Source organism: Camelus dromedarius, chromosome 2, assembly GCF_036321535.1.
Source record: "Camelus dromedarius isolate mCamDro1 chromosome 2, mCamDro1.pat, whole genome shotgun sequence".
Taxonomy (NCBI): domain Eukaryota; kingdom Metazoa; phylum Chordata; class Mammalia; order Artiodactyla; family Camelidae; genus Camelus; species Camelus dromedarius.
This window is the reverse complement of record NC_087437.1, coordinates 56,874,227-57,018,405: the sequence shown is the minus strand read 5'-3', so window position 1 is coordinate 57,018,405 and position 144,179 is coordinate 56,874,227. Positions and strand designations below refer to the sequence as shown.

Here is a 144,179-nt window from a genome sequence, read left to right as displayed (position 1 = left end):
TGATTGCTCTGCTACTTTCAACAATGCCCTGGTACTTTATTTTTACTCTACCTACTAATCCATTCAAATTGTAGATCCTTTAAAGGAATAGTTTCTGAGGTCAGTGCTTGGTATTTGTTCTGATCCCAAAAGGACTCCTCTCAGCTGCCTCATTCATGGTTCTCTTCTGCAAACCAGTCAATCTACTAGTCAATAGATTGTATCTTCATTAAATCCACATATCTCCCCCCAGGAGCTGTAGGCAGGCACAATGGCAAGCTTCTCTTTGAGTGAAAACCCCACAATAGGAGCTGAGCCCCTGGTAGGGGAGTGAGGGTTCAGCCAGTAGTCTGAAATCATCTCTTCTTGTGACTCCTCTGGCATCTAACCTCTGCCTCACAAGCCAGGGCAAGGACAGTTATGGCCCCCATATTCTCAGCAAATCGCATCCAAGGCAGAGTCCCCTTTTCACAAGTAGGGACTGAATAGGAAATTAAAACCCTCACCTCTCAGCCAGACGTGCCCAGGACTTAGCTTCAGCAGTATCAAGGCAGAAGTCCTGAAGTCCTTCTCCTTCTAGTAAGAAAGGTCTCTTATTGGGAGCTGAGGGGAGAGAGAGTCCTGTGTTCTTGGCTATAGCATTCTGAAGTGAATTCTCCACCTCACTGAGCTGGGAGGATTTAGAGAGGGAGTTCAAACACTACAGATTCTGGCCTTTCCCAATTCTTAAAGATTTTCTTGAATCGATATTTTTTTCATTGGCTTCTTGCTCTTGGGATCATTTACAGAAGCTATAAATGGTTGCTTTTTATAATTTTCACTGTTTCTCTGGGAAGCAGGTCAAAAGAGTTCCTCACACTGACATGCCAGGAGTCAGTGGGCTAAACATTTATTCGTAATAAGAAAATTATGGAAAACTGTGCCAAGATAGTATTATTAATCAAGCAGATTAGCAAAATGTAAGTGTGTCTCAACACACTCTGTTGGTGACACTGTGAAGAAACAGGCCCTCCTATACCATTCAGGTTGGGTATAAATTTGTATGCTCCCTAGAGAGGGTAGTCCTGAAAAACAAGTTACAAAAGCACTTACCCTTTGACCTGGCAGTTCTACTTTTGGTCTTTATTCTACAGGTATATCTGCATGCATAGCATTACTGCTAAGAACAAAATATTGGAAATAATTGAATATGAGGGGGCTAAATAAAGAATGAATATGTGATTTATGTCATATGAAAAGAGCTCCATGATATATTCAATGGGGAACAAAGGTGTATATTAACCTCTATGTGAGAAATTGATGGGAAAGACAAATATATATTTATTTGAATTTTTATAAAGAACTTCTGGAAAAGGGTATGAGATTAAGAGATAAAAACTACTATGTATAAAATAAAAAAAGCAACAAAGATATATTGTACAGCACAAGGAAATATAGCCATTATTTTCTAATAATATATGAAGTATATATAATCAGTCAAAATATTGAATCACTATGTTGTACACCTGAAACTAATATAATATTGTAAATCCACTGTAATTCAATTAAAAATTTTTAAAAAGAAACTCAGAAGATATCAAAGAAATCAATAAAACTGGAGATTAGTACAAAACATGGTAGATATGGCAGGCGTGGGAATGAGGTTTCCACAGTGTTCTTTCGATATTGTTTTGCACTTTGAACCATGCAAATGTATTGCCTGTATATAAAAAAAATTAAATTTACAAAAGAATGAAAACAGAATTTCTAGTAGGATAAAGTTACTAGGCAGGAAGTGGCCTTTGTTATCATCATATTCAAGTCCTAGAATTTACAGATAAAGAAATAAAGGTTAAGATAGGAAAAGGGACTGCACCAGGATCCATGCCAAGTTATTGGTAGAATTGGGACTTAAATGTTCCAATTCTAAATCAGGCCTCTGCCCACGTCTGCATATTTGCTTTTGATATTAGAGAATCGTGTGTTTAACTTCTACTGTGTATAATGGAAAGGAAGTATCATACTGAAAAATAATATACTCTGAGCCCTTTCTGCCCTGCAGTGCCCTGTGTCCATCTGGAGTGTGGGGCCTGCTTCATAGCAGCTTCCACATCACCCCTAATGAAGGCATGACAGCTCTATATGCCGGGAGCCCTTTATTAAAAATTCACAAAAGCAGGCTCCACATTCTGCAGCATTTTCTTCTTGCAAACCACTTTATTGTTTTTCTCTTTTTGACCATCTTAGGAATACTCTTTAGGCATCTTTCCACCTTGATGATAGCATGAGCACCCTAACATCACTCATATCCTCGGTAATGCTGCTAAACCACCTGTTCTGGAGATGGCAGAGAGAGTGTCTAAGTTACTGGTTACTAAATCAGAGATGAAAGCTGTAGAGAACAAGGCTTCACTGAGGTAAATTTAAGCACTTTCTACAGATTTTTTTTAATACATTGGCCCTGGCTGCTTCTCAAACTGTACAAAGTGGGCATAATTTTTCTCTGTATAGTCTCTCCTTATTAATCTTCTCCCCCACCCATTCTCAGTCCCTGAGGTTCCAAGACTGTCGACTGCACCAGCTTCAGGATTAGGCATGTGGTCCAAAAGTAGCCAGAGCACCCCATCCTCCTGACCAGGGTGATTAAATCAGGGCAGGCACATAACTCAGCCTGAGCCAGTGAGAACACAAGGAATTTTGTTGGCTATATCCAAAAAGACCTCACCTTTCTCTTGAGGTTGCTAAACTGGAATAACTTAAGTCTGTAGATTCCAGTAGTCAACTTTACTCTCACACCAAAAAGTCCAAGTGCAAACCAACACAGAGAAATCAGAATCTGAAAGACTCTGGATGGCAGTGTTTAACCCTGAACCCATTTGTGTCCGAAAATGTGTCCCTTGAATTTCCCAGTTCTATGAAAAGGGAAAAATAAAATTCCTTTTTTTTGGTGGTTATTTAGGCTAGATTTAAAAAAAAAAATTTTTTTATCGACTTATAGTTGATTTACAATGTTATGTTAGTTTCTGGTGTACAGCAAAGTGATTCAGTTATATATATTTATATATGTGTCTGTGTGTATATATATATTCTTTTTCATATTCTGTTCCATTATGGTTCATTACAGGATATTGAATATAGTTCTCTATGTTTTACAGTAGGACTTTGTTATTTATTTTATATATAGTAATTTGTATCTGCTAGCCCTAAACTCCTAATTTGTCCCTTCCCCACTCCTCTTTCCCCTTTGGTAACCATGTTTGTTTTTAGACTAGATCTGAGTATCTATCTCATGCAGATCCAAAATCCAAACAGAAAATTTTTCTTATTTAATTATAAGATATAGATACATTTTAGAAGTTTTAATGTTCTCCAAAGTGTAAGTGTATTATTTATTCTTTCCAATAAAACCTCGATTGAAATGGAAAGATTATAATTAAGGAAGCAGATATTCAACATATGTTCCTTACTTTAATCTCAAATTCTCTGGAGCACTTAGAAATTTTTCAGTAGAAGAACAATATCCTGGAGAAAAAAAAACATAAACACTAGGAATAATAATTTTTATAATCCCTATTACAAGTTATAAAGCATCATCATATGCTAACAATTTCATTCCCCTACCCCTGTAACAAGGCTTTTAGGTGCACAGCGTGTTAAAAATCTCATTTTGAAAGTGAGCAAAGCCGAATTTCAAAAACCATAACTTATCCAAAATCACACAGCTAAGGAAGGGAGCAGGAGTTGAACACAAGTATACCAATTTATTCTTCATGTGTCCATTACTCCACACTGACTCACATAAGGATAAACAAAATCTGACTGGTCAGTTGAAGGATTTAATCTCAATTGCAACTGTTCCTTTTCACTTGGGTTCTAGAAATCATATGGATATCCTCTTTTGCATTTGCAAATCAGTAAATCTTCTGGTCTGTTTTTCCTATACCAGCGCTGCTCAAAAAAATCCGTGTTCACATTATACAGAGGTATTGATTTTGCTCACCCAAGAAATATTTTTAAAGTGTTATTTATGAAGAATATAGGGGAAAACTTCTTTTGTTCGTAAGAGGAAAGTAAACAATTCTTACAGAGCTGCCTGGCGCTGCTTTAAGATAATTTAATTTGACTCAAAAACCATTTACAGAGTTGATGCATTTGTAAACCCTGTGAAATGGTGTTATTTTTTACGACAGATAAAGATGAGGAAAATGATCAAGAGAAATAAGACACAGTCCCTGTGCTAGGGAGACGGTAGGTGGGGAGGAGGATACGGTGTGTTTTTTGGGGTTTGGAATTGCAAACCACAAAATTCCTTCCATTTTACGTAAAAAAAGAATCTGCTTTGCACGTTAGGTGACTCAAAATACATCCAAGGTAGAGACAGAGTCAGAATTGGATGTGTGCAACCAGGAGCAAAGTCCAGGGACTGCTTCTGCAGGCGACTCTGTTACCACTGATGAGGGTGTGTACTGCAGCTCTCCTGGACGCTGGATGCCAGAGCCTCGAACACTGCTGTCCTCAAAGGCCAGACAACTTGGCCACCGGGCTTGCCTGAAAATGGCTCCCATGGGGCAAATGCTTCCTTAGGTTGCTCTTTTGTGAGAATGTTTCTGCTTGGGAGGGTCTCGGTCACATGCTCTGCTGCTGGGAAGACCAGAAGGACAAATTTCTGGATTCTAAATTGAGAATAGGGACACCCATTTAATTGAGGAAAATTCCTCAAACATAGAAAGGATATATAAAGGCTCCTGACATTTTCTAAGCATATGTATGTCTACAAGATGGATTAGAGGAAACACAAAGGTCAGTTTTTAGCAGGAAATCTTACATCCTGTGATGGAAGATGTGGCAGAGAGACTTGGAGGTTTTGCTGAGAAAGATTGTTCTTGAAACACGTTAGGCAGCGAAGGTGTACTCTGAGCGCCCTAATTATTCTAGTCCCTTTCCAAAAGGCTTCCACATCCCTTTGCTTTCTACTCCTTGTATACCTCAGATAAAGTAACTGTGCACTAAAGATGATTTGAGAAGCTTTCAAGGTGTTTTTATAGAGATAATAATACTAAAATGTAAATTGTCCCCCTCATGGTCTCAAACATCAAAGTCATAGATGTCAAACTCTAAACTGAATCCAACTATACTGAAATAGTTTGGCAAATGGATAAAACAAAACTCCAAAATGTTAAGGTTAACATCTAAAAATCTAATGATGAGTCAAGCAAAGCGGTTCACATCACCTTTTAGAAGTGATCCCCAAAGTGCTGAATTATGATAGCCCTGAGCTAGTAAAGCTGTTCTAAAGAAATCTTTCATCCCTGCTTTAAACGGATGACAAGCAGAGCATTAGAGGAAGAGGCCAGACTCTGCTAAAGGAGAGGCAGGTTTCATGATTATAACATCCTCCAGGGCATTGTGTACGACACCGGGTCACAGGACCCCATCCCCACGCAGGCCTCGCTCACACTCCAGCCTGTGCCTTCCCAACGAAATGAGTGACTTCCAGGTGGACTGTTCACCCAGCCGGACACTAGTGCATTTAAACTTTTTATTTGGGGTTTAAAAGAGCAGTAGGAAAATGGACCATACTCTCGCTTTCTCAATGTCAAGCATACATCATTTACATGGTAATTTTATTATTTCTGGAATTCATTCAGTTAAAAAGAACATCTGTTATTTAAAATGGAATACCATGCAATGATTATAGTTATGTCTGGGGAGAAATGTAGAATGCTAAATATCTTTGATATATTTTTGAATGCACAGAAAAAAATCTGCAAGGATATATACTAAGTTTGGATTTTGTGGGGTGTTTTTTACTTGGCTTTTACTCCTTCTTTATACCTTCCTGGATGTTCCAAATCATCTATAAAACATATATATTACATTAATAATTAGAAAAGTAATAGTGAAGGTTTCATTTAGGATGTCAAAGTCATGATTACTTGAGTGCAATATGAAATATATGATAATTTATTGGTGTTTTGAATATACGTTATCCCCAGAAAATTATTTTCTAAATAACAAATTTTAATAAACTCTTAGGGAAGTTGAGCTTTCTAAACTGGCCTGCTTCCTTACTGAGACGGAAATAGCAAGCTTAAGGAGCACTAGGTAACATTTTCTCGAGCATCCTGGACACTCACAAGTACTAAGAAGGGGCTGACATTTTTTTACTGCAACACTTAGTGTCTCCAGACGCCTCCATTTCTGAGCGCTTTCATTGACATACTGTCCTCTGGTCTGCACTTCTGTGAGGCTGGGTAGCTATGACCATCGCCCCCCTGAAGCCAGCACCACTTTCTCCTGCCCTCACTCTCTCCTCACTTCTCCTCATAGAAGAGCGAGTGGAAAGAGCATGCATTTTGGTACCACACAACTTGCATTTGAATTCAAATTCTAGCATTTACTCATGCTCATGATCTGACCATTTAATCATCTGTAAAGTGGACATGCGGATGAATAATAGTAACACAGCCACCCAAATAGTATCCAGTAGTAACCAACAGTAGTAATACCCAGCAAACACTTTAACTTGTTGGAAAATTGAATTGGTCGTGACACATGAAAGCAGCTTTCAAATTATAAAGCAATGTGCAAAAGATTTTATTCTTTTCAATTCTAAATTTGTTCCTTTTAATAATAAGCCATGGCTTGAAAAATCAGATAAATGTATTAAATATAATTAAGAGAAAACTAAAATCTAGCAGATAAGTTTTAAGTGTTCCCAGGGGTCTGAATGGAACTAAAGATACCAAGTTTCTTCCAGTCTAAAACATACATATTGACACACAGTTTCAATATTTCTAAAATTGGGGGTGGGCCTTAAACTGATAGTGTCTTATAATTGGCGTTTGGGACGTGGTCATCACCTGCCTAGGGGCAGGCATCAAAAGCACTACCCTCAACCCTTGCAAAATGGGTGTCTGCAGCCTGGAAGAAAGTCCCAAAGTGAAAAAAAAAAAAAAAAGAAACATAAATACAAAATGGAAACAGACTCATAGACATAGAATACAAACTTGTGGTTGCCATGGGGAAGGGGAGTGGGAAGGGACAGACTGGGATTTCAAAATGTAGAATAGATAAGCAAGATTATATTGTATAGCACAGGGAAATATATACAAGATCTTGTGGTAGCTCACAGAGAAAAAAATGTGACAATGAACATATATATGTTCATGTATAACTAAAAAATTATGCTCTACACTGGAATTTGACACAACATTGTAAAATGAATATAAATCAATAAAAAATGTTAAAAAAAAAAAAAAGACATGAACTTGTTTACAAAACAGACACAGATACACAGACATAGAAAACAAACTTGTGGTTACCAGGATGTGAAGTGGTTGGGAAGGGATAAATTGGGAGTTCAAGATTTGCAGATACTAACTACTATATATGAAATAGATAAACAGCAAGTCTATACTATATAGCACAGGGAACTATATTCAGTATCTTGTAGTGACCTGTAATGAAAAAGAATATGAAAACAAATATATGTATGAATATGTGACTGAACTATTATGCTGTACACCAGAAATTGACACAACGTTGCAAACTGACTATACTTCAATAAAGAAAAAAAAGAATGAAGAAAAAAAGAAAGTCCCAAAGTGAAAGGTGAAGCACTCTTTGAAGAAATGTTGCAACATCAACTTTCCTAGTGGCACAGGGGATGATATTGGAAGAAATGACATGGATGTGGCAGTGAGTCCAAACACATCCAAAAGAGTCAGACTCTGTATGTGGAGAAGCTTCAGGAAAATTTAACCCATTTTTTTATGTTTTCAATTTTTAGGTATGTATGAAGACAGATATAATTTCATAAACTGTCACAGATGACTTAAAAAGCTCTCTCAAAAAAATAAGTGCAAAGTGGCATAAAAACATGTAGTATTATTTTTATTGACAACGTTTTCTCTGTTACTAAACAATAATGGTGCATCTTACAATCAGTGGTGTCTTGGATACAGTGAAATAGGGTAAATGTCCAGTTGTTCTTTTTTTTTTTTTTTTTAATCCCGTTACCCCAAATACTTCATTCCGCAGGCTCTCTTAGGAATAAGAACATTGTCTTATAAAATTGTGGTACTGTTATTACATCACAGAAAATGGACAATACTTCCATAATGTCATCTAATATCCAACCTATATTCAACCTCCTGCAAATTGTCCAAAAATGTCTTTTATGGTTTTTCTTAAACCAGCAGCCAGTCAAGTTTCATGCATTACATTTGACTAAAATTTTTATTATTGTTAGCCCTGTGTACCAACTACTCAGTAGAGACAAATTTACTTTGTTTTAAACCTGCCCCCCTTTATCTTTTAGGGCATAAGTGTTCATTTTGTTTCATCCTGCTTTTATCTTATGGAGCTTTTTTAAGGTAGGAAGTATTTAGCAACCTTACCAAGAGATTTGCCCACTGGAATCCATATTAATTGTTTTACTGAGTTTCTTAATCTTTCAGAGGTAGGAATAAATAGAAGGTTATTTCTGAACTTCACTGTTGCATTGCAGCAGGACTAAGTTGCTGTAATGAATTTATCAAATTGCTCTCTGGGGCAATACATATGTACACCAGAAATTCCAAATATCTGGAGAAGCATTGCCTTTTGAAAGTTCAATGTCATGTTCCCTGAGTGTTTTGGGTTTAGCTGAATATGAATAACTTCCTTATTTTGACAAAATATTCCAATCTTCTGGTTGCCAAATTAAAAATAGTTCCTTTCATATTTCCTTTAGAAGGGAGTTAGTGCTTTGAATATGATGTTCACATCTTGGAAAGAATAGCATTTCTTGATGAATGAAAATATGTCTTTTCAACAAAGGACTTGCTGTTCCATTCTTTTATAAAATGGTTTAGTGCTGGTGTGGAAAAAAATGTACAGACTTGAAGAAAGTGTATGGACTAAAGAACAAAACAAATTGGATGTTCAAGATAGCAGGATGGGAACACTGCATATTTCTTATTATGCTTTTCATTTATGTTGAAGCAAAAAAAAGGGATTTGGGGGAAAAACTGGTTACTAAAAGTCACATAATACCCAATATAGTGTACAATGGAGGTTATCAAAGTTACCAAGTTATTTCTTTTTGATTAAAGAGTTTTCTATCAAGTATGCCAGAATATTTAATTGAAACTGGCAACCCTACTGCTGAAAGTGTGTTGTATAGTCCTGTTTTAAGTTGTTCAGAATGGATATTTTGTCCACTTCTAGCTCTTAGTAGGGTTTTCCATAAGTAAAACATCTAGACAGTGGAATTCTGTACAGGTAGAGTTTTTCTGCTTATAAAAATTTCTTATTTGTTATTCAGTTGTTAGTAAATAATAAGCTAACCGAGAAGTGTGCAATGTCTAATGTGTGTCTAGTCACTGGTTTAGCATAATGCCTCTATTCAGTTATTATATAGATTTACTATGTTAACCAGTTTCACAATGGATTAGTCTTAATTTCCAGTCAACTGATAACGTTAGTGAATAAGTGGACAGACTCTATCAACAAACATTCCCTCTTCTTCTGTTTCTACTATACTCCCAAAGTAATCATTTTTAAAAATGAAGCTATATAATATTGGAATGGAAGTTTCCTTGATTATACTTCTATGCGCCATCATTACTGCCTCGGCACTAGGGCCTCAGTGGGCAAGTAAAGTCCCAAGGCCATTTCTAGTTTTTGAGGTTCCCAGTTGCAGAATAAAGAAATGCCAAAATATGGCTACAAAACTGATGTATGTTAAAAGTTCACATTTAACATTTTCATTATGTTTATGCTCTAGAGAATTCAGTCACTGTGTCTGACATTGTAGAGGTAATCTCAAAATTGTATTTTTGAGGCTCAACATTATGAGAGACCCTGGACTCTCCAGTCACTCTGCAACTTATGGTCTCATGTTAAGTCCCGCTGATCACGCATTCACTTTGTTAATTACATAGAGTTTTGATTCTCCTATCATCCCCAACTCCTATAAACTATTTTCAACTGGTTACTGTAGCTTTTTTTGTCATATTTGTATGTAAACATGTGTCATAGTACAGTACCAAATATTGATACCCACAGCAATAAAAAAAGATTGAAAAAAATTGATCAATATCTTGTTCCACATAACTTTCGTGAGGACAAATCCTTTTATATTTTTAGTATACCATTTCAGTTTCATGGAGGCTGTCCAAATTCACAGGAAAATATGTTTGCAAATCCCCAGAAATATTGTCATTTCTTTTTTTTTAATTACAGAGGCAATTTCTCTTACTTCCCAAGGTATAGGTCATCATTCAATTTCCTCCTTTCACCCCGTCGCTGTTCATCAATAAATAACTGTATCTCCACTCGCTCTTATCATTTCTCTCCAGCCTCACAAGAAAGTTGATCTTATATATCCAGTCTAAACATAATCCTTCAAACTGTGCCCTAAATCGTATTTTTCTTCCTTAAAAATCTCACAATATCTTCTTTCTTTTCTGTTTCCTCAACAGCTGTCTCCACTGCTTCCCTTCTCTTCACACACACATACATATACATCTCTCTCCCATTATTAAAATTTAAATGTTTGGTTTAATTTCCACGGTCTTCTAGGCATCCTCTCATCTTCCTGATTGCCTCTGTAACCAGCTTCTTTAAAAGTAGTCTACATTTCCTCCTTTCCATTCTGCCCCCCCCCCCCTGCTATGTTATTTCTGTCCCTATCTCTCCAGGAAAATTCTTCTCACAAGAGTGATCAGTTACTCCTTTTTTCCTAATACAATGAACACATTTCAGCCCTGATCTTACTGTATTTCTCTGAAATATGTGGAAGACTGAACCAAACTTTTCTTGAAATTGTCTCCCGGAAGACTTCCATGACACAATTCACTCCTATTTTTCCATCTACATCTGCAGCCACCTCTTAACCTCCTGCACAAATTCATTTTCTTTCAGCTACCCTTTAAAAGAGGCACCTAAAGAGACGTGACAATTAAATGTAATGCGGGACCCCTGGATGAGATCTCGGGACAGAAATAGGACATTAGGTAAATACTAAAGAAGCATGAATATGTTACACATGTATCATTTGATCTCTACAGTCATGTAAGTATTTTTATTTTTTTACTTTACAGAGTTGTAGTAGGCTAAGAGATACTATATTAATTTGGAAGATCATATACATACTAACTAGTAGATCCTAAAATTGATCCCACATCTTTAGATACAGAGTCCAGTATTCTTTCCGATACTTAATTCTACAGTGTGTTCTTAAAGACATAATGTTAAAAAGAGTGTAATACACTTTTTCTTCAACAAAGTTATTCAGAGTAAGTATATCAGGTTATAAATATGTAGGGTTTCAGTTGTATTTGCTTTGTTGAGATATGCTTTCATTTTAAGAAAAAAAGTACCCAAAGTTTTGATTCTCTAAGAAGTAGAAACCACTATTAAAAGATAACTATCATGAAAAGAAAGAGAGAGAGAGAGAGAGAGAGAGAAAGAAGAGAGAGAGGGAGGAAAAGGAAAGGGAAGGAAAAGAAACATCAGATATTTCATTTTCAAGAAAAAAAATGGTGCATTAGATGTGTAAAACCATCCATCTTTTAAATCTCCAACTCTTATTAGCAAACCCTTTATAAAATTTTGTTCATATAAATATGTGTGATTTTCTGGAGAAAAGCGTGTAAGGTTTTCATCATAAGTGTTGTAGTATCATCAGGGAAGTCTGTCTCCTAAAATAAGAAACTGTAAGAGACAGAAAATAATGAAGCAAAATGTTCTAAGAGTAAAGAAGAAGCAACTGAATAAAGCAGAGGGAATCTTGGAGGGGCTTAAGAAACTCAAGGAATTTGTGACGGGTTGACTTTCAACAGGAAAGGAAAAAGAGGAGAGGCTTTGTACACTAAGAGAAAAGTAGGAGCAACAACACGGAAGGAAAATGTACATTTGAGAAAACGCGGAAGTTGCAACGTAACTAGAACTTAGACTGGGTTTCGGGGTTCAGGTGGGTTGGAGCGCTTCATGAAGGGAAGTAAGTTTATTTTCTTGTTTTGAAAGCAGTTTATGTTAGCTTTGGTGAGAATAGTAACACCAGAGTCTCTGACCTACAAAAGATTGTGTGTTTTCCCTTCTTTCTTTCACAGAGGAGAAACGTGAGCCCTAAACCTAGCCTCCAGCCCTGCTCTTTCTCCCTAGATCTTATATATAAAGGACAGGTCTACGTTGGATTCCGTTACGGAAAGCCTCTGTAACTGCTTGTTACGTTGACTGTGCGTGCTTCCTGCCTCACGCTCATGAACGATGTGGTAATTTCTCCCACCAAAGAAATCAAATATTTTCCCCTAAGTATATAGACAGAGAAGACCTCAGAGCATATTTGCCTTTTGGATAGTGTGGATTCTATTATAACTCTTTGAAACAAGCTGAGTTAACATCCCAACCTAGTCCATGCTTATTTCTTTTTGAGTGCTTTTTTCTCATTCATCCACCTAAAACATTTCCAAGTCATACAATTAAAGAAAACTGGGTTACTTGAAGTCACGTGTGTCGAGAGTAAATTTATGTCATCTTTTTCATTACTATCTCAGTCCAGCACTGAAATCTTTAAGGAAAGAATTGTCTGTGGTATGGAAATTACTTTAGAAACTTAAGGTTCATTGGTTAGATGAGCTCTAAAGTGCTTTTCTAAATATGCTATTATTTTATGTTCTCAAATTCTTTTTCTCTAGAGGAAAGTAAGTTTTTATATACTTTGGTGATTTTTAAATTGCTTTAATATGTTTGAAATTGTCCTAGATTATTATGGTGTCATGGCACCTTACATAGCGATTAATTAAATGCTAAAATCAGCCCAGAAGGTGAAAATGCCGTATTCCAAATTACCCTATATGTGTGTATATGTATGTGTAAATATTCATATGTAAAATATACTATGGTAATTTAAAATAGAGCTTATCAAAGATGCAGAGACAGGCAAATCCATGAGTTACAGAATGAAAAACATATGGAGTTGAAAATTAGTAATCTAAAATGCCATTTGATGAAACCTCGTTATATATTTAATTACAGGACCCTGCAGTGATGGTAGTGTATTAGTAAGGGGAAGTGTGCTAAGAAATTACTCTCTTGGTATTAAAAATTACTGTGATTATGTTGGTTAGTTATCAGTTTGCTCACCCTTCTGTATTCATTTCATACTCTGAGATACTGGGGCTCAGACTGCACCAACTCTATTTACCAGATTCCCATGCTGGTTGGCTGACTGTGATCTCCACCAGGAGGCAGCACTCCGAGAGCAATCCTGGAAGGTATGAGAAGGGGACAAAGAATTTCCTTTCAGCCTAGGTCCCTACCCCTGTAGCTCCTATAGCAATGATACTTGGCCAAGCCTGCAGCTTTTTTTTTTTTTTTTTTTGGTTCCCCAGACCAGCCACACTGTGTCCCTTATCATCACTTTTTCCTCTTTATCCCGGCTTCTTCCTGTACCTATTATCCTAGGTCACCAGTGTTTCCTTTTTGCTCTTTTAGCTCAACTACTGTGTAATGACATCCCAAATCAAATCTAGTTCATTTTCAATGACTAATGGGGTTTCATTTTCCCATTAAGGTTCCAGTTGATGCTCTTAATTTTCAGTTGAATGCCAGTCTGTAAATGCTTGACCATCTCCTACAATGACCATAGATGGGTATGATGAGAAGCCAGGGGTGAGGGTTGGGGGTAGGAAAAGCTGGCGACAGTGTCCTGCCCTTTGGAGCCAGAAAATAGTATAGTAACAAACATGTGCCAAATCCATTGAGCAAAAGATATATTCTCTGAAGTTACTCAGAGCAAACCAAAATTCTCTACACATCAATCACTCAGGAAAGAGAAGTAAAAGGAGAGCCATTTTGTAAGAGAGCTTTCTAGTAGAAAGTGGGCCAAAAGTGGGGGGAGGGGTTGAGGGACAATTTTTCTTCACTTCAAGAGTTTCAACATTATTTCATGCTTTTCAGCTTCAAAGTGGCTTTGTTCATAAAAGCTTTATGAGTAATTTAGGTATTTTCTGCAAAGAGGTACAGAATATACAATGAGTTTCTGAGTTCAGGGTTTTTCTCCATTAACAACTAATGTCTGATTCCTCTGGAAAGGCACCCGAGACATGTTGTCTTTCAATTATCACATTCTCATTCAGGGAAGAATTAAATGAAAACTGAATACCATCATTTTAACGTAACCTTGGGGATAAAGGTAATGGTATTTTATTTTATTTTTTTATGTTCTTTTTTTTTATTATTCAAGTATAGTCAGTTTGCAATGTGCCAATTTCTGGTTTCTGGTTTCTGGTTTCTGCAAACAGCATACTGTTTCAGTCATACATACACATACATATATTTGTTTTCCTATTATTTTTCATCTCCAGGTCCATCCATGTTGCTGCAGATGACATTATTTTATTCTTTCTTATGGCTGAGTAGTATTCCATTGTATAAATATACCACCTTTTCTTTATCCAGTCATCTGTTGATGGACATTTAGGTTGCTTTGATGTCTTGGCTATCGTAAATAGTGCTGCTATGAACATTGGGGTGTATGTATCTTTTGGAAATAGAGTTCCCTCCAGATATATGCCCAAGAGTGGGACTGCTGGGTCATATAGTAAGTCTATTTTTAGTTTTTGAGGAATCTCCATACTGTTTTCCATAATGGTTGCACCAAACTACATTCTCACCAGCAGTGTAGGAGGGTTCCCTTTTATCCACACCCTCTCCAGCATTTATCATTTGTGGACTTTTGAATGATGGCCATTCTGACTGGTGTCAGGTGATACTTCATGTGGTTTTGATTTGCATTTCTCTGATAATTAGCAATACTGAGCATTTTCCCATGTGCCTGTTGGCCATTTGTATGTCTTCATTGGAGAACTGCTTGTTTAGGTCTTCTGCCCATTTTTGGATTGGATTGTTTGTGTTTTTGTTAATAAGTTGTATGAGTTGTTTATATATTCTGGAAATTAAGCCCTTGTCAGTCACATCATTTGCAAATATTTTCTCCCGTTCCTTAGGTTGTTGTTTTGTTTTGCTTATGGTTTCCTTTGCTGTGCAAAAGCTTGTAAGTTTAATTAGGTCCCATTTGTTTCTTTTTGCTTTTACTTCTATTGCTTGGGTAGACTGCCCTAGGAGAATATTGCTAAGATTTATATCAGATTATGTTTTACCCATGTTTTCTTCTAGGAGGTTTATAGTGTCTTGTCTTATATTCATGTCTTTAAGCCATTTTGAGTTTATTTTTGTGTATGGTGTGAGGGGGTGCTCTAACTCCATTGATTTACATGCAGCTCACATCTTGAGCTAGAGATCACAGGGACCCTTGGTTCTGGTTTCTCTCAGTTCTGTCTGCCAAGCGACTGCTGCTTCCCCCTCTGAGCCTCTGAAGCTCCCATTCTGTCCCTGCTGACCTCCCCACTGGAGAAGGGGCACCCCAGAGTGAGGGCACTTTTCCTCCTTTGCTGCTCCCTCCCCGGGGGACAGATCCTGCACCGATTTCCTTTTTCTTTTTCTTTTTTCTCTCCTATTTTTGTGAGGAATCTTCTTGTATTTCCATAGTAAGAGATATTCTGCCGAAGTTCAGTGGGTATTCTGTGTGAATTGTTCAGTCAGTAGGTGTGATTTTTGGTGCATTCATGGGAAAGGATGCGCTATGCGTCCTTCTACTCTGCCACCTTGGCAATCCCCTCAAGGTAATGGTATTTTAAATGTTAAATGTTTGAGTTCCAGAAATCAGCATGACACTTAAATGTCTATTAGAATGAAGGCAATAAATGGCACTGATAGGTCACCTGCTAATGTATTTTTGAGCCATAATTTTATGGCTACAGCCAACTTAAGCCTTTGATATGTAAATCATGACAGAATTGTTCTAAGGATTTCAGTAAACACAACTATATTGAAACCCCACTGAGTGGTGCCTGTAGAAGTAACATGGAACCTAATAAAAGTAACCAAGGACCTTCAAGAGCCCTGAAATAGAGAGGCATGTGTAGCCCACAGGTGTTAAGAGCAAGCTAGGTTTTCCTCCTCACCTGTGAATATTCGGACAGAACAATTAGTTCATTATATTGATGTTCCTGGAGACAGACTATTGCAGCACGGTAGTTTTGCCCCTGCTCATTTCAGTCTTTTAAAAATATAATCATGCCATTTCATATTTTAGAAGAATGTATAAACTCTTTCATATCTCTTAACTAACATGATCCACATAGAAGCGTCACTCTAACTTGACAAATGAAAGACATGAACACTCCTGAAAGTGGGGCCTTGGGCCTCATCACACAGGTACTGAGTAGGGAGCCCAGGCTGAGTCAGAATCATGAGAAAGCTGGAGAACGTGGCCCTCAGTATTCTCAAACAGAGAGGACATACTCGGGGTTTGAATTTCATTTTTTTTTCCAAAGGAAAAAAATAAAGGTTTTATTTCAGAACTGTTCCAGGGATATCAGGGGATAAATTATTTCAGCCAGACCCAAGCAAGATTTATGCTGTATTCAGAGGGAAATGAAAACAAATTATTGAGTGAAATAACATTCCTTTGGAGCCAAAGTCTTTCTTTCAAAAAGGAAAGTCCAAAGAACAAAACGTTTGGTCTAACACAACCTAGAACTGTCCTTGAATGACTCACGTGTGTATAACAACATAAAAGATGTTGAAGGTGCTCTGTAAGCTAAAAAGCACAGAAACTTCTAATGAATAATTGTAGCAAAGGAGAGTTCCCAAAACCTTAGCATAGTCAGGAGCAGTGGTTCTCTGTGATCCCTGGATCAGCAGCCCCAAATCACTGGGGAATTAGTTAGAAGAGCAAAATCCTTGGGCTCCACTGAACCATAAACTCTGGGGGTGGCACCCAGAAATCTGCCTTTTACAAGTGCCTCCAGGGAATTCTGGTGCATACAAAAGTTTCAGAACCTTAGAGCTCATGAAATAATTAAATTTAAGGTCAAATTTGAATTTGTAGAAGTGTCTACTGTGTAATCTAGAGTAAATGATTCGATTTTTCATAGCCTAGATTTATTTTCTGGCAAAATGGAAAAAAAATCTCCTTGCTGTATTAGAATTTGAAATAATCAGGACAGCCAGTGTTCTCATGCTGAAAACTCAGCCCAGAAAGACCCTAGTGAAGAAGAGAAAGAGAATCAAATAACTATTCCACAAGGAAGCTACTACTGAAATAAAATCCTGTAGACACCTGCTTCACTTTGAGCAATGCTTAGGCCATAAAAGTTTAAAAACCACAGAGGTTGCCGAAAGACTCCACACAGAGAAGACCATTCTGAAAGAATGCTGAGAAGGGTTTATGCATTGATGCAGAACTCAGGCCTCATCCATATTGCATCACTCTTTTGAAGAGTGGATGTACAAGATTTCTGACCATAAATAATTTACCTAAATACCCATGGATCTTCTAAGTATTAGGGCTGTCTTTTTAAATAGGCCAAAACCTGTGAAAATTTGCCATAGAGAGACAGCTATGCCTAGAGCAAAAGATGTTCTTTAGTGGGAGCCAGGGGGAGTAATGGAACGACAGACATTCTAGGACAAATCTCACCCCTGGAGTCGGGGGATTTTCTCATTCTCTTCCCACTGGGTCTGCAGGGCCTCAGAACCTCACCGGGGTCTTCCCAATTGCTTCCAGAACAGATCTAATCTAGCCAGTGTCGAGCTTTAGAAATCTAACTTTCTGAAACCTTATGCACACAATGCCAGCTGGTCTCCCTGATCACACAAAGTTGAGCTGACTGTGTCCTGGGAACCCCCAGGAATCTTTTTCCTGATGCTGTCATGAGGCAAACCCCACTCCCCCACCCAAGGAGAACGTGGCCCTAAAGGCCACTGGGAGTATTAGAATCCAAGATGAAGATCTCAAAGACTCCTTCACATCTTCTAGAGCAAGCCAGAGTTGTCACTTGACCTCTCGGCTTAGATCAAAAGCCAGCAGTCATTAGTCAGCATTCCTATCGAAGTTCTAGATGAAGCCTGTTGAAATTCCATCAGTGCTGACCATGCAGGTCTCATAGTCACACAAGGAGCCACAGATCAACCGTGGTGAGGTTGATGCCCTCAGGAACTGGGCTGAAATCTACCATTAGAGATTGCATTATGACTGCATCCAGAGAACCTCAATTCTGAGACCCCTGGAAACTCCCAGTCGGCCTGGACAGTTAATATCTCTGGACTAGAGGAGCCTCCTAGGTGAACTTGACCAGATTCTTGGGGAGTGTTGACTTTATGTGAAGAGACACTATATGACTGAATATCTCAGGTGCAGGAGCCAAATTTTAGCGGTTTTTACTACCAAAAACAAAACAAAACAGCAACAACATCAACAAAAACCACGCTAATCCAAATGTTTAGGGGCCCAGCTGCCAAGGAAGTCCAATAATTAATAAAAACCCTCCTTCTCCCTGAAGTGGGACACCCATAGAAGAAACACCTCTGCAAGGCACAGAAACTCCCTGATAGTAGCGACCTCTAAGAACCAGGGACTCTGGTGAGCCATTCTGGAGTCCATTTCACAGGTGGTTACTCTGGGGTCAAGTTTAGCATTAGCTGACACTGTTACTTCCTTAACAAAGGTCCCGGAAGCCAACTACTTTTAATAAAACTCGTAAGTAATACATGTTTGCTATAGTAATTTAAAAGAAAATACAGTTATTTATAGAATAAAATTGTTTCTTCCTTTCTTCCACTTCTTCTGCAACGACTTGGCATGTATTTGTTCATACTCTTTCCTGTGTGTGTGTGTGTGTGTGTGTGTGTGTGTGTATATATATATATATATATATATATATATATACGCATAGATATGTAAAATATATACAGGCACATCTATATTTGACTGTTGGTTAAATCCTTATTGTGACACTAACAAATAGAATTATGCATGTAGCACATTCAAGATAAATGTCAAACAGCCTAAGGTCTAGGTACTGGGCCAAGCACCTGCACTTTATCATTCAGGTGCTTTTTCAAGAAAGAAGTAAATGATACCTGTGAGCTGCTGCTATACCAGACAGTGGTACAATGAACAAGGTATTCAGACCTGGGCTGATGGCTTCCAGGAGCTCAGCTTTGTCCCTGTGACCACATGTCCCGAGTGTGTAGTGATTCAAGGATATTACAAGCTGTGTCTAGTAGTCAGAAGACCCCACTCTGCTTGTGTCATGCGTGATCTGTTGTTGCCTTTCATGAATCCTGTCATTAAGTGAAGTAAACTTGGTGCTGAGTAAAGCATATTCTTTTTCTCATGAGTTTATCAACTCAGACCTAAGATGAACACCCCTGGTCAGGCAGAGCAGGCCTTTCAGTCTTAATTTGCATCTCTCCGATTACTGTTAGGTTCCCGTCTGCATTTCTTCTCCAGACCATCTGCTTATATTTTTTAAAATCTTTTTTGCAGGTTGTTTGTGTTTTTCTAATTAATTTGTTGGGATTTTTTTATCCTAGGTATAGTAACCCTTTATCAATAAGTGTTAATTTGTTCTCCCAAATTATTGTTTGTTTTGTGACTTTGTTTTGTGTGCCTTTGGCTGTGCAGAAGTTTTTATTTGTATGTGGTTAATTTTGTCCTTTTGTTGTTATTTGGGGCTTCTGGATTCCTAAGATTTATACAAAGAGTACCCTTTATTTTCTTCTCACAGTTGTATTTTAAATTTGTTACATAATTTATTTGATCTTTTTTTGCATTTAGACTGCAGTGTACCACCTACCACTGTAAACTGCATACCAATCTTCATTACATTCAAAGGAAGGTCAGCTGTCCCATTGCTATTTATTAAATGATCTGTCCTTTTATTCTTTTCTCCTGAATGGAAATGCAGACTATTCAGATACTAAGAAAATATATATTTACCTTTATATTTAATTCTGTTTTCATCGTCTGTGCTGATCTACTGGTATACTTTCCTGATATCTATTCCTGTTGTTTTTGGTTGTTAAATCACAGTAGCATTAGAGTAAGCTTTAAATCTGGTATGCAGGTCTTCCTCCATTATTATTTGTCAAACTCTTCTTGAGTTTGTATTGGATGTAAGATAAGCTGCAGGGTATGTCTTGTACAGCACGGGGAACATAGCCAGTATTTTGGAATAACTGTAAATAGAGTGTAACCTTAAAAATTATATAAAACATTTTTTAAAATTAAAAAATAACACTAAAAACTCTTCTTCAGTTTCTGTTGGATAATGATGAAGTGCTTACACTGGCTTTGCACAAATGTAATTTTGGGCAGGTCACGTTCCGTCCCTGGAACTCATTTAGAAAATTAGCCGAGCAGTTCTCAGTGTGTCCCCCTGGCGGCTCAGGTACTTACCTTCGAGTTTCCAGTTCTCTCCTTAGTGCTCCTGGAGGTGTCTAACTTCAACCTCAGTTGTGTGCTTTCAGCAGAACGTCAGTTCCCTTTCGTCCAGTCTCCCAGGTAGCTGTGTGTGTCTCTGTGTTGTAGGGGGAAGTTTCTGCTCATCTAGTCGGCCATGCAGGTAAACATAATAGAAGCCCTGCCATCTCTAAGTCTCAAGGAATTTGTCTCTGAAATGAGGGTGTTGAACCAGGTCTTTGCTCCTTTGTGTGCTCCCTGGGGCAGCAGCATGGGCATCCCTCGGGAGATTATTAGAAAGGCAGACCCTAAGCCCCCACCTCAGACCTGCACTTTTAACCAGACCCTCAGGTCTGGTTTGCGTATTTGAGTTTGAGGAGCACGGAACTAAATGTTCCAGCGTTACAGAAGTCAGTAATTCAGTTATAATTCTGGTTTACCTGATTATTTCCTACATATCAGACTAAATTAAATCTGGGAACATGCTCCAAATTTTAAGAACTTCTCAAAAGAGTTAGTAAGAGGAGAGTGAAAAGCAGTTATGAGGTTTTCTTGTAATTTTCCCTGTTCATGACAAATAACAGCCCTCTTGTCTGTCTCTCTCTCTTCCATTCTTTCTGTAAATTTCCACTCCCCTGCTCAACAGTCTGTAGCTGACTCTTGTGCTCCTGACCCCACAGCTCTGCTCCAACCTGCGCAGGGTTGAGAATGGGCTCCCTGGTTAAGAAAGAAAAAAGAGAGAAAAAGAAAAAGAGAAAAAGAGCTCATTCATTTCTGGCATTCCCATATTTTTGTATTTTACTATTAGTTAGAAAATGAAAGATAATTTACACAATACATATAATAGCCAATAAGCATAGGGAAAAAAGGTTACACTCTCTAGTAATCGAGGAAATATAATTTAGACTGCATAGTACTTTTTACTCTCAAATTTACAAGGATTAAAAATAATGTCCAGGGTTATGCACGATAAAGGTGTTTCTCAAAGTGGGAGTACACAACATTGCCCACTCTGAAGGAAGAAATGGGTGTCAAATTCTTTTAAAAATGCATAGTAATTATATTTCCAGGAGTTAGTCCTAAGAAATCATTTAAAAAGGTACACAGATATTTAGCTACAGAGCTAGTCACCAAAATGTTGTCCCCTTTAGGAAAGAGAGAGGAAAAAAAAAAACTTGAAATGATGTAAATATCAAATACATGTGAGCTAGTTTCAATTGCTTATGATACTATACAATGGAACATTTACATGGAAGGATAGTCACAGTATACTAACTGTAAAGGATGTGTTACAAAATAATATGATCCCATGTTAGTGAAATAGATGTGTGTTTGCATGTGTATTTGGCTTGAGGAGAAATGTGGATGGCCTCATCTTTTGCTCTGGAATTGCAAGATGTTTTCCCCTCCTGCTTTCTTTCGTGCATGTTCTAATTTATCTGCAGTATTTATGGCTTTTAACTAGAAAACATAAGAAAAGAAATATTGTTAACTTTTAAAAAGTAGAGTCTTTCTCCCAAGGCTGACGATGGATGAGAAGGAGGTAAAACCTAAGGAAAAATTCACCTTGCCTTTTTCAAGTCCCTGTCTTTCATTGTTTTCAGATGAAAGTTCCAGATTGCCAGCAATGTCTGTCCCTCGGTGGCCAAACTCAATTATCTGGGGATTGACTATTCATGAAATAAAAATGTAACTCCTGTTATCCCTTCAGTAGAGACAGTGTCCAGGTAACTTGTTTATTCAGGTTTTCTCTGTGCATGACTTGGCACTTTTTAACACCTTCGCCAAATGGGTTGAAGACAACTGTATGTATATTTACCCAAAAGCCTCAGTTTGTCCATTTTTATTGGCTTCAGTTAAAATTCAAGTGTTAAAATAGTTGAGAACTGTTAGTTAAAGTTTGAGAAAGAACAAGAGGTTTTTTTCAATTTTTTTCATTTCAACAAGTAGGAAAAAACAAATACAAAGGAAACCACTGAATTGCTGATTTCAACAAGGTTAAAATAGGGACCAACCTTTTGCAAATTAAGATGCAAAATAAAGCTACTTGTAATTTTAATTTCTAAACAATATGGAATAAAATCTAATGAAGAATTTGCAAGTATAGTAATTCTGTTGTTTTCTCATTTGAACAAATAATACAGTCATTTGAATAAATTAAGAAAAAATAGACAAGCAAAAGGAAAAATATATTAAAATTACCCATAAATCCCACTGCTAAGTAATGACTCTTCTTAACATTTAAAAGCTTTTTATATATTGTTTCAGTCTATTTTCTGTTCTAAAATATACATGCACACATAGCTTATGTAACTTGAATCATAGTTTGTTGTTTTATAAGCCTTCATTTCATTCAAATATAGATCACAAAGATATTTTATGGATTAAGATTTTATCATGTAAATGTAATGGCAGCAGGATGAGCTACATGACCAGCTGTCCAATTTTTTTTTTCATTTTTTTATTGAAATTTTAGACTCACAGAATAGTTGCAGTAATAGTACTGTACAAAGTAATCCTGAAATTCTTTCACCCAAATTCCCTAAATATTATTTTACTGCATGTGTTTGTCTCTGTGTTTCTCACTCTATGTATGTGTGTGTGTGTGTGTGTGTGTGTGTGTGTGTGTGTGTGTGTGTTACACATTTTTTTTCCTGAACCATTTAAGAATAAGCTGCAGACAGGATGATGCCCTTTCACCTCCAAACACTAGAGTGTAACTTTCTATAACAAAGGACATTATCTTACATAAACACTTTTGTACAATTGTTAAAAGCAGGAAATTGACATTGACATGATACTTCTGATATATAGACTTGATTCAAATTTCTCCAATTGTCACATTTATGTCTTTCACAGTGTAGAAATTTTCTTTTTCTTATCTGGGACCCAATCAAGGATCACACATTGCATTAGTGAATTGGGTAGGAGCCAAATCATGGTGGACAGTAAAATATAGGTCTATTAAGAAGTTGTTATTTCAAATTTCTTCTATATAGCACAGGGCACTATATTCAATATCTTATAGTAACCCTTAATGAAAAATAATATAAAAATGAATATATATATATGTATATGTATGACTGAAACATTATGCTGTACAGCAGAAATCGACACATTGTAACTGACTATACCTCAATAAACAGAAAAAAGTTGTTACTTAATTTTATAAAAGTAGAAGACATTGGAGGTTTTAAGCAGGAGGAAAGAGTCCCAGACTGCTTTGTTGTTTTTTCAAAAAGGCATTTCTCTTGATATTACAGAAAATGGATTTGCAGAAGAATGCATTCTAATAAACTCCTGGAATGGTGAGAGGAGAGAGGACAAGGTGGAGACTGGATGGGTGGAGAGGAGGGAAAATAAGAGTTGGACCAAAATCCAGTGTGCAAAGGTAACCCCGGCTCCTATACTCCACAATAAGAATAAGACAGTTAAAGTTTGTGATGCCAGACCTTCTCTTATCACTGGGATGAAAATTCACATCCACACAAGAAAGAGGGCAAGAATAGGTCCATGCATTTAACTTATGCAGGCAAAGGAATGCTCTAAGGTTGAGTCCATATGGGTTGCTTATTTCTTAGAGGAAAGGCTAGCTCAGTATCACACCTTCCCATTTGATTTCTAAAACCCTTTTTATACCATCACAGTCCCCTGTATAGCAAATTAAGGCAGGGCCCAAAAGGCTTTACTTTATCCAATAATCAGCATAGTTTAGAGATCAGCTCTAGATTTGTACTTGATTTCAAGTAATCATCTCTTGAGTTATCTATAATGCTAAAAACTTTTGCCATGTAACAAGCTAAATTAAGGAATAATCAACAGCCTTATGAGTTGAAATGAAAACATATGCACAATGTATTGTTTTCCAATCCTGTAAAGCCTGAAAGTCTATCCTGAAAATATACCCATCAATTAAATGTCAAAGTCCAGCCTGAGACTTAGTGCATCACAGATTTCAATTTGCATTTGACTCTTCTGGGAATTGAGTTAAAATGCAGATAGATTCTATGGGTTTGGGATGAGGTCTAAGAACCTGCATTTGAACATTCTGCTGGGGGTATCTATGAGGCTGGTTCCCAGATCACATTTTGAATAAGAAAAATATAGAAATCATCAATTGCTTATTGCTGGGTAATAGATTTTTACTTAAAAATGGAGGTGGGACAACAGGTTGAAAAGAGCACAAGCGTGGGGTCAGGATAAGAAATCCAAGACGTGGGTGCCATCAGCAAGCCGGGTAACATGGGGCAGATCCTGGAATTGTTTGGGACCTCAGTTTCCACAGTGTAGAAATCTGCAGCAGAAGAGTGAATTGTTTTCTAGGACATAACGCATGTTTTCAATAAAAATTGAACACAATCTAAGGCTTCAGAATGAATTAGCTACAGTGGGTTTAATGGCAGTAAACATATTTATCTCAAAATGGTGAATGTTTTCCTGCTGAGAATGCAATTCCAAATAGTTACCATGTGATTATAAAGAAAATGAAAAACTGTGTTACCTCGATGAGAAAGTCACCCTTTCTCTTTATGAGGCCACAGTCTGAAACAGTAAACAAAGATGTGGCAAAAAAACTGTGAACTGGGAGATTAAAATATCCCTTCTCATATGGAAATGGACACACTACTTTTCTGCCTTGAGCATGGCTTTTAGTGAAATCTACCCTTTGAATCTGGAAAAAAGCAGATTTTCATTTCATTTCAACATCTGGCTCTGAACTGATGGGAGGCAAAGAAAAAGCAAGTGTTCAGATGAGTCTTCACAGAGCACTCCGAGAAATAAAACTGGAACGCTGAAAATCCAGAATTGTAGACACTGTACAAAATATGTCTTAATAAACTGCACCTGGCAAAACAGAAAGGATGGAGTCTTTAAATGCAGGGAGGGACAGACAGAGAGATCACTTAACTTGACCGAGCCTTATTCGTTCACTTTCTCACCATCTTCGGGATCAGCTGTATTTTTGAGGCAGGCGGGTATCCTGGGGTCACCTTTTGCCAGCTGCCTGAATCCTGCGGTTTTTGCTCACTTTCTCTGGCAGATGTGATGTGATTCTTTTTGCCAGCTCACTCCTCTGCATCTGCTAACTTGGTGCCCATCTCACTAGCTGGGCTGCCTCTGGCTGAAAGCACTGCCTCCTGCCACAGGCCCCTGTCATCTCCTGACAGCCCAGACTCCCAGCAGCTCTCCCTCTGGTCCTGGTGTCAGATTCAAAGGCCTGACCTGCTTCCATCAGCAGAAGCTGCCTCTTCGTTGCTAGAGATCAGAAGGTACTGAATGTTTCTATTAAAACAGAGTGGAAGAGGGGAGAGAGCAAAGTAGGAAAGATCTGGCAGTTACCAAGATAACCCATTTCTTGCTGGGCTGTGGCTTTCTTTATGCCTTGTGGTCCTACAAGATTAATGGGCAGGTCATTTCCCATCAACACCATGAACACAACGCCCGGTTTCAGCACCTATCTCCTTTGCCCTACTCTCGCAGACTTTTATCTTTCCTATAATTTGTTCTCTTCTTTAGCAAAAGGGTTTGTCCCTGGAACTGCCTACACATTTCTATGAGAGAACCTTCCAAAGCACACATACAGATATCACGAAAGGAGAAGCCCCATTTCTTTTCATTCACCCATTTGTCCTTTGTTCTTTCCTATTACATTCCACTGACGTGACTAAAAATTTGAATTTTAGAGCCACAAGGGGACTTCACTACATAGAGTCTGACAGATGAGTGAATGGAGGCCCGGAATGTTGAACTGACTTGCACGGGGCTCCACAGACACCGTATTTCCCACCTCACTTTCTAGATGATGCACTTTCATTGCACAGTGATGTTCCCAGGCTCGCTGAATTTCAAGAACCTGATCTAAGACCTCGAGAGGCCACCACATGTGGGGTTGAAAACCAAGCATGCTGTGCCACATTGGTCCTGCCCCTTACTGGCTCCCTCCTCCGCACAGTGGGAAGATGGTCAGTGCTGGCAGAGCTCTCTGGCCCTAATGTACGGTGAGTCCTACTTTACAGACTCTTTCTTACATGGAAATTAGAAGTCAGAGGAGGTTGATGGGTTCAGGACAAACCCCGAAATATGGCACCTGGGCATATTGAATATCTTAAGCTAAAGGAGGTGGGGAAAATGCCAGAATTAGAATGTTCACCCTGACCTCCCGCCTTGCCCTTCTTCCCTGAAACAGGTCATCAGACTCTCATGTGAAGGTGCCCTCCTTGTTTCAGGAGGAAAGGAGATGTTCTTATCCCTAGAGATGGGGAGTTTGGAGCTGGGAAATCTGTACAAACAAACCTTGTTAAACTCACCCTTATCGTCCTGGTTACTTTCTCCATCATTTAGCGCCTCGAGCCCAAACACCTTCATCCTGTCAATTGTTCACAGATTTATCGTTTCTTTGTCCAAAAGGTGTAAAAGCCTCCTGCTCTGGTCATTTCTTCAGCTCTTCTTTCTCTTGTGTCAGCTCCCATGGACATGTGGAAATTCAGTCAAATGTGTATGCTTTTCTCCTCTTAAATCTACCTTTGTCAGTTTAATTTTCAGACCCTGCCAGGGACCCTAAGAGGGTCGAGGAAAAATTTTCCTTCCCTACAAAGTAAAGCCTTTATTTCTCACTCAATTTATTTACTGTATCTCAATAAGTTAGAGATCAGTGCTCTCTCATTTGGTAGATCGACAGATTGCCAAATTCTATTTTTCCAATTAAGCAAAAAAATTCACTTACTAGCACATCTATCTTATAAACTAAAGGACACCTAAATTTAAAATAGCAGAAAGGGTACAATATGAAGAGTAAAAACAATCCTTCTCAAAAAGAAACAAGACTTTTGCTTCTGAAGAGAAAAATGCTGTCCTGGGCCAGTGTCAGCACAAACCCTGGGGCTCACATACCCCATCTCCAGCTCATCTTCTCCTAGGAAGGAAGAAGCATGCTGCCAGAGGCTGTCTGTAGCCCCTTTCCCTCCTGCCTTCCCACCGCAAGGCTCAGGGGCTCTGACTGTGAAGACAATTTCCAGGCTTCTAAATAAAGCAGCTGCCAATCACCCAAGCCTCCACCAGTGTTCTTCAAATCTGCACATAAATCCAACTTGCCAGAATCAGGAGCCCCCAAAATCTTCAAAGGTAGATGATAGGCAAATCTACAAAATGAATCGTAACCTGGAAAAAGAGCAAGCCCTGCCCTTTGTTGCAGAATCCACCTGCACCTCTGGGGAAGCCCATAAGAATGGTGCAAGAAAGACAGACAGGCAGCCTAATAAAAGATCAGCGTGGGCTTTAGCTGCATGAACTGTATCCATCCTTGGGATGGTGACAGCCCTACTCGGTTTTGTGGACTTCAGACTGTGCCTGGAAGTGAGGTGCCAACGGTGACAGAGACAAAGACAAGCAAAGAGGTGATCGTAAGTGCCAAGGCCCTGGGCTGTGTCATTAAAAGGACCCTAACGACCCAGGGTCGACTTGTGTCAGAGAAGCAGAACGTCAGGGAGACACAGTAACTATCTTCAGATATCTGAAGAGCTGTCATGAGATGAGAAAATAAAACTGCCAGAGGGCATAGGAAAGTCAAATGATTGGAAATAAAGAAAACCAGATTTATGCTGCATAAAGAAAAAACTCAACTCTTATAGCTGTCAAGAGGAAAGGAAGGTAGGGCGGGGTGACGAGAGGACACTAGGTTCCAGCAAGCAGCGGGGCACCTGAGAATCCTGCAGTTTGATCTTGGCTTCTTTCTCTGTCTTCCTTTCCCCACAGTTGAACCTGTTACTGAGGATGAACTCAGAGCATCCTTCTGGTTTGGATATGTTCTGGCTTCTGTCAATAAACATGTCTGGGGTGGGTTTTCCCCCTTAGTTTTGATTAAGACAACTATCATTTATTGAATATTTTCTATGAAAAGACTACTGTAAATTTTGGAAGTAGATTATACTATTATCCCCATTATATAGATAGGGAAACTAAGCTTCAGAGTTGATAGAATATAATTTGTCCAAACCACACAGCTAGCAAGAGGGTCAAAAACTTATTTCTAACCCAGATCTGTCTGATGTTCTTAGATCCCAGGGTGCATGGCCTGAAAACAGTTCAAATGTATTATCTTGAAAGTATTCTCATTTAACTCTAGCAGCCTTTGCCTCATTACCATATTCTATGCCTTGAAATGAGACAAATTCTGGTTACTCAAAGATTACCTTGGAGATTAACATCATGAAACTTTTGCCCTTCCCAGATCTGTTTTCTTTGTTACTAACGCAAACCTCCGTGACAACACCTTCTCCCATGTTCTGGGACTCCGTGCCCACGTACATGACACTTTGGACCACCAAGGGTTCAGTGCCCTTAACCCCAAATTACAGTCATCTTTCTTGGCACTGCACTGCAACTCCTTGGGCTTAAGTCCTTTTCCGTATCTAAAATATCCTCCTCCTGACCAGAACATTTCATTCTTTTCTCTTACTCCCTTATTGCCTGACCCTTGCACCCTGATCACCGTGCTCTCTTGGAGAACTGTTCCTTCTTACTCAGACACATTACTCCCCTGCCCCTGAGCCTCGTCCCAAGATCTCATGGGGCCTCACCTCAGCCTCTTTCTTCCTGGCCCTTGGACTCTGCTACACATGCCCATCTAAACCCCAGCGATGGATCACTTCCAACCATTCAGATCTTCTGCTTCTAAGTATGGGTTGCTGATGCAGCTGCTATGAACCAAGCTTTCATGAAGATGGATGCCCCTGTGAATGCAGACAATCCAGTCGCAGCTGCCCTCAGTCTCCAGTGCTCAGCAGTCCCGGTCAGTCCCCTTCCTTTCCCTTGACCATTTTCCCAGACTGTCACCATTCTCCACTGGCTTCTAAATCACACTTCTTTTGGCTGTAGAATAGAACCTTGCTTCTTATTTCCCACTCCCCTGACTCCCAACCTTACCCCCTCATTCTCACCACAGGAAATTCTCTTCTGCTACACAGAAAGGGAAAAAAAGGAAGGATGGAAAGAAATGAAAAACAGAACTTCATCCACTTCTACTGCCAAATCTATGCCACCTACACAGTTTTCTCCTGTCCTCATATTATACATGATCTATCTATAATGTGATCTATAAGGCAAATTCATATTCATGTCTTTGTCTGTTATACACATATAATGTGTATGACTATGTGTCTCTGCTCCTCTGTCAGAAATTTTATTCTATCAATAGTGAAAATTTTCTATTAATAGTGCAAGTTCTTCAAACTCTTTTTACCCTGGTTGATCAATCTTACCAGTTTTTAAACACACTCATATCTCTCTGAAGCCGTCATTTCCCCTAATGTGACTACAATTACATGGAGTTAAATCCTATGTATAGAAGAGAGCCTGGAACAGAATGTAGTAAATCATGTTTGTGGTTATGTTTTGGAGGGACTATGGGTGACACATTAACTGATTTAAATTCTACTTAACACAATTCAAAAAAATTTCTATAATCAATATATAATTTTATAAAGTATTGCTTTTGTAAAAGTTTGATTTTTTGTAACGGAGCTAGTGTATTGGTTTTTATAGCCAGCCAATCCAGTAGAGTGCCAAGTCTTGAGTTCAAGGTTTAAGCTTTTTTGCCAGTTCCGAGCGCCCTCTGCTGGTAAGTTGTGGGTACAACAATCAAAAACGGAATTGACAGTTTGGTGAAGGTTAAAGAACACCACTTCGTACTATCAGTCACTTTGCAATTTATAAAATGCTTTCACATCCATTATTGTTTAAGAGCTAGTTAACATGTTAAAATAGGATTCTCCCTGTCTCCGTTTGAGCTGATGTATGTAACATATCTGTGCTGTCCTAGACAGGAGCCACTACGTGTGACTCCTAAGCCCTTGAAATATACCTAGTTTGAATCAACAGGCCTGTGTGTGTAAAATACACACCATACTTAAAAAGTTATTATGGGGAAAAAATAAACATACACTTAATAATGATTGGGCTGATTGTTTGTTGAAATGATATCTTGGATGCATTGGGTTAAATAAAATATCTTATGAAAATTAATTTCAACATTATACTTCTACCTCTGTATACATTACAGCATGCTCAACACAAAAATAGTTTCCACCCATCACTGTAGAGTTGGTCCCCTTTACCCAATTTTGCCCTCTGCCCCTCTTTGCCTAAGTAACCATTACTCTATTCTCTGTGTCTACATGTTTGTTTTTGATTTGGTTTATTTATTTATTTTGGGTTTTGTTTTATTTTTATACTTCACATATGAGTGAAATTATTCAGTATTTGTCTTTCTCTGACTGACTTACTTCACTTAGCATGATACCCTCCTGGTCCTTCCATGTTGTTGCAAATGGCAGGATTTAATTATTTTTTATGGCTGAGTAGTATTTCATTGTGTGTGTGTGTGTATATATATATATATATATATACCACATCTTCCTTATCCATTCCACTATTGATGGGCATTTAGGTTGTTTCCATATCTTGGTTATTGTAATACACATTGCAGCAAATATGTTTTCAAATTAATGTTTTCATATTCTTTAGATGAATACCCAGAAATGGAATAGCTGGATCATATGGTAGTTCAAATTTAACTTTTGAACAACTTCGATACTGTTTTCCATAGTGGATGTACCAATTTACATCAGCAGTGTATGAAGGTTCCCTTTACCAAAAATCCTCATCAACATTTGCTATTTCTTGCCTTTTTGATAATAGCCATCCTGACAGATGTGAGGTGATATCTCATTATGGTTTTGATTTGCATTTCCCTAATAATTAGTTGATATTGAGCACCTTTTCATGTGCCTGTTGGCCATCTTGTATGTCTTCTTCAGAAAAATGTCTATTCAGCTCCTCTGCCCAATTTTTAATCAGGTGGTTTTTGTTGTTGTTTTGGAGTTGTATGGATTCTTTATAAATTTTGGATATTAACTCCTCTCAGATATATCATTTGCAAATATCTTCTCCCATTCAGTAGGCTGTCTTTTTGTTTTGTTGATGGTTTCTTTTGCTGTGCAAAAGCTTTTTAGTTTGGTTAGGTCCCATTTGTTTATTTTTGTTTTTGTCTTCCTTGTCTGAGGAGACATGTCCAAAAAGATACTGCTAAGACTGATGTCAAAGAGTGTACTGCCTGTATTCCTTCTAGGAGTTTTCTGGTATCAGGTCTTAATATCAAGTCTTTAATTCGCTTTGAGTTGATTTTTGTGTATGGTGTGAGATGTTGTTCTAGTTTCCTTCCTTCCCTCCTCCCTCCCTCCCTCCTTTCCTTTTGTCCTTCCTTCCTCTATCCAGTCTTCCCAACACCACTGACTGGAAGAGACCATTCTTCATTGTATGTTCTTTGCTCCTTTACAATAAATTGTCCACATATGGGTGGATTTATTTCTGGGGTCTCAGTTCTGTTCCATTGATCAATGTATGTTTTGTGTCAGTACCACACTGTTTTCATTACTGTAACCTTATGGTGTAGTTTGAAGTGAGGGAGTGTGATGCTTCCAGCTTTGTTCTTTTCCCTCAGGATTGCTTTGGCTATCACAGGTCTTTCGTTGTTCAACATCAATTTTAGAGTCTTTTGTTCTATTTCTGTGCAAAATGCGCTTGGGATTTTGATAGAGATTGCATTGAATCTGTAGACTGCTTAGGGTAATATGGACAATTTAACAATGTTTATTCTTCTAATCCATGAGCACAGAATATCATCCCATTTATTTGTCTTCTTCAATTTCCTTCAACAATGTCTTATATATTTTAATGAAAGGTCTTTTACCTCATTAGTTAAATTTATTTGTATGTATTTTATTCCCTGCTTTCATTGTATTCCACAGACTTTTTGGTATGTTATGTTTTCGTTTGTCTTCAGGTATTTTTTGATTTCTCCTTTAATTTCTTCACTGACCAAATAATTGTTCAGTAGTATGTTCAGTCTCCACATACTGATTTTTCCACGTTCCTTATAGTTGATTTCTAGTTTCATACCATTGTAATAAAAAAAAAAAGATGCTTGATATGATTTCAATCACCTTAAATTTATTGAGACTTATTTTGTATCTTACCTTCCTTTTTTCCCCTGGCTGCCTTTAAAATGCTTTCTTTGTGATTGACTGTGGACAATTTTAATATAATGTGTCTTGGAGAAGATATTTTTGCATTGAGATAATTAGGTGTTATGTTCGCTTTATGGACTAGATCGTTCCCCAGATTTGGGAAGTTCTCAGATACTATTTCTTTAAATAAACTTTCCACTCCCTTCTCCTTCTCTTCTCATTCTGGGATACCCATTACCCTAGTGTTGCCCTTCCAAAAAGAATCAGATAGTTATTAAATAACTTCCTCACATTTTTAGATCGTAATTCTCTTTTCCGGAACTTCCACCTGTATCATTTCTAGATTTGTTTCAAGCTCACTGTTCCTCTCTTCCATATGGTCTGCTCTGCTTCCAGTGTTTTCTAATGCATTCTTATCTCACTTATTGAATTCTTTAGCTCCAGATTTGGTCTTTTTCAGTTTCAGTTTCCTTGATAAAGTATTACTCTCTTCATTAATTTTATTCCTGAGCTCATTAAACTGCCTTTCTGAGTTTTCTTGTGGCTTATTGAGTTTCTTCTTGACAGCTATTTTGAATTCTCTAACAGATATCAATATTTTGTGACTTTAAATTTGGTTTCTGAAGAACTGTCATTTTCTTTTTGTAGTACAGTTACTGTGGTTCTTCATGGTACTTAACGAGTTGTTCCTTTGTTAATGCATTTATAGTAGTGAACACCTTCCTTCTTTAAAGTTTCTTTTCCCTTTAATTTGATTCTAAAGATTCAACAGGTTACAAATTAGAATTCTTTTATTTCCCAGTAAGTGGCATTATAGCACAATGTTTTGGTTTCTCTAATCTGAGCTGCCTCTGGTTATATTTGAGATCCTGCACTTTCCACCCTCCACCACCTGTCGGACGTTTCACATCAGCTCTTACTGCTGCTTGTGTCACTGGGGTTGTCGGTGCCTTGCCACTGCTGCTGTCCTGGCATTGCTGTCTGGGGCACTGGGGTGGTGGCACTTCTGCAGCATGCAAGATCTCCTGAGCTGCAGGCTCTGCTGCTACAAGGGGAGGGAGCAAAGGAGAGGGGAGCCAAGGTCACGGGTGCCCCCCACTGCAGGCAACCCTCTCGGGGGCTGGAGTCGTGAGCACCACCTTCCCTGCTGATGCCAGGTTCTATGGTGCCGCAGGCTCAGCTGCCATGGCCAGGGGACCAGGGTTGCAGGCACCGCCTCCACTGTTGCCCTGGTTTGAGATCTTCTATCTGCTCCACTCACCGTTAGATGTACAGATGTGTGGAATTCTCTGGCATCCTGGTGTGCTGGGCCGAGGCATCTTTGCTGAGTTGTGGATGTTTTACTGGCTGTAGATTGAAACGGAGGGACAAAGGAAATATCTCACTCTACCATGAGGTCGGTATCACTTGCCCCATGTTATTTTACTCTGTATCCTATAAAAGCCTTCCACCCCATTTTGCAGCTTGCCAGAAGACTCCACTTCATACTTTGTCCACTTAAATAATTTGTTTGCATCACCTAAATTGTCTTGTTTTTTAACACTCTGCACAGTAAATGGGGATCCCAAGAATGTCAAGGTCGGAGAGCCCTTCTTTCCATTCATCAGTTTATTCAACACTGAAACTCCTGCACTGAGCTCCTACTATGTGTGAGATACTGTGCTCAGCAAGAATAAAATGTAATCCTAACCAAGGTTGTGTTTAGTGAGAAGTTAGTTTCCCAGCGTAGCCCACTTCGCCTTGAGAAATTTTTCATATTAGGTTCTGTTTGCATCTAAAATGAAATTACTAGTCTGCATGTTTGGAGAAGGCGCGTTTAGTGGCTGGAGCACAGTTTGATGGATAGTTTGCTACCTCCTGAGGCAGCCCCCCCTAGGCAGCTTTGGCTGTTAGAATTCTGAGTTCATTTGTGCACTTTGTCAAAACCATCCTGGTTAGGTGGAGTCTGCACATTTACAAAATGTTCCTTTTTACTTTAGGGGTATTTTTACTAATGTTTGCCTTTTCTGGTATTTATCACAGCTTTCTTTTGGTAAGTGTTTTCGTGGAACTTTTTTTACTTTTAATCTTTCTGTATCATATATTTTAAATATTTCTTATAAGCAGCATATAATTTGGTTTTCTCCATCGGATAATCTATGCCTTTCAATTGGATCACTTAGTTCACAGTTAATATGACTAAGGTATTCAGGTTTGAATTTGCCATCTAACTGCTTTGTACTTGCTTCATTTTTTTCTGTTTCTTTCAGATTGATTATATGTTGTTATTCCATTTCCCTCACTATTATCTTAGTCATTTTATGTTCTTTTACCACTCTTTTTGATGTTACAATGAAGATTACAGCAAGCACACTTGACATATCAAAGCCTAACAGAAGTATTTTTACCTCTTCCACAACATTGCAGCAACTTTAGCTTGCTGCTCAGTGTGTTCTTAGACCGGAAGCATAAAAATCACCTGGGAGCTTGTTAAAATGCAAAATCTCCTGTCCCAGTCCAGACGTTTTGATCAAAATCTACAATTTAACAAGATCCCTAGATAATTCGTATATTAAAAGTTTGAGAAATACTGCTTTTCGGTATTTTAACTCCATTTACTCTCATGATTCATATACCATTTTGTGTATTTTATTTATACTTTAAACCCACAAGGTTACCTTATCATTGTTTTAGACAGTCAATACTCATTTATGTTTACCAACAAATATGTACTTTTCACTTATATCTCTTTCTTTCTGTATTTTCTTTCATCTCAGATCTTTTTTCTTTTGCCTGAAGAACACATACATACTTCACTGTGGCTTTTTGTAGTTCTTGTTTGAAAATTTAGTTCCGTGTTACTTTTAAAACTTCACTGTGGACATTTTCAAACATATATAAAAGTAGAGAGAATAGTATAGTAAATCTGACTTACCCATCCCCAGCTATTGATACATAGCCAATCTTTTCTTTTTTATACCTCATGCATGCCCTATCCCCTGACACTGTATCATTTCATTGATAAATATTTCAGTGTGGATTTCTGAAATATGAGAATCCTTTTTGTTTACAACACAACCCCAGTTATCATTATCATACCAAAGAAATTAACACTAAGTTCTTAATATCATCAAATATTGTCAGTATTCACATTTCCCCAATCACCTTATAGATTTCAGTCTATTTTCAACTAAAGTTTCGCTTGTATCTTTTATCTTTCCTTTTCTTCACTTTCTTTACAAATAAATTTATTTTGGAGAATTTTTGTTATTTGTTTTATAAAGTTTCTCACGTTTATTATTAACATCTATTTTCAAAATCCACAGAGTGTCGTGTGGTATAGACTCAGTTGCTGCCCTCATGGAGTCTTTAATCATTCAGATGATTGTGGGAATATCCAGTTGCCCGATTTTCCCTCAAATACATCAACCAAGCCACCAACCACCACGCACAAAACAATGCCATTTTTCTAACCAATTTAGACTTGGGAGTATTTGTTGAGAATTTTAATGTACTAGGCATTAAGTTACAGTAAGTAGACGGAACTGGAGTAACAGAAAATGCTACTGTTGTTAAGTAAAGATATATTAGGGCTAACTCTGTAAAGAAGAAAAAACAAATTAATATTCCCAGAACGTCCCATCCTTGAATGCAGTAAAGAAAACAAGAGGCAGAGTCCCCTGACTTAACAAATGGATGACTTTATTAAGAGAAGGACAAGACTGGTGTTTGCCTCAAAGCACTCAGGAAAACAAGCACACAGACTTATACAGTACTTTGGTTTAAAAATTATTTGTAGTATCAATGTTGAACCTGATGTTAAAAGAATCAAATGGGACACAAGGTGTAAAAAAAGAACAGCTGAAACACAAGTCTGCATAGATGAATTAATGGAGAGGTGTAACTGGCACTGGAGGGAGGCTTGAGCACTGGAGTCCAAACGACGTTACCATCTCAGCCTCCCGAGACACGTGACAAAGCCTCCAGCACCATTTTCTCATTTTCCCCAGTGAGGGCCCGAGCAGGACCTGCGCCGTGTGAAGGTGACCAGCCTAGCCCACAAGGGTGCATACACACCCACCGGTACCCAACACCAGTCACCTTTAAGGCATCCACAGTGTCCCTCACAGTTTCACTTAATCTCTTCACAGGCATGTGGCTTGAGGTGGCCTCTGTTTTCTGTCCTCAGCCGGGCAACTCTGTTCCATTAAGGTTCTGCTCAGGTCCATGAAGTAACTGGATCAAAGCTGCCTTTCCCTTGGGGCTCAGCTACAAGCTGATGAGCAGCTGGGATAACATCTCACTTGTATTTATTTAAACATCTACATTCCAAATGTCAAAGGAGTTCTGACCAAAGGGTCCAAAACCACCTGGGCACCGTGTAGGATCTCTCCAAAGGCGGTACTTTTCCTAATTGTAAGACGAATGTCAGCACCACCTCAAATTTCCTGAGCAACTCGATTTCCATGAGCAAACTCTTGTACTTTGTAATTCAGCACATTTTCAAAATACAATAGCGTGCTGGGATGGGTTCTTCTTAAGGAAAACCGCATTACAGAGAATTCTCGCTCTGGAATGTCATTTTTCTATCCTACCTTCCCATAGTACTTTATGGACTAAATACCAGGCAGTTGCCTTTAAGAGGCAGGCGAACAATACAGCCGTATCTGAGAAAGGGCGTTCGGCTTTCAGTTCATTGGAAAAGCTGAAGTTACAGCCTATGAGAATCTCAGAGGCTGATTCAGTAAGAAATTTAAAAAATTCTGAAAATTTAACAGCTAGAAACCATTTTAGCAATTAGAGTCTGAAACTCAGTGCGACAGAGACATATCCTCAGTATATGCTGGGCAACAGTATATTCTCTCAACCATCTGCTCTTTGCTGTTCTTTAATCCTTGCTCTTTTGTGAAGGAAATGTCGCTCAAACCCTGCCTTTCAATTCCTCCATTCTTTCTATCGGAACCTCAGCAATGAATCATGGGGCACTAAGCTACACAATTCTGTCCTTATCTGAAATGCTGAAACCAGCACAGTGCTGGCTCCCTATACTATGAAAATTTACTCAAAAAGAGAAGAACATTTTCTAGTTTGCTAAGAATACACACAAACATTTAAGTCTATTAGGAACATATTTCTAGGCAGTGTTCACAAAGATTTAAGGGCAAAGAGAATGGTTTTTGGGACCAGGTATTTCCAGAAATCAACATGATTTCTTAGCTGATTGTGTTAGTTTGTGGCATCAAATACAACCTTAAAAAACACTCTGGTATCTTCCTTCCCGTAGCAAAAGTTTTCCTGGTGGATGTTCTCTTAAAAGTAATAAAATAGAAACACTCTTCACATCAACAAATCTCCCATTGGAGCAAACGTCTCTGTTTTGTTTGGTTTTCTCCTTTTTCTTTTTTGTTAATGTATGCATTTCAATACACAAGAGTGTTGGTGAAATTCTTACAAAACAGTAATGAGTGACTTCACTGCGTGACAGAACCTTTGGAAATATCTTCTACACAGTCCTGCAGAAAAGGAGGACAGCCAGCTCTCCACCAGTCAGGAAGTGATCACCTGGAGGGCCTGGGCGGGAAGATCTCTCTCCTACCACCAGCCTTTATGATCACTGCTCATTCATTAGAGAGGCCACTTGAAATGAAATGATGTACCTAGCAGTGTGCATGTCGCCCCCAGCTCAGGGGGAGGACGTCCACAGCTACTGAGGACAGGATGTTTGGGGCTCACCTGTGAATCTGGCACCTCAGTGGAGAGCTGGCAGTCATTCATTCACACACAGAAATACAGTACCCTGACCTTGGTCAGAATCAAACTAATTTAAGGCAACACTGCTCCTCACAGACATTGCTGGCAAGAAGTGCAGGTCTCCTGAGAAAAGTGACTCTGTAGAAGTGGCTGTTTCCTACTTTACCCCTTCCTTGACTTCTCCAGAAGTTCAGCATTTCTAGCCAGAGTCCAACAGCATGAGCAACAACAGCCTCAACTCCTCGCGTTGACAATCACGTCTATCATCAGGTGGAAAAGAGATTCTTCCAGGAGAATGTGGGCGACACTGTGCTCCATGCAGAAAGACTAGGACCATCTCCAGTCTGCGCCCCCTGCCCGGATGACCTATGATGGACTAGGGAGGAAAAAGGATTCTATCAACAGGAAGAGAAGCAGTTATGGCTTTAAGACTCCCAGGCACCACCAGATAGAAGGAAAAAATGGGACCATTTTATCTGATCGCTTCTCTGACTCTGAGCAGCAAGCAACGGGCAAGCACTTTAAGCCTGGTTTTCTCTTTTTGCTGAAAGAGGAGGTTTTGATTTTTTTTCAACGCTTGTTTCTAAAAAGCCGATGTTACCAGAACGTGGCGCACTGTGGAACAGTGACGTTCACCCGAAGTCCTGCCTTTCTGTATTAACGCTGCCCAAACAGCGCTTTCCCCACGGGGAAAAAAAGCCGTTGAGTGCAAGTTTCTTTGTTCTCAGTCCTTCAGAAAACTGCTTACACAGGCATCTCCCCTTTATTAGGCTGAGACGTTACAGCCAGTCACTCCGGTTATCCTTCAAGAAAACTGTCATTGAAGAAATGAATAGTCTTGGTACTCCCCAAAGTGAACTTCACACAAAGACAAACACTCATTAAAAATCAAGGCCCTAAAATGTAAACCACTTACATGGTAAACTGAATGCACCCTATGGTTCCAGGTGTTTCCAAAGAGCAACCTGGCACAAGACAGAATTCAGAGAATATTTGACAGGATTAAAGAAAAATAACTATCAGTTAAAAGTCAGCTATGTTTATACTGAAAAGTCCTGCCACGGTGGCAAAGGTATGGACAAACTCAGCAGCGGATCTGGCATCACGCAGTCCAGCTGCAGGCCACAGCAGAGAAGGAAAAGGGGCAGACAGGTCCGGTTCACAATTTTCTCAAGTGAATTCAGTGGAACACAGGGCCCAAGGTCACACATTTTAGAATATGCTGATCTAGATCCCAATGGCCACTGCCCTTCTAAAAAGGTTTTCCTCTCGGGAGCATCTACCCATATCTTTTCTAGTCGAGACGTTCCTCTGTGAACGTCAAAAACCATGTGGTCTTTTCTGCAGTTCACTGGCCTGTTGCTGGTTGCTGTAAAGTCATTTGAGAAACAGTAATTCAGTGGTACGCAAAGTCACCTTCTAAAAATCTCAAATGTTATTTTAACAAAACTGTCGAGTGTCCCAATAAAATTATACATAACAGTGGTTTGACACTAGAGACAAATTTGTTTTAACTCAGAACATTTAACTTAACCTGACCCTTATCTAACCTTGCTTCCAGGTGATGACTTACAGAAAGTTCAGTTGTGGGGCGGGGGTACCATGTCCAGTAGCCTGAGGATGAGGCGCCGTAACACACTGTGCTCATTCAGCAACACTGATGTTAACAGGGCCTGGCCTCCAGACAACAGAGGTACAGGAACAGAAAGATCTTCCAAGGCCACAAGTGTTAGTTTACATCACGACATTGAAGCGTAATACATCGTGGACCTAAACGTTAGATCGTGTGTGTTCCAGCAGTAGGAATGGGAACCAAATGAATGCTTCTGTATTTATATAAAACCGACAAAGTGAAAAGCAGAGAACACAGTGAAGAATGTTTGGCAGTTCCTTAAATACAGTTGGTAGTTGCTTCCACAGTCTCAAAGGTAACAGGTTATCTGTACGAGGATAAGAGGATTCAACTGGTTGAGTTCACTTAGTCTCCTTATTCACAGGGAAAGAATTACTCTGATGCTCCTTAAAAAGTGTTTGCTTCACAAAAACATTAAATTAAATTAAAATATTTTAAAACTCTAATCTTTTAAAAACCTTAAAAAAAATAACAAATTTTCAATACAGATGCTGAATTGCGTATCACGAGGGAAACACCACCTCTGGTCACTCACTAAGACAGCTGAAACACGAACATCTAGTTAAGTGCTAAGTGACCTCACATTTTTTGAGTGAAATATATCCAGTTAGCATTTTCAATAATAAATACGACTGGATGAAGTAGTACATGAGAGGCAAGAGAAATATAGAATTTTAAAAGCAGAACTGATCATTGTATGAGATAGAAAAATAAACATTTATAAAATAAAAATACGGCAAATGATGTTGCCCATTTGCCTGATTTTCAAATAAAAATACAGTTTTTTTTTTCTTTAAAGCTACCATAAAAAAACTTTTTAAAAATATGAAGCAAAATCACAGGGCAGACAAAGAAAAATATAGCATTTCTATAAATCAACAATGTCTAACCTTTGGATATTGAAGCCACCCTCTGGAATTTGATTTAAGGCTACGACCTCCATTTGGTCTGCCCTTGAGGATTTGTCCTCATTCACTTCATCACGGCCATTCAAAATCCTGTTATTTCCCTTTTCCTTATTTCTCCAAAATGACTACATCCCTAAAGTTTGTTTCTTTGCAGATGATCATTTTCCCGAAACTTAATTCTTAGGGTTTTTTTATACAAGTTCATACAGTCCAAAACCTTTATGAAACTAAAGATCTTTCTTGAAATGAAAAACCCAAATCCACTCTGAGAAACTATTCTAAAAAGCTTCCTGAATACTCTCCTACGTTGAAGACTATCTGGAAAGATAAGGCAAACAGAAGGCAGCTCCCAGTGGGGGAAAAATGGATTCTCAATCTTTTCCTCAAGTCACCTATAGATTTCTTTCCTAAACAAACACCACGCTGAAGTGCCAAAAATGTCAGAATCACACAATGAAAAATAATAGGCTGTTCAGCTGAAAGGATATTTATATCTGCAGCACGGCTGACACTTATGCTAACTAACTAGTTTGGGGAAATACGTGTCTCCATGAGGTTAGAAGCTGGACAAAAATTCCAGACTTCTTGAAGAGGGGCTTAAAGGCCCGGCACAAAGGAATCCAGTGCCCACGTCCCACCACTAACAAATGAGTAGAAACAAATACTTGGATGAAGAAGCACTTTATCAGCTTCAACTTCATGTCCAATGAAATCTACTTATTGACAGATACACAAAATATGTTGAGAGGTTGCCGAGCAATACTGTTCCTCAAGCGAGAGAAAAATTCTGATCTAGAGCCAGAGGAAACGATGGCACCATCGCTTACATAAACGTCTCCCCGGTTCACTCCGTTTCCCCTGGCTTTGTAAGTGAGTGTAAAATGAGAGAAGGGATACCAGGTTTTTCAATTTCAGCTGCTTTTACATAGACTTGGGATTTCATAGAAGTAAATTTTTGCCAGTAAATACTAATAAATGGTCCAATGCCCAGAGGCTTCAGAAAGCCTTGCTCCGAGGAAGCAAGAGCAGAGACGGTGCTGGAGAATGACCAATTTTCCCAGGAGAGTGTGTAAGGATATGTAAAACCTCTGCAGTCCTGGTGGTCAGAATTACATAATCCAACTCTCCTAGGTTTTTTGTGTTTTAAATACTTTATGGCTGTGATTTTTTTTTTCTTTTCCTGAAGGGTTAAAAAAGGAAAAGTCTCTGTCTTTCAATATGTCATACACTAATGCAACAAAAAAAGGCTATTTCTTACATTCTTTTATTCTGTGTTGCGCCCAAACAGTATGTTTTACTTTACTCTCTCCACAAAATTCTAGTTGCTAAAGTCTATTCCCTAGATATCAACACTCCATACCTAATGAAAACGACATTTTATACAGCTCTCAGATACTATCCCAGGAAGCATATGCAGCATAGAGGTGGCCAATATTCAGAAGCTAGATTTCCTTGTACTGCCCAAGTGATCAGGAATAACCAAAACATTTTAAATGAATGAAAATTATTTATGGTCAAAAAAACACTTGAGGATAAATCCCAGGAATACAAAATACAGGAGGAAAAAAATAAGCGTGGAATGCGTTCTGTATCATCCAGTAATTTTGCTACAGTGAGTCCGTTTTCAAGGCAGATTCCTAGGTTTTTACGGCTTATAATGGAAACCTGGGGAGAGGAGGAAAAAGAAGAAAAATGATTAAGGAAAAAATATCTTTCAAACTGTTTTTCTCCCTGCTCAGACAAAATACTGTATCTTTATTTCTATGCCATTTCATGTGGTTCATCTTTTGTTTGTTCTTAGTTCTAAGAATATAGTCAGCTCTCTATATCCGCAGGTTCCACACCCACAGATTCAACCAAACATGGATCAAAAATATTCAGAAAAAAAAAAGAAAAAACTTCCAGGAAGTTCTAAGAAGCAAAACTTGAATTGTCCATGTGTTGGCAACTATTTACACAGCAATTTTACATTGTATTAGGCACTATAATAAGTCTAGAGATGATTTAAAGTATAGGGGAGGATGTGAGCAGGTCATATGCAAATACCATGCTATTTTATGTAAGGGGCTTGAGTATCCAGGATTTGAGACCCTCAGGGGTCCTGGATCCAATCCCCTGCAGATACCTATGGACAACTGTATTTATACTCAGAATCAATGTATTATTTTAACATTATGTATCCAACGTGTCAAGGACAGGAAGGCACCACTTAAAAAGTAATGCGTGTTTGTAATTTGAGACAAAAAATCAGGAGCTACCTCCAGTTAAACAAGGGATGGTGAAAAGGCCACCAGATGATAAAAATCGTAGCATATAGGTTGTTTTGATAATGTCCAACTAATCTCATCTTTTAAATGATGTCTTTTTGTCTTATTTTCAACATTGGGTGAATATCAGAACGACAGGGGAGCAGGAGGAGAGCTTTTAAAAAAATACAAATGCCTGGCAAACCTTGCTCCCAGAAATTCTAATTTAATTATGACCTCATTTTATGAATGTCATAAAAATACACATAAGTGAATACATATGCTTGGTAGAGGGACTAGACCCGATTACTCCTTTCACTTTAAAGACGTGGTCCAGATTAGATCTCATTTTTTTTTCTCATTTTCTTCATCTTATTTTTCTTGTGCAGAAGAGTTCTGTGTGATGTGTGTATGTATGTGTGTATTTTAATCTAATTAATAACAGTCATGGGCAGATGGGAAACGAGCCAGAATAGAAAGAGCCAAGTAGATCTAAATGGGGAACACAGTCACCCTTTACGAATGTGATAAAAACGTATGAACTCTCCCAGGAGAAAACGCAAGTACAGCTGACCTTTGAACAATGCGGGGGTTAGGGAGCTGCACAGTTGAAAGTCCACGTACAATTTCCAGTTGGCCATCTGTATACACATCTGCAGCTTCGACCAACGTGGGATGGTGCGGTACTGTGGTACTTACTACTGAAAAAAATCTGAGTATACATGGACCCCGGTGCAGTTCAAACCTGTGTTGCTCAAGGGTCAACTAACCACACACAGAAAATCCTGCATTCAATTTAAGATGTCTGCTTTCTGTTTTTTATTCTTTTTTGTTTGTTTTTAATAAATGAAGAATACTATAATGATCTGCTGAGAAGGATAACTTATTTTTCCATTCTAGTGATTTGTAAGACAGCATCTGATTTCTCCACCGTAGTGTGAGGATTATGAAAAAAGATCTTAAGCCTGACCATAGATTTTTCTTACCTTTATGAGAAGACTCTGACTTTGAGAAATGACGTGTAGAATTATGCTGGTTTGTAAAATGAGTGTAAGCCAAATCCTCAGCATCTGTCACAGGAGGTGGTGGTGGCCTGAGGGAGGTCAGAATTTAAAGAGATATTCTAAGCAGTGATGACTACAGTTCCACCTCTCACTGGGTCACTTGGTAAAAATATTTTTGGTAGAAACACAAAGCCAGAATATTGTATAATACTCCTGTTGATTCCTGACCAGTTGCATGACTGTGGATAAATTATTTAATCTTACTTTTTCTTTGTTTTGATACACAGAATTCAATAAAAAGAAATACTTGCTGAACACCTAACGTGTGTGGCATTTGTGCTAAGGGCTACAGAGCAAAGATGGATGAGATGTGATCACTGCCGTTAATGAGAAATTTATTTTGTTTTGGTGGTTTTTATGAAGAAAAAGAGAAAGAAAGGAAAGGATAGAAAGGAAGAAAGTAATTAGGGGAGAGAGGGCGGCAGGTAAGAGAGGATGGAGGGGAAATAGGTCAACATAGAAAATTTAGAGCAAAGTTCCTTACACCACTAGGTGGCAGAGTAGAGCTTAGAGAAGGAAAGGTCAGAAAGACATCTGCAACTTTTCATGTCAAAACAAGAACTGTAAAAAAAAATTAGGAAATTTTTAATACTCCAAACTTTTTATTATTTTAATTATTAACACAGATTTTTGCAAATATTTGGCATTTATAAAGATGTAGAACAAAATCTCTCCTGTTTGCGCTTGTTGTTTCCCAAAAATGTGCTCAGACAGCATTAAAGCGTGGGACAAGATGAAGTTAAGTTCGTCAGATATACAACCATGCTGTGGAATGTGTTGTATAGTTCTATATACCATCTGGAAGGCATAAGTATTCTGAAATTTGGAAAGTTATGGTCAGTTTGGTACAGTGGGTTCTGTCATATAAGAATAAAGACAAATGTTTTCAAATTTCTCACCCTACCCAAGCAGGAGGTCTCTCCCTGGGTTCTCAGTGTCTGGAAGAGGTAAGCATGGGATGCAAACTTGTGCACATACTGTGGACCATGCTGTGGGCGCTACACAGAGGACCTCAATCAACTTTCAGGACAAGTCTGCATGGGAGCCATTGCACACACATCTTAGAGTCAATCAGTGAAGTGAGTGACCTGTCCAAGTTTACACAGTCAAGTGGTAGAGAGGGCGCAAACTCAACTGGGCTTCAAAGCCAGTGCTCTTACCTACTATCTGTGCTCTGCTCGTCAGGTGTGCATTTTTGTCAGCAGCATTATTTGCATTCAAGATTACACACACACACACACACACACACACACACACACACACACACACACCCCTTACACTTTCAAATGGTACATGGCATATATTTTTATACTTTCATACATTTTTATACACATATAATTAATATGACCCTAACAAATAATGTGGCATTTTTCTTGTTTTTCTTTTCAAACCATTTGTTTACAAATATTAGAAATTAAGTAAGTGTTTTCCTTTCATTATCCACTGGCATTTAGAACATTTACCTTTAAAAAGCAACATAAGACTTGGCAGGAGGAGTGAAGACAAAGCAATCTGACTCCAGGATTAAGAAAGTTTAACTTAAAGAAGTCACTTAGGCCCAAGAAAACAGAATTGGGTAATCAAGATGGCAGGGTTTATTTTTCACTCTTTTATTATCCTCATTAGGTGACCGGACACCAAAGACACAAGGCAAGTGGTACTGTCAAAAACAACTCACCATCAGCTCACCTTCAGGGGAAGATGCTGAAGTGAAACAGAGCACAGGACACCAACAAACTGTGTCGGACCCCCACAGATAAGCAAATCAATCTAGAAGGCCCTGTGCTCTCTTGGTGCGCTCTGTTCCCTTTTTGGTTACGTGGGGAACAAACGCTGGCTTACTGGGTGGGTGCAGGGCTCCTACCACATTACTTGTTGCGCTAGAGAGAGTTGTTTCAAAATTAAGAGTATTCACATCCAAAGTCAGAAAAATCTTGTTAACCAGTATTTGTTTTATAGTTTTTGATGTATTAGGATTACCTGTTTTCAACCGTTCTTATGAAATAACTTATATTTGTGATAAAGCCAAAGATGCTTCAGAATTCACTCAAAATCACTTCTTCAGGAAACCCTCCCAGATACCCAGAAGAGATTAAGTGTCTCCTTATACTCTTACAACAGCCTCTACTTTTCACCCACAGCATTTAACACAATCATAATGGTTATTTGCATAATTATCTGTTTAGATTATACATTTCATAAGAGCAGTAAACAGTTCTTGTTGACTGCTGCTTACTTCAGTTCTGAGCAGTTATTAGGGTGCTCACTAAATATTTCACAAATGGATAAGTGGAGACTAATGTATTTCATATTCATAAGAATACTGTAGGAGCAAAGTGAGATTTATAAAATCTTTAAGTTTTTCTAAGGGAAAAAAACAAATAAAATACCAAGTAGTATTATTAATATACTATCCTATAGTTAAAACAATTTGGAACTTGGGTTGAAACTTCTTCCAGTTACAAAGAATTGGAATTAATTTAGTTTGCCAACTAGCACTGTTTCCTTAGAGAGAGTAGAAATCTTATACTTTTAACCATGATGACTACAAGCTCCACACGAGCGTCTGTTCCCCTCTACTTCAGTTATCACTGCACTGAAGTCATCATCTTAATCCTCCTAGGAGGCTCCATGTTTGTCAGTCCTTGAAACCACCTCTTTCTGAACAAATGGCTAAGGAAATGTCCCCCATGATTAAGTGTGAAAGAGGATACCATGGACCCTAATCCAGAAGCACACATTCTAGTATTAGCTGTATAGGATATTTATAATAAGGTGATGGGCTTTAAGTTTTAACTATGAAAATATACATTTCATAAAATTCTTATTCGTTTATACTTTGCCATACAGATAATCTTACTGTAAATGACACGTAAATACAAATATTCCTCTCAAGTCAAAAAAGACTTCAAGTCATAGGCCATTTTTCACTCATTTACAAGAGCCATTTTTAACACAGGATCATTTGATTATTCATTCTTTCAATATATCAAATAATTTTTAGAGTACTTATTACATTACAAAAACTTGTTTTCAACTTTAATAAATCTTTTAAATAGACATTTCAGACTGTTCTACTGTATCTGCTGTCAAAGTTATTAGTGTTCTAAAAAGCCCAAGGACTTCGAAAACTGCAAAATAACTCTAAAGATGATTTTAAATCCCTTGATTAAAAAAAGCATAATAAGCCACACCTACTTACCTACTGAAAACAGACGAGTTACTTATTTACTTGGATACTGTAGGGATATAAACAAAGCTAAACTACGTACTTCTAAAATCTGCTTTAGAAGACATTTGGTACATGCTTAACTAAAAGCCATAACAACCAATTTTACGCAATTAGACAGATTACACTCCTGTTGCCCTAAAAGCTTTTCAACCTGATATAATTTTCTGAAAGGTATTTATCTTCTGAAAGCACGTGGGTTTAAAAATCGAGTATGGTTTTTAAGGACACTAAATATATTCACTTTTAAGGAAACAAGTCCAGCAGTTTAAGTGTGAGCAGTGAGTGGCAAGGACAATGTACAGTTTTCAGTGTGATAAAAGTTATGTTTTAACAATTAATTAATATATTATTAATAATCATGTCCAAAATACAAGGTTTTAATAATTTAGAGTTTTCAAAATGTTAGATTTAGTGTCATTTTTGTCTTTTTCTATTTAATGTTTTATCTTCCTATTCCAATCATATTTTCCTTCGAAAAGCAACAGAAAGCAAAAAAGAAAAAATAAAGGTTGTTTCCCCAGGGACTTAAACGTTGACTATTTGAGGTGGAAAAATAGCAGTTGCTCCATAACCGTGACCCAAGATTGCCTGAGGGACGTCAGAAAGCACACGCAGCACAGCCACAGCTGTTAGATCTAGTGGGGCGCTGAATGGTCTGCAAGACTCAAATGGCAATTTGCCTAGGACACTGAGACTCACACAGAAGTGAATTTAGGCATGTGTAATGTCATGCACACACCAATATGACCATGGAACTCAGTAACTATTTAAAACCTGAGATTCTACATAGGAAAATGGTTAATCCCGTCCCTTCTTAGCTGTCTTATCCAGAGACAAGAACTGGTCCTAACAAAAAGGACATCTTTCCTTTTACAGCCCAGCTTCTGTAAAATTCCCCATCTTCCTGATTTGACCTGTTCAACCCAATCTAAAGCTGGAAACCAAGTTTAAAAATAAGCCTGCAAGACTTGATACCACCTCACGATGCAGATTTCTTGATCTCCTCTCCAAAGCACACACACGCTTCTCGGAACCAACAGCTCCTTACCCCAAAAGCAAGTTCCTCACTCTCCTTTTCGGGTGTCATCTTACCGTGCTGGCCTGTCATTCTTAGAACGGTGAGGTTCATCGCTCTCTTTTGACTTCGAGTGTGCTGATTTAGCTGTTTTGGGCTATGGAAAGAAGGAAGAAAGAAAGAAAAGAAAAACACACACACATACAGAAAATAGCAAAGAAAAAGATTAGATTTAGAAATTATCTTAATGATGCCAAATTCTCCTTTAGTAATTTCAAGTTACTGACATCCAGTTGAGCACCATATAATATTTTTAAATACAGTCACTCAGAGACAAAAAAAAAAAAAAAAAAAAAATGACAGCCACGAAGGTGTGTTGCAGGCTGTCGGTGCAGCCAGACGAGTGGGCTAAACACACAGGAACATGCTCCCCACAGAGATGCGCGTGGCCGTTATTAACGCAGCAGCTCCGCAGCCGCTGCCAGGGACTGGTGGCCTCCCAGAGTCTACGGAGTCTAGCGTCATGCTCTTAAACTTGTTTCTGAGCACTTGACTTAGGGATGATGATTTTCAAGCCCAGAAACTAAGACATATTCAGGCCAACTTTTCCAGGAGAGAAACTATTCCAGAACCAGCTAGAGAATCTAAAAATTACAGAAATCCTGATACTTGCTAGAAACGTGGCCTTCCCCCTTTCCTTTCCAGGTTCGTAATCCTTAAAAACACCTACTCCATCACAGCTGAGTTAACAAAGAACTAGGTAGCCCCTGGGCAGTAACTTGTGGCTTAATTTACGTAACAGAAGCATTTGGGACCCTTCTACTAAGATGAAGTATGTTTGTTAGGAAAAATCCTGAATAACTAGAGGGTGAAAGAGAGAAAAATAACTGATAAATAATAATTAACATGGAAATAATACTTTAATTTGCTTTTAGACTGACAACTGGGTAAGTGAGAAACCGTAAACAGTGGAGCAGTACTATTCCCAGGCTTTCAGTGTCTTCATTTGCCTCACAACATATGCTGAGCTTGTGACAGGACCAGAGACCCAAAGGACAGAGGGAGGGGGAGAGGGAGGGCAGGCGGGGAGGAGAACAGAGCTAAACATCCATAATACCGTGGACCCACACCCTGGTTGCATCCTCCCAGGCCTAACATAAGCTCCCTCCCTAAGAGCCTTTACTGTGTGAATTCCCACTCCTCCTCTGTTGTTCTTCCATTGGGCATTTTTCAGCCGGCCTGACCTTAGCTGCCAACAGCCTGTCTTCCTCTCTACATTATACATTATTATGGGGAAAATCTATCTTTGTCTTTCCCTAAGTCCAGAGTGCTGCTCTGCAAACAGTAACTGATACGTAGGATCTGTTACACTCAACTTGCATATGACCACATACAACAGCTAGTTACAGCAGAACGAACTGCAGTCACTATTTTGTCCACTATTTCTAATCGACAAGGGGAAGGTGACGTTTCAAGCTCATGCCAGACGGCTTCGTAAGCAACGGTTGCTGGTGGCAAGAACAGCTGTCAGTCTGCCATGGATCAAGAGATGTCAGAGGAGAGACAGCTGGTCCTGACCCAGGAGGAAGGGCCACCAGCAAACAGGGAGAATGGAGAGAAGGCCACCGTGGAGACCTACGAGCACGCGCAAGCACGCTGTTCTCCTGCAGGGAGAGCACGGTACAGTCAAGAAGGCTCATGGCCAGAGGCGCTTGCCTCTCGGTTGGCCTTAAAATGGAGGGAAGGAAGTTTTCACCTTAGCAGTAACTTTTCACATAGTTACTTTCAAGAATTCGGTATCATTTTTCACAATGAAACAACTTTTACAAGTTAGATTCACCTTGGCAACACAGATCATTTGTGAGCTTGCCCTAAAAGAGGACTCCCCATTTCAGGTCTAATTTTATTTCTAGTTAAACAAACAAACAAACAGACCCTACCTTCCACTCGGGGTCATGCTTCCTTTTGTCCAGCGATGATTTCTCCCGCTCTCTGGCTTTCTTGTAAGCTTTCTTTTCTTCAGCCATTAGAAGTCTAGCGATTTCCTAAACAAAACCCAGTCAGTGTCACCGACTGCAGGCTTACAGGTGGAAAATTACTGGGATGCTTTGAAAGAATACCAGCTGAACAAATGAACAAACATGAACTCACCTCATCCTGAGCCACCTGAGCTGCTCTCATGTCCACCTGGGTAGCCTATGGTACAGAAAATACAAAAAAAAAAAAGTATAATTTAGTTGGACTCTACATTGTCCATTAAAAAAAAATCTTACATAAAAATAAACTGGTATTTGAAACTAGTTGTGATTAACATCCCTGAAGTTGATAATCGGTGGGTATACTTTCATTAGCCAGAGCGGGGTCTCTTTTTATCAAATCCAGCAGCAGACTCTCAGAGAATTATCAGAACTCAATAATGGAGAACCAGGGATATGGAGTTCTGTGGTTAACGTTGACTCAGTAACTAAAACTGGACCCTCGATTCCTGGTATCTTGATTTTTTCACCATTAAAAAAAGGTATCAGTTTCTCAACAAGACAGAGGACTGTAAAGCTCAGTAAATAATGCAAGATTGATTCAATTCACAAAAAACCTATGGATTCACCTAAAATTTTGCATTAAAGTTTGCTCACCAAAATTTCTTCTTCTTGCAGTTTTCTGGCAATTTCAGCATCATACCATTCCTGATCCCTGTGGGTCGCCCGTGACGGAGTAGAGACAGCGTCTTTCATCACTCTGGGCTTCATTCCTAGGAAAAACTCAGTGTAATAAGGCAACGGAGTGTGTTTTCTGAAAAGCTGCAAAATTTAAGATAAGGAAGTATTTAACAGTGAAAAACTGCAGTCCAAAATTCAGTGTTGGGTGGGCTGGAAATAATTCTCCCCTAGCCATGTAAGTAGTGATGCAGATAATCCAGACATTTAGACAAAGTCTGCCTGGTAATAACTTCCCCTCACACAGCTTCTCCAACAGGAGAAAATCATATAAGGAACTGTAAGAAAGGCTTTTGGAAAAGAAGTGAAAAAGATTAAGTCCCTGAAATAAAAAGAATTTAGAGAAAAGAAAGTTAGATGGAGTCTTAAAGAGACTGTCAAGGCTGGAGGAGATGAGAGGCTTTCCTCTCGCTGACTCAGCCCCGCACACCTTGCTTCAGAGGGACACACAGCACCACTGGGGAGCTCTTGACGGTACTTATTAACCACCCAGGGGCCCCGGTTTCGTAGTTTGTTTTAAATCTTATTAGTTGACTCTCAATTGCGGTAACGATTGGTACTACTAGTTTCATGTATTATGTCCATCAAAATAACTGTATGTGAAAACATTTTTCATCAGAATGTTTCACGACACGATTCACTTGCTTTAAACAGAAGAGGAAAAAGGAGAGAAAAGAAAATACATCTAAATTCTGGGCAAATGAAGAGTTTAGGTTATCTGGTGAAGCCTCCCTTTGTAGAGCTTTAAACCCAGTTGTGTGGTTAAATCCAAAAGCCACAGACTCATCTGCTTTACCCACAAATGCAGACTATTAAACCTGACTTTCTTAGCTGCAGGCCTATTGGCACCTGATCACCCAGAATACGGAATCCACTTCATACCATCTCTAGAGCCACTGAATCTTAACACTGAGCAGGGCTGGTTTTAACCCAGCTCTCTGAGTGGTCTGGGACAGTCAGGAAACAGTGGCATACTCCCAAGAGTGGATAAACTGCCTTGGGTTATGATCAGCTTGGTCACAATTAGAAAGGAAGATTTCAGGGAAAAACACATGAAATCAGGTAGGAAAGCTGGCACTGGGCAAAGTCAGTGGACAAGACAGGTTGCTATACCACATGCCTATCTACAGAAAAATGACAATTCCATGAGCAGCCAAAGTGTAACTGAGGACTATAGGAGAGATCACAATTTTGCCTTGCTCCTCCAATTCTGCCATCTGGTAAAAGAAAGAGTGGAATGTGCCCAGATTTCAAGAACTAAACTTTTCCCACTATTATGCCTCCTCTCCACACCACAGAATTAACTGAGAAAATGCTTTGTTTTAGTATCTATCAAAGATGCTTGGAAGGCATTCAAATGAAACGGTCAAATGAAGAGACTTAATTGGTTTGACAGGGTGATAAGATTATGAACTCTTGGCAGCTAAAAAGAGAATGATACGTGGATCAATGGAACAAAACAGCGAGCCCAGAAATAAGCCCGTGTATATATGGTCAATTAATTTCTGGCAAAGAAGACAAGAATATACAATGGAGAAATCCATCTCTTCAATAAATGCTACTGGGACAACTGGACAGCCACATACAAAAGAATGAAATTTGACCACTAATTTATGTCATATGCAACAATGAACTCAAAGTGGATTAAAGACTTGAAACAATAAAACAGCTAAAAGAAAATATAGGCACTAAGCTCCTTGATACTGGTCCTGGAGATAATTTTTTTTGGACTTGACATCTAAAGCAAAGGCAACAAAAACAAAAAGAAGCAAGTGGGACAACATCAAACTAAAAAGCTTATGCACAGCAAAGGAAACCATCAACAAAATAAAAAGGCAACTTACAGAATGGGAGAAAATATTTGCTCATTATTTATCTGATAAGGGGTTAACATCGGAAATATGTAAAGAACTCATACAATTCACCAGCAAAAAAAGCAAACAAAAAAAACAACCCAAATAATCTGATTGAAAAATGGGCAGAGAATTTCAACAGACATTTTTCCAAAGAGGACATACAGCTCGCCAACAGGGATATGAAATGGTGCTCAACATCACTAATCATCAGGGAAATGCAAATTAAAACCACAATGTGGTATCATGGTTCACACCTATTACAATAACTATTTTTAAAAAGACAAAAAATAATAAGTGTAGGCAAGGATGTGAAGAAAAGGAAACTCCTCTACACTGTTGGTGGGAATGTAAATTGATGCAGCCACTATGAAAAACACTATGAAAGTTCCTCAAAAAATTTAAAAAATATAATTACCATAAGATCCAGTCATTTCACTTCTGGGTATTTATCTGAAGAAAATGAAAACACTAACTCAAAATGATACATGCACCCTGTGTTCACTGCATCATTATTTATAATAGCCAAAACATGGAAACAACCTAAGTGTCCACTGATGGATGAATAAAGAAAATGTAGCATAAAATATATATATAATATATGTATACACACACACATATACATACAATGGAATGTTATTCAGCCATAAAAAAATTAAAACTTGCCGTGTGTGACAACAGGGTTGGACTTGGAAGGAATCATGCTAAGTGAAATAAGTCAGACAAAGGCAAATACCATTTGATTTCACTTATATGTAGAATCTAAAACAAAACAAAATGAAAAAACCAAAAACACCCTGAGCTCAGAGATATAGAGAACAGATTTATGGTGGTTAGAGGAGGGGGTGGGGGCAGGCAAAATGGGTAAAGGGAGTCATAACGTACAAACTTCCAGTTAAAAAATAAGTAAGTCATGAGGATGCATTGTATTATAAGACCAAGTATCACACTGTGTATCTGAAAGTTGCTAAGAGAATAGATCGTAAAAGTTCTCATCACAAGGAAAAAAATGTGTAATTATGTGTGGTGATGGATGTTAACTAGACTTACTGTAGTGATCATTTTGCAATATACACCAATATCAAATTAATATGTTACATATTTGAAACTAATATGTTATAGTCAACTGTAACCCAATATAAATTAACAGTTAAAATTAGAGTAATATCTGCCTACGTCCCAAATATTTAGAAGGAAAAAGAAGAGTTTATCTGAAATCTGGACATAGCTTTGAAACTTGCATGTCTCGTAAGCAGAGAATCTCTATAGCCTGGAATATCAGATTTCTGGACTGACAGGGCTGCCCACTAAACGCACTATCCTTCGTACCATAGGTGAAAAGAGCTTTCAGAAGTGTCTAAGAAGGAACTTCAGTTAGTGCAGTGTAGGGCTGTCATTACAGAAAAGAGATGCTTTAAAATGGTACTAAATATAGTTAACTGAAAGAAATTAATGAAAGTGGCTGTCTTCATTTTGGTGGCCTAAACATAATCTGGAAACTAGCTTTCAGAGAACCAGGTGAGCCATATTTTCAACAGTTCCACGTTCATTTCTTAATAGAATTCTTACTTGTATTTTTCTGTTCATCATTCTTCAGTTTGAGGACACAAGAATCCAACCCCCACCAATAAACACAAAGGAAAGCTTACCTTTAAAGAAATTCTGATAAAGTAAGATAAAAGTGTTGAAAGTACTGATATTCAAGATAAGCTTATTCCAAGCTTGGAACAGGGTAAAATGACACATGGATCCTTTAATAATCATAAAAGAGTATTTCGTAAAAAGCCAGCCTGACACGAGCGGAATGTCATAGCAGAATAGTGTTTTATGGTTCTGAGAGGCTGGAAGTTAACCTACAGAAAGTTAATAAGCTTGTTACAATTTAATAGCTCAATAGAGATGTTACCCTCAAAGGTGGCATGGTATTACTGCCCTTTAGAAAATTAATCAATCTTACATTTAATTTAGCAATTTCATTTTGTATCCCTTTTTCAACTGATTATAAAACCCTGTCCTGAAAAATCAATGCTCTTAGAACTAGCTCTTTCCTTATTAATAAGTTAAATAAAACTTTGGCTTATGCTAACAACTTTAAGAATTGTGCATTTACAACAGCAAGGACAGGCACTGAGTAACTATATTTTAATGTAATCCCCTTACCTATGGGGGTGGAGGTAACAAAATCAAATGCCTACAGGCCTACGTGGGTAAAATTTGCAAAGTAAGTTGGATATAAAATTACAGACACCAGCAGCTCTGTTGTAACCATTTTAGTACCTACCTAGTCACATTGGTTTTTAAACCTTATGCTATTAAAATAAAAGAAGCAAAACATTTGCCTACAACTCCAGTAGTAGGGTCTGTGAGTCAGTGTTTGTTTCATAAGCTTTTCTAAGCCTGTTTAAGATACTCTCAAGCATAACTAAAAGCCATAAAGGTTACCCAGCCCTCAGAGCACACGTATGAGGTCAGATTCACAGAATCCGAAATGCAGTGGTAGATGTAATCACCACTCCTCCCCCATGCCTTTTAGACTTCAACAAGTCTTTCTAAATCTGGATAGAGTGTAATTTACACATAAGGTCAATTCCAGGTAGATTGTATCACTTCCTCCTCTGTTGCTCCACAGTTCTTTGTTCAAAGTGTATCTAATTTGCAATTGCTTGTTTACATATTCATCTTTTTGGCTTGACTTACAAAGCTTCTGAGGCTCAGATCCAAGCAAAAATCCCCAAACATAAAGCCTGTGAGGCAAGTGTATTTGTGGCAGAAACCTGATACGGCCTGCTGAACTGAACTTTCATGTTCTTTGTCACCAAGTCATTTATAAGCCTTTAAGGACTAACAGGATAGGGAGAGACAGCTTGACAGGAAGAACCGACTGAATCAACCTGAACCTGCAACCCAGAACCCACTTTCCAGACCAGAAGTCGAGGCTGGCCGGGCAAAAGCATGGGGGAAGTAAAAACAGGCGCCTCCTTGGTACTCCCTTCCCAATGACCCCTGCACCTCTGTAAACCTCCAGTAAGAGCGAGACAGAACCAGGGAGACGAGCATGGTCTAACTAGAGTACCGGACGTGCAGCGCTCTGACCTGAGTGGTGCAGCCACATGGAGACCGTCACAGTGGCGGTTCCCAGACAAGGACAGCGAGAACCATCACTGGGTCGGTTCTGGACTTCAGAGTCCAGAAACTTGACGCTTACATCTAACATTTACCTCATTCCTGAACAAGTATCAAGAACTCACCTGATACCGGCACTTCAGAACACCAACTGTCGATGAAGAGTTGAAGAAGATTAAAGCCCAGGAAGTCACTCAGGGCAACCATTCTCAAACTTTAAGTCCCTAAGAACCACCTCCAGGTCTAAAACGAGCCCGAACGCCAGGCACTCCAGAGGCGGCAATGTATGTAGGCTCAGAAATCTGCATTTTTAGGAAGCAGCCCGGCTAATTCTGATGAAGACAAGCTGAGGCTCACAAATGGAAGACACACTGTCTGAAGAGGTGCCTAGCCAACCTCTCACGTTACAGATGGGAAAGATGAGGTCAAGAACACGCAGTCCTTCCGGACCTACTGGTCTTTTAGTTAGGTAAATACTACAAAGGCCATGTCACCAGGCTTCTGGGTTCACAGAATTAAAACCAGAAATTCAAGAGCATTGATTGGGTATCAGAATCGCCGAGGTATGGTCTTGGCACATTAAGAACTGTATCTGGGACGGGCACCTCCACTGCAATCCAGGGCTGGAGGAACCTTGTCAGGAGTCAAGAGTACTCTCTCAGAAGGCAGAAGGGAAAAGGTACGAATATTTTCCTCCTTGAGATCTGAAATTAAGTAAATACCTTTTGTAGTATTTGGCTCTAGGATTTATTTCAAAGCCATGAGCATAAACCAGAGAGAAAGAACAGGCTGCTTAAGATGCTTAGTAAATACACTTGTTTGTATGTATATACAGGATACCGGGACTTGCAACGAGACTGTCCTTCATTACCTGTGTCGTGGAGCGGGAGCCGCTCCTCACTCTGTGAGAAGGGAGGAGTCCTGGGCCTGCGCTTCCTTCCTCTGTGCTCACCTCGCCCACGGCCCCTCCCACATACGGCTTCCTTGCAGTGAAGCCCTGCTTTCTGTGAGGACTCGGGAGAAAGGTGGTCCTGGTGGCGGGACTTCTTTTCCCAATTCCGAGTCTGACGGCTGTGGTTAGCCTCCCAGTCGTCCTGCTTGGTGCTCAGAAACACCTCACCACTGACTCTGGGAAGAGGGGGTCTCCGCTGCCTCTCGTGGCCGGGCTGGCTCTTGTCGCGCTGCTCAGGGTTCATTTGGGGATTGTCCCTCGCTCTACCCGAGCTAGAGGACGACAGAGATCTCTCTGATGAACAAGGCTCTTCTGGTTCTTCCAAGTTCTCCTGGGGGTGTCTGGACTCCTCCTTCCGCTGCTTCGCAGTCTTTCCATCACTTTGGAGTCTACAAGGCCTTGAGGCTCCAGAACCCAACTCCCTTGCCCTCCTTGACCGTGGCTGGTCTGAGTGGAGGTGGAGGAATGTGAAAAATAGAAATGCAGGTTAACTTATTGAGAGTGCGAACTGTCTACGTGAGAGAGACAGGGCCCAAGACTACCATGTAACAATGGAGAAGACTACTTTTCCCAGTTAACAAACTGAAAAGAAGGGGCGAGCATTTACTGGAGTGGTCCAGGCACACACGAAGGATTCTGAGCACATAGCCAGACAGGGAAAAAACTAAAACGAAATTGAGTGAAGTAAATCTGAAAGAAAAGCTTGATCATGATTAGGGAAAAGCCAACATGGTACTTTGATATTTGCCAATAACAAAAGTTCCAGTCATTAAAATGTTAAATTCTATTTATAAAACTATTTTGTAACTAGTGTATTAGTATTTGGAGGGGAAGTGAGAGCTAAGGGAGTCTTAGAAAACAGAAAAAGAAGTAAGCTTTGTGACTTCAAAGGCTTTAGAATATCCTTATCGGAAATAATTGATCTGTATCAGAACGTTGCTAGTGTCTACTTAGTTCCAGAGATGATCTGCCGATTTTAGTTTTCCTCCATCCTCTCCCTTTAAGTGGCCAAAGCAAACACTCCCAGGCATACGTCAGTTCAACGTGGAAGAGGATGGAGTAAAGGAGAATTTTAGTGAGTAAATGACCCTATTGTCTTTGGATAACTCTGCTCCTAATCTTAATTGAAGTTTGGCGGAGGGAAAAATTAAGAAGAGATGCCCAAATGGAATACATAAAAAGGAGTCACTTCCTAATTAGACATATTTCAAAAAAAACTTTATGATATTGTATTCTATGTATAAAAATACAATATATTCTAAATATAGAAGTCCTTATGTTTAACATAAACTTCAGGAACAGCACGTAGATGGGTGCTTTTCTGTCAGGTCCCATTTAGGAACATGCAAACTGTGAAAACAAAGTAAGTAAATCAACAATGCACACTGCAAGGGCATATTCCTTTTAACATTTGCTAAGACTTTGACTACCATTGGGAAATAACAAAAAGAAATCCAAATTCCATGGAAAATTGCTAACACAGCCAAGATTCCCTGCTAGAATTAGCCTTTTGCTGAACTGCATTTGAAACAGCTACCCTAATTTGATAGGATGTAGAAAAAATAAATGACTGTAGATTTTCTTAGTTATTAGGGTTTGTTTGGTGTTTTTTGGAGGGGGCTGTTTTGGTTTGGGTTTTCTGTTTTTGTTAAAGACTGTTATTGTGAATCTGACAGAGGAACAGAGGAAGGGGAGATATGTGCTAAACGCATCACTGATGCCATAAGCTTCCACTCAAAACTGCAAGTTGCTTCTTCTTGAGCTTTCCGAAGAAAATTTGCCTCAAAGGTGACATCAAAATTAAAAGCTGTCCTCTAAAAAGTCTGTAAAGGCATTTATTTTCATAATTTATAGTAAAAATTATTTTTACTTCAAGCAAAAATGAAACAGAATAATTACTCTCTGGAATAAAAAAGTATCTACTCTTTTAACCAAACTATTATTTTAAGTGTATACTGACAACTGAGAAAGAATCAATTCACTACTGCCGTGAATTAACAGAATACCGACCAGCTACTTAAATGACGACCACAACCAGGAAACAGTGGTTCAGTGTTAACACCAATGTTCCCACAGTGAGCTGTATCCGTGATGAAGTCTGCCTTTAGGCCCAAAGAGAAACAAGAAAGAAACAACATTATCAGTTGATAATATGTTTTCGACATGGATTTATGAAGTTATGATTGTTTTGTTGTTGTTATTTTTAATTCTTTCTAAAAAGTTAACAGATATTAGTAGTTTTATTTTAGCAAAGTGTGTTGCAAGAATTAGAACAGAACTGTCACTACATTTTCACATAGTTTACAGGAAAAAAATATTTATTGTCTACATCACTTGTTATATCTTTAAACCTGGGAAAGGAAAAAAAAAAAAAAAAAAGACAGGGGTGGAGGAATCTGTTTGAATCCTTTAAAACCCTGTCCAGTTAAGGGCTGAGACTTTCATGTTTTTTGAGACCAAGTTATTTGGCAAATATACTTAATTTCCTTATAACCAATACATATATATACATGCACACATACACATATATATATGTAAACGTTTTATTTGTGTTCGTCCATGTTTATCTTCCAAAATAAACTGATTTTTGTTTAGATAGACAAAATACTATGTTATACACATATTACATTGATATACGTATAAATAATAGCACTTTAGAGTTTATCGAATCTTCAGAAAAATTATACTGTTCAATCTTCTCATCATTCACCTGAAGGATGTATTTGTAGGATCTCCATTTTACAGATGAGAAAGAGACTTTGACTGTTTGTAGTAGATAACTTCCTTACCATTACAAGTTTTCTAAGGAAGGGACAGAACTTGAATCAAGATCTTATGACTCCAAGGACCATGACTTAAAAAAAACCCACTAATATGCTTGTGATACAGGTAAGAGGCTTTGAAAGAAAAACATGGATTCATAAATGAATAAGATTCACCATTTCAGTTGATATAAATCTGATAGATCCTTTGGATAATTTCAAATTTGTAGAAAATCTATAAATGATCATTTTAGAGATTAATTTATTAAAGTTTAAGTAAAATAAAAGCTAAAACAATCACATCTGTAATTATTTGCTGGGATTATTATGTAAGACAGACAAAAATCATATTACACATTAAGATAGAGAAGTACAATGAAAGAATGTCTGCTAATAGCGTGTTGGGAAAGGACCACTGCAAAGAAGACAGGACGCTTTGTGAGTACGAGCTGGACTGCAGTGTGACTTCGCGGGAACTCAACTTGGTCGAACTCAGAGGCATATAAATGAAGATCACATGCTCAGCAATATATAATCTCCCAACAAACCGCAACTGAAGAGAAATTCCAATAGTACTTTACACGCACAAGCTCAGGAAGGCACCGTTTTCTATTCCCAGTCCCTTCCAACTCCACAAAAGTAGCACGTATGCCATTCTCTACAAAAGTTTACAAAAGCAATTAAACATAGATTTAAAAAATTTTTACGTTTCCCTGAAAATCCACTGAATTCTTAATGTGGTTTAGAGAGATGAATCAGGATGACAGCACTCTGGTCAAAACAACCAGGTTTGAGTCCCAATTCAAGTTAGTATAAAGTCTTAACAGAGGAATGCTAAAATCAGTGCTTTACTGTACTGAATTTACTTACTACCCTAATGGTTTTAGACTCAAAAGTTTAAAATGGTTATTTTTATTTGTAACGAACATGTCTTTAAGGCAGAATTACAAATAAAAACAAACAAAAAACCCCACCAGACCACATTTCCAATTTTAATTAAAAGCTAAAGAGAAACTCTTTACCTTCTGACCTCTATGGCAATATTTTTCTTTTTAAACGATGTAACACATGATTTGATTAGAAAAACCAGCATAAGGAAAATGGCTACCAAAAAAGAGCTGAGCATTTTAAATACGGGACAACACACCAAGCAATAAATAGACAATCAACCTGCTTACTAATTGTGTCACAGGGCTGAGCTCTGCTGATAACAATAGCTTTAGAACAATGTGACTGCATGATTGTACTCGAACTCTAATTATTCTGTCTACATATAGAGATCTTTCATTCTACTCATCTAAGACAAACACCTACTTACCTTTTATAATGAAATTATAGAAAAGCCATTGATAATGAATTTTCAGGGAGCTTTGGGATTACTGACCTTAAAATCTTTACTCTCCAGAAGCTGCTTTTAGATTTTATTTAGCTGGTATCCTAAGCATGTATGGTCTATAAGTTGAATTACAATAAATACTGACACTAAAAACTATAGGAAATGTGTTTCCTTTGACAGATCTTTAAAAAGGACTGAACAATATTTGCAAATACTCATTTCCCAACACACTGTTAAGATAAAGAATCGCCACCATGAGTGCCACCACCACACCATCACCACCACCATCACACGGCAAAAGCAGGCACTAGAGAAGGGACTTTTCTCTCTCAGAAATTTTTCAATATGATAATCACACAGCAAAAGAAAGCACCAAGAGCAAAAAATGAACAGAGAATCTTAAAATTTAACTTTGTCATCAGCAGGCTAACCCATCGGCTGAGGTTTAAAAGGCAAGAAGTGTGAAAAAAAAAGCTGTGTTATCCAGTAACTGATAAATGGTGTACCTCCTTTATTATCTGTGCCACTTTGCTGCTTTAAACAGTACTGCCCAGATTTCCTTGAGAAAGATCAAGCCCAGACTCATGTGACATTTTTCACACCCCTTTTTATGTGCTTAGAATGTAATCCAGCATTCCAAGTAGCAATAGTGCAAAAGAATGCGCACCAAACCTTGCTAAACCATACTTAAGTTTTAACAGCCATAAAAATGGCCCTGGTCAACCAACTACAGAACAGATGAATTCATTGGATAAGATAAAATTCCACCACAAATCTAAACATCTCTAGTTTAGAGACAAACTTAAAGGGGTGTCTTGCAACTGACTCTAAGGACAAAGTAAGTCATGAGTCATGATGCAGGAATCGTTACCTCCGTCTTCATAATAGTAACTGTCACCATAAGCTTTGCCTCCAGAGGACTCTGGAAAGTGCTTCTTTCGCTTTTTCTCCTCCTGTAACTCCTTTTCTTGCAAGAGGCGTGCTATGTCCTGCAAATACAGAGAGAACGGAAATAAATATTACCGGAGAAGGAACACAGTCCATACAGTGGCCCTACAGGTCAATGGTTTGACGTTCCACTGCCAGACTTTTGTGGGCTCTGCCTATGGCTCTCCAGACTTTCTGGCATTAAGCTCATACTATCCAAATGCCAACGATGACTGCTCAACGGGAGTGGCATACGATCCAGATGACGGGTAAAGTTGTTGGGTTTTTTTTAATTGAAATTTCAATCTAACTCAACCTGAAGATGTTCAAATGTAGTATTCCTAAAGCTGGTTATAGAACAGAATTTTAAAAATATGTATTTGTGGGTCCTTTTTCCAAGATGATGATTCACTAAGTCTGAATGAAGAAGAGTGCTGTAATCTATGGAACTTTATAAACTGTATTTACAACTTACTTTAAAAACTTTTCTAAAGCGTTTTTCAATTGATCCTGTTTTAGCTGCACATTAGAGTTCCACTGTCTTAACTGAAAACGAGAATACCGTCTTCCTCCTGCCTCCCCTCTGCTTCATCTCCAGGCAAGTTTTTAGGAGTCACTAAGTGATGACTAGCATTCTGACCCTGTCCCCAGAGAGATTACCATCCCCTCTATGAAAACAAAGGTATACACAAATAACTACAACACAATTCAACTAGAAATGCCTCAAAAAAGAGGCTAAAAATGTCTATGAGAGCACAAAAGAGGGAATATTATTTCTGCTTAAATGAATTAGTTCAAGGCTTTGCATTTATGTTAGGTTCTGAGCAGTCCAATAGGCAAAAGGAGAGAGAGAACATGAGCAAAGTTATAAACACTTCAGTGGGCATCAATCTAGAGAACAACCCATAGCCCCATGAGAACAGAGGACGTGGGGGGTTACAGAGAAAGCTGAAGCTAGAAAAAGTCAGAGGCTGCATCGCAGGCACCCCTTACGGACAATTTTAAGAAGTCTGAAGTCTATAAATAAGGAATAAAGGACTACTAACGGTTTTGAGCTGGAATGTGACAGCATTTTGAATCTTAAGAGTATTTCTATGAAAGGCCCAATGAAACAGTACATAAACTTTGTGCAGGTATACTTTTTTAGAACGAAGATCCCTAGCTGTCACCAGACTCTTAAAGATCATACAAACACGGCAGCAACACTCTCTGGTGCAAGTAAATGGTAATAATAGTCACAGGTGTCTGAGATGCTTACTTCTTCATATTGACAATGAGGAATACAGAAGTGCTGAGATGTTAATGATGCCTATTTTGAAGCAAGAGTTAATCACCACTCTTCTTTTTGCAATTTTCTGAGTAAGTCAAAATGAAGACTATACTAAGGCTGCAAGACAGATTAAAAAAATTCATTTAAATAAGTCAATTCTTCTCATGTCAGGATAGAAATAAACAGGGTGCTGAGGCTAGGTAAATTAGCAACAACTACCCACATACTCGGCTTTTAATGTTCACAAAACAGTCTTACAAATCTGCCTTTGTGTTAAGTAAATGCCTAAATTCAAACTTATAAATATACTATTACCATATAATCCTTTAACTGATTTCTATGCTGCAAATTTCTCATAAAACTATGTAAAAAACTATATATATATATATATATATATAAGTAAAATAAGTAATCTTTGTAAAAGCACTTACACTATGTTGCAGTTCAGAATGAAAGGCAAAGAACACAATCCTACTTAAAACACAAGTATCATTTTCATGCAAAGAAATCTGAATTTCTAATACTTTGATGGGGGAAAAAAAAAAAACCCAAATCTGAATGGTTAAGATGATCTTCTTTTCCCTTCCAGTTCAAGTCAGATGCTTCGGAGACACTGGAGGAGAAATACTAACTAATATAATGGATTTCTTTGGGCTTGAATTCTTTATCTGTAAAATGAAGGGTTTGAACCACTCAATCTTAAAGTCGAAAGTCTTGACTCCTAATGCACCATTTTAATAAATCTGAGTGTGACCAGCTGCCAGCCCCTTTGCCAGGTACTGCACTTGACGTCTTACAAAGCAACACGGCCGTGAGGAAGAGAGGGGTGTGACAAGGTAAGCTGTCCTCCCCAAACTAGTACCTGTTAACAGAATTTCCCAAACCCTTATACTTTTTACTGTGGAAGTAGGAAGAAAATATAAATACTTCCCTGAATGGTCACGTTTACTAAGCACCCAACACTACATTTTCCTAAGTGGTTTCTTTTACTGAAAACAAAAAATTTCCCTTGATGTAACAGTAAAAATATAACAGAAAATTATCGGGTCCAACTGCCAGTGGAAATTATTAAACTGTACTGCAGGGACTTTATAATTGCTTTCCTGCTATTGAATTTAGTCCTAATGAATGCAGAGTGAATATATATATAAATGAATAAGCCACTTGCTCACTGTGAAGAACCAAAGATGAACCAAAGAGAAACAAAGATGATGCCCCTTTTTTGTACAAGGCGGCAGCTAGTCAAAAGGAGTGCTTTTATCCAAGTAGAAAAATAACAATCATAATGCGTCATGTACCTTAGCATCCAAACCTCTTGCTTTTTTAACTCAGCTCTTTTCTGAGTAAGCTTCTACAGTGTGAGAACGGCTAGCTGGACTTGAGGAGGGAAAGGATAAAGGATTCAATGGAAAACTGCTGCTGTATTGCAACTGTGGTTTAGCCCAAGTCAGTTCTCCTCCCTGCTTTCTGACATTACTGCCCAATGGGCTTAGTTAGGCGATTTCAATACAAAGAATTTCCCCTGCAACAAGCTAAAGATGGGAATTGTTAGTCACAACGCTTGGATGCAGCTTAGTCAACCATGACACAAACAACCTCCTTGGTCCTCAGCTTCCTTCCTGTTAAAGGTTAGTCTAGAACAGCATTTCCCAAAGCTCTGTTTTTGAGAACACTGGTATTAAAAGGTTCTCCAAGAAAAAACAAAAAAACAAACAAAAAAAGCCCCAGAAAGCATTCAATAGAAAACATGTATTACGTCTAACTCTTCCAACACATTTCAAAATGTGCTAATATATTTTTAAACTTTGATAAAAGAAATCTGTTATCTTCCTGTAACCCAGGAATTTCCAAATTCATTTTGTGACAGAAGGCTTTTTGTTACATAAAAAATACAAACCTTATGAAATTAGTGTTTGATAAAATGTAACCTGGGGAAAAAAATGTAAAAGAACTCATAAGCTTTTTTGAAGTTATGTTCATTATTTTTTCATTAATCATATTAATCAGGTAGACTTACTTTCAGCTAATATGTAAAAATAACTCTGTGGCATAGAAGACTTTCTAGTAAGCACATTTATTGAAATAAGAGTTTATCATTACATCCCATCTCTCCCTTTTCTGTTATCCAAGCTCACTCAACTCTGGAAAATTTGAAGCTGTGAGCTTAAGGGCACTGGTAAGGATGGATAGACTCCTAGGGGAAAGTCATTTTAAGAAAAACACAGATTCACTGATTCCCTTCAATGGGTCAAACATTCTGCTAGACACCTCCTGTAGCAAAGAAGATGTGTGGTCAATCTCATTAAAGCTCTTATCTATGAAGTGTTAGAAGCAAAATGACCAAGACATAAAGATGAGTCCTGTAAGAGAAGCATTAATACAAACCAGGTGGGAAGGAGGCAGAGGAGCCCCACTGAAGCAGGTGACAAATTGCTGAACCACTGTGTTGGGTTCCTTCGGGTATTTTTATGATTTACATGATTTTATACCAGGGTTACTTCTCCCTTAAAGTTTCCATCTCTATCATACAACAGTAGTGGGATTCAAAATGAGGAACCCTTGGCTATAAAGACAATCTAAAGGAGATCTGAAAATGTGATTGTCAAATCACTATCAGAAGAATTTAAAAAAGGAAAGCCATTCCATTAGATTACTAAACTTATTTTATTAACTAGCAATTAGTATATTAGCATCTAACTCAGTAGGGGACTCAAAGCAGGTATAATCCCCAAAGGGTTACTCTACAAGACCAGAAAAACAGGGTAATACCAATTACATGGATATAAAAACCTCACTATAACTAGGGTAAGACGAGAGAAGAATTTTCTCAGCCAGAGGCCTCCCACTCACTTCCCTTGTCTGGCTATATTTGTATAAACTTATTTTCTAAGTGCCAAAACATAGGAAAAAATTTTAGCAGCAAAAATTATTACTATCTGAACTATCCTCCAGATTTTACCAACTATAAATATTCTTTTAGAACATGAAATTCTGATCACCATAAGAGTGCTATGAAAAAGCACCATGGCTCACACCAGATTAATTTTTAATGTAAATTGGTTACTAAGTTTATCCCAGAATAGCTCACATTACAAAATGGCTTCAAACTGTTGGACTAATGCCACAGACGTCTCATGACATGGTTGGCCACGCTACTGCTGTTTACTTTAGGGGAAAAAAAAAGGTTTTCCCTAAAATAGTTTCATGTTCACATATATTTGGACCTAGGTTCCAAGACACACACGTGTATGTCTACATTCACTCACACAGTTACGAGTTTTAGTTAAGAATAACTAAGTTAAATGAACTAAACGCACATTTCTTGGCTTTGTTAAGTAACACTGGCAAATGCTTACACTGTGACCAAAGAGAAAGATCCCAATAAAATTAGTCCACCTGTATTAGCCACATACTCATATAGTCCAATGTTCCAAAAGACTGCAAGCCCCTGCCTTGAACAGGGCACCCAGAGAGAAATGCAACTATTACTGCATTCAAGACGCTGGTGTAAAAGAGTTAAAAAGAAAAAAAGCCAGGAAGAAAGGAAGGGAGGATGAGGGAGGGAAAAGAGGAAGGGAAGGGGAAGGCCACAATGCTAGTAAGAGTACAAGAGATCTTTTTCTTTTTTTTTAACTTTTCTACATCTGTCTCCCCAAAGGAAATGCTACTTTCCTTACATCTGGGCTCTGTTAAAAAACACAAAAAAGACAAAAGCTAGACAAGCTAATTCACCCAAAGTTGTATAATTCTACTTCTCATGAACAATGTTGTTCAGAAAAAAAAAACCTGTCCCAAGAGAAAAGGGGCCTCGAATTCCACATCTGGTTGTTGTGGGTGATTATAAACTACCCAAGAGAGTTGATTCCAAAAATCTCTAAAAAGATATTTGGATGAAAATCCAGAGAGGAATTTGCCACAGCCCTGCTGCTGAGTAAGAACTTAGTAGCTAAGCGGCCTCTACAAGGAAGCGGAAGAGCAGAGGGAGGAACAAAGCAGAACCAGGACAGCTGACAAGGAACAGGCCACGCTCTCCCAGGAGCTGGCCAGGAAGATGAGCGCTGCCTTCGCAGTCTCAGTCTTCCCAGTGAAGCATCCGGGACTGAAACAAACTAATATGCATTGTCATGCATCCTTCAACGTCAAACTTATGCAAATCTTGTTTATTCAATATTACAACATACTAGTCAGCGGGGAGTCACATTTTTCTACGATAAAAGAACACTTTGGCAGGACAGCCATCTTCTAATCTCAGGCATCAGTGAAAAATCCAAAATGTCTGCAAGGAGTTTTTTAAAGGCTAGTCTCACTAAACCTCCACGACTGGACTTCTCATTTAATCTCCCCACGGCACCGGGGGCGGGGGGCCGTTTCAGTAAGTCAGAAGTGGAAGTGGGCGAGGAGGTGGGGGGCCTGTGAAGGGAAGGAGGCTCCTGAAGATGCCTCAAATTACACCATACTGGAATACACTTAGGCCCGTTTAACTTTCCCCCTCTCTAACTTAGCACTTCTCTCTGTGAGAGAAATCTGAGCTGTTACAGAAGGCAGAATGGTGGGGAAAACACCTGGCAAGAAAGCCAAAAGGGAAAAGCAACCATTAACTTTGTGTGCAGCAGAGACCTTATCCACATGATCTTACTTAAACCTCACAATAGCCCTTTAGGGTGGTGTACAGTTATCCTGACTTCCTGGGTTTGGAACCTGAGGTTCCACGTGGTTAAGCGAGATGCTGAAAGTCGCAGCTAAGAATTAAACAGTTTAGATTCAAACCCAGGACAGCCTAACTCCAAAGTCTATGTGTTCCATTTTGTATCACAGTTTAAGTCAGAAGCAGTCAGTCAGGAGACTGAATTGTACAGACATTCCTCTGGCATCTTACTATAGCTTGGGACCAGTCATTCACTTCTTCAACACTTAATTTCTTCATCTGAAAAATGCAGTCATTCACTACACTGCCTACTTTATATAGTACTACAGTGAGATGTATTGTGATTGCTGTTTAGTTTTTACATGCATAAAATAAAGTGTTTTGGTTTCTCTAATACTGTTTTTCCCTGAATGGGGGGAAGAGGGGATCACAGGACACCAGAAGCATTTAGAAGAAGCCAACTTCATTACTCTGTTATTTTTAAAATAGAAGCTTTCCTGTCTACAAAACATAATCACTTCTTTCAGTTCCTAGTTTCATCCCCAAAGCAGTCTCGACTACAGAGAGGCAACACATCCAGCAGTAAGAAAGGGCTCCTGTGTTGGTAACAGGAAGGATGACAAGGAATCCCTAATTCCTACTTGCAATTCTGATTATCACATAGTCATGGCTTGTTTCTTAAAGAAACAGCTAAATACACTCACACCAGGTGTCTCACACTCACCTGGCACTGAACAAGGAGTTCTAGAAGAACCAGGATGGCTCAGCGGGAGGAGCAGAAGATGCGGGCTGGTTCACTGATGACCCTGACCGTACCTACTTAATAAGGTGACTGAAAGTGCCAGTTTGCCCAGGAGAGTCCCAGTTTATGTAAGTATTAACAGTGTCCCTTTAACCTTGAAAAGTATCATATAGTCATCCTACTATTAAAAGTGATAAATCATTTTTCCTTATTATAAATCAAGACAAAGGCCAAGAATAGCATAATACATGTGAAAGAAACAGACACAGAATCAATGCATATTTAAAAAGAACTGTTAGTGAGAAATGCTGAAGACACAAAAGTAAGTGATCATTAAGTACAAATCAAGTCTTCTTACAAACCATATCCTACTGCTAATTTTAGTCATTTTCGGCTTTAAACACAATACAATTTAAAAATACACACAGACTCAAACAGACCACTGCTTTGACGCAGCTTATCATAAGAGAGTGAAACCATTCACAAAAGAGAGTGAGAGCCATGGCCAGTCCCTGACTCCTGTTCAGGCTAAACTCAAGGTCTGCTCTTCCTAAAGTTGTGGGAATAGCCCACAGACAGACAGCCTGTATTGGGTTGAAGTGCCCCTTAAAATTCATTTATACCAAGAACCTCAGAACATGATCTTATTTGGAAATAGGGTCTTTGCAGATGTAATTAGCTAAGAGGAGATCTTAACAGTGGGTTACAGTGGGTCCTCGATCCAATGACTGGTGTCCTTGTAAGAAAACAAGAGAACAGGGAAGAAAGCCACGTGACAATAAAGGTTGAGACCTTGTGATGATTACAAGCCAAGGCATGCAAAGACTGCCGGGAGCCACCAGAAGCTAGGAAGAAGCGAAGAAGGGTCTCTCCTAATAGGTGGCACGATGCTGCCAACACCTTCATTTCAATTTGCAGCCTGCAGAACTGTGAGAGGATACATTTCTGCTGTTTTAAGCCACCAAGTTTGCGGTAATTTGTTACAGCAGCTCTAAGGAACCTAATCCACACTTTATGTCAAATTATCCTTTATCATCATCTTTTAAGATTTCACCACTTACACAACTGATCAAAGTAATCGACAGTGGTCCATGGAGAGTGGTACTTGAACTATGCACCCCAAAAGGGAAGCGTTCTGCTGCACATCCAGCAACCCTAATCTGAGCCTATGAACACAGAGTCTCTGCTCCGGAGCTGAGCAGCCCTTCCGCCTGGGGGGGCGGGGCATTAACTAGGTGGTACCTCATCCTTCTTCTCCTGAATGCGTCGCTTCTCTGCTTCGATAGCCAGCTTCTCCTGAATCTCCTGAGCAATTTCACAGTCTTGTTGTTCACTAAAAAACAAAGGTGAAAACAACATGGATAAAGAAAACAAAGAATGATTTTTCCTAAACAGAACACAATTTCCTGAACACTATGAGCCAGTGTATATTTTTATCTCACTTAATCCTCACAATAATGATGCAAAGAGGCTGATGCTGTCACATCTTACAGATGAAAAACTTGAGGCCCAGAATAGTGAAATCATTTCCCTAAGAACACACAGCAAGTAAGTGGTAGAACCAGAATATGATACCCAGAGACTTCAATGGAAAGCTCCGCGCTTTCTCTGTACCACCATATCACCTTGTCCTGCTGGAGCCGTTCTACAGAGACACAGGCACATTTCCTCAAGACTCTGCAAAGGAGCTCAACACTATGGGAATGACGTCCACAAATATCCAAACAAGCATAGAGTACACAGACAAAAACTGGGAGCAAGCTCACTAAAATGTCAGTAATACTGTGGCCACCTAGAGGTGGTTTTATAAATTTTTTAATCAGATGAATTTTTTTTTTTCAGTTTCAATAAAACTTTAAACAAAAGAAAAAAAATGTATATTCTCCAGCTTCAGTTCCAAGTAGAAACCTCTCTCGTTGATGCCAGTGTTCTTAATACTCTGGCCACTAAGAAAACCAAATGTAGTAAAATACTGCTGCTGCCACAGTTTTGTTTCGTTTTCGCATTCACGCACTCAAAAAAAGATTTAAACAGCATCTGCTATCGTCCAGGCACCATGCTCAACACTGAGGATACAAAAATAAATAAAGGATGAAGATCCTGAACTCAGGAGTTCACAGTACATCCTGGTGGAAGAAAGGAGACAAATCATTGTGTTGGGAGAAAAAGATCCTTTAAAACATCGGTTCCAACAGAAAATGGGGTTTGGACCTCTCAGAGATGGCTGTAAGGACACAAGTCTTCTGTCTCAGGTTTCAAGAAGTCAGTGGGCAGCTTAAAACTCCAGAGTGTGGTAGTGCCAGGGAGCCCACCTTTACACAGAACTGTTAGCTAGGAAACAGATATAAACATGCTTAGAGTTTACTATCTAAAAAGATGCTGGGATAAAATTACCATTGTGGTTTATATATGTAGTTCATTTGCTAAACAAATATTGCCTCTTATTCACCTGCTGCCAGTTGAACTTAAACTACTCAGTGACTCCAGGCTTGCATATGCCAAGTTTAATGGCAGTCTTTTGTAACCGAAAAGTGTTGGAGGGTGAGGGGGGGATATCCCAACTTCTCTGGAGAAACCAGAATCCCCATAGTCTATTCTGACAAAAGTGAGCGGATGAACACTGTTCTCATTTGTATAAGGAAATGGTCACTTTCAACATGTCTGGAAATAGATACAGATGTTGGTAAACTTGTACACACGGGTGTGTATGTATGTGTGTGCGCACACAGGACAGAAAGAGGAAGAGAACACAAGACGGAGAGCACAGGCCGGAACTGGAAATGACAAGCTATTTTAGAATCGGTAAGAAAATCACCGGAAAAGTTGCCTGCAGACCTAACTTCTGGTCCTGCTGCCGTTAACCGGTGAATCATGTCCTTTCATGTCATCTTATCAGTGATAAAAGTTTCTAGACTTAATGACTTCATACTAAGGTCTAACACTCTAGGATTCTTAACCATTCAAACCACAGAACTAAAAATAAATATCTACTCAGAATAATTTTCATTTCTATATCCTCTTTCCATTCACTCACTTTAAATAGTTAAGAATCATACACAGAATCACGGTCTTAGTTTTTGAAGATTTGTCTACCTGGATCTCCCAAACTAACGTAAACCCGCACAGGAGTAAGCAGCTACTAACTACACGCAAGGTGCTAACAGCTGGGAAGAAAGCAGAGGAGCACAAATCCAAACGAAATGCTGAGAGTCACAAGTGACAGAAGATGCATCTCCTAGTATGGAAAATAAAGAAGTAAAGTTTAGGCTGAGCCTAATTATTTCAAACCATATTTCCAAGAAGGACCAGTTCTAGTTCCCTCAGCTATTGGTACAGAATCCTTAGGAAGCAAAATCAAGTGAGAAACGAGTCGTCAGCCGTCGGTCAGCTTGACTTTGGACCAGGGCCCCAGGATCCAGACAGACCAGCTGAAAGGTTCCAGTTTGTTAGTATCTATAGCATTTCATCCTTCCCTTGATGTTCAGATGGCAAGACTGCCAGGCTGTAAAAACTGAAAAACTTCCTTATTTCAGCCAGGAATACCTCCAAAACCTTGAAGTCCCAGGCAGAAATATAATGCCTAGTTCTCTCATTTAGGACCTATAATCCGTCACTCTCTAAATTCTGACATATAATCACAGTGCTTCGTCTCGATAATCTCTGAACTTAAACTCATTATCACTGCCTACTTCTTAAACTTCTGCATCACCCAGAGAACTGGCCTTGATAAAAGAGCACTGAGAAAAATGTAAAAGGCAGCAGTTTAGAACTCTGGACTATTCTGGCTCTAGCTCTCATCTTCACTACGTTTGACACTGAGCCTCCCATACAAATCAAATCTGCCTCTTCTAAGTCCACTAACACTCCCCTGAACTCGGGCCCCATCCCCTCCCTCCTCTCTCTCTGTCTACCAACCCCTGTCCCCAGTTCAAGCCTCCTCATCTCTTAATTTGACCACTGTTCCCTTCAATCTTGCCCCCTCTGATCCTTTACCCCAGAGGTCCCAAAATGAAAATCTAAAACTCCTTTGATGGCCCTCTATCACTTACAAAATCTACAAAACCTAAATTCTTTAACATAACCATGTGACCTTCTGGTCCAACTTTTGACTGCTTTTCTGGCCTCATCTCCTGTCTATGCCTCTAATTATATTCTCCACTCTAGCAATACTGTACACCTTTCAGCTACTGTGAGATTCCAGGTCCTTTTACCTCTTACCTTGATGACTGCTATGCTCTTTGGCTAGAACAGTTTTTCCCAGTTACCACTATAAACTCCCAGTTGACCATCAGGGTTTGGATTAAATAGATAACCTGCATTGGGATAGCTTTCCCAGTCTCTACTAATCTTCATAGGCATGGAACCTACCATTTAATCTCCTGTGCCTTGTGCACCTATCTCTAGATATAGAATGCTCAGAGTTTTTTCCAGAGGCCTTTAAGGGCAATGGCTAAGTTTTATTCATGTCTATGCTCTCTGGTGCCTTTCGTGGTGTCATGGTTAACACGTGTCAATAAGGATGTTTATGTACAAAATAAGGAAGCTCAATAAAATCATGAATAGAGTCCTCTCTGCAAATAATAAAACAGAAAGATAAATCTTTCCTCCAAGTCAGCAAAAGTGATGGGCTTTCCTGTTTATCTAAACACGACAACGAAAGTTAAATCGAGGGGTCCCTTCACGTCTTCCTTTACCCCTCCCTCTTCAAAACAGTATCTTGTGGTTATGTTCACCATTAGAGACTTTAGGTACAAAAGCCTCTCTCAAAGAAGAAATATACCCTGTAAGCTTTTAAAACACTGAAAAAGAATAAAAAGTCATTGTGCTGGAAGAGACCTTAGATAGGATCTTTCCATTTAGGAGGAGACTGAGAAATAACTTTAGTCAGAGACTGAAGTTATGAAGAGAACTGAGGGGACAATTCAGAGCTTTCTAAAAGACTCTGCCTCTGTTTAAAAAGAAAGGGGTTCAAAGGAAAAAAAAAAAAAAAAAAGCAAACTGCTAGGAAATAGCAAAGGAACTCAATACAACTCATAGACTTCTTTGATATCCAGTATTCCGCTGGATTCCCCGAAACCACCCGTGAGGCAGAGGGCCTAGCGAACATTTCCTCATGTGCAGGGAAGGAAAACTGACTCAGAGAGGCCGACCAAATGGCTCTGAGTCATCCAGCAAGAAGTGTGAATGGTTCACATCAGAATCCGCATTTCCCAAAACCTAGATTCCAACAACAAAGAAAAATTTTCAAATGGAAGAAAACTATGGGACAGCCACTCTAGGACTTGTAATCTAATAGTGAAAGGAGTCAGAGGGACAGATGGAGAGCCCTCTTCCCTGCCCTGGCTGCTGCCTCCAGAGAAAGCCCATCCTGGCGTGACTCTCCCACCACCCCCTCCCCGTCCCCGGTCCTCACAGGTCCTTGTAGCGCTTCTGCAGCTGGGCCTGCGCCTTCAGATCTTCCTCTTGAAGCTGCTTGGCCACCTGGAGGTCATGCTGGACCAGACGGTTCCGCTGAACATTTGATGCCAAATGGTGCTCAACTGGAAATAAAGATGGGAGAGAGGAATTACAATGCTTTTGCTTGTTGAAAATAAACCTAAGAATAAACCCGAGACGACCCTTTCCATTAAAAAGAGCTTCACATCCATCATTTCATCTTATGCTCTCAACAACACTGTATAATAGGCAGCATGGGAGTTTTTATTCTCATCTTTCCATTAAGTAAAAAGAGGATCAGAGAGGTTAAGTAATCTGTTTTTGGTCACGTGGCAAAACAGTGGCAGTGCCAGGACTTATACTCATGTAATCTGAAGCCAGGGCTGGCACTCTTTCTGTTCCACAAGTTGACACTTTACTTATAAACGGCATTGTTCAATGCTGAATTTTTATATTGACACACGAATTTAATGATTCACAGACTAGGTATTCACAAAGACATACCTTTGTATAACCACGTATAACTTCGATTCACTTTCCATAATCACATATATAAATATTCAGAAAAAATCTATCTAAATACTTCATTGTCTGGGAAAAGATGTCCAGGCCCCTAGCAGGGGAAGGAATATGTCTCTCTGCCAGCCTTCTCCACACCCCAGATACATGTATAACCAGTGTCTCCCTCCTACTACACTAAAGCAAAAGAAATGGTTCAAGTCCCTCTTTTCCTCTGATAAGCCCAACAGTCCTCTCATTGGTGGCAGCTGTACAACTTCAAAACACCCAGAACTTCATTCTTCACTGAGGTGTCATTTACCTAGACAGATCCCTCAGGGAGGATGGGTGGTGCAGCCCGATGACTGTTTTCTCCAGGCCTCACCCTAAGAAATCTGCCTCGAGCTACCACTAAAAAAGGCGCATATTCATGAGGCTATGATTACTCACTCTCTTGTTCCTGCAGGCTGTGGGCCAGGGTGTGGTCCTCCAGGACAGCAAAATCTCGGCACACTGCAGAGGATGAGGGAAAAGGGCAGACACGAAGGCTCGTTAATAGTGCTTGTAACATAAAAAGAAAAGGATTCTGTTCAGGACTTCAAAAAACCAATTCTGATATTTCAGGATGATCACCTTTATAACAGGCAAGACACCAAATACTGACTAGTCAGTATAAAGTCTTCATTCACAAAAACCCACATAGTACCTGCTCAGTGCCAAGCATAAGGTATTACAAACTAATGGCTGGCTCTGGTCCCTGGCCTAAGGCTATGAGCCACAGAATCAGAACCCAGAAGTCCAGAAGTTTTAACCCACTTCTACAAAGGGAGGGCAAGCACTATTGTAATAATAAAAGACACAAGAATGTTTTGCAGATTGCAGCTGAGAAAAACCTGAGCTTTTGCATGGTCAGAGGAGTTAAAAGAAATCTAGCCTCTGCCTCAGCCATCTGGGGTTCCTCCCAGAGACTTAATGTCTGTCTATCCTGGTGCTCTTAAGGAAAAACACATCTTTCTTATTAGTCCCTTAGGCGGGAACAGGATAATCACATTCTTCCATGGGTCCACACCCTCAGACAGGAGTTAGAACTGGTTCTCTAGGTCTCTCTAAATGCAGAGCTGCCTAAAAAGAATCCACAAACCAAAAAGACAGTGGGAACCTTGGAGGATACCAGGCATCTGCCTCAACTCTGCCCCAACTCTGCCTCTACCTGGAGATGCAGGCAAGCGCATTTTCTGGTCTATTCTCTGACACAAATAGGAAGATGGCCTCAAAGGTCCATTCTACTACCCGAAACTGCAATTTAAACTCCTCCTTAAAACAAACAAAGGCATGAAGGACTCCTATCACGAAAGATGCTGTTTTGTTTGTTTTAAGGACATGTAGTTTAGGTGATGTGTTCTTATTCTATTCCAAACATGCAACTCACATTAAAGAGGAAAGTTCCCAAAGCCTCAGACTACTGCCATGTGCAGGACTCGTGAAACTATTTTCTGGTCCTTACTGGAGTTTCTGGATTTCTTTCTGCAGCTCTGGCTTTGTCTGTGAGGACATTTAAGTAAAGTGGACTAAAGAAACATCCCTTTGCCATTCTTAGCTCTTAGATCTGTTCACATACACACAGTCACACAGCCCCATCCCTGAGAGAGAGTACAACAAAAAGGCAGACAGAGCTTGGTGTCATCAAGATTACTCTGGAAAGGTCTTATGATGGAAAAATCATTTATGCCTAAGAACTATATTCAACCAAATATGACCTGCTTACCCCTTGCTCAAATGCAACTACAAAACCAGTGATTCCATTACAAAGTCCCGTTCTTTTACATCAGATATATATATTCTCAGCAGATTCTAACAACTTGAGGCTGGGGTCAAAGTTCCCCGACATCTCACAAAATGAACGTGCTTTCAAGAGGAGCTAGTTAAACCGCTTATTTAATAGGGGAGGAAAATGAGGGCCAAAAGGCAGAAAGGACTTATCAAGCCTACAAACATAGTTTATTGGTGGCAGGACTGGGAATCAGCTTCTGAGCAAGCAAGTTTTTTCTTTTTTCTTTTTGACACAATGACAGCCCTCCTCGACTCCTGGTAAACCACAGACAGAACAGACTGAAGGGAGACATTTTACACTGACCAGCATGCATTCTCTAAAACACTCGGCTAATTAATTAAATGGCTAAGACATAGAAGGATTTAATTCATAGAAAACAAATATTCAGAATGAATTAGCCAAAATGAATGTAATGAAACTTTATACAAAAGAATGCTAATACCCTACCTTATTATTTGAAGCATTTTTATTTTACTACAAAAGCTTATATTTGTATACTAAAGTCAGTATTAATTTTAGACCAAGATTCAGTTTTTTAGATTAACCTATTATTAGATCATAAAATCAATTTACTGAGTCTGGGACAAGCATTTCAGAATGAATAGGCTAGAAAATATAGAGTATATCACACACAGGGTATATGTACTATATCACACAGTGTAAACTATGGTTTGGAGAAATTTTTTTCAGTTTTACATATACATACATGTGCATATGATACATACAAATATATGTGTATATGATACATATAATATATGTGTATATGACACATACACATACTTGTGTATATGATACATATTAGGTCACAATGTAAAACATTATCACTTGGCAGATTACATTCAAAAAAGTTTAAAAGTCACTTCAATTTATGTTATTAGGGCAGAAAATTATGCCAAAATAATGGATTTTATACACCTTTAATATCATGCTGAATAAAACAAAAATAATAAAATGTCTTTATGTGGGTAACCATGTGAAAAACTGCAGTAATGTTATTTTATTTTAGCATGACATTAAAAATATCATGTTTATGGATACATACACCTGTAGTAAAAACATGTTTTTAATATTTGGCACTGACACAAACCTAACTGACAACAGTGGTTACCTGAGAGAGAGGAGCAAAGGGCAGAAGATCCTTCACCACATATGCTGCTCCCACTGCTTTACAAACAAAGCAGAGAAGACTGATGCAAATGAGGCAAAATATTAACATTGATTAAACTGGGTGGTAGGTTCCTCGGTTTCTGTATTTTCTGTGTTTTCTGTAATGCTCTCTACATATTACATTTAAATTCTATAATTAAATACAAAAATTTTTAATTCACATCTTTTATTTCATCAACAGCATATATTTCTAAACCCTAAACATGAAGACACATTTGACATACCACTACAAGCCAAGGAATTTATGAATTACTGATAGACATAATAATGACTCATCTCAATGCTTTCTTAATGTTTAAAAAGCAAGACTAAAGTGTATTCAGTTATTGTGATTTGACTCTGGATTACAACAGCTTACAAGAGCAAAAGTTTCTTTACAATCCTTGAGCCACAAGTGAAATGATCAGGCAGGAGGAAAACTTTGGATGGAAGTCTTGTCATCAAAAATAAATAGTTTCATGAAGCTGCTTGAGATCTGAACCAAACTAAAAACAAGAAGGTGGGGGGCTTGAAACATTTGAAGAACTCCCTGCCCACAATTCTGCAGCACTGTGGGCCGAGGGAGGGAGGGCAGGAGACCTTGGCCACACCATCTCGGAGCAGGAAGTCATGGCTGGATAGGAAAAGATCTAGTTCTGATGATGCAGAACCGCACTTGTGACACCAGAGCTGGGTCCGAGGAGCAGGGCAGGAGGATGGTGGTGGCAGAGCACAACCTTACTTAAGGCAGAGGCTGAATTGGTACCCACAAAATATGGGCAGGGCCTGAGCTACAAAAGATCCTAGAAGATCTTCCAGGACTACAAGGAGGCACACACACTCATACACACACGGAGCTATACTGTTAATAGACTGAGCACTTCAAAGTTTACTAAGAACTTCCATATATATTACCTCATTTACACCAAAATATATTTGCCTATTAATCCATAATTCCTTATGTATCCACTCTAGTTCCTTCCAAAATCTGCCTCTGTAGTCCCTGCCTTGCTACTCTAACTCACGCTGGAAAAGTCACACATGCAGCCACCTCTGTAAATCAGTAACCAGGCTGGGAATGACAGAAAACATTTCTCAGCCAGGACAAGTTCAGAGCGTGGATTTTGCTCCTCCTCTAATCTACTCCACTCTGAAGTAAGCAGCTGTAAACAGCACTGAGGATAAATGGGCATACTCATCTCACTACGTTTGCCTGCAGGCACATTTAAGAGGAACCATCGGACACTGGGCTTTTATGATCACACTTCTCAAACTTTTTGCCTCCTATGTTGACTTTCATTGACCCCAATCTCAGGCTGATCTTTTTCCCATTAAGCCAACCCCATCAGTCTCCTTCATTCCCATCCAGACCTCAAGGGCCCTATAATCTCTGTACCTTCCACACAATTAGCACTGAATATAGTATATAATAAGACGTCAAGAGATGCTCCTTAATAGAAAAAAATGAAGAAAAACTGGTTAATAAAGACAAAAAACAGTAAGAGTTCCACAAAGGAGGAAAACAATGTTAAGAACAGAATTAAGCTCTGCTGTTCATGACAGCATCACAGAGACTTGTAAAAACTTTTAGACAATTTAATAAAAACTAGAAGCCTCTCCCATTCCCATTAAAAGAAAGCTATATTTGACATCTTACAGTAACCTATAGTGAAAAAGAATATGGAAAGGAATGTATGTATGCCTGAAACATTATGCTGTACACCAGAAATTGATACAGCATATTAACTGACTATACTTCAATAAAAAATAAAGAAATAGACCTTTAGTGATTTTTTAAAATCCAGATATGTATATGTATATGGTGAATTAGTTTACATTAAGCCAAGCAGGTCTCAGAAATGGGAAGTAAGATTCACTTAGACAAACACACACACACCCCCATCAATTTTCCTTGAAAAGAAAGATCATTTTCATTCCTCTGTGGATCCCCCTAAATAAACAAACGGCATAGTCTGCACGTAGTAAACACATTTATCCAACAAACATTTGCTGAATTCTATTATTAGGATGAATAAGTCATTTACAAGCCATCAAGGAGGTAGAAATGACAGAAAGGTAAATAAGCATAATATAAAACTTGATAAAGGTTATAAAGATGTGTAGAAAATTCTTTGAAGGCATAAACATGGAGCAGTTATACCTGTTATAAGCTGGGGTAGCTGTAAGCAGTGGAGGTGACTTGGCAGGGTGGTATCAGGAAACCTTAAAGTAGTTAACATACAAAACCAATCTCAAAGAAACATGGTGCCCATGGGCACCAGTGGTAAGCATTCTTAGAAGGACCAGCTAACTTTCTACAAGCTAGAAGAGGAGAGAAATCATTCTCTTTTTGTCATTTTTTTACCTACATCTCAAAACTTGCTGAAAATACAGTTTTTGTGACTCAATCTTAACAAGCTTCCACTCGCGTAAGAATGCCTGGATTAGTAATACATTCACTAGAAACTACTTTTTTCAACTGTGTATTTGCCTTTTATGTTCTGGTATAATTTGGTGAGTTATTCTGTTTTTGTGTAAATGCTATGAGTAGCAGATAGAACACATACTCATTGCTTTGAGGGCTGCGTTTACATTTGCTTTCCTTTCTTCTGTTCACATGGAAACACCCTCTATGAATGAGGAAGATGTTCCAGACACACACTTTGTCTTGAAAAGTTTGGGAATGATGGGCAACCACACCTGACACTGATACACTACTCTGTAGATTACAATGCACTTTCACACTTACCCTTCCTAACCACGTGAAGATACAGGTTTTATCAATATCCTTGTTTTATTTCTGAGGAAATTTAAGGCTCAGAGAAATAAAGTGACTTGACCAAGATAACCCAACAAATGAATTGGAACTAACTGAGCTCTTCTAGCCCCAAATACTTCAACTCAAAAAACTAGACAAAATGGGTCTATGTTAAAGCTTGTCAGAAAAGAGTGGTAATATTAAATACTAATTAGGCCAAATATGCATTAGATTCTTTGAAACTGAGAATGAAACAAAATTTAGGTAAGGGTGGTACATGTGTTCAGAAGGTGGGTTCCAGGTCCTAAAATAGAGCGATAAATATGGGACACAGTTTACTTGGTCTATCTTCCAAGAATAAACCTCTAGCAATAACTGTTGGCCTGTGTTCCCTTCTGAAAGACAAGGGCAATAAAAAGTTCCTGTCATTTGCACTGTGTTTCATAGGTGACCCACAAAAAAAACCCTAGGCAGTGACTGCAGTGGGAAATTCCAAGGAAAATCTCCCTGTGGGATCTAACCACTTCCCCCATCTGCCCCACTGTCCATCCAAAGTCAATGACTTTCCTTCCCTTTGGTAAGAGAGTATTGATGAATTTCAGACTAGTATGTCTAAGAGTTGTTAAAGACAATTTTAGCTAAGAAATGATAACATCTGTAAACCCTGAAGCCTTTTGCTCCCTGCCCTACAAAAGAAATGTCTCTAATATATTAAAGAAAAGTCTCTTCCCTTTATTTAGAGTTTTAATAAAACTGTCTTAGTAGAAGAGAAATGGGATGCAGGGAAATTGTGAACAGATCTCATCCTAACGTGAAATCTTCCACATTCTCAGCCCCACTAAAGCTATTGTACACAGGGGCTGAGATGACATCAACTTCGCCATCCATAATACCAGCACCCAAACCAATCCCTGACCCCATCACCCGATCAGTGTCTACACCAGCAGCTCAGGAGCTTCTTGGAGATGCTCAGCTATAGAGCAGAGACACTCTCCTAACCATTGGCCCCAATTATGAGCCCTGAAATAACAAACACAGCTTTGAGTCACTGGTTACTCTGACAACTGAAATTTCCCACTTTCAGGCAGAAAACTGAAGACAATGAGAATAACATGTAAGTAATGTTTGAGCAATTAGTTTATTAGGGCTAAAAGGTAAAGGAAACCCTCAATTCTTCTCTGACTTTTTGGTATCTATAATTTCCATCTTGTTGAAATTAACAAAATCCAAGTACAGTATGACAGAGGGAGCAGGGTGGCACCTAATTTGGACTGATGCCAAGGTTGTAAACAACACAGGAGTTCCATCCTCATTTACTCTGTCCTAGTCAAATTAGCCAATAGCAGGGCTACTTATCTGATTAAGTGTCCAGATCTTTTCCAGTAAACTATGGTTACTCCCTCTGTCTGGGAGACAGAAGATCCTTCTGAGCAGAGACCTATAACATAATTAAATCAGACCCACTCTTTGTACTTTTTATCCTTAGAATAATTATCCCCCCTTACTACACTACCCACAGAGTACATAATTGATTTTTGCAGTTCCTTTACGAAAAATGATGACTTTCATTCCACAGATTGTACAAAAGATTGGGGCATCGAGTATCATTAACGAATGTTTCAATTGTTTGGGGATTTTTATGTCTATTGGTTTTGGTTTATGTTTTTGTTTTTTTTTTTTGGTTGGCTGGTGTGGGTGTGAAACAGAATGGGAGAGCCTTGCAAGGCTGAAGGAAGCAGTCACCATGACAAAGATCGTAGCGGGAAGAACTCTATCAGTTCTGTCTGTGGCACCACTCCACTGTCTAAAAAATTCTTAACCTTCAAAAACCTCATTCAAATGTCACCTATTAATCCAATCCTATAGCACATAACAACCAAAATCATCACAACTAGTGAATTTACTTATTTTTTTCCTCCAGTGATTTCATAACATGTAGTAACATAGCACTGGAGGATTAATCATACTATAAATACTTTTACTCATTTGCTTTCCCAGCTTATATTCAAGATCCTGAAAGGCAGGAAAAAAATCTTATGGATCATTTTCTCTCTAATACTTATCCTAGGCCCTGGGATAATGATTTTCAAGTAAATCCTTGTGGAAAGGAGGGCTCCTGAGAAGAATGATGACCAGTATAAATGATGTTCAGTGGAATCTTGCATTTTTTGCAGGTGTGATTCATCCACATTCTCCAGCTCACATAAACAAAGCTAAGGAGCTGCACGTCTATCCACACTGCCTTGGGCTTCTGCTCCCATCGCTGCAAATATCAGGTGTATTATAATGGGAAAGCTAACTACCTGATAGACTCCTAGAATACCTAGAAAGGTTGTACTTCCAGGTAGGTGGTCAACTGTTGGTCCCTTCAGATGACAATTAAACACACCATTCAAAATGGGTCTGAGAGTTGGAATAACATGCCAAAGGTCACAGGTAAACAAGTGGCACTTCCAAAATGAGACACAGGTCTATGAAACATGTGTGTGTGCATGAGGACATGGTTGTTAAGCTAAACAACCTGACAGGGTACATAAGATGTATGTGGCATTTTGAAGCAGAATGCATTGTGTGCTGAGGTGCTGGCATGAATCTTCAGAATCTGGAGTTAGTCCTCTGAGTTACTTGTTTAAAAAAAACTGTCCCATGTCCTCAGAAGTCCTCTATAGCTGCAGGCTGCCACACAGTCCTGAAAAGTATGTAATGTTAATAAATTAATTGTAAGGTGTAAAAAAAGTCAAGGTTGACAGAATCAAAAAAAAAAGTGGGTGGAAAGAAAAAATTTGAGAAATATAGTAAACAGAAAGATGCTTTCAGGGTTAATTATCCCTCCAAAAACATTACAGAAAGATAGAAAGCTATCTTCTTCATCAAAAGCTCCACAAAGAACAGAATAGTATAACTGAAGATTTTCTGCAAAGTTCTACCGAATCTGGTTCTGCTAAAGTCACTACTTTGGTTAGAACTCCGAAGTGTCTTAAGAGTATCAAGAGGTTTTAATCCCCTCAAAATCTCTCTGAAAATAATAAAGGCCTTGGATGGCAGGTTGAGTTCCCAAGTTTCCTCAAGTATTTCTAAATTTCAATCACTGTTCATGAAAAGGTGCTAAATGATTCATCACTTTCTTAAAATTAAAGAAACTGATTATCAGAAGGAGCTCGAATAGATGTCAAGCCCAGCCTTATCCTGTCCAAATAACCATCCAGATTCCTCTCAAATACTTCAGCCACAGGCAGCCCACTTCCTTTCAGCACAGCCCCCCAGATAACTATAAAATGGTCTGCAGGTGGACAAGACCTGTCACTCTGCAGGCAGGACCCACTGGTCCTAGTTTCAGCCTCGGAGCACTCACGTTCCCTAGATTGTATGTGGGTCTTTTCTATAAACCACTGGCACTCCAAGTCTGGTGTTTTACACACACTACAGATGGCCAGCCACGTGGTACTTCATATGAGCCATACACAGATGAAATCCTAAAGGTACTCTCCATGATGTGGGCAGGGCCCAGGGCTGGTTTGTGAGCCTCTCTATAGTATCCTCTGAAAAACCTGACTTTTCAAGTTAGATTTTATTTAGAAAATACTAGAAAGGATAAACATCAAAATCCTAACATTGACTATGTACTATGAATTACCATGTAGCTTATTTTTCTTTAAAAACACTTCTATATTTTCCAATTTATCTACCGTGAAAAGAAATCTTATTATTTTAGTGGACCCATCAATAATAGTTTAAGTATGAGTTTTAAACATGTGCCTACACACACACACACACACACACACACACACACACACATACACACACCTTGAACAAAAGCACAAGACTGTGCTCAGTGAAGAGACACTTCTAAGAACCGAAACAAGTGATTTAATCCCACCATTTAATTTCGATGCAATTTATCAAAATAAGTCCCTGAGCATTTTTTTCTCCTAATTCACCCAATTTAAAGTTAAATGAAAACCCCAGTAACCCAAACCACTTGTTTGGCAAGGAGATGTATTACAGCTAACCACAGACAGACTAGAATTGCAGGCAAGTGGGTTTTGAAAACGCTGAATTAATGTAAGTCCTCAAATCAGAAGTACTACTTTAATATCATAGACCACTACATCATTATCAGAGACCACAGAGTAACTGGGTCACTTATTGGAAAAGTGAAAATGGCTGAGTCAGAAATTTCCATCTGACAGGGTAGAAGATTGGGGGGTAAAGAAACAGTGAAAAAAGGAAGGAGGGTAGCAGGGTGGAAACAGCTATTTTCTCACTCAGTCTGGTAGAACTGTTGAATAGAGGTAAGATTCTGCATCAGGACATATCTGACTCAAGTTATCATAAGTGATAAAAAAACACCCACCAACATAAACGCCCTACAAACTTCCCTGTGCTTCAGGCATAAACTTTATGGTACGGTGCTTTGATGCCAAACCTTTTTTGCTGGCAGTAATAAAACAAAAAAGCTACCCAAGAAAAGTTATAACTCTCCAAAACCCCAAGTGAGGTGCATTCACATGGTCCAATGTTAGATGGAACAGGTATCAGAAAAGACTTCCTTAAGCTGAGCCAAATCTGCATGTTCTATACATCCATCATTATTCTATCCACTAGGGTCACAAAAATTTTCTTCTCACAGTATATGGTAGTCACTAGTCACACATAACTATTTCTTTATAATTAACCAAAATTAAATTATAAAAATCCAGTTCCCTAGTCTCACCAGCCACACTTCCAGCGCTAAATAGCTGTATGGGGCTGGTGGGGAACACAGAACATCTTCCACCGTCACAGAAGTTCTGTTGGACAACAGTGCTCTAAACAATAATCACAGTATGACAGAAAGGACAGTGCCAACTGGATCACTTAGTAGCATTTAAAACCATTTTAACCATTCATGTGTGTGTGTGTGAAAGAGAGACAGAGAGAGAGTGGGGGAGGGGGGAAGGCATGCTTATGTTTTAACCAACAGATAAAACTCACTTTGCCAGGATGCACAACCAAGGGTCTTGAATCTACTTTTACTTTTGGTCTTGTGGTAGCTACCGATTTATCTTTAAAGTGCTTGTATATCATTCCCCCATTTTTTTTTCCCTCAGACATTCAGGTGATGGTAGTTTTGCTAACCTCAGCAGGGTGAAAAGAACAAGAGTTGATCTACATTTATCAAGCAACCACTGTACAGATAGAGTCACAGAAACAAAGTGAACAAATACCCTCTTGGAAAGGAAAGTGAACTGTTAATTCAGCATAGTTAAGGGAATTCAATTCTGTGAACTACAACTGCTACCAGGTAAACCCACCAGATCTTTAATACCTTGCCAATCACTTCCTGAAGAACTGGATCCTGATTAGCTGATGTATGCATTTGTGAATTTCAAGTGGCCTGGAAAATTAAACTGATCATAATCAGAGAAACATTCTAAAACTTACTGGTTTGGTGCCTTCCTTAAAGAGCAATTGCAGGAATATACAAATTTATACAGCAGCTAAGTAAGTAATTACTATCATAAAAATGACTTTAAAAGAAGCACTCTTGCTTTATAATGATTCAGTTGATTTTTAAATAGATTTATAAGATTCCACAACTAAACATAAAAAGATGACTATCAAAATTACACTTAGAAAAAAAGAAGACTCTTAAACAGTGTTTCCTATGGTACACTGTACAGAGCACTGGTAACACGAGATATTCTGGGAGTACTTACTGCACACAGATGCAGTATGGTGTAATCAACAGTATTCTTACTTGATTCCAATCCTGGCTCTAACACTCACTAAATGAATAATCTTTAACAAGTTAATAACTTATGTTTGCTCACCTGTAATATCAGAGTATTATTAACTCTGTTTGTATTTTTTAAAGTATTTGTATTTTTGTATTTGTAACTTGTATTTTTTAAAGTACCCACAAATTATCCTGATGGGGATAAACCTTTCGTGTAGAAAACAACAGGCCATTGATTAAAAACACGGGTCCTCAAAAAGGTAAATACCCTGAGATAAGCAGTAGTAGATAGAATTTTTTTCAAAGCAATTTTCCACTAAGAATATCCAGACAGTAAGAGTTTATTTCTTTCATTGTGATTCCATGTATCCCTAAAGAAACTCCGACCTTCTGTTCCTTTATTTGAATGGCACTTTTCCTGGCACTTAAGCCCTCAAATGGTTTGGCAGCCCTCGAATGGTTTGGTTTCTCTGTTTGCCTTAGCCTAGAAAGAAAAGCCACCCATTCCCTTAAACCTCTGTAGGATAAACCCAGCCATGCCCATTAAAACCCAAATGATCACATCCAACCCAACTTAAGTACAAGTTTACACCAAGGGAAGAAAAACCATTTTGGTTTATTGGCTTCATATGACAAGAGAGTTTCCCTAAGTACCAGCTACTGCAAGTTCTATTTATCGTTGAGTCAGATTATTTCCACTTTCAACCTTTCTTCTGCAAGTAGATACTTTAGCTAGCACTTTCTCTCCTATTAAGATTAGTAAGTTCATTTCAACTTCAAAAAACTGAGAGTAATACTCAAAACTAAAAACCAAACAAACTTTTAAAGTGGTCATGGGATAAGCAGACATGGGAAAATTATTCTCTTAGAATATTATTCCTATAAAGCAAATTCCAACACTCACAGTTCTGCTCTGGTAACCGTTTGTCAGAACTCTACACACATTTCTAGTAATCTTGGATTAAGTAAATCTGAAAGTCCAGACATTAAACGAATGGGTAAATCTTGAGATTTCTGGACTTCTACTCTGATATGCTGCCACATGCTCAATAATTGGTCATGTTTACTGACTAGAAATGTGTTTTTCTAAAAGGTTTCTTGAGATCATGGGTACATTCTGAAGCTCAACTCTGTTTTCACACTTACAAGGGGAACGAATGCCTCCCCAGAAGATCAGGAGATTTATCTTCCTAAATATAGTACAAATAGGCTTACATTAAAATCAGCTTTCCTGTCCTAGAAAAACAGACTCTATAGAAGAAAGTGAAGGTAACGTCCCAACAGTAAACTGGAAGCAGCTAGCCTGTGTTTCAAAGTATACCCAGAAAATTCCCACACAGATAGCAGGCAGTTGTGCGTAGACTCTGTCCATCACCGTCGCTCTCTGTGTAAGTTCATCAGAGGGGATATTTTACTTTCTTTTTGAGAAAGAAATTTGTATTCACCTTAGTGGTATTTGAGTTAGATACGAACTTTTGATGGTTCCCCACTCCCAAAGAAAGCTGGAAACTCAGCTAGTGCGATGGAAAGAGAGAAGCAAAAACTGAAACTAGTAATAAACTCTAATAAGGAGGAAGCTGAGATTCCTTCAGTGCAAAAGTAAACGGAGTACATAAAATGGCATCATGGTTCTGATTTTAATTTTACCTAATGTCTGAAGACTATTTCAGAGAAGGAAAGACAAAACAAAACAAAAAACCTTTGGAGCTATGCAGAGCAGGATTCAAATACCTTTTTCTTACTGGCTAAAAGACCTTAGGCAAGCTATTTGATCTCTTCGAGCCTCAGGTTCCTGATCTGTAAAACGAGGATAAACGTTGTGAGGACTAAATTAGGTAAGTGAAGGGCCACAGAAAACATCTGTCACTTAATAAGAGGAAGTTCAATAAATGGACCAACTATTATTGGCATCATCAGAGATGAATGAATTCTTGATGAAAGAATTAATGAATTCTTATGATTATTTTCTATTAAGTATTTCTGCTAGCCAGGTCCCACTAAGTCACTGATTCACACAGACCTATCACTTCTCTGGTATGGCCTCTATAATGGAATAGGCAATCACTGCTTCCTCTTATGAATATATGGAGATGTTTCCCGGCAAAGAATTACAATGTAATCAACAGTCTACCACATCTCAATAGCTCCTTCTAACCTCATATGGCCAATTGAGGGAGAACATGTTTCCTATACAAACATACTGTGGGCTTGAATTAAAAGGAAATCAATACACCTAGAATGTTTAATAAGTTCCACCACTCCACACTTTTTTCAGATGAACATCCAGGATTAGAAAGCAAAGTGGAATTCCATCTGAAAGTCATGTAATTACAGTTTACTAAAATAGAAGAACTATCAAAGTATCACCATTGAGAATAACAGGAGGGTAGACTGTTGAGTAGAAGCATAGCCAGTCAAAATATAAACAATACACTTACATGCAGATTTAAAATACTGCATGCTTAAAACTAGCTGGATTTTCCTAATTCCAGTTCCTTGAATTGCTCTAGTAAAAGCTTCCTGTCAAATCCACAAGGCATTTTGGTATCTTTACTGTAAGAAATGTAAGTATCCCCAATCTATAGAAATATAATGGCTTTACTGTAGCATGTAAGGAACAAAGTGCAAAGTACAAACAGCCTAGTTCTTCATTCCAGATACCTGTCAGAATTTTAGTCCTGGCTCTGTCACCAGCTCATCAAGTGACCTCTGACAAGTTACTTTCCAAATCAGAACCTCAGTGTCTGACCTATTAGGAAACAGTCCAAACTATCTTTAAGAACTCATCCAACTTAGATACAGGGTAGTGTGAAATGTAGATGGTTCAGTGTAAGTGATGTACACTTGTATCCTGGATGCAAGGACATCATCTAAAACATCACAATCTTAGCCTATGTGAAGGACTATCCACACAGGATGACTGCTATGCTTTCTTCTGCAACAAAGACTGCTTTCTTCATTGCTGCTGTTGGTTTTACTATTTCTACCATAGAAAACTGCAAACATCTGCTTTTATCCTTCAGTATAGTAGTTCTCACCACCAATAAGTTTTAAAATAACCTTTCACTCAATCTAGTGTCCTGTAAAAAGGTAGACTTATCCTGTCTCACTAGCAGTTCTCACACAGCCTTCGGTATCAGGGTAAAGTAAGACCATACGATCATTCATTTACTGTCCAGTAAATACAATTGTGGACTATGCCGTTCCCTAAAAGGTTAACTTGGGGCCAGATGATCAAATTACAGCCTAGGAAAGCTGTTCACCTTCCATATTCAGAAGTCTTCTTGAAGATCACCAAATTTAAGTTCAACTAGACTGTGTTCTAAATGCCCTGGATTTCTCTACATATTGTTACTGAAACTGGCTTCAGTACATCCTACGGTATATTTGGTTATCGTGTAATTCCCCTGCAGAGGAAGTGAAAGAAAATCAGAGGCAGCCTGCATCTGTGAACAGGAAGACAAGCTGTCCAAATACCTTTCTGCTCTAAGGGAGTCATCTGTCTCACTTTTTTTTTTAAGAATTCAGTCATTTTGATGATTTTTTAAAAACTGCTAAAAAGTCTACCTAGAAACATAAATTTGTTTTTTGTGGCACTGCATGTTTTTAAAAGTGTTAACTTCTAATACACCCTATGAAGCTGAGACTAAACAGTATGCTGTAATTTAGAAAACCATCCTAAAATAAGTATGCATTAAACATATCCATCCCCAAAGCAAAAACTCTCGAGTGCTTTCGCTCATGCTTTCGCACCCTCTCTTGAACATAAACCATCCCAAGTTTGCAATCTGTACACTCACCTTTTTAGTTTCCAACCCCAAACTTTCAGATTCTTCACAATTATCTTTCTTCTCAATCAAGAACTTAGAAAACACATGTTATGTGTGATCTATTTCATTAAGACTTTATAAGAACTTTGACCCCTTTATCTAAAAATATATCTAAAGGAGAAAATAGTAAATACAAAAATTCTGAATAGAACCCAGTATCATCTAAGAAACTAACTGGACCCTCTAGTAACAGCAACAAAATGACACCATTATCACATTCCTGGAAGACATACACACATTACCAGGGTCTTGCATAACTAAAGTCAATCCATAAACGGGTAAGATTATTGCCTCCAAAGGAGCCTACTATGTGTTTAGACCTTGAGTTAACCTTAATACCAATCAGTCTCCTACAGAAAGGCGATAGATGGGGAAAATTCATGCAACAAATGTTAAAGTGGTATGCTCCAAGGCCTCTATTCCTACCCCAGTGAATTCACGCAAATGACCAGGGCTCTTATTCTAGTGCCATTCATCCAGTTATCTCAGGTCAGTTTGCCCACAGAACACAGGTCATCAGATAGTCCAAAAAGTTTTCTGGAGTCTCTCCTATGTGTAAGGATACCCAAGAAATGCTGAGATCAGTTGGCGACCATTCTTGTCCCGACAGAGAGCTAGCAGACCAATACAGGAATGAGACATGTTCCTTAAGGAAGAAAGTACCTCAAAAGTAGGTTAAAGAGACATACAGGAAAGAAGCAGAGTAGACTTAACAGAGAATCAGCATTTGAGCTAGGTCTGGGGAGGTCAGGGAAGGATAGGGGGGTAGAAAAAGGGTATATTTGGATAGCATAGAAAGAGATACCATGTAGAGGGTTGGGGTTCAAAGAAACAATGGTCTGGGGAAAGGAAAGTAGGAAAGCAACTTGAACAATAGTATCACTGACACTGTATGTGGAACACTACATTTTACAAAATATTTTCAAATCCATTTCTTCAATTAACTCTCATCACAAGTCCATATATTACGCATAGTAAATATTATCTCCAAAAGATAAGAAAACTGAATCTGAGAGATTCTGAGTGTTTTCTCTGAGTCCTTACACCAAATGAGTGGTAAAGATGAGATGTGGAAGCCAAGTTTTGTAAATCTAGGTTCAAAGTACTTCCCTTTACAAAGACTATGTCTGCTTAAGTTTTATACAAGCTTGACTTCAATCTGGACAAAGTAATTTGTAAGCTAGAGCAAATACCACAATATAATTCTAAGAGGAGCTCAATTACTAAAAAGATACACAGGAGAAATATAAAGAGTAAAAAGGTAGCCTCCTACTCTATTTAAAATGAAGAACAATGGTAGTTATATTGCATATCGCGAGGTAAGTAGGAATCAGAAATGTGTGCATTTCTTACCTCCCTTCAACAGCACAAATCTTTTTAACATCCATTCGCCACATCTGGGGGGAATATATGCAGAGAATTCATAAATAGGAAATGGAAAGAAAATTGGCTAGATGAAAGAATTTTGAGAAACCTAAATATGAACAGCTACATGAAACCCTAATATTTTTACTACATCCTGCAGAACTTGTTTCATTTAGTAATCCATTATGAAATAGAAAACACATTAAGAACCTCAAGACAGTCTCTGGGAGACAGGCAGGTGGCCTTCAGGTTTTAAATGGCAATGAAAACTTTATATATTCAGAAAGGGTTTTTTAACAAGGACCTCACTGTCACCATATCCAACTGCCTGTGATATTTCAGCAATGTCTCTTTCAGTTGTGTGGTCACGAGTACACACCTCTTTCGGTAAAATTATCAGAATCCCCCTTTATACTCACAATGTGTCCAGGTTTGGCCTAAAAACTATTTGGCGGCCCTGGCCCTGCCTTTAAGCCTCAGTAGTTATCCTAGTTTGGAGAGCCTGAGAGACACTGCATTCTGGAATTCAGGGATGTTAAAGCAGGGTAAAGGAGTCCATCAATAGCTCCCTAACCATTTTCTAAACCTCCAGCTTTTCTCCTCCAACATACACACATGGCCAAAATGATCTTTCAAAGATTCGCTCTGTGGAGATTTAATGGGGTAACTATAAAGAGAAAAGAAAAGAAATGCTTCATGGGTACGCCAAAGCCCCATTTAAAATAATGAGGTCTGACTGGAAAACAACAGAAGCAGACATGGCAAGTTAGAGTCCAGCCATCACTGACACAATGAGGAACTGTTGGAAAGCAAAACCAGAAAGTGATCTGGAAATGCAGACACTGAGAAGGCACAGTCCTTTCTAAAACAGCTGTTGGCAGATGTTAGGCCAAACTCAAGATGTGCAGGTGGGGGGATATGAATCTTAATCGAACCCCTTGTTTCTCTTTCTCTACTTCTGGTTTCCCATCTAGACACTAAAACCATTTTGACAGTATTTGCCAACCCTAACATTTTATATTTTACAGAATTTTATGATATGAAAGAAAAAGCTAATACTTAGACGCATTTGATGGGAAGGTACTACTCAAAAATTAGTGAATGTAATAAAGTAAATCATGGACTCCTCTATACAGCCAATAAAGGAAAAAAAATTGTTATTGAAGGGGAGACAGTGAAGAGGGAAAGATATCCTTATAAGTCATTCGTGCCTTACTATACGCAGTTAAAAGTCCTGGAGTCAAGTCAATGGAAAGTGACTCAGCCTTCATGACTCATTACAAAAATAAAAGCCAAAAAAGTCCAGGGGAGACTCCCCTGATATTTGGTCATTGAGAAGCTATATCAGGACTGGAAATGCTTATCACACACTAAGCCTTCCAAGTTTAGTGGCAAATCAACCTAGGTACCTCTGATACAAGTTTCCAAGAAGACAAAGTGACACTTCATTCATGCAAATGTTGGTAACACATTTTGAAGAGAGCCAGTGAAAAGTAACAAGTGAAGGTCTAAGAATCATAAGCAAACTTTTTAAAAAGCTGAATTCGTTTACTCCTGCCCTTCACTCATCAAAGTCCCACAGACCCTTACTCGGAGCTGGTATACAGAATATTCCTACTTCACAAAAGATTTCTACCTTGATAATCAGTTGTGAAACCCCTAGAAATTTATGTGGAGAGCAAATTTTCCTCTTAAAAAAAAAAGAAAGAAAGAAAAAATCAGGATGTAAGTCTTTATTTTTAAAAGTCGCTACAGAAATAAAACATGCTATCATGAGTTCAACCGACAACAGTCTCCAACAGCACACCACTGTATTAAAGAAAAGTTTTGGTAACTGATGTTCATAGTAATAACAGAAATATCCAAAGATACTAAATAGGGAAGTTTTTTTTAAAAGGTTTCATTGAAATGGCCTCAATTATTTTTTTTCCATAAAGTACCATAGAGTCAAGAATTTAATCTCTGCTGATCAGTCTCTTCTTCCACAATTACTCAGCTTTAGCAGCATGAAGACGGCCACAGACAATCCGTAAACAAATGAGCAAAGTTATGTTCGAATAAAACTTTAGACACTGAAATGTGAATTTCACATCATTTTTATCTGTCACAAAACATTCTTCTTCCTCTTTTTTTTTCAATCATTAAAAAATGTAAGAACTACCTTCAGCTCACTTGTATAAAAACAAGCAGTGGGTGTGCTGGACTGGCCCAAGGGCTGTTAGTTTGCAAACCCCTACCTTAGAGGAACTAATTTCAATTACTGAAAGGAAAGAAAACACTGCTGCTCATTTTTAACACTGATAGGAAAATGAGCTGGCGCTGGAAAACATGTAAGAAATTAGAGTAGGGCAGAATTGACCCCTGCATTAGAGTGGCCACAATGTTCTTAGTATATTCCAAATGCCCATGGTGTTAAGTCCAAGTGCATAATCTAGTATAAAAAGTACAATTCCTGGGACCACCTCCAAGAGATTCAGTGGATATCAAGCGGGGCTATGAATGTGTTCATAGTAAAGCTTGCCACATCATTCTAATGTTGTACCAAGGTTTAAAAACCACTCACATTCGCAAAATACATACCTGATTAAAGACTTGAATTCAGAACATGTAAAGAACTCTCAAAATACAATGAAGTTGTTTTTTTTTTTTTTTTACAAAAGGCAAGTTTGGAACATACACTTCAACAAATGATATAAGAATAGGAAATAGGCACAAAGAAAAGAGGCTCAAATCATTAGTCACTGGAGAAATGCAAATTAAAGCAACACGAGATGATATTACATACCTACTAAAATATTTAAAATTAAAATATGTATTTTGACAACATAAAGTAGAGAAAAGGATGCAGAGCAACTGGAGCTCACATACATCACTTGTGGGAATGTAAAATGGTATAGCCACTTGGAAAAACACCTTGGCAGTTTCTTATAAAGCTAAATATACATTCACTATGTGACCCAGTAACCCCACCCCAGATGCTTACCTAAGAAAAATGAAAACATGTTCACTACCCCTTACCCCCCCAAAAAAACTGTATGCAAATATTTACAGACCATTTATAGCCACCAAAAGTGAAAACAACCCAATGTTCGTCAGCCAGTAAGCGGATAAGCAAATGGTGGTACAGTCATACACTGGGACTTAGCAAGAAAATGGAACAAAACTACGGATACACAGAAGATGATATCAGATGGATTATGCTAAGTGAAAGAAGCCAGACTCAAAAAGCAACCTATTGTATGATCCCATTTATAGGACATTTTTATAGAGGCAAAACCATAGAAAACAAATCAGTGGTTGATGGAGGTGGGGGAAAAACGGTGCAGCAGTGTGGGGAGTTATGTAACTGGTCTTTGTCTTGTTGTGGTGGTTACAAGACTACACATTTGCCAAAACCCAGAACTGCATACTAAGAAGGATGAATTTTTACTGCATGTGAATTATATACCTCAATGAATTTGACTAAAAAAGAAAAATATAAAAAAACACTGATATAAAGCAAGACTGGTTACAGACTGCTTCTGGTTTATTAGAAAGTTTTCACTGTTTTTATGTCAGTCTATGGTTACCAACTATTCATATGAATACCTATGTATCTTAGCACATGTGTGTGTTTTAATGAAATAATGGCAAAAAAAAACCCAAGTTCTTTTGTGTGTGCATGTTTGTCACGTCCCTTTAAAAGTAGTATCTGGGAACTTTTTTGTACCAGTTTCTAAATTCAAACATCTGGACATAAATGGTCTAAATAATTCCCAAGGTATATAAAACCAATTCTCCTTTGTAGGTCTTACCCAAGATCTGGGGTATCCTAATTTTACAGTTTTGAAGCACAGAATGTCTTTAAATAGGTCATCAATTAAAAGCAATCCAACAGCCATTCCAGTGGCTACCTCTGAAATTGCAAAAATAGCAGTGATAAGGTTTATTTTCTCCCCGATAGGTCAGGGTAGTTAATTTTAAAATACGCTCCTGTCCTTAGAAAACTGGGATTTCAAACAGAGTTTACTTACGTTTTGTGATATCATACTGCTTTTTGGTACTGAAGCAAAATTTTTATCAGTCAAAACTCCTATGTCCCCGGAAAGAACTAAGGAAAAACCACGGCCTGTGGCTTTCTTTATGCCCCTAATACTTTTAATCTTAAACTGTCCAAGCCTCTAAACACTAGCCCCTTAAGGCTGAGTGTACCAGAGAGGAAATGTATTTTTTAGACAGAAAAAACATGGAGGCAGGAGTGTGACCTCCTGTAGTTCACCCAGTAATTCATTTGCTGAATCAAAATAAAACCTAAAAAAAAGAAGCTTTTAATTAAAAAATAAAATGAAATCTATGTTAACTCTTTAACATTCACATCAAACATTATCCCTAAAATAACTTCAGAAAAATCTCTGAAATTGCTTTTCATTATTTTTATTCCACTGCTTTAAACATGACAGTATTAATGAAACACATCAGGAGTTACTCATGTATCTACAGAATAATTTAAAAGAAAGAGAAGAAGAGGGAGAGGGGCAGAGGATGGGAGGAAGTGGGAAGGGAGAAAGAAGAGAAGACTGAGCTGTGTGGATATGCAGTTTTAAACTTTTCTAATTCTAAGCCCCAATGTGCTGCTAATTTTTAGCCTCACCGGTTTGGTACAACTCACTTCCTCAACCTGGCTCTCAGATTTTCATCTGGAAAATCTGCTTGGCCTAGATCTGTGGTTTTTAATGCTTTCTACTCTGAGATCCTTTTTAAAAATAGCAATTAACTTCACAGTTTCCCACAAGGGAGAAGTTGTCCTTTAACTACTTGTTTAAAAAAAAAAAAAAAAAAGAAAAGCACTTTTCAAATAAATTATTAAAAGAATCTTTATTTGAAAAATAATAGCTATTTCATTTATTAAAAAGCATTGATTCATTTAAGAAGGCACTGCATACCTGCATATAGCAATAAACTGAAAGATGTTTCTTCCCTTTTGTGAGAGGCATCTTGGGTACACAGATGGAATTTCAAGGGTTCTCCACAACTCCTTGAACTCTTCAGGACCGCCTCTCCACCACAGTGAAGATCAGGTCCCTGCACACAGGGCACTCTTAATTGGGAAACTACCTTCATGCCCTAGGTAGCACACAGCACATGAACTTTTTAAAGATATGTTTCTAAATTTCTTTCCAGCTTCCACATTATGCTATGTTGCTTTGCACTTCAAGAAAAAATTAAATCTATTACTGAAAAAAAATCAAAACCACAACACAGAATTTTTAAAAATGTTTTTACTAAAATTTTATTCTTAACAATGACTACCTCCAAACCAGAAGAAAGGCGTGCATTACCTTTTTTTACTTTCTATATATCTATGTTGGATGGATTCTATTTATAAGATGCATCTATGAGAAAACAATAGAAAAAAATAGATTAGAAGTTTTTATAAATTTACTACTGGCATGATGAAATGTAATACCCATGGTTAAAAGGCATTATCTCTGCCCTTTGAGAGCTTATACTCTGAGAAGGAATATGAAGTAATTATGCCAGAGACAGGACTCCTAAACCAACAGGGAATGTCTAGTATTCAGGATTTACTCATTCATTCATTCACTTTCAAATATGTGCTGAATTATTTGCTGGCTATGTAAAAGACCTGAAGCCAGACGACGATAAAGAAAAAAGTCACAAACCTCCTAACTCAAGATCTAGCCATGGTCTCATTAAAAAACAGGCCCCCCCCACCCCCCCCACCCCCGCTCAAAAGACTGCTGTGGAATTTTGAAGAAAAGAGAAAGTGAGTTTGCCCTGGAGCCAGATAATGTATCTCTCACAAACCACCATCACATTAAATGTCCTGGGGTTGTGATATGCTTTAGATCTCTGGGACTACTTGATCAACTTATTGCCCAGACAATTTTGTATCTTTCCCCTTAAACTTCTGGATTTATGCCATAATTTAATTTACCCCATTATGCCACTGGAGTATCCTGGACCTAAAATGAATCGATGCTTTCTAGGCATATTTCTGAAAATGTGTTAACTTTTATCTTTCTAGAAAGAAGGCCTGCTCTCAGAATAGCTAGCTATCTTTATTTCAAGAAATATCTCTACCAAGTGCACCAATTTCAAATGCTAATTGTGATTGCGTGTGGGCGCGCATGAAGTGTAAACCAAATGTGGAGACGATGGAACCTTCCATCTGAAGGACAGTAAGAATACGTAATACATAATAAAATTCCTTACTGCTATAAGGAAAGAAAAAAGAAGGCTGGCCTTGGGAGAAGATGGGACGGTTGGTACATAAATGCTAAATGGTTAAAAGTGGGAAAACTCTAATGACTAAAAAACTGCAAAGGAGCTAATAAAGTTTCAAAGGGTCTAGGAATGACTTTGATGGACAGGTCAAGTCTCTCAGAGCAAAACTTTAAAGATAATGTGAAACCTTTGTTAGATGGGGTAAAGGGCGAGATTATAGCAACTGGTGAGCAACTCAAACCAAATAGAGAATGGAATCAGCCTCGAGAGAGCACAAAGAAAAGTAGGGGGTCTGGATTGTCGTTTCAGAAAAAAAATTCAGCAAAGAAGCTAAAATTGACCAAAAATCTAAATTTGTTAACTAATGAAAAGTGCTCCCTTTTTAGGGAAAAAAGAGCTCTGATCTAAGCTAAAAAACTTTCAGAACATTGGAATGTTTGTCTATTTGCAAATACCTTGTCTAACATTCACAAACTGCATGATGCATTTGAGTTATACACCTACTGATTTAAAAAATGGCTAAGAATTATTTCAAATCTTGTTGCAGAGAACCTCAGAAGAAACAATGAAACAGAAATAAAAAGAAATAAACAATTCTTAAACAATGACAATGGTTACTTCCACTACAAAAAGTATGCAGATGTTCCAAATATGCTTTTAAGCCAAAAATAATGGTGTGTGTTGACATTTAGTTAGACCTCATTCTTTTCACTACATATGAACTCAAACATGTGCCTCCGTCTCCTATGTTAAGAGAGATTTCCTAAGGTAATAATATTGCTGGAGTTATTTTTTTCAAAGGTGTGTGCAAATGATGAACATCTCTGACCAGTTTAAAACTAAATAAGCAAGCAACCTAGGAAAAAAAAAAAGCTTTCAAATATTCCCTTTCCCTGCTGTCAGCTGCTACCATGACCTCCATTGATGTTCACAACAAAGGTCCCAGGGCTCTCCACCCCCTCCTAAAGAAAAGGTCAGTGGTAACGGGCAGACATCCATTGCACTATTCTTCTCAATCTCTACTGGAATCTACCCCATGATCTCAAATTTTAATTGTCTATAAAGGTTTAGATTGTTAAGAGAAGTAGGAGAGAAAGATTTGTGCCAGAATACTAAGCAAATTATTACTAAATTTCCTTTTCAAACTGAGTTGGAGGTTCAATATTAAGAACAGTCTCAATGTTTGTGTGTGTTTTACTCAATCATGGGCACCAACTTTATTTTCTTTAATTAGGGTCCATAAATATTGTTAGGGAGTAACTGGGCCATAATTAAGAGTTATATTACCTAAAGATACACTTTATTAGATGTGACTACTTCCCAGATCAAAAAACAATCTACCATTAGGACGTTTCTAGTACAGTACATTACTTCCTTTGATGATCTTTGAATCAGAAAAATCAGATGCTTACAGAGACAGTGATGTTCTCAACAATTTCGGACCACCTTCAAAGCAAATCAATATTTAATTCTAACTTAATGAAACAGCCACATAAATTTCTTTACCACTTTACCAATACTATGGAAACTGGATTGCCTGACACCATATTGCACAAAATGAAAGCCAATTCAAATGTGTTAAACTTGAGTTTAGCAATGGAAAAATCCTGCAGTTATAGGTGAAATCCTTCAAAAAGAATATACTAGAATAAACCATTCATGTCTTGGTTAGAAACCAGAAGACCTAAGAGTCATACAAATGCATACACAGAAAGTGAGTTTCAAGTTTGTTTCGGGTAACTGACATGTATAGGGAGCTAGATAAAATCATAACACTACATGACTAATACTTTACATATTAAGGTTGTGTTTGAACTCCAGTTCTCATCCTACTCATCACTCACCCCCAAGGAAGCGCTACACACTTTTTTCTCTAGAGACATCCCCTCCACCACACACATACAAACGCACACCTCTCCTACCAGTAAGGTTAAGGAGAGTCTCAAAGACTGCGACTTTGCCTTTCCTATAACTCAGGCTCCAGTCCTGACAGTGCTAAGAAGAGTACATTTACATGCGAATGCCAGAATCTTCACCAAAGCCAGGCTGGCTGGGAACTAAAAGGTTGAAAAACACCACTTGCTAAAATCTCAGGCCTAAACTCTATTATCCTTCAGGAACAATAGGACAAGCCCATAGCCCCATTAAAAATTCTACATAAAACCAGAGATTCTGTCTCCTAGTGCTTGGAACTCTGGGAAATAAAACAGAGAAACTTTCTTCATATTCTAGGGTCAGCCTGAGCACCCACAAGCCTATTTGAGTCAAATCAGGTTGGCAGTAAGACACACAGTTCCAAGAAAGCAAAAGATTCTTACTTTCAATTCCACATTCCCAAGACAACTAAGACCACAGGAGTCAGCTGAAACAAATGACATCCACAACAGAGACAACCTTTGCAAGCCCGGATAGCACCCTGAGACTTCCATGCTCCCTAGGGCTAAATAATAGCCAAAGAAAACTAAATATTAAGGCGGTCCAGTACCCAAGACCTCATGAAAACAAAAACAAAACAAAACAAAACAAAAAACTAGGTCTTGAGGATGGAAGGGAAGTCAACGGGCTCTTGCTAGTAGCCAAGCAAGACCTGTAGTAATTAATCTTGATTTTCCTGCTCATCAGTGTAGCGAGGCAGTGAAAATGAAGGTCACAGTCAGTCCCCTGTCCCCCCTCGCTCACTGCTTTTTGTGAAGAGAATGTTTAGAACAGCTTTCCGTCCGCCTGCCCGTGCTGGGCAGTGCCCAGACTAAACTTTTAAACCTGGAGGAAGGTGGGAAAGTCAGCCAGCCAGACGCAGGGCTAGGAAAAGTAGACAGAAGGAGGGAAAGAGTCAAGTTTCAAAACAAAGGCTCCACACGGAACTGAACGTCAACCCCTCCCCACTTTCCAGCCTTCAAGCCAGCTAGGCTGGGCCTTAATTTTTCAGAACACAAGTAAGTCAAATGTACCCAGTTGTGGTGCGTTCACTACGGGCACTGCTAGTCCCTAGGACATTTGCACAACCACTTGATGCGAGTGGTGCTTGCCTCTCTCCCCCCCATCTCCTTACATAGGAAAAACCCGAGGCTCAGAACGTAAGTGACTGGCCCAAGGTCCCACAGCAGACCCTGAATTCGATTCCCTTCCCGGCCAGGGCAGCCCGGACCAGGTGGGCGCCAGCGAGGGCGGCGGGGCACGCCGAGACGAGGCCCCCGCCCGGAGCAACGCCGGGCTGGGAACCGGAGGGGCCCCGCGCCCGCGCTCCACCGCCCGACTCCTACCTTCTTTGACTCCTGGCAGCTTGGACTGGTCGATGCCGACTTCAGCCATGTTGGCCCGGGGTCCAGGTTGCCGTTGGCCTCCCGCTTCCCGGCCGCCGCCGGCACCAAGCGCGGCCCCGCGCCCAAGAGCAGCAGCAGCGCCCGACGCGGCGCAAAGTCGGGCCGGCAGCTCGCGCGGGTCCGGGGAACTGAGCGGCCCGCCGGGCAAGGACTGGCGACAAAGGCGGCGCGAGACGGGCCCGGCGCACCAGGCTGGCAGCCCAGCTGCCCGGCCGCAGCCACCTGCTCCCGCGCCCCCGGCCTTGATCGATACCAAATACCCGGAGCCCGGAAATGGACCCGGGCCGGCCAGTACGGAGGCGGAGAGGAGACAGAAAGGCTGGCGGGCGGGCCTGGGTGGGGAGGGGGAGGGAAGCTGCAGGTCTGTAACCGCAATCGCGAGTGGCTGGCGAGAGAGGATCGGCTCCCGCGGCCGCCTCCCTGCTGTCTCCTTTGTGCCGAGTGACGCGCCCGAGGCTGGGGCCCCTCTGTGCCCCCGCCCCCGCGCCCGGCCTCCCTCCCAACCGGGGGTCGCGTCTTTCCGTGGGGGCTTTGTGTCCTGAAGGCCTCCGCAGAAAGGCCGCAGGGGTCACCCTGAACCCAGTCGTTACTGTCGCCTCTGTAGTCACCATTCTGTCGGCTTCCACAGGATGCTTCCTGTGTGCCTGGCTCTCTCAGGCACACTTTGCTTCCCGGGATTAGAAGAAAGATAGTATACGGGCATAAAACAAAAACAAAAACAAAAACAAAAACAAAAACCCTCTACTACAACGTCCAGAGCTAAAGAGTAGCTGGTAAAAACCTGGGCCAGTTTAGAGAAGAGTGTTCACGACCAGCTGGGGGAACTGAGTCATTCATTCATCAGAAATGCGTGAATGTCTAGCAAGTGTGATGTTCGGTACTGAGGGTGGTAACAATATTTCTCAGACATCTCTGTCTTCTGGCATGTCACACATTGGACTAGAATTGTGACATGTTTATCTCCCCGAAATAGACAGCATCTCCTGGCAACAGAATTCTCCCACCCTTTGGGAAGCCCTCCTCGGGCTCTTCTCCCAAGCTCCTGCAATCAAAATCTCACCACTACCAGCACCCTTCCTCCCTCACCCACATACATTCATCTAAGGATGAGTGTGTGACCAAAAAGGTCAGGCAGACTACTCTGGGATTACTACATGAAGAAGGACAGAAAAGCATTCTATTTCTTGTGGAGAAGGTTTGCTCTTTCTAGTAGGCAATGAAGCCATGCTGAAGACAGAAGCCAAGATAAGAAGAGAAAGAGAGGAAGAAGGTGTGTTCTGATGTTACCACAATAGTGAACCCGCAGGTCCCTGCAGCAGCTGGGATTCCTGCTCTGTGTTCTGGGGTCTACCCCTCACCGTCCTCTCAATTCAAGCTAGTAAAATTACTATATTAAACTTGTAAAAGTTGATTTTGTCACTCAGAGCTCACAGTCACAGTATGAGAGGCCACATGGAGGAGGCTTTATTTGGACTTGACACTGAAAAAATGGGCAGACTTTAAGCTAGCAAAAAATTAAGAGCAGGCCAGAGGGTGACAAACCCTGGCCCACAGGCCCAATCCAGCCCACTGGATTTGAATGACTGCTTTTTAATGTGTTTAAATGATTACATTTTAAGTGGTTCTGTAAATACAACATAATATTTTCAATTTTGCCTCTTAGGTCTCAAAATACAAAATGTTTACTATTGGACCCTTTTCAGAAAAAAGTTTGCCAACCCCTGTGGTAGGCAGACAGAACACCCAGTAAATTAAATGTGTAAATAGGAAGGCAATAATATTAGAAAAACAGTTTTTCATGGGGATTTTGAAGTTCCCTGCCTTCTGTGATTTTTTTTTCAAACTTCCTGTGGTCACAGAGAATATTTAGAATAGCATTTTTGTCTGTTTCCCTCCCCAAATCTATTGTCTTCACTTCTCTGTCATGCTCTGCCCTGGGAGGTTGACATTTATGAGCAGATCACCAGGGCCTTCTTGCCCTGTGGCTTCCTTTTGAGTTCAACCAATGCGTAGCACTGGCAGAAGATCAAAAGAAAGGAGGCGAAAAATATCAGGGTGTGTATTTTTTTTCATATTTCAAATAGTTTAATTTTTAATATATTCTATTCAGTGCTAAAAAATGTCTTCCCTCCCTGTTGCCCATTTCCATTTTCTGAAACATTTTTGAAACAAAAAATAAAATCACGAAGTTCAATGGAACATGCAGATTTAAAAAAAAGAGAGAACTTTCTAGAAAATCTGAGCTGAAGGATTACTTTGGGGATGGATACTGTTGTCAGAACCTCTGATTCTTGCTGGGGCAAAATTTGTGGCAGGAGTTCTGGGGACTGTGGTGAGGGGCAGGGAATACTGGAATGAAATGTTCAGGTGGAAATAGGAAAGCTGTGTGTGTGCGTGCGTGTGTGTGTGTTGGGGGAAGGACATGGTTATAGTGGGAGACAACCGTAACCTTTATGCTAGGCTAAAATTTTGGTCCCGTACTGCATCCCTTTGACTACAATGCCTGTCTAGAGCCTCATTCCCACAGTGCCAGCTCTAGTGGGTCGCTAATTATACCATTTCCTTCAGGCCTATGATGGTTATGGCTTCATGTTGCTAGTTCCCTTCACTGTACCCACACCTTTGGAAGTAGTCCCTTCATTTTAGCTTTTCCAGTTAAACCATTTTGAGTGTGCCTTCTGTTTCCTGCCTAGACTCTGACCGATATAGTAAGATATGCCAAAGATTCATTGCTTTGTGTTTCTTAAAAATACCTACATTTCTTATGATCAGTCTCTTAAAATCATAAGACATATTAATCTATTCATATGATCACCATGTTCTATTCTCCCATCCCTTCTTGAACCTGTTCCAACCATACTTTTTAGTTCCACCACTTCAAAAAAAAAAAAAAAGCTGTTTTCATTAGAATTAACAATGACCTCCACATTGCCAAATCCAGAGGTCAGCTCTCAGCCATCCTCTTATTGGGTAACTATTACCATGTAATAGATTTGATCCTACCCGTCTTCTTGAAATATCTTTTTGTTTCAGTTTTGTTTTGTTTTGTTTTTTCTTTTTGCTGATCTCATTTATCTCCCAAGATATTTCTACACCAGTAGCCACATTGTTGAAAATGACCTAAACTGATGAAAACTCCATTTGGGGGTTCTTCTGGATAGTGGTATCTGCCAATTATTGGAGATAATTATAGGCTAACAGTTCTGCCCAAATTGTTTCTACCAGGTTACAAAAAGTATGTCTAAAACCAAATTCTTAGATGTATATACACACACGTTTATTAACAAGTAGGTACAAAAAGTCTGAAAATATGCTCTGAAAACTTGATAAAGTCCCAATTTCTTATCCTTTTATGAGCTCTAACTACACAGTTCATAAAAGATTTGTACAAACACAGACATTATTTTGGAATCATGCTTGGGCACTGCTGCAAAGAGTACAGGCTGAAAGGCTTCCTTGGTTCTTATACCCTATTCAAACAAGAAAGGAGAATTTCTTTTGAATATTCTTTTGAATATGCATGTCTCTACATATTTCAAATACCCACAATTTTAAACTCATTTCTAATATTCATTGAATTATGCTATAAAAGCTCTGCTGTTAATCTAATATTTTAAAAAAATTACCTTAAGCTCTTATAATTTCCTTTAGAGTGTAGCCTTCTGATAATATCCCAGGTTACAACATCTGCAGTTTACACTCCTAGATAGAAAAATCACCCACCCCTAGAATGTACACTGAAACTAAACACACACACACACACACTCACACTCCTGTATCACATTCTTTAGGGGATCCTCCCAATTTCCTGGACCTTTAATGTTCGAGTGTTTCAGACAGCCTTTTAGTTCTCAAACTATCCTTTCCCAACTGTTCTTTTACTTTGGGTGAGTCGTTGTCTCTTTGCTTTAATTGCTTACTCTCACGGTAAATGAAATTTCCAATATGGCACCATTTTGACTGAAAAAATTAACAACGTGGTTCAACCTAATATTCTGACAACTCCTAAATTTATATTTTCAACCCAAACTCTCCCATGAGTTCCATATTCATGTATCCAACTGCCTAGTTTTCATATTCATTTGAATGTTTAATTAATTGTTAGGGGCTGAATATCTATGTCCTCCTAAAAGGGTCTTTGGCCCAATTCCAATGCGTGTGTGGAGGCTATCCCACACCAACAAACAGTTCCTGAACACCAGCAGGGTGTCTGAGAATTTTACTCAGTTCTGACACTATCTACCTGGAGATAAAATCAGATTCTACAGGTAAAGGACTCAGTCACACAAAACCACCCTCCACTTTAGACTTTAATCACAAGCCCAGGTTGTTATCTGTGCTTCTGACCAAATTAGAGATTCCAATGACCCCCACCTTGCATTCGATTAATTTCCTAGAAGTTCTCACAGAATTCAAGAAAACCATTTATGTCCTAGAATGCCAATTTAAAGATACAAAGCAACAGCCAAATAAAAATATACTTAGGGTTAGGTCCTTCAAACAAAGGAGCTTCTGTTCTCATAGAGCTCGTGGCCCCACAGCATGACACGCAGAAGTGCTTGGTTTCCCAGTGTGGACGCTCTCAAAACCTCGTCCTTTTTGGCTTTTATGGAAACTTCACTACAGTGTCATGATTGATTAAATCATTGGTCATTGGCAATTTATTTAACCTTCGGTCCTTCTCCCCTCTCTGGAGGTCAGAGTGGAATTTAAAGTTCCAGCCCATGAATCACAGGACTGGCAATGAGCCTCCATCATTAGATGAGGTCCAAAAGTCACCTCAGTAACATAATGCAACACCTTTGTTGATCTCATCAATCAGGAAATTTCAAAGGTTTTGGGAGTTGTGAGCCAGAAACTGTCATCCGAATGACCAAATATATATATTCTTATAAATCATCATATCACAACCCCCAAGATTCATATGTTGAGATCCTAATCTCCTGTGTGATGGTATTTGGAGGTGGGGTCTTTGGGAGGTGATTAGGTTTAAGTGATGTCAGGAGAGTGCCCTGATAGAATTAGTGTTTTTATAAAAGAAGAAAGACCAGAGCTCACTCTCTCTGTCATGTTAAGTCACAGACTGAAGGCGGTCATCTGCAATCCAGGAAGAGAGCTTGCACCAGGAACTGAATCTCCTGGCACCTTGATCTTGATCTCAGATTCCAAAACTATAAGAAATATCTGTTGCTTAAGCCACCCAATTCATGTTATTTCATTATAGCACCCAAGCCGACTGATATATTGGCATTTAAACATGAATGACTAACAGTGATCCCTTCATTTCTTTAATACCTCCTGCTCCTGCTATGTACTTCATCCCTTTAGAGAACAACAGAGAATGCAGTTGCTGGGGTCTGAGATGTTGGTCATCTATTGGCTCCTTTCATTCTTTTGTACCGCACATCTATCCATTAGCAGATGCAACCAGCTCAATCTTGCAAATGTAACTACAGTTTGACTACATCTCATTACCTGACTGCTACCACCATAGTCTGAATTCTCATTATGTCTCACTTGGATATTTGTTAGTCTCCTTTCCAGACTTCTTGTTTCTGCCCTTTCTCCTCTAGAGTTTATAATCTATGTAGCAGCCAGAGTCACTCACGTATTTTTTATTGAAATACAGTTGGTGTACAATAGAGTGATTCACAATTTTTAAAGTTATACCCCATTTTTAGTTATTGTATGATATCGTTTATTTTCCCCATGTTGTAGCTCATTTTATATATGTGTATATCCTTATAGCTTATCTTACACCTAATAGTTTGTACCTCTTGCTCCTCTGCCCCTATATTGCTCTTCCCCCTTCCCTCCCCCCACTGGTAACCACTAGTTTGTTCTCTATATCTGTAGAATCACTTACACTTTAAAATATAAGTTAGAGAATGTCACTCCTTTGCACTTAAACCTCCAGTGTCATCTCTTCTTTAGAAAACAATACAAAGTGCTTACCATAATTTACTAGAATCACCCCTACTGCTCTGATTTCATTTCCTTCTTCTTGTCCCTTCACTCGCTGCCCTTCTCTTACCCTGACATCCTGATGTTCCTCCTAGGCCGTACATAGTCTTACATCAGGGCCTTTTCACTTAATTGGTTCCTCTTCCTAGAAAGCCTTCAGCCAACCCCATCCCTTGCCCAATAACCACGTGATATGCTCCCTCAATTTCATTAAATCTACCCACGTGCCACCTTCTCAAAGAGACTTTCCTTGACCTTCTCTAAAATAGTAATACAATCTCTGTCATTCCATATATTGTCCACTCTTTTTTTCTCTTCAAGTCACTTACCCCTGCAGATATTATATGGTCATATGTTTATTTGTTATGTCCTTCCAATCTAGTAAGAGGATTGGAACTTCTCTGTGTGGATTATTACTGTATCCTCAGTACATAGAATAGTGTTGGCACATAATAGCTGCTCATTAAACATGTATTGAATAAATTCTTGGCTAAAGTACTTGGTAAAGAAGTATTAAAGCATATCATGACCAAGCTGATCAAACAGTATTTTTTAAAAGTAAAGTTTTCAGGAAAACGTGTTTTGCAAAAAGGAATTTGAGGGAAAAAAAATCTAGACCTTACTAGATAGTAGTCATAATTAAAAAGATTTAGAAAAACACCTAGATTAAAATACAGAGGAATTTTGATTTTCCAAGAGGAAATTTTAGCTTACACCGCTACGTCCCGAAGCCTGACTCTTGTTTAAGGAGCATTTATTTATTACATATAAATCATTTCCAGTGTGAAAAATAAGAAACAAAATTATGGACACCACTGTCATTTGGGAGATTTCTTCATGTCTGCCATGAGAATACAGGCAAGAGACAATGATGAAGAAAGTGAGTCCATATGGAGCGAGGGTAACGGACTCTTATCCAAGAGACTTGGCAGGGACTACGGTAGGATGTCAATAGGTTTCATATCCAGAGATATTAAACATACTGGCACAGGTTCTGATTAGCGCAAGGAGGACCATGATCTAACACAGAGCTAAAGCAAAATTCAGCAGTGTGAGCTATGGTAAAATGTTCTTAATCTCTGGGGTGCAAATATCTTGTATGCTGGAATTATCACAACGAATTTCACCAATTTATATACATATCAAGAATTATCTGTAGACTGCATGAGTTGTAACTCTCATAAAGCATATTTCTATTTTTGAATGAACTCAAGTACTTTTGTGATTAATATATAAACATTTATTTACAAGTATTACTAAGAGCAGTGTAGCTTTTTGTGATATGTATTTTTTTTCAACCAACGGTTACTTAAAAAAAAGGTATGGAGGAAGGTCTTAATTAAAAGGAAATCTTTAACCTACAAGACATTGTAATCCACTCTGAAAGGTGAACTGCGTGGTCAGGTTTTCTGCAAGAGACCCATTATTTAGGAATCTTCTTTCTACATGTTATTTTCCTCATCATAGCAGTAACTAGAAGGGTAGGACTATAAATTCATATTGAGAGTTGGAAAGAGGGTGAATCTGTGTAACTCAAGCTGTCAGCAGTGTAATGGTAGATTAGTTGATTCTTAGGTAAACACATCTAGGGAATCCCTGTCTTATAACACATTTGTGAAGCTCCTTCAATATTTTGCTTGGCTCTATATGGAGAATGCTGGAAGTATGAAAGGCATTCAGTGCTAGAGAGAGCTGTACTAATGGTATAAAACTATGAATGAGAAGTTTACACATTGATGACAGTGGCTAACTCTGAGCAGGGGGAGGGGGAGGAATAGAGGATGTGGAAAACTGTGAGTCTTAGATTACATTTGAAAAACTGGCCACAATATTGGTTCTATCACACATGCCCTCTTGCAGTATGACAATGTAGACCTCCATCAAAACGTGGAGTCTAATTCCCCTCCCACTGAATCTAGGCTGAATCTTTGACTACACTGGCCAAGAAAATGCAGCAGAAGTAGCATTCTGCGACCCCAAAGCCCTGGCGTTAAGAGGGCTTGGTGACTTCTGTTTTGATGCTTTGAAAGAAGTCAGTTGCCTTGTAAGAAATCTGACTATCCTCTTATCTCTATGCAGTGAGAGACTCAACTAGCCATGTGGAGAGGCTGTCGGGAGGGGAACAAAGCTCCCCAGCCAGAAGCCCTCATGGAGCTTCCAACTGACAGCTAATACCTAGAGGTCTGCCAAGCATTTTGGTGATGGATCTTCAAAACCCAGCTGAGACATTCCAAATAAAGCCATGTGGGACAAAGATGAGCTGTCCTCACTGACCTGGTCCAATTTCTTGAATATTAAACAAATACATGAATGTTATTGTTTGAAGCTAAGGAGGTGTAGAGTTGTCTATTACATAGCAATAGATAGCTAGAAGAGTATATTTCTATTATATCTGTAGTTTCCATTCTTTGAGAAAAGGCCACGTATTTGAGACAAACACGGAAAAATGTTGACCTTGGTCTGGGTGTGATGAGTTGGAGACTATTATATTTTCCATTTTTTTCTTTACATACAAAATACTACATACTTTATCATTCAAAATTTATAAACATATTTAGACTTGCACTTCTTGCTAGGATAGAGTGAATAGTTCCAAACATGTCCTTCCCCCATAAGCAACTATAAAACTGGAGAAAATGGATGTGGTCACAGTTTAAAAATCCTGGGCTTTAGGTAGTATGACCCCTGAGAGTAGAGAAATACATGAAGTGAGCCTCCCGTGCTCTTGCCAACTCTGCAGCTTAGCACAATTTTCCAGCTTTCATAAAGGGTGAGGGAGTCCAAGCAGTGTCTCTCTGGAAAGGCATAAAACAGAGCGTAGGGCTGCTGACACAATCAGACCTTGTGGGTTAGGGGACTGGAGAAGCAGGAGCTGCACACAGAAGTTCCCAGGTGCTTGGTCAAAGCCCGCGTTGCATATCTGCAAGGTGAAACTCTGTGAAGCCTAACAGAAAGCAGCATCCACAGAACAGAGGATAGAACAGCAATCCTAGAGGGTTCTAGGTGCTGGGAAGGTTTGATTAAAGATCCACTACACATTAATATATATAAAATAGAAAAACAACTATTTTTAAAATGACCTACTATATAGCACAGGGAACCATATTCAATACCTTGTAATAACCTATAATGGAAAATAATCTGAAAAAAAGTAAGTTTTCATACATGTATAACTGAATCACTTTGCTGCACACCTGAAACTAACAATGTTGTAGATTAACTATATTTCAATTTTTAAAAATGGTTTAAAATTTTTAAAAAAAGACCCACTCAGAGTGGAGAGACCTCATTAACACATCTGGTATTCAGGTAAGCTACCAAAAAGGCCATAAGTTAGAGGGATAGTCTACTTGCAAAGGATGCTCTGTAAGTAAACTAATAGAGCCTAAACTAAGCTTTCACAGAAGGAAGGAGAGTTTCTAGCAAACAACTGCCTGCAGAGACAAAATTCAACAATCATTTAAAAAGGGGGGGGGGGGCGGATTTAATCTAGACTCCTTACAATGTATCATGCAAAATCTCCAGCAAAAAAACACAAAAAACAAAACAAACACACACACACAAACACTCACCCCCAAATCCCAGTTTGCCTAACAAAAATTACTAGACATGTAAAGGAGTACGAAAATGTGGCAAATAATCAAGAAAAAGCCATCAGAGGGGACAAACACCAAGGACCGAGATATTGGAATTAGCAGCCAAGGACATAAAGAGGATATTATTAGCAATTATTATAAATATTTTTAAGGACTTAAAGCAAAATATATGGTCATAATGAATAAAAAGCTAGAACTCTCAGTAGAGAAATAGAAGCTACACAAAAATCAGTGAACAGACATAGAATTTTAGCAGATAAAAACCAACAATGTAAGTGGAAATTGTAGAAAAACAAAAAAGTACAATATTTGAAGTGAAAAAAAAATCACTGGATGGGCTTAATGATAGCTTGGAGGTGGCAGAATCAGACTCAGTGAACTTGAGAACAGATGAATAGAAACTATTCAATCTGAAAAAAAAAACCCAAAACCCAAAACAGATGAGTTTTTTTTTTAAAAAAGACCTTCAAGTTCCAGTGGAATAATATCATACTGTTTATAACACATGTGCTTAAGAACACAGGAGACGAGAGAAGGAGAATGAGGTGCAAAAAAATCCAAAAACAAGAACAACAAAAAAATGAAAACCAAACTTGAGAAAATAACGGTTGAAAGTTTCCCAGGTTTTATTTCAAAGCACCAATCTACAGATCGAATAAGCTCAGAAAACCCCAAGAAGGAGAAATATAAAGGAAAAGCATTGAGGCCACTCTAGTCAGACTCTATGACAACCACAGATGAACAGAAAACCTTCAAAGCATCCAGAGAAAAATGGCATACAGGGGAACATTATATAAATTATGACTGGCTTCTAATCAGAAACAATACAGGCCAGAAAATAGTAAAATTACAATTTTAAAGTGATTACAACAGCAAATACCTGTCAAATCAGTGTTCAATATATAACAAAATTGTCCTTAAAAAATCAAAATAAATATATTTTCTGATAAACGAAAGCCCAGAAAATTTGTAATCACCTTATCTACACTACAAGAAATACTAAAAGAAGTTCAAGAGGCTGAAGGAAAGGATAACAAATGAATTTCAGATTAAAAGGAAAGAAAGAAGATCTGAATGTGTAAATTTTTGAAAGGCTAGCTTCTTTTCTTTTTTCTCTTTATTTCCCTAAAAGATAGTTTATTGTTTAAAGCAAAAAAAAAAAAAAAAAAAAAAAAAAAAAAAAAAAAAAATCATTGTAAGCTAGAGTTTATAAAGTGTGTAAAAGTAAAATTCATGACAACAAAACACAAAGTAACGTGTGGATAAATGAAGTTAAATTGCTATGAGGTTGAAGTGAAAAAGACTTGCATAAGTCAGGAGGAGGAAACATGAACCAATTTATTTCATGTGTCTAGTATAACTCTGAATACAAAACCTGACAGAGATATTATATGAAAAGAGCAATACAGACCAACATCCCTTATGAAGATAGATACAAAATTTCTTAACAAAATATTAATAAATCAATAGGAATACACAAAAGGAATAGCATATCAACACCAGTTGAAATTGCTCCCAGGGATGCAAAATTGATTTAATATTCAAAAATCAGTCACTGTAATTCAACGTCTTGATCATTTTAATAGAAATTATCAAAAAACAATTCTGACAAAATGGAACACCAATTCATAATTTTAAGAAAAGCAACTCTCAGCAGAGTAGGAATAGAAGGAAGCCTCCTCAGTATTGTAAAAGGTATCTAAGAAAATTAAAAAGCTTGGTGAATTATTGTAGTATTTCCTCCTAGGTTGGAAACAATGGAAGGATATCAATTCTAATTTTATTCAACGTTTTTCTGTGCTTTTCACAGTACAATAAGAAGGATAAAAAATAAAGTCCACTCAGATTGGAAAAGAAGTAAACTTTACTTATATATGATATGATTATTTACATAGAAACTATTTAAAAGTAAATCAACTATTAGAAGAAATAAGTTTAACAAAGGCACAGAGCACAAGGTCAATATACAAAAATCAGTTGTATTTCTGTAATCTAGCAACAATTAGATAATAAACATTTAAAAAGTCAGTTTCCTATAGCATCAAAACACATAAAATTCTTAGGAATAAATTTCACAAACACATGCAAGATTTCTAGTCTGAACACTATAAAATATTGCTCATAGAATTTGAGGATCTAAGCAAAGACTCATTCAGTGTTCATATATTGGAAGGATTAATATTTTTCAGGGGCCAATTCTATTAAGATTAATCTATAGATGTAGTGCAATTCTTTTTAAAATGACAGCATGCTTTTTTGGATAGAAATTGACAAGCTGATTCTAAATATAAAGAGATTAGGAGTTCCGGATTAGCAGACACAAACTACTATATATAAAACATGTAGACAACAAGGTCTTACTGTATAGCACAAGGAACTATATTCAACATCTTGTAATAACCTATAATGAAAAATAATATGAAAAAGAATATATATATGTATAACTGAATCACTATGCTGTAGATCAGAAACTAACGTAACATTGTAAATCAAGTATCCTTCAAGAAAAATAAATAAATAAATACAACAGAGGGATGCAAATGATTAAGATGGTGAAAATAATTTTGCAAAAGTATAAAGTTGGTGGATTCACAACACCTGTTCTCAAGGCTTATTATAGAACTGCAATAATCAAGACAGTGTACTATTGGCATAGGGAAATAATTTAGTGGAATAGAATAGAGAATCTAGAAAGAAACTTACATATATACTTTAACTGACTTTTTCTTAAGAATGTAAGATAATTCAATGGGGAAAAGACAGTCTTTTCAATAACTGAAGGAACTGGAACTCATACATGACGTCTGTGAGTGTGAACTTTGGAGAACTGTTTGACATCATTAATGTTAAATACACACTTACCCTTTGACCCTTCACTTCCTGTAAAAAATATGTTCACCTTGTATTTATTTTCCCTTCTTTTGCCTCATTCTCCTTTCCTCTGTGTTCCTGTTGCCTCATACCTCCCAGCAAGGTGTTAGCATATAGTAGGTTTTGCCACGAGTTCTGCTTTCAAATGGCCCCAGGGAAAGATAATTAATAGAAAAAGTAGCCCTCTTTGTATCAATTATCTTTGATCTTCTAAGTTCTAGAACATAGGCTTCACTCATGTTCTGGAAGCCGAAGCAATTCACTCCATTGCTATTGCAAAGTGGAGTCACAAAAATTCCTAGCCTGTAATGGAATCACAATTAATAAAGCCTTTGGTTAAGTGGAATGAAGTGTAGGTGGAAGAAAGCATTAGGGCTTCAAGTGGCTGTTAACCCTGGTGGGTGTAGAGGCACTTATAATTACAAAGTTGCAAGAGCTGCAAAAAAGAAATAAGTGCAGATTTGATGGGTTTCCTAAGACAAAGGAAAGAAAGAAGTCCCTGAGGCCTGGGATGAAGATATTTGGGACTTTGAACCTCCTAAATTTCCCGATCTCACATGGCCAGGAGAATCAGCTCTTTCTACTTGCCAGAGGGAAACAGCCTAACCTGAAGACCATGTGGTAACCTCACTAAAAGCACATGACTTGTAATATGACCACTGATGTCCTCAAGATCTGTGACTATCGTTCCTCATGCCTTCCAGAGCTGGTACCCAGAATCAGGGAGACAACTGTAACTTAACCAGATTATAACTCCAATGACTGCTGCTCTACCAGGCATCGAGGACTGGGAGGGGTCTGAGATTTTACTCCATTTGCAAGCTGATAAGTTAGCCCGTCACAGTTTCCTGGACACTGGCACCAAAGACAAGATTCCTGGGTTAGAGACAAAAGTCATTAATTACTCACAGAAAAAGCAGTAGACAAAACATCGACATTTGCCTCTGTTCCTCAAGCCCCAGTGCACACACGATGATGCAAAGAGAAGCAGGTGACTCTTTCCAGCTCAATGGGGTGTATTATGGGAGAGGAACCTCAAGCTTAAGGATCCTGACCCTTTTACAACAGGAAGTAAGCCTGCTAGACCTTTGTCTTGATGGGAGATACTATCTTTCTTATCCTGGGCTGTGAATGAACCTACCATTTGCTCTAAAAGCAGATCCTTTCACTATCTTCCTTGGCTGTTCACTACATAAACATCCTCTGAAAGAGCCTAGAGCAGAGAAAGTCAGTGCCTTTGCTCACAAGATATACAGATGTGTCTGATACCCTTTGGGAAATGACTCCTGATAGCAGGTATATTATTTTTATTGAGGCGTATTAACAGTCTCTGGCATTTGGTATGCTATTACCTAATTAGTATGGAAAATTGAATACAGTTTGCTTCACACGGCTATGTTAATTGTACCACTCTCTTTTGGAATATAGTCCTCAGGTGTCTTGACCATGATGATCACTCTCAGATTCTGCAGAATATCCCAGTGGTCTACTCTATAGATGATCATCATTCTGATTGGCCCGGTAAGTAAGAGGTAACAAGTATCCTCAATACTTTAGTAAGATACGTATATGCCAGACAGTGGGAATAAAGCCTACAAAGACCCAGAAGTAATGTTTTTAGAGTCTGGTGACTTGGGACACACTGAGTCATTTACTCTAAAGCAATGATCATCAGCCAGGGATAATTTTTGTCCCCATGAGACATTTGGTGATGTCTGGGGACATTTTTTGGTTTTCAGAAATCAGGGTGAGTAGGTGGCATCCAGTGGGCATCGGAGGTAGAGGTCAGGGAAATAACTAAAGTGGGTGGAAGCCACGGAAGCAACTAACCATGATGCAGTGCACAAGAAAGCCCCCTCACAACGAAGAATTATTCAACCCTAATTCTCAGTGATGCCGAGACTGAGACTGCTTTAAAGTGACGAATATGATGTTGCCCCTTGCAACTTCTACAGGACAAAAACAGATAGAGTGCATGTAAGCACCTTTAAATTTTGCAGGTAAATTTACAGCAGTTGGTAATATACTACTGTGACCTTGAATTGAGTGACTTAGAGGCTGTACTTACGCATGTGACCCTGTACAAGAGAGTGTTCTGTTGCAATGCAAGCTTCCCTGTCACTTGGAACCTAGTTATGTGACTCCTGTCTACATTTACCCCTGGCCCCAGCATTTGCCTTTCTTCCAGGCTACAGAGGTTTTAGCAATAGCTCTTGCCATTCCTGTGATGATAAATTTACAACTCTTTCTATTTCTCCCACCAACACTAAAAAAGACCCCCTGCATAAGGCGCTGACTGACAAGGAGAAATCACTGCCGTGGCTTACTGGCGAAATGAAGTTGAAGAGGTTCTGACTTCCTTAGCAGAAACCTTGGGGGCAAAGAGGGAAAATAATACAGCCTGAAAGTTCAGGGGAGATAGCACTGCATGGAGTAGACCAGTAAGGCACAAGAGATGAGATGGAGGTAACAGAGAATCCCTTGCATTTCCAGTCCACCATGGACTCTTGAAGTCAGTCCAGATTTATCCCGCAGGACTCAGGTGACTCAGGGAGACTGTGGCCAGCACAGCAACACATCACTCTGTATTCAGTTTCCCTCCTTCCATGCCTGACTTTTCCATTTTGTCTCATGCCCCATGGTACCATATGAGAGTCAGAATTGTACCTCTAATCCTCTTCCAGGTTTTGGTTGGGACAGAGAATTAAATTGGCATAGACAGATTAAAAGGAGAAAAGCATAAACATGAATTTAATCTAAGTTTTATATGACAGAGAGCCCTCCTAAGTAAATGAAGACCCAATGAAGCAGTTAGATTTGAATGCATATATATTCTGAATTGGACCAAGAGTAGTAAATTGTGAAAATGTAACAAGGTAGAGGGGCCAGGGCCAGGGTGGGTAATTGGTAGAGCGGTGACTAGAAAGATAAGTGTTAGTTTAACAAGATTTATTTTTGTAGATTTCTCAGTGATAAGAATGTGACTTTCCTCTTGGTGTAAGAAGGGCATGTTCCAAATGGGGATTTTATCTCCTGCTTTCAGGAGGAAACAGGGGAGGTCACAGTGCCCTTCTTTCACCTGCTTTATTTCAAGAGTCTTCATCTCAAAATAATCCTTATGTCAAAGTGGCCTATTTCAAGGTGGCATATTCTGTCACCCTTTAGTACCCTCCAATAAAACATCAGCATGTAACTTTGCCTCAGGTTTTCTTTTCCAAAGGATTGAGGCTGAAGCACAGTGTACTAGAATACGGAGGGCGTGTGGAAATGTGGTCAGCATGGAGACTGCAGGGACAGGTCGAGGCCAGATCACGGAGAGCCTTCAATGTCAAGCTTAGGATTCAAAGTCAGCTCGGGTTCCAAGAATCTGTGATACTGTATTCACATAGAGCAGTTGGAACAGAATTCTGCATCAATAAAGTGAGTCAGTGCCTGTCCAGGCATTCATTAGCTAATTAAACTGGGGAGCAAAGATTGCTGATTCTTTCCCTTCGCATAATTCCTATGAATCTCTCTTTCACTTAATTATGTGGGTTGCACTCCCGTTCCTGTCGGCAGCCCATCTCTCATGTGCTGGGGAGGAAAGGTCTGCCAGAGGTGAATCAAAGCTTCTTCAGGGAATTAGTCAATGAGAAATCTGCTGCCACCTCAAGCATGAAATTTCCCCTCCTTACTGGAGGGGACTATTTAGTGCCCAAGCAGCTAAAGGACCCCAAAGCAGGTCATTTGTACAAATATCAATATCTCTATGGTACTTTAGGTGATTTCTGAAACTGATGTGGAGTCTGGTGACTTAAATTTTGGGGGGAGGGGGTAAAACAAGAATGTAAACTAACAAAAATATATGATAAATGGATCCTTGCAGGACATTTGGTCCTGTCCAAAGCATCCATAATACATTTGGTCCATGCAAAAGAGTCCTTGGCATTTGGTCCTGTCCAAAATGTCCATAAGACATTTGGTCCGTAAGACATTTGGTTCATGACAAAATGTTCTTATATTCACAGAACCATTTGGTCTTGCCCAAAACTATTTGGCATGGACCAAATATGCTCATGGGCATTTTGAATAGGACCAAATGTCTACTAACCCCAGTAGATTATTTGAAAATTGTAAAATGTGCTAGAGTTAAATCATCATTATACTTGATTCATAGAAGACAAAAATCAGTGAGCAGGTTGAATGTATCTCTGAAGTGAATTTGTGCTCTTTATGTTTTTACAGCAATGTAGCCTTTATCTTACAGGGTAAATGAGGGAAGAGATAAGCAACACACACATATCTTGTGTTTGTTGAGTTTCTGTACAATGGAGTTTTGATGTTAAAAGCAAGATGTGAATATCATATTCACATTGTATTAAATGTGTTTTCATACGCATTCTCTGTGGAAGAACACCTTGAGACAAGGATTACAGTACAAATAGTTTATTTGGCAGGAAATAGCAGAAGAGTTTGATGGGGAGGTGGAGGTGAGCCTCGGAAAGGAAGAAAGCCAACTGAGTGTTTATCAAGCAAGCTACCACAGTGGGTACCTGGAGCATAATCCATAAGGGAACTTGGGGTGACAGTGAAGAACATACTTCATGAGTTGTCCCAGTCAAGGTCAAGGAAATCAACATAATTATTTTTCAAATCTCTTTCACTGGTCAAAGGCTACTTCAGGAGTTCTCCTAGATATGTTTTAAAGCCATCTGCCAAATCTGTCATCGGCAATGTATCCTTCACCAAGTTGGACCTAAACAAGCATGCTCCATCTTATTCTGTGTCTGGCTACACAGAACACTGTACCCCAGATGGCTTGGGTATGGATCAATATCATGTATATAATACTCCACAGACAATAAGCAGTTGTTCATTGTCATCAGCCTGAAATACTGGGAAAAACAATGGATGAGGGAGAAAATAAAGGAATCAGGACTCACCCATTGTCATGACATTCACGAGGAGTGCATCACAGATTGAATTTAGGCATTCTGAATCTTAGTGATGGGTTCTTATCATTATAGAACCCAGCCTCTTTAATGATTTTATCCCTCACTACTTGACTCACTGGTGGTTACATGGTTGGTGATAAATAGGTACTTGTGAATTAACTGTGAGTTTTTTTTTTTTTTCCAAAAGAGGATGTGTTCCTAGATACCACTGTCAAATTCTTGTCTTAAATTCTCCCTTCCCGGAGGAAATATCTGTTCAAGGGATGTAAGGGGTGCCTGATGGAGATGTCTCACACCAAAGCTATGTAAGGAGCTGAATCTCAGCAGTCAACAAAATTGATTGTTTCTACATCCTTCATTTTCCAGGGAGTCTTCTCCTCTCAACTGACACTTCTTAGCAAAGCTCCCAGGAGTGGCAATAAATCTGAGCTCATCCTGTAATAGTACTTAATGGACTTATGAGCAGCTGAGCCGAAAAGTCATACCCAGGCAGGAGTTACAAATTATACAAGTCAGGATAAAAGCATCATAAATATTGACTGCACCTAATGGTTTGTGTCAGAGGAAGAAATCTCATTATGATAATGGCATCTCCTCCCTAAAGCACTGCTCTTTGCTGAGCTTCTCTAGGTGTGTTAATATCGTCAAGAATTTAGTTAATAAAACAGATTTGTTCAATATCTAACTTCATCCATTACTTAATGCATTGATAACCTAGACGATTTCTCACAGTAAAATCATGAAAAAGATTGTGGTGAGAAATGAAAGGAAATTTGTGGATGGCAAAGTAGCATCGCGAGTCAACCAGGACCAAGCACCATGGGGTATGTGAAGCCAAGGATATTTGAATGACTTTGCTTTCCAGTCAAATCTTCAGTCCACCAGCTAGAATGAGACACATTCTTTTGCTGGTTTGACTAAAGCTTATATACATTCTTAAATCTGTTTAGCCACTCAAAAAAAAACTTCCTGGAATCCACTAAAATGAGAGGCGATGGCTCAGTCAAGGAGAGGAAGGTGACATATTGTGGGTGAGCAGTAAACAGAGTATACTATAAATGAAAGAAAAGGAAGTGATAACTAGAATGCACACACAAAAATAGATTTTTCCTCAAAAAAGGGTAGCCATTTTTAAGTGAAACAAAGCAGTGATGTGCTCATAATTTAAATCAATGAACTTTTGGGAAGCTACTGTGGATCTATTATTGTGTTAGGTACTACGTTGGGTGTGAAAACGTATGACAAGAACCTTGAATTACCTTTTTTAGATGATTTTGCATGCTGCAAAAAGCCTATGAGAAAGCATTCAGCAGAATATTGCCACAGAATGTTTAAGGGGAAAGGATTTCAGATATAATTCAGCATCTTACGTGAGGAGAGTGGAGCCCAGAGCTTAGAAGTCCCAATGCAACATGGTAGAGCAAAAGTTATTAATTTTTTTTCCTAAGATAAGTGACCAAAGAACATTTAACCTGGCTGGACAACAATGTGAATATTTCTTTACTACATTTTATGATGCATATTGTTTTCTTAAAATTAGTTTTCTTTGTAAATAGAGATCATTTGAATGAAGATAATGAATGGTAGAATAATTACTCATTTTAACCAACATTTATATTACAAACTATGTGGCATGCACTATGCTTAATTTCTTGTCCCTCATATTTTCTCATTTAATTCCCACCACACACTGAAAGATATATATTACAACGAGAAATAAGGAATTACTATCCTTGTCTTGAAGCAACTCAGATTTAGAGGGAGACTCAGACACTGACTTAACCAGTAACAAACACAATGCAACAAGTGCAGTAACATATAGAGTTATTTTATACTATAAGTATATAAAGGAAGAAGCAATTTATTTTGCCCTAAGGAGACCTTGGAAATCTTGATTGGAAAATATTACCTTGGACCTCTGAATTTTAAAAAAATGGGTTCCCCAGTAGGTTAAATGGAGGATAAAGATCTTCTAGACAATGGGAACTTTATGAACAAAAGCATGAGCTCTTGAAAGTATTCTCCAGTCTCCACTGTACAGTGAGGCAACCTGTAAACCAACTGTCAGAGTAAGAGAAAGGAAAAAGCTGAAATCAGAGTCAGAGAAGTGCAAATAGGACTCCCAAGATTAGTTCCTAACCAGAGTCATGTCAGGAAAATGGCCAGACACAGATGTATGACTCCATGAGTCAAACACACAAAGGACAAAACTTTTAGATTAATCCATGGTCCAAATCCAAAAGTAGAGATTGAAGAGATTCTCAGACAAAAGTGCTTTTTGCTCTTGACCTCCTGGAGAAAGAGGCTTGATTCCAGCCCTGTGTGACCTGCAGGATGCCTGCCAGTTTCCTTTTCTGACATCACTTGGCTCCCAATACTGTTCTTCTTACAGATAATAACATTCTTTCTCAAGCATAGCAAGCATCATTATAGTTTATTACCTGGTCTATATCCACATTAAGGTGTTAATATATTATTAGCTAATTTGCCTATTAATTCAAAGACATGTTTGGTTCCCCTTCAGCAGCTAATTCTTCACTTAGAAGGAAGAAATGAACATATGCCAGCCTCTGCCTTTTCTTCTCCTCCTTTTCTCTGGGCACCGAGATTCTGAATCCGGGAACCTCAGCCCTGCCGAGTTTTGGAGACCCCTGTCCTCCCACTCTCCTTGAGACAGCCCTATTCCACGTCCGGAACAGCCAGGAAACTTCTTCTCTCTAGCAGATGGGGTTTCAATTAGTCACACTAGTGGAAAGCACCCAAGCACACAGAGAATTACAAATGGACTCTTATTCTACTTACTTATTAAATTTTTAATTATTAGATATTCTGTGGGAGACCATCATGGGCAGGACTTCTTCTAGTGGCTGGGGATATAGTTAGAAACAAGGCAAACATAAACCTTATAGGCATATTGGATCTTACAGTGCAATGGAGACAGACAATGCACAAAAATGTATGTAAGTAATTGATTTAGAGTTAAGATATAAGCTATTCAGAAAGATACAGCACAGTGAGAGGTTATGACAGAAGGGCCCACCCAGTCTGGAAAAATCAAAGATTTTGTTGAGGAAGGGACAATTTTAACTGAGGCTTAAAAGGGAACATGCATGTGTGTGTGCATGCCTGCACACAAGTGGGGAGAGGAGAGTGTGCTTCTCTGCAGGTACAAAGTCCTTGTGGCAGAAAGTAATGACATATTTGAAGAACTGAAAGAAGGTCATTGTGGCTGAACTGTGGTGAGGGAGGGATGGGTCTGGACAAGACTGAAGATGGAGGTAGAGGCAGATAATGCAGGGCCTTATAGACCATATTATGACTTTTGATCTTTACCCTAAGTGTAATGGAAAAGAATCGAAAGATTTTAAGTAAGAGTATTACAGACTGGTATTTGCAGTTTCAAAATATTACTCTCAAAGCTTTTTGGAAAATTGCCTGAAGGGGACGAAGGTGGGTGTGAGGAGAGTTGGCGATAAAGGTACTTCAGTGACATAGGTTTGAGATGATAGCTTCTTAGTCTAGGTTGGTGGCAAGAAAGAAGTGGAAAGATTTGAAAGATACTTAGGAAATTTAGACAGAAATTTGCAGTTGGCTGGAAAAGATGGACAGTAAGGGAGAAGAAGGGATTTCTTGAATGAATAACTTGGTAAATGACCCTACTTCCTTAGGTAGGAAACATTGGGAGAGAAGTGAAACATTAGAGTAAAAATGAATGTTCACTGTTGGATGCGGTTGAGAAGCTTGTAAGAAGTCCAGGTATGGTAGTCAAGAGAGGTGAAGTGAGAGGTAGAAACTTTGGAGTCACTGGTATGTAGATAGTGATTAAAGTCATGCATTTCCCAGAAGAGACTGAAGCATGATAAGAAAAGAGAATCTAAAATCAAACCCAGAGAAAGTTCATCTTTTAAAGGTCAGAGGAGGAGGAAATGGTAAAAGAAACTGATGAAGAATGACTAGCAAAGTAGTAGAACACCAGGGAGTTTTTTAAGAAAAAGGGTGTGGTCAACCAAGGAGGTTCTGAAAAGATATCCAGGAAAAGGAGGAACTAAGTGTTCATTACATTTTGCAGCAATGAGATTATTGGAAAGGACCATTTCAGTGTCGTTGGAAAGGAGACGGTGAAAGCCAGGTTTAAGTAGACTGAAGCAACTATATGGGAAAGAACTGGAGGCAGGAACTTATTTCAGGAAGTTTGGCCTTGGCGGGATGGAGAAACTAGGGACAGAAGGCAAAAGACTATGTGAGTAATCTCATGAAGTTTATTTATTGTCTTAAGATGGGAAAGAAGAAAGGTTTGATTAAATGATAGTGACATATGGAGGCCCTGATACTTGGTAGAAGGATAGACCGTCTTTACAACTTCATTTCCATGATAGCTGAAGGAAGAAGGTGAGTTTAGAGACATTTTTCATAACTCAGGACCCCTGTTGGCTGAGGAGTCTATGCTTTAAAATAAAGCCCACACCATTTTCTTGACGGTTTCTTCCTCTGATCTCAATTCTAAGAGTCTGGTTTCCTGCTGCTTAGAACATTTTTAGGATTAGAGAATCTTTTTTTCTTATACAGACACTGTTCATTTAATTTTGTATCCTCTAATAGATCCTGGATTTTGAACCCAGTTTTTCTTCTCTTTCTGTTCCCATAGTCTTGTGTTTCATATGACTTCTTGCTCAGAGATTTCATCTCTGTTACAATTCTGAACGATGTTCCATTTTGCATCACGTACAACAAGTGGAGAACCATATATTTGATCCTTGATGTTAAGCCTCTAGTCTGACCAGAATCTAAGCCCCTACTTAATTTCTACTCAGGTACTTACTATGCTCTCAATCATTATCAAAAATGTTACTTGAAAGCAGACTAAATTCTCACATTACATTGTGTCCATGCCTAAAAATTCCTGCTGCCATGCCCATCCATTGGAGTAAAGCCCCTTCTGGATGTTAATTCTTGTTGGTGTTCAACAGTAAGTGTATATGTTATCATTACCATTACTCTGCCCTGGGTTCTGCCAGAGAGGTCTCTGTATCTCTTGGCTCTTCTTTATAAATAAGTGACAAATATCTTAGTGTTTCATTTCTAGATTTAAAACATACATAATCAAATTCCAAATTACTGCTAATCTTACAGAAATCAAAAGGCACATAAAGGAACACTATGAAAAATAAAAAGGCACATAAAGGAACACTATGAAACACTAAAATGGTTGGTTTTCTAGGTTACCAACCATTAGATAACCTAGATGAAATAGACAGGTTCCAAGAAAAACACAAACTGCTAAAACCAAATCAAGACATATCATAGACCTATAATAAACAATGAGATTGAATTAATATTTCAAAAAAATTCCCATGAAGGAAAGTCCAGGATGAGATGACTTCACTGTTGAATTCTACCAATTATTTAAAGAAGAAAGAACACCAATCCTTAGAAACTCTTTAAAAATGAAAAGAGGAGAGAACGCTTCTCGGTTAATTCCATGATGCTAGTGTTGTCTGATACCCAGACTACACAATGACATAACAAGAAAAGACAACTACATAACAATATCTCTTATAAATATAGGTGTAAAGAATCTCAGTAAAATACTAGCAAACTGAATCTAGCAGCATATTCATAAGAAAAATACACTATGACCAAATGGAATTTATTCCAAGAATACAAAGTTTATTTAACATACAAAAAACTGATCAGTGGAATACACCACATTAGCAGAATAAAGAATAAAACCACATGACTGTCTTAATAAATGAGAAACAACATCTGACAAAATCCAACACTTGTATAATAAAAACACTCAACAAACTAGGAGTTGAAGGGAATTTCCTCAGTCTGGTAAAGGGCATCTACAAAAAATCCAAAACTAATACTGTCCTTAAAGGTGAAATTTTGAAAACTTTTCCACACGAGATCGAGGAACAAGGTAACTAGATCTACTCTTAACCATTTCTGTTCAATATTGTAATGAAGGTTATAGCCAGACAACCAGTAGGAAAAAGAAACAAAAGTCACCTAGATTTTAAGGAAGGAGTAAAAGTATATTTGTGGATGGCATGATATTTGAAATGGAAACTCTGAAGAAATCAGCAAAACAAAGAAAAATGTTAGAGCTCATAAATGAGGTCAGCAAGTTTGGAAGAAACAAGATCATTATACAGAATTAACTGTATTTTGTACTGCAGCAATGAACAATGCAAATATTAAGAAAATAATTCCATTTTTAAAACGTCAGAAAGATAAACTATTCAGAAGAAAATTGGGCAAAATTAGTGTAAGACTTGTTCGTTGAAAACTACAAAACAGCTTTGAAAGTAACTGAAGACCTAAATAGTTAAAAAGATACCCTGTGTGAATGGATTGAAAGATGTAATATTTTTTAAGATGGTGATATTTCCTAAACTGACCTATAAATGCAAGGCAATTCCTATTAAAATCCCAGTTGTCCTTTTTTCATAGAATTTGACAAGTTAATCCTAAAATTTATATGGAAATACAAGAGATCCGGAAAAAGAAGGACAAAACTGGAAGTCTCAGACTTCCTAATTTAAACACTTACTACAAATCTACATTCATTGAGACAATGTGGTACTGGCATAAGGATAAACAAATTGATCAATGAAATAGGACTGAGAATCCAGAAATAAAACGATACATCTATTGTCAATTGATTTAGACAAGATGCTGAGACCATTCAACGGAGAAAAGAATGATCTTTTCAATGGATGCTGCTGGGCCAACTAGATGTCTGCCTGCAAAAGAAGAAAGCTGGACCCTTTCCTCACATTATATGCAAATATTAATGCAAAATGGGACAGACGCGTACATTTAAGAGCTAAAACTATAAAACTCCAAAAAACCCCCCAAAAACCAAAAACCCATAGGCATAAAATCTGCATGATTTTGGATTAGGCAATAGTTTCTTAGATATAATACTAAAAACACAAAAGGACAAAAGAAAAAATAGATAAGTTGGGGACTTTATCCAAACAAAATGCTTCAAAGGACACTACTGAGAAAGTGAAAAGACAATCAACAGAATATAAAATACGTTTGCAAATTATACATCTGGTAAGGGACTAGTATCCAGAATACGAAGAACTCTTATAACTTAATAATAAAATAACAACCCAATCTAAAAAATTGCCCAAGTATTTGAATAGACATTTCTACTTTTTTGGACAAATAAAGGCCATTCAGAGCTCTTAAGAGAAATCCAGGTTCTGGTTTGCCAGAACGCCCGAGCCTCTGCCTTTCCTTCTTCCCTCTGCCGGCTGTTTTCACTCTCTTATTTAACTTTTTGTTAGGAATTTTACCAAGAACTAACAGGGTCAGGGAGAGGTCCAAACGAAATGGTTCCATTTTCCTACTTACTGGAAAAAAAAAGCCCAAGAGCTTTATAGAGTCAGAAAGTAACTATTCAAATGTGTTTGAGTCACCACACGGGCTCTATCTGCTCTTTTGGTGTCACTCATCATGAGAAATAGTTCGGATGTATATGAATCTTAGAGCTTTCTGTAAATTATAACTCGACAACGTCTTTATTGACAACATAGAAATGCTATTGACATGCTATAATTGAAATACAGACTAAGTGATCAAAAAAATTGCTCTTGAAAACGCAAAGTGTAAGTTTCTTAAAATCAGGATCTCTGTTACTGGAACAATTGATCATTTTTCATTCCTGTTTTTCCCGTTAAGGGTGTGGCTCTGCAGTTGGATAGAGCTAGTTTTCACTTTTGTCCCCACAACTTTCTTCCTTTGCTGGAAAAGGTGAAATATTACAACAATTTTATAATTATTGAGGGACTGTGGTAGGAATTAAGGAGATACTAAATGTGGAGTGTTTAGAACATGGTCTGGTATGGGATGATTGCTCCCTGAATGACAACAATAACCTTGCTCCGTATTACTACTGTGTATACTAATGGCTACAGAAGCAAATATTCTAATTTCATTTATCTGTTCAATACAATCAGTAGTGAAAATTTGTTTTTATTTCAACAATTAATTTGGTTATACACTCATGAGAGAAATTTTGTAAAAGTTATCAAGGAGAGAGGGATGAAAGATTTAATGAAAGGTCTTTGTAAGCTTTTTTCCAAAGTGGATGGGTGGATATGAATAAGGAATCTATTTTTCATCACTTTGCTGACATCAAATAAAATACCACAGAAGAGAAGATTCAGAAGATTGGATCAGATTTCCTGAAACAAGCATTTGTGAAACCATACACATATATATGTAATTTTGTTTAAAAATGAGTCACCTTATCAGAGACGGCAAATCAATTATTTCGCCTCTTTTAAGAAAGCAACCCCTCACACTCAGTTCACATTTAGAATAAGGCAAGGTATTATTTTAGTGAAAAATAATAATGCCACCTGATTCTGTTAATGCATTAATAGTTACTAGAAATCAACAGAAATTGAAAAAAAAAGAAACCTAAAAAAAAGACTAAAGCAAACAAACTAAAATATTTAATAAATGTGTTGAGATTGGTATTAACAACATTTACCAAACAGTGAATGCTGAATATTTTGCATAAACTCAACGTTTAGTCCTAACTATAGGAAACATAATTTTCAGTACATGAGCCTAATATGTTTGATAAATTTAATGTTAATTTCTATCATGTTTTTATAGTACTGTAAATGTTAATTTTAATTCCAATTTCCAATTGTTCATCGCTATATTACAGAAATATGTTTTTCAAAGTACTGATTTGTGTTGTGTAATACTCTAAACATTTACTTGTTCTATCTGCTTTTTATGAATTCTTTATGTTTTTCATATTCATGATCAAGTCATAATAAAAGCAAAAAAAAAAAAAGAAAGCAACCCCCATGAGAATTGGGGTTCCTTGCTCTTATAACAAAATTTTTAAAAATCTGAACAACCTTATTTACATCTATAATCATTTTTTTTTTTAAATTAAGGAACCATGAGCTGAACATAATACTGGCTCATATTTAACTTTCTCATTTCATCTGGTAATTTATTCTTGGGTCTTCATTTTGGATTAGTAGATTTATTGTCAGTATATTTTATATATGATTGATCAGATTTTTTATCTGTATATTACATATATGATCTTTACTTTTTTCTTTAATGTTTAACTTGTAATTATACTATTTTTAATCATATTTGTATATTCTTTGTCCATCAAATGATCTTGATACCAATTTTCCATATTGATATAGTTGTTAAAAAATAGAGTTTAAAAAGCTAATCTAAATAATTCATTGAATAAATTATGATAGGTAGCAACAAGGTGTATTTGAATGACAGAAGCATGATAAACTTTCAAAATCAAGTTTCAAAGACAGTGTTTATTCTTGAATTTTTAGGCTCATGATAAAACAGACACTTAAAGGGTTGCAATTATTCTTTTCACTTATTTTGCCTTGTAACTAGATATAATGCTGGAGTGCATTACCCCATTTGCTTTTAAATTACCAAACAGTTCACTCACACAACATTGTAAATCAATTATTCTTCAATAAAAATGTTACCAGACATTTCAGTTATTCTTTATTCACACATCAACTACGTTTTCACTTATTTTTCCTTTAAATCATTCTGATACTTGCAGATAGGATAGAAATGACTTTAGCAATAACTGCTTTCAAAGTATCTACTATTTAATAGTGGAGGCAGACACACTGTAATGAAAAGAAGAGTGGGTTTTGAGCTATGATAGATTTATAAACAAAGTGTTGTGGCAGTGCAAAGGAGGCAAAAAATCAAAGTTATAATTATAAGGAAAAAAGAGAGAGAGATTCAAAAGAGTAAACAGAGGCTGCGGACTGAGTAGGTGAAATGGTGGTGGAACTGATAGCAGGAAGAGCGGATGTGGGGCCTGAGGAGGGCCCGTGTCCCAGGCTTCCGCTGAGTCCCTGGGACGTGCCCCGCAAATGTGGGTCCTTGGCTTCGTGCAGGGAAGAATTCAAGAGCGAGCCACAGTTGAGTAAAGGTAGATTTATTTAGAGATACATCAAAAGGCAAGAGAAGGGCCATGAGCTGTGGGGGTTGGGTGCTCAGATTAGAGTAAAAGTAGGTACACACTCCATAGAGTGTGGGCTGTCTCAGAAGACAGAGAGAGAGGGGTTGGCCACAAGGCTCTGTGTTGCCAGTTTTTATGGGCTCAGTGGCTTCATATGCTAATAAGTGGAAGGACAAGTCTAACTAGCCTGGGGAAGGGGCTGGGATTCCCAGGAAGATGGCCATTTCCCACTCTTTGACCTTTTGTGGCTAGCCTTGGGATTGTCATGGTGCCTGTGGGCATGTTATTCACAATGTTAATATATTACTTTATAAGGAAGCTCTAGGAAGTTAAATCTCCCACCATCTTGAGCCTCAAGGCAAACTGGGGGTTGAATCTTTCGCCATTCTGGTGTTAATTGCTGTGTTGTTCCTTGAATGGCTGTGCCCTGCCCTCTTCCTGTCTCAGAATGAAGAGTCCAGGCAGATAGAAGTGTGTCAGCAAAGCTCTGGAGTGAAGGAAGTGCAGGGTATGTTCAGGAATTGGAAGTCTGCGGTGGCTTTTACATGTAGTGGAAAATGACTCTGTGACGAAAAAACAAGCCTGAATATCAAACTAAGCAGTTTAGACTTTATTCAGAAAATTTATTAAAGCAGTAGGTTAGTGAAAAGTTTGATCATTCCCCGTCCTTAACATTGTCATGTGCTGCAGTTTATGCCTGTGGAACTGAGTCAGTTTTAGAGCTAATGCCTCTTAAGTCTCTTGGGAGAAGGAGTAGTGGCCAAGGCCAAAGGTCATTCTTGTATCATCAGAGCCATAAAATTGGAATTGTAGATATACTGAAAGACTTTGACTTAAAAATAAAACCACCACAATTAAAGCAAGTATTAAAGAGAGTAATTGGTGGGACATTTGCCAACTTTGAATTAATTAGATTCAGTCTTAATTTTTAAGAGTGCTGAGTGCAGCAAAATGAAACCATCCTTCTCCAATAGAGTGAGAATTTAATGTTCCCGTTATGATTCATTTTCATTTGAGGTCTTCCCAGCTCAAATCTATTTGGTAGGTTAAAAATGAAGTGATGGTTGCAAATAACATAACTATCAAGAAGACCACATCTGGCTGTAAATTAGCCAAATGAAAAGTATTGTTCCCCTTTCATTGTTATGAAAATCTAACCCACAGGGTTCTACAGTCCCAGCTTTTGCTTTATGCTGTGCATGTGTCTCAGTGCACAGGCATGTCTGCTTTTAGTGAAATGGGCAGGTATGAGATGTATTGATTGGGTTCTTCTGTCATTAACTGAGTAGCAAATCTGTCACTTCTCCAAGTAGTGAATCATGTTGACAGGGTGCATTACATTTTATAAGTTGCATTTTTTTCCCCTTCGTCCAGATCATTTGTAGTTGAAGCACACTTACCACCTTTTAAAAGTGATTTCTGCAGCATTCCAGAGCCATTGAAATATTCGTCTCGACCTGGATAGTCAGTTTCTCCGCTAGTGCGGAAGAAGATTTTTAACATGAACAAGATCCTCTCAACCATTATTTGTTTTGGACTCCTGACTTTGTTATCTGTAACGATCTTTTTAGAATCCGTGCATGGACTGCCATATTTTATCCAAGGTATGTATATACGACTCTAAAATCCTACATGTGGGGTAAATAACCTTTATCTTCCTGTCTGCATTGCTTTGACTTTTCTACCATTGTGGCAGTAATGTTTTAAACATCAATGTAATTAATCAGCAAAGAACCCTACAGTAGTTACTGTTTTAAATTAAACATGATCGGTGATGTTGTTCTCAAGTAAACTAATTTTAACCAAAATTATACTAAATTTGTTTCAACAACACTTTTTTTTTTTCTAATCATGGGGCACAGCTTTCTTATTTCTAGTCCATGACCAAAGATGGGAATGTATAAACAGTAATACAGTGCTGTGCATATTTCAAAAGTATATCTTAGGGAAAGAAAAATGAGATTTTCAGTAAGTTAGTTTTTAAAGGAGAGGGGCTCAGAGAAGAACACAGCAAGATAGAAACTTGTGCTTGCAGAGATTTGGGGGGAATAATGCATGGGGAAATTTATATAGTAATTTTAGGAGGATGATGCTAATGCCAACATTATGCATTGACTGTATTTATCAAATTCCTAACATATTATGTTAAGTGAAATAATTTAGCTTATGACATCTACAAATATGATAAAGGTAGAGAAAATAATTTTTTGCTCTTACAATATTGTAACTTGTATTGATCTTTAACATGTTCAATACATTCTGTCATGGAAACAGCTGTTAATCTGGGAATCAGTAGAGCTAGATTTATTAGGCAAACAACCTCACCTCATTGAAACTTTTATATATTTCTTTACATTTTAAAAACAGTAACTTAAAAATAACACTCTTTAATATCCCTTCCAGTTTGAAATTCTGAGGTTATGTACCATTTAACTGACCTCTTTGTCAGGAAGAGGGAGATAGCCTTTTATTTTTGTCTTAGGGGAACCAAGACAGAATGTAATAGATTTTGTTTACATGATACTGGGTTGAGAAAAGGGATCAAGTTTCTCCTTTCGGATCTAATTCAACTTTACTAGACCATGTTGCCTCAAATGTGGTTTTAAAAGTCAGTGAAAACTAGAGCAGTTCTTTTGGCAGTGGAAATAAAATTCCATAAACCCTTACTATTTATTTATGGGGATTTTCCCTATGAAAAACAAATTGTCTCAGAGACCTAAATACAAGCCTGGGAATGAGATTCTGGATTTTACCCATGGCACTCACATTTTGTCCTTGGCCAGCCAAAATCATTGTATTTGGTAGGCCTTCATTGTTTTTCCTGTAAAATAATGGGATTTTCAGTGTTCTTAACACTGTAAATGTGTGAGGAAACCTCTGGGCATTCATTGAGGACTTTGCAAAAATAGGATATTAGTGATGACTGTAACTTCTGATGTGATGTGTGTTGACTGAAATAAATGCATAACCTAAAAGCTGAAAGTTATGTTTTATTCGGTGGACAATTCTGAGGACTCTGCCCAAGATGACAGCCTCTCAGATGGCTCTGAGGGACTGCTACGAAGAGATAGGGGAGGAGCTAGGATATATAGGAGCTTTACAACAAAGACCAGGTAGTTGGAACATTAAAAGATTGCTTGTTGACTAAAGAAAACCAGACATCTCAAGTTAAACAATTTAGTGTTTTTCTATGTATGGGAGGAAGCAAACATGTGGGCTCATTGAATTCATTCCTTTGGCAAGCACCTAGCTCTCTAGGGCCAGTATCCCATCCTTTCTTATTCCGAGTCCCCTCAGGGTGCACCATTGTGAGTGGCTGCAGAGGCTGGTCTGCAGGCTTGTCTTCACTGGGGGGTGGCAGCAGCTGCTGATGACTTGATGGCTTTAGCATTCTTTGCTTACTGATAAGGCTTGCAGTATTTTTCGTTCACATGTGTATATGAAAAACAGAAAAATCCAGCTCAAACATTTTGCTAGATTACAGCTGAGTAACACTTCTGACCCCAGAACATCACCCAGTGAAATGCATGTGTAATGTTTTCTCTCTGGGCCCCTCTTTGATCTCAGTTCATTAGCTGTAAATGGAGAAGAGGAGTTACTGGTAAGATTATTTTCTAATCTAAATTGTCCGTGATTAGACTCAGCCTCTCTCCATGCACATTTTTCAAAGCAACTAAGTGTTTGATTTATTTCAGTCTTTTAACACATTGTTTACAAATAAAGCATTTGTCTATTGACAGACTGATAAGATGAGGTCGCCATTCTTCTTTCTGTGTGAGACACTATCCAAGACTAGAGGCACAATCTGCCAGATTTCATTCGGTTTGGGTCGCAGAAAATCATGCCTCAGTGGATGCACCATGAAACTGGGCAAACTGCCTACTGCGAAAGGTGGAGAAGTAAATAGCGTGACCAGAAAGACCATAGAAATTTAATTTTTTGGATATACTATCATTTTGGGGGAGTGGTTTCCAGATTTTTTTTTCTGGCAAAATTTTCTCTATCTCCAATAAAAAAACTTCACATTTGAATGACAAGCAAGGAGACGACTTACGTCTTTTAATGGTCACCATCCCAAGTATTAATGAATTAGTTTTTTTCAGTCTGCAAAAGCAGTCACTCCCTTATGTCTGAGTAACTTTGCCATCCCTATGATAAAGGTTTGATCTTTTTTAGGCCATCCCACAAAGTTCATTTTGTTTGTAACACACGAGTTATTATTTTAATTGCTTTATTTGTTAATAGATATCTTGTTGCATCTTCGTGTTTTATAGCTTGAATAAAGTCTTTTTTCCTGATTCTACTCTGGAATGAAAATATCTAAGAAAATTTGGGTGATTTTTCTGTTTTTAGAGTGCTAAGAGAGTTGCGCACCTGAACAATGAATGGTCTGGTAGGTAAATGAACAAAGATGGAAAGATATCAATATGGAAAAAGAAGGCACCAACCTGCCTCTTCCACAAGATTTTCTTGAATGTTTCAAAGGCAATTCCCAGAACACAAAATGGCTCATATTTAAATGGGTCTATCAAATAAATCTTAACATCAAGTGTTATTTTTCTTTTAAAAGCTGATTTTAATTGATATTTCTTATGTTAAACACAGTAGAAGAAAAAAAAATACACAGATTGAAAAAAAAAAACCAAAAAAAACCCCCCAAAAGTAAAATTTACCTGCAATTCTACTGCCCAGAAATGATTATAGGTAAAATTTAAGCTATAACCTTCCAGGCATATTCTCTGTCTCTGCCTCCCTCTCTCTCTCACAATTTCTTTTGGAGTGTTCAGAGACACATTCAGTGATTTTTTAAAACAGCCCATCTTCTTGGATTACACGTCTCTCCACACCCCTTTTAATGATGAGTATACATATTGACAGTTACCTACAGAACCTATTTAATTAAAAACACTTTCAGTGACACAGATTGAAAATTGAGGTTTCATTACATGAGGGTGATTATTTACAGGAAATAAATTGTTTCCAGATAAAGAAGATACAAATCATGAAGATCTCTTGCTGGCTCTACTAACTAACAATTTTGATTTCCAAAGAGCTTCCAACATTGGTGAGTTAAGAATAAAGTCAAACTTTATTTATTCTATCTTCTGACCTGTTCTTTCTACACTTTACCTTAGCCAAAAGGCCGAGAAGCAATGCCCTGTCCTTTGTTAAATTATATTAAATAAAATAATGACTACTAATTTTAATGCTGCATTGAAGGCATCACTGTTTTTCTTATTTTATATTCACGCTAAAATCAATGGCGTTATTAAAAAATACTAAAAGGCTATTTTGTTCAATTAGAGGGCCCTAAAGAGATAGCTAACCATCTAGTTATAAAATTGTTATCTTTACTTATATTTTCCTCTCATCTATCCAACTCCCCACTGGGACAGTTTATGTTTTCTTTTACTAAATGCTTCAAGAGTATTACTAAAAGCTTCAAATCTGTTCACAGGTTTCCACTAAAAACTTCTCAAATTTACTGTGGTTTTGTGGCAGTTAAGTTAGCACTTTTTGCAATCAAGTCCTCTAAATTTGGGAAACGGTTGGAGTAGAAACCATTGGGAAATGTAGGCTACACTGACTGAGCTTTTTTTTTACTTCTTTGAAGAACAGGAAAAACTGATTTACAGTTATGCATCAGACTGGTCTCTAAGAAGTGACAAATATTGTCAGAAAGTTAGCAACTCTAACTTAACAGAAAATATGACAATGTGGTACCCTCTCAGAAGACATCTGTTCTTCTAAAAAAATTGTCTATTCACAGGACAGTGTACCAGTTAAAACAATGCCTTACTAAATACTGTAAAATACAGGATTTTAAAGTTAGAAATAAGATATTTTCATTGAAAAAATAAATAAAAGTATAAAAAGAAAAATTTATACTCAAATTGTAAAACCTAGAGGGAGTTATTATTAATATTTTGGGGAATTTCCTTCTTGACTGAATTATTTAGGTAAAATTTATGTCCTGCTTTTTTTCACTTAATATTGTTTCATGAGAATTTCCACATGTCAGTAAAATAGTTTATTTCTGAATAGTAGTCTTTGTCAGAACTATGGTCTCTTTTAGAAAACTTTGTGCTTATGGACAGAAATGAATTATTTTGTCATTATATTACTGATTACATTTCAATATTAGAGGCATTGAACAAATGTTTGGGGCTTTATGTTAGAGACAGGTGGGTGATCTCAAATTATATTAAAAAGACCTTTATCTTTCTGAATGTGTGACTTGAAGTGAATTAAATATTACTTGCAATATACCTTTTTTATATGACAAATGTATCTTGCAGATGCAGAACTGGCTAACAAATTGGAAGAACTTAACCAGGTGAGAATGTGAAATACTTAAAATTTCAATTTTAATAATAACTATGTGGCAATTTCTTTTAATGCAATAGTTTAAAAAATTACTAGTACTGTATTGTACAGCTTTATTCCTGCTAGAGAAAAAGTGAAATAATTCACTAGGAAAAAAGTAATCAAATTCCATTAAAAAAAGAAAAGAAAAAGAAAAAGAAAAAAAACTATAGCTGACGTGATCATAGGATAAAATGTCTAGAAATTTGGATTCCAGGCTCAGCTCTCCAAGTGCTTAACTATGAGACCATGGTTAGAATTAAAATTAGAATGAAAATTCTCTAGACCTAAACCTCTTTTGTCTGTAAAATGGAAGACTGTAGCTAGATTGGTGATTTTCAAAAGTTATTATTATTTTTTAAAAGTGGAAGTACTTTTTTCCAAACAAAATTCTATGGGGTCCCAGTAAATAAAACCCAAAAGTGGAGCTGTTCTACTTGAAGCAGCTAGTTTGGGGAGGCCAGGAGTGTCGCCTTCTTGACCTGCAGTTGGCTTCTGTGCAGGGAGTCCCCTCGCAACCTTATCCCCCAACACCCTGCTATGAAGAAAATTGGAAAATCATTGGATTAGATTTCTTAACTCTTTCAAACACAATTGCATGCACATCCATTATTACACAAACTTTGTGGCTGTTTGTCAAAGGGAATTATGCCCCGTCACTCCCAGCAGCTAGGACACAGACACCTGCCGTAGCTCAGGATGGATTCTATTTTGGTAGAGTTCAACTTTCAGGGTTTTGGCACTCAGAGAGCTGGTTAAAAATTAACATGGCTTAAACTCTGAGTAGAAACCCTAAGGCTTCAAAATACTTCTCCTTTCCTGCTAGTAAGGACAAATATTTCAGGAAATCCAAACATTCACGTAACTCCTTGGAGCTCCTTGGAAAATACTGCTCACCATAGCTTGGCTACACAGGCTGTGTTTAGGCTTCCCATTCAGGAACACCCAGACCTGACCAGACTTGACATACACCTGTTTGTTTCTGATCTCCTGTTGAGTCATTGACCTTTTCCAGCCAGTCCCTAAATGCAAATTTCCCTTTATTTTTAAAATTTAATTCTTTTTGTTTATTTTTTTATTACTCTTTGTTTTCTGTTCATTTTCTCTCTTTCCTCTTTTCTTCTCTTTTCCTTTATTTGATCCATCTTTCTTCTCCTTCGATAGAAAACAACATTGCTACCATTAAAGACTAATTTTAATATTTGATTTTTAACAGCTGGAAAAGCTAAAACAGCAGCTCATGGAAGTAAAAGATAACGAGCTATCCTATGCTATAGATGATCTGTCTTCTTCCCATCCTAATAAACGAGGTAAACTTTCACTTCAAAGATTTAAAATTGACTTCTAAAATATTACTTTTGCAATTATTTCTGAAAAGGAAGAGATTAAGTTGACATTTCTTAATCCTATGGTGATGATCAAGATCAAGGCTCATATTTTTTAAGAAGATTCCAATGAAAATGTTCTCACTTGAATGTATCTGAGTTCCGTGAATTTGACAACACTGGGTAGCAAGGTCATACCTTCCAGAGTTAAGTAAGGTAGGCCCTTATTATTTTAAAACTATGTCTTACTCTTGCTATTTTGTTTAAACGCTGGGGCTGAGAGGATCACAAATAGAAATAACCAAGGTTTAAGTCAATTCAGAATTTCAGAGCATCTTCATTGAAGTAAGGAGTACCCTCATTACAATAACACTTAATCCAAATTTTGATTTATAATATTTAATTTTAGAAAGATTCGTCTTTTGGATTCCTCTAACTTTTTATAACATTTCCTGGAAAATTCTTGTTTCTTGCCGAATTAGTTCTTACAGTTGAAAAAAAAAGGTATGTATGTTTCTCCATTCCTGTGGTGATATGAGATTCCCTAAGGTACTTCTAATTCACTCTTACTTGCTTGTCCCCTTCCTCCCAGATTTGTCTTTCACTTCTGTAAAAACCAATCTTTATAATGGAAGAGAATGAACTGGCATTATTTAGACACTTAGCATATACCTGACTTTTTATATTTTAGTATCTTGAAATGTCACGGTCACACACGTAGACGCTATGGCTGGACTGCCTGGGTTTAAATCCTAACACTGACCCGTCCTACCTGTGGGAACTCGGACAATTATCTGACTTCCTGTGCCTCATTTTCTTTGCCCCCCAGTGCAAATAATAATAATTATCTTTGTGAGATTGCTGGGGGGTATTTTATGTTAAAGGCATTCAGAATCATGTCTGGCATATAGCAAGTATTATGTAAACCTAACTTTTTTTTTTGTAATTGTTTTGGTTATTATTCCAATAATTATTATTTTACTCTCATCAGAAACACCATAAGATAGCTATTACTATGCCTCTTTTATAGATGAGAAAATTACTTCTCAGAGGGGTTAAATTGTATGCTGAAAATAACCCAGCTGCTAAGGGACTTCAGTAGTGAGCCCAAAGGAGAGATTGGTAGACAATGAATTGGAAGGTGGAAGGGAGAGAACCTGCAGCCTTTTTAAGGACTTTCACTCTTACTAGCTATCTTATGGGAAATCATCAGAAAGCTTTGAGCAAATAAGAAATATAAAATGAATTTTAACAGAACCACGCTTTGTGGCAAATATACTTTAAGAGAGGGGCAACGATGAAAGCAGAGAGACTGTTAATGAGGCTAATTTAATGGTCCAGATAATAAATGGTGGTAGCTTGAATTAGAGCGGCAGTAGTGAATTGTTAAAAAAGGGATCTGATTCTGGATATATTTTGAACAAAAGACAACAAAATTTGTTGTAGGGTTATACGTGGGCTGTTAAAAAAAATAAAAGGGAAAAAGAGAAAGGTGTCAAAAATAACCCCAAGTTTTTTTCCACAGCAGCCAGGCAAAAAAGGGCAGTATCTGTTTATTGAGCCACAGAAAGATGGAGAAGAAAGGTCATGGTGGAAGAGTTTGGTGGTGGGAAAGAGCTGAAGCAGAGACTTGTTCAACCTTTCCATAGTTAGTATTGTGTAGGCTGTGATGTGTTACCAATTTTAATTCAAATCTCAGAGGCCTAGTATAATAAAACCCAAACATAAAGTGCAGTGCATCTAGTACAACCCTCTTCTATTTTGTGGCTCTATTATCTAGATTGTTGCTATAGCTTGACTGCCTCCAAGGTGACCAAGACCCAGGAGAGGGGTAGAGATGCCTCCTAGCTTGCAATTGCCTCAGTTCAGGACTCCATATGGTGACACGCATCACTTATACTGAAGTCTGTTGCCTGCAATTAATATCTTGGGCTGCCACCAATATATTAGCCAGACAGGCTAATAAACGTTGGAAAGTACTTAAGTACTTGAGGAGTACTGCTTCAACCACAGCCAATCCTTTGATCGTTTCTTAACCGCATAGGCTGTACTCAACCGATGATTCCCATTAGAGACAACCCCAGACTCCCTTCATTGCTGCACCCAGAACAAAGAACAGGCTCTCCATGAGACACTTACTAATCTTTACCAAGCACAATGTGGCTCCTCTTCATTCACAGACTTGTTAACTAGAAGGACAAATTCAATAATTGGCCAAGGAATAAGGGCAGGCTAACCACAATCATTAATTTGTTTCTCCAAAATCTCATTCATAAAGGACAATAACAAGAGCCATGAATGCTGACCTCCAGCCATTCTGAAATCCCACTGGGGAAATACCATAAATGTCTCCTACCCAGGAGATGGAGAAAGGTTTCTTGATTAGAACCTACTAGTGTGTAAGAGGAGTCCTCTGCCCATTGTACTGTTTCCCCTGGCTCCACCCTGTCTGAGGTTTTTGCTTTTTTGGCCTTTTCGATTTCATCCCTGGATACATCTTATGTGATTCTTGAGGAATATTCCCTTCTGGAGGATTGTGCAGTTTTCTCAGATCTCCTCTTCACTCCCTCAAAGTTGGAGGCCCAACATTTATTTTGTCTTAAATTGTCAGACGTCTTTTATTCCAGGGTTTATGGTTTCTTTGGCAATGATGCTCTTGTAAAAATTTAGTAAGCTTCTCAAGTATTTGCTAAACATGCTTTTTTAAAAAAAAAAAAAAAACAAACCAAGTTTAACTATTTTGCATTCTCACTCCCATCTTAGTTGCCTTGAAGATGTCTGGAATGCATCTTGAAAACTACGCACAATCTGATTTTGCCCTGAGTTCCTTATTCTTGGTATTTACCTGGCCTCTGTCACTGAGAGTCATTTTAAATCCCATTTTATAGTTTTGGGATCTAGAAACAGCTCTCTCAATATTTCAAGATTTTGTATTTCTGAAGTATATTCCCTTTTTATTTGTTTGCAAAGACACTACTTTCTTCCTAAGTTCATTGATTTATTGCAATGCATTGCTGAAAGTATTTAAGAGCAACCTAAAAATATGTCCAATATTCTATTCTCTCACTTCTCCTTCTAGAAGTTCAAGAGGAACACAGTCTGAATCTGAACTGTTGCAGATGTCAGTTTACCACCTACTTTGCTGCTTCATAAAATGGCTCTTGTTTTTCCAGCCTGTGATACCAATTTCCTTGTCTGCCATTAACCAGTTGCTGAGACTGGGTCATAACTTAGGTTCTTCTTAGAGTAACACCCTGCTTCAAGTTACCAATGTGAATTTTGGGATTAATTAGGTAAACTACATTAACAAAACAACCTTCCAATCTCAGTGATGTAGGTTGCTTTGTGATTTATTTTGTGTTTACATGAAGCCTATGTACTTGATTATTTTCCTTCACTGTGTGTCTGCACCCTGTGTCCTTGTAGCAGGATAGGAGAGGCATGGAGGTAAATATACACAACTGCCAAAATTAGGCACATAATCTCAATGTGACTTTTGGGGAAGCACCTGGGAAACGTTGAGGAACACAAGGAACCACTGGAGAGTCCTACCTCAACCACAGATATTTTGAACTTGTTATGTCAGGTACAGCAAAACCTTCCCAGTTGTGATTTGAGTAAACCATTGAATATATAGATTTGGAGTTTAGGGAAGTAGTCCAGACTGGAGGCCTAAATTTGACAGTTATCTCCATATCAGTGTTCCTTGGTATCGTGATGACAGTATCTAGGGAATCACTCTAGATATAAAACAGAAGACATCCAAGGCCAAGTTCCAGGTCACTCCAAGGGTAGAGATTGGGCAGATGAGACAGAATCAGCAAAGGAGTTTGAGTGGACCAGCTACCAAGGAAAAAGATGACAAAGAAAAAAGTGCTTCAGAAATCATATTAAAAATCGGTTTCCAGGAAGACAGTTCAGCTGTTCCTGAAGCTGTGATAGGTCCAATAAGATCAGAACAGAGACTTTTCATCTGAACAGCAATAGAAAGGGTTTTGATGGCCTTGATACAAATTATTTGATAGACTTTTGGTTAAAGGGAACATGATAAAACAACAGGAATGACTAACAACAGACAACTCTTTTGAGGAATTTTGTGTTAAAGGGTAGTAACAATTGGGATATTAGCTAGAGTAGCTTGAGGGAGTCAAGGAAGATTTGTGTTTGTTTTTAAGCAAGGATATATTAAAACATATATGTATGTAGTAGGAACAAAGTATTTATGGTGATAAACATGAATTAGATGCCTAGATTAGGCCATGAAAACTAGCCACATCATATCTGAGGTGGGGTTTTTATTGATATAACTAGAAGCAATCTACCATGAATAACAATGTATGAAGGTGCAAAGGACCCAGAGACTCAGCATAAGGCAATAGTGTCTTACACGTGCTGTGAAATATTATAACTTGCTTAATCATTTAATGTATAGTTGATAGGCACCTGATAAATTCTTCCATCCTTTAAAAATTTAGCTGTCTGATACCTAGCATCATGCTAAAAACAGGGATTACAAGAGTGAATCAGATAGACATCCTGGGACAACAGAATGCTGGTTAGGGTTTTCCCTCACATAAATGAAAAACGGTAGATAAGCCTTGAGGAGTTGGCCCTATTGGTGATACCGTTCATGACAGTTCCACTCAGCCGGTCCAGAAAATTTTCTGAACTATATTTTCGTGCATACTTAATCGAGCTGCTTTTGTGGTGTAAACCTTGGATTTGTGTAAATTTATATTTTCCTTCAGATTGAGATACTCAAAGATATCCAAATGGATAGAAAGGGACTTTCCAAAATATACTAAAAAAAAAGAAGACTGGATTAGAGGGCCAAGCTCTTAATGTTTGAAAATAAACTTCTGCTTTCATAGGATTTGAATGTGGTTTTGTTTAAAGAAACCTCTGTCTCTTTTAGAAATGAAAAGTAGACTCTGAGTGCTGTCCTAACACTGTGTGTATATGTGGTGATAAGCACTAGGGTCACAGTTTGCAGACTGAGTAGAGTTAGAAGCTTGGGCAGGAAGCCATATATCTATCTATCTATCTATAAAGTCTATCATTTATCATTTATCATTTATATCAAAGAAGGTCTTAACTGTACTATGAGTTTTTCACTTCATTTTTATTGTGCATCTCATTGATCAGCAGTGAATTGAAGACCCATATCCCCAAGGTCTTAATTTTATAAACCATTTAGATTGGAGAAAATTAGAGAATTTTGTAATTAATTGGATGAAGCTACTGAAATTCAGACAATTGATTGGGAACAAGCTACAGAAGATTTAAAATGACTCATTCATGCATTTGAAGATTAAAATCTATTAGAATTGGTTTGATTTTTCTGAAGCATCACTTTATGATCAGAATTTGAAGACTCAATGTGACAATCAGATTACATTACTATCACTTGGTGGTTTGCAAGTGAACTTTAAATTCCTTCCTTCTTTTTTTCTCCAATACATAAAAACGTATTTATCACTGATTTTGCTTATGTGACACCCTCTTTGGGACTTTGGTTACCCCAACTATAAAGTAGAGCGGCGCACCTAATAAGGTGCTGTATTCTCTGAGCTGTAATGCAGAATAGTGCTGTCCAACAGAACTTTCTCTAATGATGTGACCATTCTCTAAACTGCACTGTCCGTTATGGTAGTCATTGGCTACTAGTCAGTACTGAGCCCTCGAAAGCTGGCTAGTATGATGGAAAGGCTGGATTTTCAATTTTTATTTAATTTTAATGAATTTAAAAATCCACATGAAGTGGATAACTCTCATATTGAACGTGTTTTAGAAAACTCTCTCTCTTGTACTTAGGCATACATAAACTATTTTATTCAAATGTAATGTTTTATCAAATATATTTCTAATAAAGAATTTGTTTTATTTCTTTTTTAGCTTGCTTTTGGAAATACTGTGTCTAAAATTTTTTCTCTGGATGCAAAAAAGACAGGAACATTAGAGAAAGATGTATATCTATTCACTCTACTACTTAAAGATTATAGCTATTTCAAGCATGAAGAAACTGTGGCAGAATTTCTCCTGCATAGTATATGCTTAAAGTTTATGCTGTGAATAATAATGACAAATCAGTTGCACTTTTGAATGGCGTGGGACTATCAGAATGGCTTTGTAGAGTTAATGTTGAGAGCTCTGTATCTATTGTATGCTTTTCATTAATTTATTGTCTACATATAGTTTTGTCTGGTGATGACAAGGCTGTTGGGTTACCAATTAAAATATTTTAAAAAGCATTTTGGAAAATTAAATTCTGTCGTCTCAATTTACGTGGCAAATATGCATCATTATCCTTTCTTTTTTATGATTATGCTGGCTACTATCTCTTTTCTGTTAATTAGGACAACTGTCACTGAGATGACAACAACCAAATGAATACATTACTAGGGAGCAGAAAATATATTGTTTATTGGACTCTAGGAGAAAGTAGTATTAGATGTCTCAGAATAGAAAAACTTTCTTACAGAACAATTTGCCTTTGGGTTCCTTAATTCTCATCTCTGCCTCTTCCACGACATCAAAAATTGTTTGAGACTCTCAGCAGGTCTTTGATAGACTAGATTCAGTGTGCTAAAACACATCAAACAAAACAAAACAAAAACTTATTGGATTTTCCTTGATTCTTTATTTTTTTTCCACATCTATGCATCAAACCACCCTTGCTTACATCTGAACAAGCTTTATTCAGTCAATTCAAGGCTGGGAATCCAAATTCACTTTTGTTTGCTACCTGTGCTGCCACAGAAACATTGTTGAAGTAACTTTATAATGAAAGAATGTCCATGATTAGAAAAGCTGGCCAGATGAGTCTGCAGGTATTCCCTTCCGTTGCAGTATGGGGAAAACAGTTTATCTCCTTGATGTTAGTTGTGTAGTGCTTAAAGATAAAACTATCTCATGAGACAGAATGGACAATATTGCTTAAACTAAAAAAAAAGTATTAAAAATATATAAAACAGACCAAGTTGAGTAGTATGCCTGTAGTGATTTAAATATACTTATTAGGAGCTGCTTAAGTGTACGTAAATATTAGTCTCTCAGTAACGCCTGAATATTCCCGTGTATTTACATCTGTTGTGAACACAAACATATTATGATAAAGAAAGACAAAACCCCTGCTTTCATCATCTCATGTTTATTAACTTTGGAGAGGTTGAACAACATTCAAGCATTTTTAAACTTTAGGGGTAATGCCATTCAAAGAAGCGTTTGATACTTCTACTTTTAGAAGAACCCATTCAGTTATCTTTTAACAATTTGCTTTAAAAAGTTTAATTCCCTAAGGATATCTGTCAATGAAATGTAAAAATTGCTAGATATTTTTTGTGTGTATAGCCAGGAATTAACATCCCCTGTTAAAAAACTGGTTATATAATTAATGCCAGAACTCAGATATCTATATTCACAGTTTGCCCACAGAAGCTTCACACAGGAACAAAGAGAAATAAAAGGTGATATATTTCTTTGAAACTAAATGAAAAGTCCCTTCAAGCTGCTGACTTCTCAATAAAGTATAGCTGGATTTAGCAATGTACATCGGACAAATAGATGACATGACTCATCATGTTCTTAACAGAAATTATGCCTTAATTTACTGCTACATTAAAAGAATGCCCTATTTTAAACTAGCATACCACTGACTTATTTTCTGCTCTGTATAAAGTAGTGGTAAAAGTTACAATGTGAAATAAAATAGTTGTAGGTGGAGAAACCACTTTTCTTCTTTTCTTCATGGAAGTCTTGTTTCGATGTGATGAGACAAATGCATTACACATTAGAATAGAGTATACATGAATATATTGTGAGTTCTTTAATTACACTGGATGCCATAGGTGTAGTTTTGAATTTAAGAACGTAAAGAAGATGGGAAATCAATTTGTTTCATTTAACTTTAAATCTCTACCATGAGAACTTGTGAAGCTAAAGTCGGTTTTAATACCTCTTGTCAAAGCACGAAGCAGCAGCATCCAGTTGGATTAGCAGCTGAGAAATATCCAAAGGGGAGAGAAAGGAAAGGAAGAGCTTCCAAAAAAGAGGACATATTTCTATAATTCATCAGAAAGTTTGGAAAGCTGGACGAGAAAATGATAACTTAAATAATTCTTCCAAATAGTGGGCCCTGCAGAATATTTGTCTATGTGCCACTGCTAACTTTCGAATGCAAGTTTATGAAAAACAGACTCGGCTAGCTTTCTCAAAATTCATTTCTCTTTGCTGTGGCCTCTTAATTATTCACTTTCTGTTTCTTCCTAAACTTAAATTTAAAGATTTTCAGCAGCAACTTCCCCCAAGTGAAGAAGTTATGTCACAAAACCTCTCTGTATTCTAAGTATACATCTTCATTTCTATGTGTGAGTTAATTTATTCTTTGGATCTTATATGAATTCATTTTTAATTAAGGTCAACAGCTACCCACTTCTCTCCTCTTCTTCTAGTATGAATATAACCTCTCATTAACACTCTTACCTTTTAGGCTAAAGTAAACCTACTGGCCAAACTTCTTCCTTCCAAAATATCAGGTCCATTTGACAGTGATTAC

The 144,179-nt window shown here is 38.2% G+C and overlaps 2 protein-coding genes across 3 annotated transcripts; one reads left to right on the top strand and one right to left on the bottom strand.

The window, feature by feature from the left end:
- Positions 1-35,943: 35,943 nt before the first annotated feature.
- Positions 35,944-100,802, bottom strand: CCDC50 (coiled-coil domain containing 50). 2 transcript variants are annotated; one of them, XM_010994370.3, is made up of 12 exons: positions 100,507-100,686; positions 74,820-74,882; positions 73,849-73,975; positions 69,678-69,768; positions 61,723-61,840; positions 56,673-57,200; positions 50,745-50,860; positions 50,263-50,307; positions 50,052-50,156; positions 48,189-48,268; positions 43,787-43,893; positions 35,944-42,219 (listed from the first exon to the last, which is right to left on the bottom strand). In XM_010994370.3, the coding sequence occupies exons 1-12, from the start codon at positions 100,553-100,555 to the stop codon at positions 42,200-42,202; spliced, it is 1,449 nt and encodes a 482-aa protein (XP_010992672.2). In that variant the 5' UTR covers positions 100,556-100,686; the 3' UTR covers positions 35,944-42,199. The 2 variants fall into 2 exon arrangements, with proteins under 2 accessions (XP_010992672.2, XP_031309164.1); XM_031453304.2 differs by lacking the exon at positions 56,673-57,200 and having other exon boundaries at positions 100,507-100,802.
- A 28,633-nt stretch (positions 100,803-129,435) lies between these two features.
- On the top strand, positions 129,436-141,546 carry UTS2B (urotensin 2B). Its single transcript, XM_010994369.3, has 5 exons — positions 129,436-129,538; positions 132,901-132,999; positions 134,234-134,271; positions 135,517-135,610; positions 141,521-141,546. The coding sequence occupies exons 1-5, from the start codon at positions 129,436-129,438 to the stop codon at positions 141,544-141,546; spliced, it is 360 nt and encodes a 119-aa protein (XP_010992671.1).
- The last annotated feature ends 2,633 nt before the right edge of the window (positions 141,547-144,179 follow it).

Bases quoted from the DNA above. Each gene is read 5' to 3' on its own strand.
- UTS2B (XM_010994369.3), top strand. From the start codon at position 129,436: ATGAACAAGATCCTCTCAACCATTATTTGTTTTGGACTCCTGACTTTG. The intron at 133,000-134,233 runs GTGAGTTAAGAA...TGTATCTTGCAG, and splicing joins CCAAAGAGCTTCCAACATTG to ATGCAGAACTGGCTAACAAA. The intron at 134,272-135,516 runs GTGAGAATGTGA...GATTTTTAACAG, and splicing joins AATTGGAAGAACTTAACCAG to CTGGAAAAGCTAAAACAGCA.
- CCDC50 (XM_010994370.3), bottom strand. From the start codon at position 100,555: ATGGCTGAAGTCGGCATCGACCAGTCCAAGCTGCCAGGAGTCAAAGAA. The intron at 74,883-100,506 runs GTAGGAGTCGGG...CATCCTCTGCAG, and splicing joins GCTGCCAGGAGTCAAAGAAG to TGTGCCGAGATTTTGCTGTC. The intron at 48,269-50,051 runs GTAGGGTCTGTT...TTCTTTCCATAG, and splicing joins AGCATGACCCCGAGTGGAAG to CCCAAAACAGCTAAATCAGC.